Source organism: Schistocerca gregaria, chromosome 5 (assembly GCF_023897955.1).
Source record: "Schistocerca gregaria isolate iqSchGreg1 chromosome 5, iqSchGreg1.2, whole genome shotgun sequence".
NCBI lineage: Eukaryota > Metazoa > Arthropoda > Insecta > Orthoptera > Acrididae > Schistocerca > Schistocerca gregaria.
Genome location: NC_064924.1, coordinates 531,368,744 through 531,492,977, shown reverse-complemented (window position 1 = coordinate 531,492,977; position 124,234 = coordinate 531,368,744). Strand labels below are relative to the sequence as shown.

At 39.0% G+C, this 124,234-nt stretch overlaps 1 protein-coding gene across 1 annotated transcript; it reads left to right on the top strand.

Annotated features, from left to right (window-relative positions):
- Window positions 1-2,540: 2,540 nt before the first annotated feature.
- LOC126273122 (protein bicaudal D) lies at window positions 2,541-95,893 on the top strand. Its single transcript, XM_049976577.1, has 13 exons — window positions 2,541-4,377; window positions 5,136-5,276; window positions 11,277-11,501; window positions 11,585-11,722; window positions 11,831-11,930; window positions 17,639-17,823; window positions 31,424-31,600; window positions 38,510-38,683; window positions 49,721-49,940; window positions 54,166-54,408; window positions 54,644-54,901; window positions 71,243-71,409; window positions 90,409-95,893. The coding sequence occupies exons 1-13, from the start codon at window positions 4,156-4,158 to the stop codon at window positions 90,556-90,558; spliced, it is 2,400 nt and encodes a 799-aa protein (XP_049832534.1). The 5' UTR covers window positions 2,541-4,155; the 3' UTR covers window positions 90,559-95,893.
- The last annotated feature ends 28,341 nt before the right edge of the window (window positions 95,894-124,234 follow it).

Genomic DNA, 124,234 nt, shown 5'->3' with positions numbered 1-124,234 from the left:
TATGGTAACTGGTTTGTCACTTTACTTGTATCTGCTGCTTCTTCTTTTGAATATATTGTTTTTGTAGGTAGCTTCTTTTAATTTAAACCACTCTCATTGCAACTGTTTCCCAGGAATTCCCTCCTCATCAGTTTACTTCAAAATGTAGTCTTTAAATAATGGGACAGCCTCTTTTTTCAGCAGGTAAAGCTTCTCTTTTAATGGTAATCTGGCGAATAACAATTCATTTTTTTCCACCAATCCAGCCATCCATCACTGGCGGTAAATTCTGAACCTTGTCCTTCTACTTGCCATTGAAACTGCAATGCTTTTTCCTCCAGTATCGACCCAGTAAGGGGGGAAACCTTCTTCACTTGAATGTTCATGACACAAAAAGGGTTAGCAATTTTGCCTAGCAAGCAAGAAGACCCGGGATTGAGTCCTGGCCGCAGCACAAATTTTAATTCATTGCGTCTTTCGATCATTATCGTACACAAAAATAAAGCTTCCTCAACTTCTTTATACTTACCTTGCAACATATTCTTCCTTACTTTTATTCAATTTCCACTAGCTTTGGCAATTTCTGCTCAATTTTTCCTCTAGTCTCCTACAATACCTTTTCCCAAGCCTGATTCCAAAGCAATAGTTTTGATTGCTGCCCCAGAATCCAGTCACATTAAAGCATGTAGTTTCTGATCCATAGTCACTACAAGACTTTTTTATTTATCTCCCATTCTGGACTCCTTAATTACAATACAAAGGACTGCACGAAACTACAGTTTAACAGTGCATGCACTTTGGGCATCTGATATGCAACTGAAGAAACAAAGAACATAATGGTGCCAACAGAGCTGCTTTCTATGTGTGCTTGTTGTTTGTGAATGCTGGAAGAAGGCTTCTAAGTATCATCTGTTGAAGAGTTGTGCCAGTAATTTATTCAGATACGTATTAAAATTGCGACTGAAAATGTGGTAGAAGCACAAAAGACGCATAAAGCATTTTTTTTAGGCTGGCACCCGCTTGCCAAACCTCTGGAAAAGTGCAGTACACACAGTAAATTGAAACTAGTATTGTCGTGGAGAAGTATTATTATTATATTTAATAAGTAGGTTGGACAATCAGGAGCCAGGTAGTCAAGAGTTTACCATATCATTAAGGATTGCAAAAAGATGAAATACACTGTTCTATGAGAAATATACAGTGTGAGCACAAAGTCTTGCCCTGATCTTAAAAATTTATAACAGAATAACCATTTGACACAATAAGTTACATTTGATGCTGTTACATAGGTTAGTGTTATTAGTTGTTGTGACCAATAGATGGTGCTAGTGGTCCACAACACTGATGCGCTCTGTTAGATCACGTTAGTTGCTGGCAAAATGGCGCCAAAGCAGGAGAAAGCGCAATGTGTGCTTTGGTTTCACAAATGAAATCACCCATCTGTGTTTAGTGTAAATTATGGGCTTCTCATGGACGCAGCCCTCCTGACGTTAAATCAATAAAGCAGTGGTATGCAAAGTTTAAAGAAACAGGCAGTGTTGAAGATTGTCCTCCAACTGGCAGGCCTCATGTGAGTGATGCAACTATTGATCATGTTAGGCTATCATTTCAATGGAGTCCATCTAAATCAACTCATCAAGCATCATGTGAAATTCAACTACTGCAAGCAAGTGTGGTGAAGGTTCTTCATGAAAGGGTTAAGTTGCATACTTACAAAGTGCAAATCGCGCAGGCCTTGAAACTGAATGGTTTGCTGGCACATGCTGAATTTGCAACTGAGATTCTCAACAGATTTGATGGTTGCACTAGCAATTACATAAATCGCATATGCTTGACTGATGAATCCACCTTCCATGTCAGTGGAATGGTAAATAGGCATAATGTCCATATATGGAGTTAAGAGTCTCCACATGCTACTGTACAGTTACAGTGAGACAGTGAAAAAGTGAAGGTTTGGTGCGGCCTCATGCATAACAAGGTTTTTGGACCATTTTTCTTTGCAGAAAAATCCATTACAGCCAACATTTACCTAGACGTTTTGCAACAGTTCATTGCCCCACAGTTAGAATATCAACCATGGATAATTTTCCAGCAAGTTGGAGCACTCTCTCCCCCCCCCCCCCCCCTGCCACCCCTTCGGATTGATGGATTGGAAGGAATGGTCCAACACCATGGCCACCCCACCCAAAAACAGTACACCCCTTTTCTCTGAGGCTATATGAAGAACTGAATCTTTGTCACACCAGTTGCTGACGCTGATGAACTCAAGGCTAGGATACAAGCTGCTGTGGGTACTGTGACAGAACACGTTACAAAACACCTGACGGGATCTGGGATACCGCCTCGACATTCTTCGAGCTACCAAGGGAGCACACGTTGAGGTTTACTAATGTAACTGGTCTTAAAAAAAAACTAGTAACACTGACCTATGTAACTGCATCAAATGTAAATTATTATGTCAAATGGTTATTCTGTAATAAATTGTTATAATCAGGGCAAGACTTAGTGCTCACCTTGTACATTATTCTCTGCAAAGTAGCATTGACAACAGATTGCTCAACAATTTATATGACAAACCCAATGAGTGAACTAATGAAAAGTTACTGACTCGAATTACGGTGAAAGGAAATTTATGGCACAAAAGAATGGATTATTTGATAGGAGATTAGATATATTGTAATTACCAGTACTCTAATGGAGGGAATTGTTGGCGGTTAAAAACTGCAGAGGGAGACCAGGTCTTGACTACAGTAAACAGGATGGTTATAGGTTGCAGCAGTAGTGCAGATATAAAGCAGCACAGGACAGAGTAGTGGGAGAGCTAGCTACAGCAAAGTTGTCTTTGGACTGAAGACCAACAAATAATCAGAACCTTCTTGCAAAAAGATAAGTTCAGGGGATGAGAATTCTGAGATGTTAAAGTTTATTCACTGAGAAACCATTTACAATTTACTAGTGTGCCTCATTCTTGATTTCATATATCTTATTTGGTGTTTCACAAAGTTGAAATGAAAGAAGCTTTTGGATCTTCACAGAAAAGCTGAACATTATATGGTATGTATGTTTGTTCTGGTTGAGTGCATTACAAATGGTATAAACTAAACACAAAATATATGCTAATTCTTAGCATATTCTTTACTAGAACCAAGCTTACTGTAAACCTCACGAAGGTGTACCATAAAAGTGAGATTGTTTTCACTTCTTGCATAATGAATATTTGCCCTAAACGGCATAAGTAGACTTAAAACTCAAAAAATGTGGTACAATCTCGGACAACCGCCTATCTTTTTTCCATTCTCCAGCCGTTAATACGGACTGATTAACACATACGAGGTTGATGTACCGTCCGACGTTCAGTGCATAGTTGATTACCGATAATAGATGTACAAAAGTAATGTAGAGCTGGCCACTCTTCTGAAGCAAATGTCTCGGTTCATGTAATTAATCCATTCCATACCGTAACGTTAATGTAAATAATTTGGTGTAAATCACTTCTAAGTATTTGGTGACCTTGAATTCAGAACAGGGCCTACTTCTGTACTTGACAGGAACATAACGCTACTACCGTCTGCTCTCGAGGTGTGGTTATGGACGAATGTAGACACTAGACAGGACCTACTGCGGTAGCTGTTCCAGAGTTTGTGTGACAGTGTGGATAATAAAAAATCCGACTTCATGCCAGGCACGTTTATGCGATAGCTGAAAACTATAAATTTTCGGGAATACTTTGAAAGTTGAATACAGTATGCAAGGCTGTACACAACCTACACGTCTGTAAATTAGGAATTGATTTTCACTAGTCATTTCCGTCATCATTTCAGATATTTAGTGTTGGAAATTTGGCATCGTTTCCCTTAATTGCCAAATTATTGGAATAATTATTTTTGCTACGAATTTACGGGTGAGAAATGCTTTCGGGATGGAATCATCAGCTTCTAGTTCTATTTATGAATATGAACCGCGTAGTGAAACAGATAATGACAGATGGCTACCGCCGTCGCAAGTGAAGGGGACGGTGGCTAAAGATTGAATCTTAGTACACAAAACCCGTTCCTTTTCTCCCTCGTGGCATTAATTGTTGATGAATATGAGAGCATGGTTAAGCAGAGGACACTGTAAATTAAAACGAAATTCTATTAGATAGTTTTGGTTATTGTTCCATAGGAAACTGCAAATATGGCATCATCAGAATCCAGTTCTCAAGAAGCGACTGTGGAAGAACTGAAAGAAGAAATTGCTCGACTTAGCCGTGAACTGGATCAGGCGAGTAGCGAGAACATACAGTCTGCACAGTATGGACTGGTACTTTTGGAGGAAAAAAGTGCGCTTCAACAAAAGTGCGACGAACTTGAAACACTATATGAAAATGCAAAACATGAACTTGAAATCACTCAAGAGGTTGGTTACTCTGAATGAAATTTGAGATTTAATGTAGGACAGTAATACTAGAAATGCTTTGTACTCTGGAGGTTATTCCAAATGTGGTTTATTTGCAGCAGTTATATTGGAGTTGCTCACTTTGTTTTACCAGTATCCATTAGAGTATCAATCTATATATTGCCTAACAGCAGACACAGAAAGCTTCCAGTTATTAGTTTTACGTCAGTAATATTTTTTTAAATGTGTAAGCTGTTGGCTATGACATAAAGGACAGGCATGAAGACATTAGTCCATATTTTACTGAGTTTTGCTGAGAGTTACTGTATATCTCACAGTTTTAATAACCATACTGATGATTGTCAAATGCTAAGAATAACTGCACTCACCATGAAATCTCTTCTATCAATCTTTGGTTACTATCACATCAGCTTTTTTCCTTTGATCTTTCTAAAAGCATTCTGCTGTGAGTCATTATTTCAAATAATGGTAAACGATATAGCTAAAGGCTTATTGTATTTAGAATATCTTCATATGTTACATTATTTTCAACATGTTTCAGTGTAACTGGCTGCATTTTCATTTACACAAATATTTCTGGATTCATTATGTGTTTTAAGCAGACGATACTTTTATTGTATAGCAAGATATGTGCCCAAGTATAAGTAGTAATTAGTCAGTATCAACCAAGATACAACCCAATTTGGGGTTTAATATTCTTTAAAGTATTCATAATATTAGCCAATATTTATACTCCAGTATTCTTTTTGTTCTCCAAGGCACTTGCAAAATTTCAAACAACTCATAAAGTAACAACAAAAAGTGGCATAGAGCAGGAAGAATCACTTCTTTATGAATCAGCTGCCCGTGAAACGTCACTAAATTCTCAAATACTGGATCTGGAAAATGAGACAAAGCAGGTATGTTACATAATAAACTATTGTTATTGAATTAGAAGCCAGTAGTTTAAGTTGACACACATGAAAATGACAGATTGCAATGATCTTGAAAATTCAGATTTCATCCTCAGTGTATGTGTAGCCAGAAAGCTGTCAGAGGTTACTTAAAAAATAATAATCATATATTTCCATATAATCCAAACTAGTATAGCTTTTAAGTTTTATTTGGGTTGGTTTGGCACTTTGGCACATATGGTAGGATCGTGTTTATTTTAGAGTCCATAAGAGGAATTAAGTTACATATTCTTCAAGGATACCCAGACAGATTAACTCCAAGTCTGTGTTACCAAAGTTACATGTATGTCCTCTTCACTGAATTCCTCACTTCATACAAAACAGGGATACATTGAACTTTTTCCCCATCCAAACTGTATCGTGTGTTTTCATCAGGTAAAAAAAAAAAAAAAAAAAAGCATCATTTTGATGAACATTGGGAAAGAGGGACAGGTCACACAGGCTCCAATTTAACATAGACCCATCTGTTGTGAGAACAAATAAAAACAGACAGAATGTGCTACTGTATTATACAGGAAAAAAAATATTACCGTTATGAACTAACTGTTGTGCCCCCTGCACACGCATTGGCATACACCAATAAATCTATGATATTTATTTATTTTTCATCATTTATAATTTCAATAATACCGGATATGTCGGAGTATACATATACAAATAACAAAACAAGAAAAGACCACAATAAAGAAGCTGTAGCCACTTAAAACTGCAGAACTTATAGTAAAATAGTTTCAAAATTTACTCTTTACATGTATGCATGCATTGCAGCCAACCCACACCTTTACTAAGAATGAAATTGTAAATCAAAAATAGGCAAATACAGTAGACAATACAAATACAAAAAAGTGCCATTTTCTAAAGTATTCATGCTTCATCTTTCGCATTTAGTGTTAAATTTCATCATTTGTGTGTGCCTGCCCTCCCCCCACCCCCCCCCCCCCCCCCCCTTGCACACAGACACAAATAACAAAGACAAGGAATGGTTGTGTACCTGGTTCAAATAACAAAGTAATTAATAATTGTGTTTACAGTGTAGCTACTGTAGCAACAGCCATTCAGAGAATGAGTTTGGTCACAATTTCTGTTCTAGTGATCATTTTCATATTGCTCATTGTCTACCTCAAGTGCTTATTATTGCAGCCAGCTGCAGGCAGAACTTCTGGCCAATAACATGAGAATTGTATTTTTGATCATAATTTGCATTATTTCTCTGAATGTCTGGAACTAGTTGTGAAGAACAGGCATAAAGCCATCACCATCCCAGTGGCTGAGCCCAATTATGTTTGTTAACATATTCAGAAAGAACGGCTGTTAACTGCTGCACCCATGTTGTGCGTGTGGGTCATTGTGAAGCAACATAGCTCCCTTCCAGGTTTGAGTGTCAATATTTTTTTTATTATTATTTGAAAAAGGTGTAGTTTTTAGAACATATTTTGAGACCACCAGTGATTCTCTGTGTGACATTAATGTCATTTAGTGTTTGTTTATACTGATTAAATATTGAGAAAGACTCGTGACTTTTAAGAAGTTGTATTCTGAAAAGTTCCCCCCATCCCTTCCCTTCATTAGCCCCATTATTTGAGTAGACCTTTTTTGTAATATTTCATAATTCCCTTATTGCCAGTTACTCAAGAACTTTCACATGGTTTATTGAGTAAATAACATTTACTTCTTAGAATTGTTTATTCCATATCTGAAGCATTTTTATTTTCAAGCTCTTGCATGCCCTGTCTTTTCAAGTGATTATTTTACTTTATCATTTATCTTGGAACTTTCATATTGAGCTGGTAACAACTATTCTTGCATTAGTTGCAATAAAAGATATCTTAAATTAAAATATGCAATGATGCAACTCAACTTTAAAATGAAATTATGACTAAAGACAAAAAGGCTCAAATTCCTATTGATCTTTTGGGAATCTCCTACCCAGCAAAGTTTCTATCATCTGAGGGGAGCAGGGGGACAGAGTTGTTGACTGATTTTTTAGTTAATCAGTCACAATAATGTCTGTTGTGACATTAGTATTAAATAGACATATAGGTGTAGAAGACTGAAAAATTGGCTGTTGTAAAATCTATAGCAGACATATCACCTGTTTACTGTTGACTGAGGGTGGGTCACACATACAGTTCTGCATAACAGGCTGCACATGTATTGGTTGTAGTCAGCTGATTGAATTACATTTTGTGCACACAAAACAAGCCTCCAAATTTCAAATTAATAAAATCTAAGTCCCTAAAATAAACATAAATAAAGATTCTATCACTGTTTAGATGATGCACAGTGATTACCAGACAGAAAGGCTCTGCTAGTTGTCGGACACAGACACCTAAAAATGTTGTAGAAATCCTGTTCCATAAGTCGCACGTAACCTCCATTGCCAGTTGACATCCCAAGGCCAGTCTCAGAACCTCTCGCACAAATCCATATCTGTCCTCACTCCCACCACTCCATGCAGACCATATTTTTATATAATTTTAAAAATTGCAAATGTAACAACCCAAGGCTGGGATTTGTACTTGTTGCCCTAGTTGACCAACAACTGCAACCCATTGTTGCAACATGTGACCACATTTTCCTCTGCTTGCTGTTGTTAATACCCCCACCTTTCATCTCTCATGCTTATTGCCTTGTTACTTCAAACATTGCCTCTTCCACCATCCTGTAAACTCCAAACATATCATTTATTTCACAGCTGACCAACGCTAGCTGAAGATATGCTAACTAATCTGCGACACATGTATGATCTTTTATGTGACACCCTTGTGTGGAAATCTTGTACATCCCTTGCCTGACACAAGTTCACTGATGATACCATCATGTTCTGGAGAAACTGTGTCCTCACTACCCTGCAACTTTAACAGCTTATTCCTATCCATATTATCTGGCCCTCTTCAGATCAATAACCCACCATCCAAGAATGAAGCTCCTTCAATAATACCCTCATTTTGAAATTTGCCATCTTTTTCAGACTCGAGAGTATCTCTAATACTTTCTTACCATTAGCAAATGACACATCTGATTTATGGAGCAATCCAAAGTATAGTATGCTGAACCCATTCCAAGATAATAGCCCCTCATCCCCACCCTCACTTGACTGTGTGTTTCACAGACAGATATCCCATACTATACTCTTCCACATCCTAGTTCTGCGAAAGACACCCACTACTTTGGCATAGAGAAAAACACCAGCTGAACCACCTCCCATGCCAGGAGTTGGCCTTCCTTTACGTTGATCTTCAAAATTAGAGGTACCTTCTAAAAAATTATTCCACGGTGCTCTAGAGCATTATGCAACTCCCCACCCATAGTATAAGAGATTCTCAGTCTGTCTGTGTACTGGTATTTCTTCCAAACCCTTGCCACAGAGGTTATATCAGTGTGAACAACACAAGTGCAAGACCTATTCCATTATATCCCGTGACATGTATGTCCTACTCCATTAGATTTAGGATGACATGCAAAAGCAGCATTATGACCCTGCACTATCTTTTTTGTGTACATGTCTTTCATCTACCCCTGTTTTCTCTATTTATCCTACTCCAAGAAAACATCATCTTACTTCACGTTACTTCAGTCTGGCCCTCTTAATTTAGTTTGTTTTATGTGAATAGCATACCATTATCCATGTATGTACCAGACTGGGCACACTCTGCTACTGTATTCTTATCCCATTCTTCTTGTAATTCAGCCCTCTCCTAGTCTTTGCACCTCCATTCCCTAGAATCCTCTCTTCACTGCTTTTTTTCCTTGTGGATCTTCTCTGTTACACCAAAGTAACCAGCCATAAACCAAGTTGCTTTGCAGCATCAGTACTATGTATCTGTTTAAGTGTGTGTATGCCTGTGTGCTTTGAAGGAGGATTAAGTTCATAAACTGTGTTGTCATGCTTCAGATCTGGTTTGTATGTGTATGTACTGCCCAGTGCTTACAAATTTGGTGATTGGTTAAGCTTATTCATTAGAGTTTTTATTACATTTGCTAACAGATGCACCCAAACATGTTAAAACATCATCTTCCAGGACACTGTGGGTGCGCTGGCCCCAGGTCGAATATGCCTCATGGATTAATGACAAGGGCCAGTGTGCCAGGCAGCCTGGTTATGGTCTTCAGGCATTTTTCCCAAATCCATCTATGTAAATTCTGGGGTTCCCATGTCCCACCTCCTGTCTCAGAGACATGATGCAGAAATACATTGAAAAACGATGTCACATTTAGCGATACTGTTACACTAGATGCAACTAGGGGTGCTTAATTCCACCCTGGGATGGGGGTAGGGGGGGGGGGCAGAGTGAGCCGCTATTGGCTTTAAAATAATATCTTTCATTGTGGCACCCCCGTCATGATAATAGCCTGTAATGGTATAGATGGCCCTCCATGGAATAAGAGAACAATTGGTAGCAGTCCTGTCTCAGCTTTGGATGGATTAAGGGCACCAGAAAAAAGGAAAGATTTGCTACTTGAATAGTTTCCTTTATTAATTCCATTGTCTATCACATTCATGATTTGCCTTGTTTTCCAGTGTGCCACACCTTATACCGAACATTTCAAGTGCTCATTTTCTACACTAATACAGCCTTCAGCTTACTACTACAGTGAGTTCCAAACACACACACACACACACACACACACACACACACACACACACCTTGAAAAGGATGGATTGCTACTCAGCACATAGTGTAGTTACTGAGTGGCAGACAGACACAATGAGAGAGACTACTGGATATGATTAAGCTTTCAGACGAAGTCATCAGATGTAAACAACAAACTTGCACACATTTCACACACACATTTTCTCTGTCATCTCTAGGCACAAAGGTCTGGCTGTGTCTGAGGTGGGCAGTTACTCTTTGCTGGGTAGGAGGGGTACAGAGAAAGTGTGAAGTGGGAAGGGGTAACAAGGTAGGGGTTGGGGAAGAGGTTAGTGCTTCCTATGGGAGTGAGCAGGGCCATGGTGGGTACAGGCTAGTGAGCTGCTAGATGCAGCATCAGGAAACTGTCCTGGGAGTGGGGGGGGGGGGGGGGGGGGGGTTCAAACAAGAGACAGGGAGGAAACCATGCAGTTGTGAGTAGGGCTGGAGTGAGAGCAAGGAAAGTGACAGGAGAACAAGGAGATGGATTGGGAGAATTTAAGAGTCTGACAGGTAAAGTCAAGATGAGTGAGATGAAATTTTCATTGACAGGAAAAGTCATCTCTCAACTTCTGAAGAGTTGGTGTGTTAGGAGAAATGAAGCTTCATATCAGAGCAAACATACACAGCTTCTTTCTGTTGAATGCTGACAGCTTAATGTGTGTGTTACATTTGCATACTTTTTTCATTTTGCAGAGCTGTACTATGGCAAAGTAGTAAGAGATTTACAAAGAATTAGCAAATATACCGATACATTATTTTAATACATTACCCACGACTCTCCTGTTGACTTAATGATGAATGGTGCTGATGATACTTCAAACAATAGGCAGTTACAAACATGAGATGCTGCCTAAAGTTCTGTTGCAGAATAATCTTACATCTGCTTTGACATTTTAATCCAACAGATTCTGATATATATCCCATAAAGTGAATTAATGGTTGAAATTGTCAGACATTTCTTTTGAGGATGAACAGATTTAATAGAACTACCACTCCCTCTCCCCATTCCTCCCAATTTCCATTTACTTACTGTATACATTTGAGCTTTAATTAATCAATTTTTTTTTCACAAGAAAGAATAAATGTTGATTTGTTACTTAAAGAAGTCAAAACAGTATCAGTAGAATGGCAGAAGATATAGCTTGCCTTTTGTATCTCAGAACTGAGCAGTGACCTATGTTTGTACCTGCTTTTATATATTCCTGTTGAGAAGACAAAAGAATATCAGAATTCAGAAATATAAAAAAGATACATGAATTGCAGAAGTCAAATGACAAACGATGTATCACCATTTGATCTTTGTTGTTAGCTCCGTCAAGAACTTGAGCGAGTCGTGAATGAGAGAGACAGAATAATGCAGGAAAATAGTAACCTGGATAAAAATAAAGAACTTGCAGACCTAGAAAGAAGGAAATTGAGAGCTGAAGTGAGGGAGCTAAAGTCGCGGGAAACCAGTTTGCTGACAGATTATTCAGAACTCGAGGAGGAAAACATTAGCTTGCAAAAGCAAGTTTCAATGCTCAAATCATCACAGGTATGAAAAAATCTAATCATTATTTAATCCATCTTTTGATATAAGAAAAACAGCATATACTTAATGAAAATTTTCTTGTTTAGGTGGAATTTGAAGGTGCCAAACATGAACTCCGTAGACTGCAGGAAGACTTAGAATTGCTTCACCAGCAAGTTGATGAGTTAACAAAACTGAAAGAAATTGCTGAGAAGCAAATGGAAGAGGCTTTGCAGTCTCTACAGGTTTGTTTTCATGATGTAGTGCTGTAGCAACTGTGATGTGTTTTAATGGGTAAAAAAATAGCTGTTATGTTTTGAGCCATATATCATTGCACAACTGTTCTGTTTTAGGCAGAACGTGAAGCAAAATATGCATTGAAGAAGGAATTGGACAAACACATCAATAATGAATCCATGTATAACCTGAGTAATTTAGCATTTAGCATTAGAGGTAAGTAACTGCAGAAAAAATGTTTCTTTTATAATTTTTTTAAATATTGTGAACTGACTTGAAAACAGTATCACTAAATTTACTTCGAAATACACCGAATGATCTTTTAGTGGTGTAATTTTATGAAATAATTGTGTAAATTCTACTGTTTTTACTGACAGTCCTTTGCTTTAATTTTTGGATGCTGGCTCTCGTAAATATGTTGTTGTTCTCCCTTCATTCCTTTTTATCAGACATTGTTCAAATTTGTTAACAAATTTCCGTTTACTAATTATTTCAAAATATCTCTACTTATAGCTTATGTATTCACTTGAAAACTAAAATTACAGATTGTCAGAATGACTAGCCAGTTTCCATCTTCAGAAGACAAAATTCAAAATACTGCCAATAGATAAAATTAAAGTAAAAAGAAACTTTACACAGCTCTCAGAACTGTAATTTCCTTCCTTGAGGAGGAAAGAGTGTTGAATGGGGAAAGGTTGAAAAAAGGATTGTAGTTCACTCTGACCCCAGTTTGAGGAGACACAGCTAAGGACAAAAGGGGATGCAAGGATGAGATAAGCCTTTTGTCTCTGCCTGTCCTCTCACTTAAGTTGGGACCATCCTGGCTTGACTTCTGCTTTTCCCCCTTTTGAATATCTATTGAATGACCACTAAGGAGAATGCTTATCTAATATCTTTTCCATGCACAGAAAATTTTAACATCGTCCTGTAATTCTTCATGACAGCAAAGTTTTAATACCTGTCTGTAGATGAGTGAAATTTATATTTTTAATGGTTTTGCAATTTGTTTTCTAATAAGTGATACCTACATTTTCATGCATGGTGTCAAATCATTAGAGCATGGATTTTTATGTAATTACATATTCTTTTCCTTTGCTCCTACACACGTGAAAAGTGTAAATGTTTATGAATTGTGTTTCCAGTGTTGTTATATTATCATGTAATCATTACCTTCCTTTGCTACTGCCTTTGTCCGGCATTGTGCACAGGCTTGGCAGGGTTGAGTATGGAACTGGCATGGTTAATTTGAAGGGGTGGCCGGGTTCCCTTTCTGCCACCATCTCATACCCCCTGGGATGGAATGAGTGTACCCCAGCAATCTGCGTCTAGTGTAAATCATGAAATAGTGCAAATGTGTTTCAAATATGTGAGAGTCATGTAACTGAGGTGGGACATTGGGACCAGCCCGGTATTCACCTAGAGGGATGTGGAAAACTGCCTGAAAACCACATTCAGGCTGGCCGGCACACCGGCCCTCGTCGTTAATCCACCAGGCGGATTTGATCCAGGGCTGGTGCGCCTACCTGAGTCCAGGAAGCAGCGTATTAACGCTCTCAGCTAACCTGGTGTGTCATGTTATCATTACCTATTTCACTATAATTGTATGTATTTCTGTACTTTAACTTTATGCTACATACAATTACACATTGTTGCCTTTTTTTATCCTTCACAATATTTCCTCACACTCTCAGTAGCCCGCTATCTTAGAAAAGTATCTGAATTTGATGTACCTCTAAATTTAGACAAGGAGTAAATTATCTTTAAAAATCACATTCTAGTCCAGTAAAATGTGGTTAATTTCACTGTGAGTTGCAATATGAAGGGTATGAATATGTTTAATTTTTTAAGATTTGGAATTTCATTTTTCAAAAGCAAAGCAGAAACAGTAACAATACTGTTGTAGCAAAGTAGTTACCATTATTGTGCAGAGTTAAAGGGCTTCATATGCTATTGAGATTGCCATTGAGGGTAACAAAAGACTTGTAGCCCAAAGTTTTCAGACCACTAGTGACTTCTGTAACCCATAACTAGGGAATGAATGTGCGAAGAAAAGTTTTCCAAATAGACCTTCTTAAAAGTTCATGACTTTTTGTGTTTATGATGCTTCCTGCAGAATCAAAATTATCATCTAAATTAAATTCTTAGTTTGCAGTGGCCAACACTTTCACTGCTGATGATTCCACATCAAGCATGCAATAAGCAGTTCCAGTGCTCTATGTGGTCCCAACTTCCATGGATATACAGAGACGTGCACAAACAAAGAATAAAGAAGTGCAGTCATTTAAGAAGTAAATATTAGTGATGAAGACACAAAAGAATTCATAATCCATAAATGAATTCTTCCATGCTATGTCCTCTCCTGTGGTGCTGCAAACATTCCATGATGCAAAGTGCAAGTGCCTGTATATCACACATTCTTACAAAAGTGCTGTGGAGAGTAGACTCCTGATGACTTGACATTAAGTAAAACATTAGATTTTTGTTATGAGGATGATCTGAAAACATGTGGTACCATATAAGTAATCATCACATACGGTTAGCTGTCGACAAAACAACAAACCAATGTGGATGTTTAATTGGAAATTTGTTGGCAAGGTGGATGATGAAGCAGCCACAAATCCACTTTTGATTTCCTACAACGTTTTGGAATGCAAAGATCATTCAACAGCAGCTCGTTTTGTGCTGTGACAATGCTGAACATAAGGGTATTAAATAAGAAAAAAATGTTGTTATGTATTTGGATGCTTTAGCCTACATGCTGAAGGCAGCGTGTGCCCTACTCTCATTCCCTCCATACAGGTCACTTCACCTCTCTGTCCCACACACTTCAACATATTGCTGAAAAAGTATGCAACAGATATCAAGAAGTAAATAAACTAATTTCATATACCAGGACAGTATGTTTCAAAGCTTCACATTTTGTATCACTCTCTAGAGAACTGCTGCCAAACCCAATGTTCCCACCTGAACCATTTTTAATGAGGTGAGGTGTATGGATTGAAGCTGTCATTTTCTGAAATGAGCATTTTCAACAGTTACATATGTCATTTATTAATTTCTGAGAGAATCTACAATTACAGAACAAGAGGAACTAAATGCTTTCACTGAACGTGAAATCAAAAGTGCTAAGGCATGCATCCATACCAGAAGTTGTTTTCTTGGCAGCAACATTAAAGAATTACAATCTTTCACATTGCCTTTGCAGAAATTGTTGAAAAGGTCAAAAGCTGTAGTCAGGGAGCTGTAAGAATTTTTCCGACACTTCATGTATGTGGAGCATATTGTGTGGAGGGAACCACTAATGCCATATAGGCTCTAAAATTTGTAAATGTTGCCCTACTGATGGTGCCAAGTTGCCATTCCTACAACTCAAGTCCACATATGGTGCTATATTTTCTCAGTGTCACGTACCCATGTTTGTCATGGAAAGCGAGTTACCGATTCAGTTTGTATTAGTGGTGCAGTGTAAAGTGTCATGTTGTTAATATCAAATGTATGTGATATGGCGTCTCCTTCAAGTCGCAGTAAAATAGGCAGGGGTGCTGCCATAGAGAGTCCATCTTGTGAGCTCATATATATTGCGCAATGCTATTTTGAAGAAGAAAGGGATAACAGCTGGCCACTTATCATTATTGAATGTTGTCAAATGATTAGCTGCAGTTCTGGAAATTGGAACAACGTCTGTGATGAAAATAATTAGGGACAAGTGTGCTGAAGATCTACAGGAACCAACAGCTACTCTTTTTGACTCCAGAAAAACCTGAATGTGTGCTGCTAAAACAGTGGAACGGACTGATTTTCAGCAGAATGCAATTTGGTGATATGTATATGACTATTACACAAGGAAAAATATCCCTCCCAGAAGAAGCTGCTTCTCTTGGTACGAGATAACCAGTTTTTATTATTATTATAGGAAAAACCAGTCTTTCAGTAGTACTAAAGAGGACAGGGTTTCGATGGAAAACATTTTCTGAAAGAAGAGTTATGTTCAAACAAGAGGATATTGTTACCTGGAGAATCTGTTTCTTGAAGGAGTATCTTAAAGTGCAAAGCTCAAAAAATGGTTTGGTTGGACAAAACATAGGTAAATGCTGATTATTCAAGCTAACTGCATAGACTGAGACTCTGAATGAGGAAAATGGACCAATTGGAAAAAGACAGGCAGTTCATTCCTTCATGTGCTGGAACAGTTGTTTGGTTTCTTCCAAATGCTTTGCTGCTGTTTACATCAAAGATATCTGGGGACTATCATGAGGAAATGATGACAATGAAATTTAAAGAGTGGTTTGTAGGATCTTAGTTTCCAAAAATAAAACATAACACTCTAATATTCAGTAATGCACCATATTGCTCTCTTCTGTTCAGTGAACCCCTACATGCAGCAGTAGGAAGAGTGACAATGTGGACTAGATAGAGATGAACAGCATAGACTCATTTGATAGGGAAGCAAAAAAGGCAGAACTGCTGGAATCTGTAACGGAGCATGAATCATGTAATATTTACAATGTTGATAAAGCTCTGCAGAAGAAAATGGTCATGGAGTGATGTGCTTTCTGCTATATCATTGCTATTTCAGTGCAACTGAAATATGCGGGCTTAGGTAAAGTCATATGTTGCAGACAGAAATAATAGTTTTAAATGAAAAGATGTCAAAATTTTGTGTGTGAGGTGGGAGCATTACTTCCAAAAAAGAGAAAAATATTGTCATGCATTGTCACAAATATTGTCACAATCCCTTTGAAGACTGTGGAGTCTGACATCTTCCACAAGACACAGTAAAAATACTGAAACATCATAATCTTTATACTTTAACAATGTAAGAAAATAACAGTCATGTGTGCATGAGGTATGCTAGCTTGTGTGTGTGTGTGTGTGTGTGTGTGTGTGTGTGTGTGTGTGTGTTTTTTTTACTGACGAAGGCTTGGCTGAAAGCTTTATGCGATTGTCTTTTAATTGTGCGGTAAGTAGCAGTCTGTATTTTTGTATGTCATTCAGATTCCTACCTGAACTTTCTATTGTTTAATCTTTACTTTATTTTGACATATTTTTCCAAGCCTTTTTAATTATAAAGTAACCACCTTGAATGTTGGTGGTGGTTTTTCGTGCTTCAGTAGTGTGGCGTTACAATGGCTCTTTAAATTTTCGGTTATGATATTCCTGGTCGGGCGACTGACACTGCATAATGACAAACAGCTGCATGTTGCATTGACAATATAGCTGCCTGCTGTCAGACACTGTTTTAGCAGCCCAACTGTAACTGAGTGACATTAGAAGTGATGTTGGCCACTGGCTAGCGAATAAGTTTGACACTATTTTGGCAAGAAATTCAGGCTACTTCACTTCTGCATACTATCTGTAATATGCTCAGTTGGGGAGAAGAAAACACTTTAGCAGATATCTCTCCAGGAATGTTTCATCTCCTAACATTTGTTCCATTAACATCCTGTGACGTGAAGTTTTTTCCTCCTATAAAAACATTCTTTCTGATCAGTGGCATTCTTTGACTTCTGAGACTTTGTAGAATTGTGCGGTTGGTTGCATTTCAAAATAAGAGGTGTGTTCAGGATACTTTAGTAACTACAGTGAAAATGGACATTTTAGTAAACAGACATGAACAAAATTAATTTATATTATTACTGGTAGTGCAATATAACTTTTAAAATAAAACATTAAGTAATGTAAAATGTGCTTTCTTAAAGTACTTTTCCTGTTTGTCACATTTAAGTCCATATTAAGAGTGCATATTAAAGCAATATAGTAATCTATGGTGTGACCTGGAAGTTGATTTCATTTGAAACAATTGTTTTATGTTGAATATTTTTGAAAATGTTTTGGTGATGATGTGTATTTTACCAGTTTTCATTGCATAAATATGTATGTTTTTGCATGTTGATATTACATGAATCATTTGAAATGTGACACAGGTATTACCGATGACCACACTGTTGGCAGTGATGGGGAGGATGATCTTCCCGTACTGAGGCGCATTGAGGCTGATCTGAAGAGTGATTCTGTTGCGGATATTAGTTCTCCTGATGACAGACAAGTGGACCTCTTCAGTGAGATTCATCTCAATGAACTCAAAAAGCTTGAGAAGCAACTGGAACAAGTAATGAGTTTTTCTTATTGCAGTTGTAGTACACTTCAGTCATTTTAGCCTTATTTAATTGCTGGATCACCTTGCATTGTTCTGCTGTATCTTGTTCCTTGGATAGTCCAGTTTCCTCTCATTTGTTGTTGAAAAACCTCAAACAAAAAACCTAGTGTCTGAGTTGCATTTTATTAAATGTATATTCTTGTTATCAAAAAGTCAACTTTCTTGTGACATATTGGCTGTCCAATCAAATTGAGGATGTGGCTCCTAGAAGACATCCGTGTTAAGTGGATCGAATGATTTTATTGTCTTCTCATTTATTTAAGATATGTTATTTGTTTAGTGGTCAGTATGGGATGGAATTTTCTTCTATAGTAGTAAAATAGAGAGAACTTGCAGTCGACAATTGTCTCTTGCTTATGAAATTAAAAGGATGTTTGAGAATACAGTTTATGTCTGTTGTATGTCCAGTATTAACTGATTGAATCACACTGTGTGACATTTAATAGCATTTGTCACTGTATGTATGGTTAATTTGAGAAAGAAAGCTGGATGATGGAGAACATAAACAACAATTGGAGATGAACAGATTGGAATGAAATGAATTTTATGAATGTATTTTCAGATGGTGAAAGTGTTTAAGGACCACAATTAAGTGAACAATGAATGTAGAATATATTGGATGCAGTGAAGGTGATTATATGCTTTAGGTTACACAATACAAAGGATAGTCACAAAGTTTTAATTATCACCATGTTGGAACCATAGTTTTGACCACAAAACTAGGTGATGGTGTTAGTCCTTCCATATATTCACTCTTCAAAGTGACATATTTTCCCAATGATGGATAATTTTGCAGAGACCTTCAACAAGAGAAGACTGTGTCATTGGGTATCGTATTGGGAAAAATGGAGGGTGAGACAAATTTGATAGCTGAAAGAAGCAGCAAATTTAGGATTCCATCATCATTAGTGTTCTGCCAAGAGGCAGGGTTTCACATGGTAGTTCTCCAGGCTGTTTGGTCTTCTGCCATCTTCTTCAGGTCTGCATAATTTCGTCTTCCCTTTATGTCACGTATAATCTTGTATCTCCTTCTTCCTCTCAGTCTTCTCCCACAAACCAGTCCTTCCAAAGCATCTGCTAGCAGGCACTTCCTTTTTTATGAATGTCACAACCAGTTCTTTTTCCTTTCTCTTGTTACCTTCAGCAGACATCTTCTCTCACTAACCCTTTCCAATACCCTTTCATTACTCATTATTTCCATCCAGCTCCCACTAGCCCTTTCCAATACTCTTTCATTACTTGCTCTTTCCATCCAACTTATTCTCTCCATTCTCCTCCACATCTACATCTCAAATGCTTCTAACCGTTTTTCATCCTCTCGTCCCAGCATCCGCGCTTCTGCCCCATATAGTGCTACACTCCAGACAAAACATTTTCCAAGCCTTTTCCTTAGACCTTTATCTAATTTGCCACACAACAGTCTTCCCTTTCTGTTCAATGCCTCCTTCGCTATGGCAATTCAAGTTTTCACCTCCTGGTGACATCTCAAGTCTTCAGTTTTGTGATTCCAAGATATTTAAATGCACTTACTTGGCTAATGGTAGCTTGTCCTATTTTAATATTGAACAGTCTGTGTCTTGAACTGATGACCATACTCTTTGTTTTTGCTGTGTTTATTTGCATCCCATATTCCACACAAGCTTCATTCAGATCTTTCAGCATGTTACTCACTGTCCACTCACTTTTTGCCACTAATACCATGTCATCAGCAAATGTTACACATTTTATTCTCTTTCTACCAATACATATTCCTCTTTTCCCATCTAAGCCTTTCGCAAAAGTCTCTTCAAGGTATGTGTTAAACAACAGTGGGGAAAGGCAACAACCTTGTCTAACACCTCACCCAATGCTGCTTCCTTCTGACATTTCATTTCTAATCCTTATCCTTAATTACCTTTATCAGGCATTTCTCTTTTCAATCTGCTCCTTTCCTCTTCAAAATATCCATCAGCTTGTTCCACTGAACTCTGTCTGAAGCCTTTTCTAAATTTATAAAAACAGCAAAGATTTCTCTACCTTTTTCCATATATCTTTCCCCTATAGTTCCCTTATAGTTCTTAACAGGCCAATAGCATCTCTTGTTCCTTTTTCTCTTCTAAGTCTGAACTGCTCCTCTCAATCCCTCTATCCAGTTTGCCATATAGCCTTCTATTTAGCACTCTCAGCAACACTTTAGCTGCATGAGAAAGTAGACTGATGGTCCTAAGCTCTTCACATTTCTTAGTGTTTCTCTTTTTTTCTATTGGCATCATAACTGTTGCAAGAAAGCCCTCAGGTCATTCCCCTTTGCCATATATCTCATTACTGAGGTAGACTATTTCTTTTCTTGCCTTGTTTCCCAGACTCTTCAACAGTTCTGCTGGCAAATCATCAATTCCTCATGCCTTCCTATTCTTCATCTCCTCCAGTGCCTTTTCTACTTCTACTTCTGCTTCTAAGGTGGTGAATCCCTTTCCATCTTCCAGCACATATTGCTCCTCTTCAACTTTAAATTCGATTTGTATTTCATTCAATATATTCTTGCCATCTGTTCAAAACCTCCTGTGGTTCTTCTGCTGAAGTACCATTTGCTCTTTCTATTTCTATGTTACTCCTCTTTCTTTTACATTCAAAAACTATCTCACTAAGCCAGTCTATACATCATTTCATATTTCCCCTCTTCCTACATTTTCTCTATTTCATCACATTTCTGTTTCATCCATTTTTCCTTGCTTCTTCAATTTCTCTTCTTAATTCATTATTCAGTTTCCTGTACCTCTTTTTGCCTTCTTCAGTTTCTACATTTTTCCACATTTTTTCCACTTTCTTCGCTCTTCCATCTTTTCAACATGTTTCCTGTTATCCATTCTTTCCATGGTACTTTGGGATACTCTAATTCCTAGTACTTCTTTGGCAGAGTCCATAAGTTGTCCCCATTTTTTTTCCATTTCTCAGTAACAATTTCAACAACACTACCTCTTTCCCTTTTTTCCCATAAATCTGTTTTCCAAATCTCATGCCTTTCCTACCTCTTTGAGTCTTTCTGTGTTTAGTCTTTCTTTTGCTTTACCTCTCCAGACTTTCTTCAACTTCACTTGTATTTCTCCCACTACTAGGTTGTGGTCTGAGTTTGTATTGCTCCTGGATAAGCTTTGGCAGTCTTCAAACAGTTCTTAAACTTTTTTTGCATCAGGATGTAGTCCAGCTTATATCTTTCCCAATTCAAATTTGATATCCATGTGTAAGATCTCCTTTTGTGGTGTTCAAATGATGTTACCCACTGCTAATGAATTTTCTTTACAGAAACAAATCAGTCATTCACCTCTCTCATTTCTTACTCCTAAACCAAATTCTAGTATTATTTTTGATCAGATACAGGACATTTTGAAAATAATGCACAAAAGTCCAGTGCAAAGGACCAAAATACTGGAAGCGGTAGAATTACTGTCAGTATAGGCTTAATAATAATTTAGTTTCATGCAGTCTGTCATACTGTTTAATAGCACTATTGCATATAAAATTTGATGGTAAATGTAAATTCAGATGTCTCACATTCTGTATTGAAAATGATGGTAGACTCTCACTGGTCCTTAGTAGGGCTTGTTAGTGGTATGTATTTCCTCTAGAAGTATACTTTCATTAAGGATCAGATTGTAGAAGCCCATATAAGGTAGGCAAACAAATGTGGTTTTTATCATTGTCAAAGCTATTGCTGTTTCTAACTTGAATCTGCTTATTCATCTGTCCAAAACACTTTAATTACTGAAAACACTTTTTCAAAAGACGTATTAGAACCTGTAGCAGCCAGTGAAAATTCAACCAAACTTCTAATATGTTTTTAGCACACCTGCTCATTGTGAAAATTGCCTGCAATTTTTCATTGATGTTAACATTTCATATTCCAGTCCAGCACTTTACCTTCTCAGTATATACTGTGTGGTTATTATTAAGCTTTCCCTATTTAATGTGTTATACCGCAGAAACTAATTACAGGACAAGTACCAAACTTGGTAGCTTTAATGTCCATAGTATGGGGTGCATGATTTCCATGCATCACAGCACCACTGGCCAGTTCCAACTTTGGCCACCAGGTGCTGTGATCATTCATCGTGATTCATAGTCTCACACACCTGAGCAGTTGCAGTGCACTTGTTGGACAAAAGGAGCAGGGCATTATTGGTATTACCAAAACAACAGTAATGCTGCAGCTGCACTTCAAGAATATCGCAGGCTGAAAGGATTACAGAAGTGTCCTTTTTCTCCACCTGCCGTGCGGATCATGATGAAGTAATTCAAATTAGCTGGGCGTCACTTCGGGAAGAGGCTGATGATCAGTTGCACCACAAGTGGTTCATGAAACGCTATTGCTATGGCAGACAACACTGTGTGCAATACCCGATCGTTAGACAGTGCGCGTGCTGTGTCATAACAGGTCAACATCCCTCGGTCCACTATGCATGTTCTGAGCCATTCTCAAATGGTATCTGTATAAGATCCATATTGTACAGCAGTTTGCACCACAGTACACACAATGACATGTTGACTTCGCTCTCCACTTTCTCACAAGGATTGAAGTTGACAAGGGCTAGCCCTGGACCATTCTATGGACAAACAAAGCTCATTTTCCTCTGGACAGATGAGGTGAACACACAGAATTGCCGAGTGTGGGCATCTTCAACTTCAGTCAGTGTGCATGAAGTTCCTCTGTATGGTGAATGTGTCACCATAAGGTGTGGCTTCATGGCTACATTGATCATTGGCCCATTCTTTTTTGAACGGGTTGGAACTCAATGACCAAAGACGGGCAGTGTGACTGGCCAGCATTACTGCAATATGCTTCGCCAGCATGTCATACCCACCCTACAGGAGAGAGACGCATTGAACTTGACAGTTTTCGTGCAAGATGCGGCCCTACCGCACATTACTCACGAAGTTCACCTGCTTCTCTGAAAGAAATTTCGAAACAATTCCTTTATCAGCTGATCATTTCCAAATGCTTGGTGGACTCGATCACCTGATCTCACTTGCTGTGATTTCTGGTTATGGGACTACCTGAAGGACAGGGTTTGCTAGTGGAACATTCACACACATGCTGATCTGAAGAGCAACATATCAAGAGAGGTAGCGTGCATACCTATGGACATGCTTCAGTCAGCTACGCAGAATGCATTCCTGTGCTTTCAGACTCTTCTAGACACTGATGGGTGCCATATTGAGCCCATTTTGTATCAGTAATGGTACTGGTCTGTAATGGTATGATGTACCGTAGCAGCACATTAACAATGTTTCATTTGAATTGATTCTGCATTATTTATTTTCCCCATCCTTGACATTATGCTACAAAGTTTGGTCCCCGTGTGGTAATTAATTTCCTTGTTGTTGTTGTTGTTGTTGTTGTTGTTGTTGTTGTCTTCAGTCCAAAGACTGGTTTGATTCAGCTCTCCATGCTATTCTATCCTGTGCAAGCTTCTTCATCTTCATCCTTCTGATCTATTTAATGTATTCATCATCTCTTGGTCTCCCTCTATGATTTTTACCCTCCAATACCAAATTGGTGATCCCTTGATGCCTCAGAATATGCCCCACCAACTGACTCATTCTTCTAGTCAAGTTGTGCCACAAATTTCTCTTCTCCCCAATTCTATTCAATACCTCCTCCTTAGTTATGTGATCTACCCACCTAATCTTCAGCATTCTTCTGTAGCACCACATTTCGAAAGCTTCTATTCTCTTCTTGTCTAAACTATTTATCGTCCATATTTCACTTCCATAAATGGCTACACTCCATACAAATACTTTCAGAAACGACTTCCTAACACTTAAATCTATACTCGATGTTAACAAATTTCTCTTCTTCAGAAAAGCTTTCCTTGCCATTGCCAGTCTACATTTTATATCCTCTCTACTTCGACCATCATTAGTTACTTTGCTCCCCAAATAGCAAAACTTGCTTACTACTTAAAGTGTCTCATTTCCTAATCTAATTCCCGCAGCATCACCCATCTAATTTGACTACATTTCATTATCCTCGTTTTTCTTTTGTTGATGTTCATCTTATATCCTCCTTTCAAGACACTGTCCATTCGGTTCAGCTGCTCTTCCAAGTCCTTTGCTGTCTCTGACAGAATTACAATCTCATCGGTGAACCTCAAAGTTTTTATTTCTTCTCCATGGATTTTAATTATTACTCCGAATTTTTCGTTTGTTTCCTTTACTGTTTGCTCAGTATACATATTGAATGTCATTGGGGAGAGGCTACAACCCTGTCTCACTCCCTTCCCAATCACTGTTCCCTTTCATGCCCCTTGACTCTTATAACTGCCATCTGGTTTCTGTACAAATTGTAAATACTCTTTTGCTCCCTGTATTTGACCCCTGCCACCTTCAGAATATGAAAAAGAGTATTCCAGTCATCGTTGTCAAAAGCTTTCTCTAAGTCTACAAATGCTAGAAATATAGGTTAGCTTTTCCTTAATCTATTTTCTAAGATATGTCGTAGGGTCAGTATTGCCTCATGTGTTCCAACATTTCTACAGAATCCAAACTGATCTTCCCCCAAGGTCGGCTTCTACCAGTTTTTCCATTCATCTGTAAATAATTTGTGTTAGTATTTTGCAGCTGTGATTATCAAACTGATAGTTCGGTAATTTTCACATCTGCCAACACCTGTTTTCTTTGGGGTTGGAGTTGTTATATTCTTCTTGAAGTCCAAGGGTATTGTGCCTGTCTCATACATCTTGCTCACCAGATGGTAGATTTTTGTTAGGCCTGGCTCTCCCAAGGCTGTCAGTAGTTTTAATGGAATGATGTCTACTCGCGGGGCCTTGTTTCGACTTAGGCCTTTCAGTGCTCTGTCAAACGCTTCACACAGTACCATATCTCTTGTTTCATCTTCACCTACATCCTCTTCCATTTCCATAATTTGTTCTCAAGAACATCGCCCTTGTACAGACCCTCTATACACTCCTTCCACCTTTCCTCTTTCCCTTCTTTGCTTAAAAGGGAACCTCCCCATCACACCCCTCTCAGATTTGCTTAGAAGTTGGCACAGTGGATAGGCCTTGAAAAACTGAACACAGATCCATCGAGAAAACAGGAAGAAGTTGTGTGGAACTATGAAGAAATAAGCAAAATATACACACTGAGTAGTCCATGCACAAGATAGGCAACATCAATGATACCGTGAACTCAGGGGCGCTGTGGTCCCGTGGTTAGCGTGACCAGTTCCGACCAGTTGCGGCACGAGAGGTCCTTGGTTCAAATCTTCCTTTGAGTGAAAAATTTAATTTTTTATTTTCAGTTTATGTGACAAACTCTTATGTTTTCATCACTTTTTTGTGAGTTGTTATCACATCCACTAGAAAACCTAAGTTGGACAAGGTAGAAGAATCTTTTTACCCATTCGCCAAGTGTACTAGTTAGGTGGGTCGACAACATATTCCTGTCATGTGACGCACATGCTGTCACCAGTGTTGTATAGAATATATCAGACGTGTTTTCCTGTGGAGGAATCGGTTGACCTATGACCTTGCGATCAAATGTTTTCGGTTCCCATTAGAGAGGCACGTCCTTTCATCAACTAATCGCACGGTTTTGCGGTGCAGTGAACAGAGACATCAATGAACGAACGGATATATCATAACTTTGCGAAAATAAAGAAAGTAAACTTTAGACTCGAAGGAAGACTTGAACCAAAGACCTCTCATTCCGCAGCTGCTCATGCTAACCACGGGACCACAGTGCTCCTGAGACCAGACTTTCCTTGATATTGCCTATCTTGCACATGGACTACTGAGTTTGTATATTTTGCTTATTTTTTCATAGTTCCACACAACTTCTTCCTGTTTTCTTGATGGATCTGTGTTCAGTTTTTCAAGGCCAATCCACTGTGCCAACTTTTAACTAGATCTGATGGGGGTGCAATGGGGAGGTTCCCTTGTTAGAACTGGGTTTCCATCTGAGCTCTTGATATTCCTGCAAGTGGTTCTCTTTCCTCCAAAGGTCTCTCTAATTTTCCTGTAGGAAATATCTATCTTAACCCTAGTGATATGCGCCTCTACATCCTTACATTTGTCCTCTAGCCATCCCTGCTTAACTATTTTGCACTTCCTGTCAATCTCATTTTTGGGACATTTGTATTCCTTTTTGCCTGCTTCATTTGCTGCATTTTTATATTTTCTCCTTTCATCAATTTAATTCAGTATCTCTTCTGTTACCCAAGGATTTCTACCAGCCCTCATGTTTTTAACTACTTGAACCTCTGCTGCCTTTACTATTTCATGCCTCAAAGCTACCCATTCTTCTTCTACTGTATTTCTTTCCCCCATTCTTATCAGTCGTCCCCTAGTGCTCTCTCTCAAACTCTCTACAACCTCTGGTTCTTCCAGTTTATTCAGATCCCATCTCCTCAAATTCCCACCTTTTTGCAGTTTCTTCAATTTTAATCTACAGTTCATAACCAACAGATTGTGGTCAGAGTCCACATCTGCCCCTGGAAAACTCTTATAATTTAAAACCTGGTTCCTGAATCTCTGTCTTACCATTAAATAATCTATCTGACACCTTCCAGTATCTCTAGGCTTCTTTCATGTATACAACCTTCTTTCATGATTCTAGAACCAAGTGTGAACTGTGATTAAGTTATGCTCTGTGCAGAATTTTACCAGGCGGCTTCCTCTTTCATTCCTTACTCCCATTCCATATTCACCTACCATGTTTCCTTCTCTTCCTTTTCCTACTATTGAGTCCCAGTTACCCATGACTATTAATTTTTCGTCTCCCTTCACTATCTGAATAATTTCTTTTATCTCATCATACATATCATCAATCTCTTCATCATCTGCAGAGCTAGTTGGCATATAAACTTTTTACTACTGTGGTAGGCATGGGCTTTGTACCATTTATTATGTGTTAAATAGAGAAAATGTAATTATAACCACCAGGTACTTACACAACAGTTCCCATCAAATAGTTTTCCCTCATTCATTGTGATGTACAGGATATCATATTTTATAAAACTATACAATTCTGTAACAACTGATGGGTTTATTTAGGGCAATTCATTCTATTGGCTGACAAGGTTCAAGAAATGGTTCACACCATTCATGAATATATCCACTTTGGACGGCATTATACACAATATGAGCAAAACATCATATTCATATTTTCTTATGTTTTTTCTTTTCGTGCCATTTAAAATGAACATGTTTTTTACATTTCTTTTTCATTCCTCCATAATTGATATTTGTGTTGTCTTCCATAAATGCTACTACCTTTTTCTCAAGATTGATCTTTTCCAAGAAATATCAAGTCAGGTGCTGTGCACTTTAATCATCAAACTTTATCAGCTCTAATACTTACTCTCTGATGCCTCTATCTGTATGGTAGAACCTATCCTCCAGAGGAAACAGCTTGAAGTCCATGCGGGTGGAAGAATCTATCATCACTTAAATAAACTTGCATCTTTCTGTTCCTTCATTATTTGTTCCATAATAAAAAGCAGTCGTATTCTTGATAGTTGATTTGGTTTTTGTCTACAAGCGTGAGAGCTTTTTGTTGAACAGTGATGTAATTATTGTCAATCATGAGGTTCATGGACTTGAAACTCTGATTGTGTGTTACTGTTTGGTATGCAAATGTGGCTTCTTGCACCGAAAGTCACTTTCCCTGTCTGAAACTAGCATCACTGGTAGGTAATTTCTAGGGAGCAGAAAAATTTGCATTTTGTGATAAATGCAAAATAGATGTGAATTCTGTCTCACAATGCAAAAATGCAAAATTAATAAGTAGATTATATTCCATAGGGGATTTTATTCAGAGGAACTATTTTATCTGAGATATTTTGAAATAGCTTTATTTTTTGCTTATTAACATCAAAAATGTTACCAATTTTCAGTTGCTAGCATTTTACATCATCTGGTGAAGTCCAGTTTGGGAAGCAATTGTACATAAGAACCTATTAGAAAAATAAAAAGTGCAAAAATGCCATGATGTATTGATGAGCTCAATTCTCTGGTGCCATGCCCATAATGGGTGACTGAATGATCTGTTAATAGTAAGATACAAGTTGTGTATTGCTGCGTAGTACTCAGCTGTGGGACCTAGCACCTAACATTTTGTCACAAAGACAAGTATGTTTTGTTTCGTAGTTCAAGTTCAATTTTTGGTATGATGCTGACACTTTTAACATGATAAGTTAGGTGGCAGTTTTTTGGAACAGTTTCTGCATTGACTACCACCTGACCTACATTGTTAACAATATTCTGCCAACCTCAATGCTTTGTTTTGTGCATTGCTCATTGTTTTCATTTCTGACTCTGAAATGAGTGAAGTGACTATTCCTGGCTCATCACTGATTTCAGTTATGACCCTTGCAGCACCAGGAGATATCGGTGATCCTTGTGACATTGTGTCAGTTATGGTTTTGCAGAACAAGGGTGTAGGCTAAGGCCCTGTGAGGAGGAGGTGGGGTCTTCTTTCCTTGTACCTTTTGTGTCCCCAGTGGTGGTCAAAATTCTGTTTGTTAATGCTCGCTACCAGCAGCCACTATATAAGGTCCACACAATGCTCTGTAGTGATTGGGGAACAATATATGTCATGTTTCTCGACTGCCCCAAAATTCTTCCCCCAAAGTTCAAATTAGAGTTGCTTCCAGCTCTACTTATGTGCTTCATGTCTTGTCAATTCTGTCTATAGAATTGTCACAGAGCAGTGAATGCCCACAGAAGATGGAAATTAATATTCTGCAAATTTTTTAATCATCAGATGGGCAGGAAAAGACAAATAATGCTGAGAAACAACTTAAATCACAGATGGGTTCAGTTCACCAGTGGGAAAATGCTGCTGATTTTGAACAGAACAATATTATATTTGTTGAATACTTAAAAACAGCCAAACAAAGAAAACAAAGACCATTTCGGAAAAAAAGGTGTTGAAGTTTTTCTGAAGGCAAACATTTCAGTCAAAAAGCTCCAAATCAGCACTGTTTTTTACAGTCAGTTCAAAGGACTAAGGCGTTCTTTGTCTTCGCTCACATAGTGTGACAACCCTTTAAAATTGTGCATCTAATCATTGACAGACAAAAAGGTACATGTGAATTTAGACAAAAATATATGTAAATTTTACCAAAAATAGATGCTACATTTTTTGGTCCCTAGTAATTACCAATTTTTGACCTAGAAGAGTTAACCTAAGACACAGCTGTATGTTTGTTGGGCTTCATGTGAGTCACTATGTTGGTGCCACCTCCATGCCCAATGCTGTATTTTGCACTGCAGCATTCTTACCACATCCATTAATTTGCAGCACCTTACCCATTGAGTTTGCACTTGCATTTTTTTCTGAAAGAAATGCTGCTTTATATCGAATTTGTTAACCAATACCATTTTTTTTTTTTTTTTTTCATGCGAATGAAGCTTAAGGCCATCAATGTAAAACTTAGGGGAACAAGGCATTGTCAGGATAGGTAATTAGTTTTGAAAGAAGAACAAAGTGACACTACAAGACAAAAATTTGGGCCATTTCACTGTCTCCAAAAAGGACATTTGGCTAAAAATCAACACTGACCCATATCAATTCGGATGAATGGGAACCTTGAGCATGTGCGAGTATCCTATGCAGAATGACCCAGGACTTGACAATCTCCCCTTTTTGTGTTGTAACCACACTATGACCTCAGCATCACTTTGCTTAACTGTGGTCAAATTTTCACATTTTTTTGTTATTGGTGAATCCACATGCTAATGTTATCTCTTTCTCTTGGGTCATAGTGATGTATCCAGCCATTGTGTTTGCTGTTAATGCAACTAAAGAAGTCATTTGGTTTGTTTTGACACAGCTGCAACATTTCCACTGCTGCCTTAGTTCAGCCTTCTTTTTGAATGAGTATGAGCAGTCATGAAACTCAGCTTGCAGTGCCTTTTGCAATGTTCAAAATGTCAAGCAGAATGTTGATTACTGATCTGTGACTGTTTTTCACTTTTTTCACTGTTGTCTCAGTTGGAATATGCCATTCTTTGAGCTGCAGGCCTCCATTTTTCTCTCAGTTACTGATTCTTCACAGAGATATGGTCTGCCTCTCCCTTCTTTGCCCATGTCCTTTAATATGGTATGTGGTCATCCAAGGACCATCAGGCCTGGTGGTCCAATGAAAAAGTGCATGCCTGGAAACTGAGAGATCACTGAATCAAATTCTGGTTGAACCACGGAAATTTTTCAGCTTGCCTTTAGCCTAACTTTCATCTGTCAGTGATGTGAAGATTCACCAAGAATGACATTTTGTTCTACCTACATTAAACTGAAGTTGATAACTGGACTAGGTTAGGGATAAGCAGGTCTCCAAAGTGTCGACAAATCAAAAGACTTGCATCAGGTCGTTGAGTCTCAGTCTCACAAAATTATCACCAACACCGCCCAATAGCTACAACAGAAATGGCATGCTAACATCACAATTAGACATTCCTGGACACAAAACCTGGAAATAGTTTTGGGGTCCAGTTGGATAACAAGTTAAAATTAAGTCAATACATATGTAAACTATGTCAATAGAAGCACTCTCATTCTGCTGCCCTAAACTCCTTGTTCTCTTGTGCAGCTGTTCATCTAAAGCAAATAAAGTGTTCATTGAGTATAAGTAAGCAGTAGGAATATTGTTTAAAGTAGATAGCTATACATCTTTTCGAGGATCTTGGAATTCTTACATTCACATCCCAGTACATCTGCTTTGTAATGGATTTTATTCCTCACAATAAATGTCAGTTTCAGCTGAACTGTGGTGTATACAGTCCCAACAAGACTCAAAAACAATTTTAGTATAGACTTTTCCTTCTTGTCCAGAATTAAGGGTGGAGTTGGACTCTGATGGAAAAGTACTGACAAGGCTTCTGTTTAGTATAATGCAAGAATTGGTAATCTCAAACAGTTCAAAAGAAAATTAAAAACTTACCCCCTTAACTACTCTTTCTACAAAGTATCTGAGTATCTGAACTTGAGGATTGAAAAGTTCGGCTAGCTACATGGCAAGCAGCAATGTTTGCTGAAGAAAAATTGGCATGACAAGTAGTGACAAACTGTAAACAGGACTCACTATTTATGGTTGTAGGTCAGTAAAAGTTTTCTTTAAAAAACACCAGTCTAATTAAGTAAATTTAAGCTAGTAATAGGAGATAAATAGCATTAATTTGGTACGGCTTGTGAGGTATCAGCATTCCTCAAAGGAACAGGTTTCTTTATGGTCTGTTTAATTACATTTAGTGGGCATGTACAGGAATAGGATTAAGCCGTATATTGGTAGTTTATTGTTAACACAGTTTACAGATTTTTAGTGTTGTGTTACAGTGCACCAAGATTGCTGCAGGTTCTATTTCTGGATGGGATCAATAGATTTCAAGATCTGTGTGTGTGTGTGTGTGTGTGTGTGTGTGTGTGTGTGTGTGTGTGTGGTAGAGAGAGAGAGAGAGAGAGAGAGAGAGAGAGGAGGGGAGGGGGGGGGGGGGTTATCCATTTTGCTTTGAATGTAAGTGGTTTTGTTCTTACTATACTTGTTCACTAATCGTAAGATATGTCCTGTTTCTAGGCAGAGACAGAGAAACAACAACTGACACAAAACCTAAAGGACTCACAAGCCCATGTTGAGAAGAGAGATGGAGAGCTCAAAGCCTTTGTAGCAAGACTTGTACAACTTGCAGCACATGTGGATTCATTGCAGCATCTAAGACAGAAGGCTGAAGATCAATTTGGCATCAATGTTCAGGTCAGGCTTCTAGTGAAACACATAACCTCTTTCTTTCAGCTAAAATTTACTTTTGTATTTTAATTCTGGAAATGAACACATTGTAGCAGGGAGTAAATACCCTGTTAAAACCAGGAAATCCAGGAAAACCCTTTAATTTTTTATCTGGGAGACAACAGGGAAAAACCTAGAATTTTTTTAGAATTTTACGTATTTTTCATTCTTTTAGTTTTGACAACTTTGTTGTTTTACTGGTAAGAAGTTACTTTAGCCTGCTACTGCAGAATAATACTGCAGCGATGAAACATAAAGAAGAGAAAAATACCATACTCAATTGTCTGCTGACAGCAAAATGTGTGAAAGGGTTTAGGATGAAGACTGTGCAATATTTCGTAACAACAAAGTGTTTTTGACGAGAGTGGAATCACAACTGTTTCAATTTAGATTTGTTTGAGCAGTTGCCAGTGGGCTCATGCACATGCACAGAGCTTAAGTTGCTTATGAGTAGCGCTTTCTCCCACGTCTTGCTACTTGAAATGTGACTGTTGGATTTATAAGCAGTAGCTGCAAGCAGCCAGATGGTACCCAGCTCAGGCTGCCAGATTCACGTATGTGCAAAGCAGTCAGAGTTGTAGTGGGGAGTAGTCTTCACGTGACCTGTTTTTATGTTTTGTGATTTTGCTGTTCTTTCTTCATTTACAGCTCTCACATCAAATGAAAACAAGGCAGATTTCTGTGGCAGCTAGCTATCAAATGAATTAAAGCATATTCACAAATTTACGAAAGACTAAAATATGTTATTAGTTTGTTTCCTGATTTTATTTCATTTTCATGTTATTGGCAGTAATTGCATTGGTTTGCTAAATGAATTAAGCTTTTATTAATTTTATCCCCAAAGGTAGTCAATTTGTTTGAAATGAAGTGTTTCATTCCGTACTGTCAACTGGTTTCAACTGTTCGCAGTATTTCAAGTACACGTTTTCATCTTCTGGCACATATGGCATTATGCCATAATAAAGAACTGAACATGAGATAATACAGTAATGGTCCTCCAAGAAAATTGGCTTTCTGAAAACCTCACTTAAAAGCTTTAGCAGAATTTTACATATCTGCCTTCCATGAAGCACAATGTTTGTGGATCATGAGACATGTTTCAACACTTGTCTACTACCTCCTCTAGGCTTTATGTTATTTCTTAATTTGTGTTGTTTATATCTTAAATTTACATAACACCACTCTTCAGGTAATTATGGACTGGCAGCACACAATGTTTTATCATTGTAACTCCTCAGAAGGCTTCGTATTTACTCTTGGAGTAGAATATAAACTTACAATTATGTAGTTTCTTGGTTTCACAAGTAACTTGTTAATTTTTATACAGTTCAAAAAAATTGTGAAAAGCTTGTTGTCCTTACTTCACATGTATATGAACAACATTTTTTTTTTTTTTTGCAAGAAATTTGTATTCCTTCTTACTAGCTTTTTGTGGTGAGCTGTGTGGGTGTGAACATGATTGGAAATGCTACTTAACAGTAGTGCATGGCAAAAAAAAAAAAAAACTTTGTTGAAGTCGCCACATCACAAAATATTAGGAACTTTGATTTGTAGAGCCTAGTTTTGAAATGCGAATGTTGTGCCAAGGACTGTATTCTAATTTTGTATTCGTTATTGGGACAGGATATAACAAAACGGTTGCCCTAAGTATAATAATTCTGTATGTTCCTTCCAAACAATATGGTGCACAGTGTTACGTGATGCGCAACTACACATGAAATTCTAAACAGTAATGCTACGAAGGGTGCATGAGCAGAACAAACACCAAGCATGGGCTTCCTACATCATCTTTGCTTTGCATGCCCAATAATGACTTCCTTCTTGCACTCTGAGGCAACTGCTCAAACAACCCTATTTCTAACAGGCTGTGAGAAAATATTGTGGATGGTGATTTGAGGAGTGTTACTTTCAAAGTAAATTTCCTTTTATGCAAGATGATTTATGGTATGTGTTAGGATGTGGGATGACTTTCTTAAATCACAGAGCATTCAACTCTGATTCAAAACTTAACATTTTGTGGACCAGCCAATTAGGAAAATATTGGGCCCAGAAGAGAGGCATGTATGTCGTCTTTTAAAATTTTACCGGGACACATGCACAAAAAAAAGGGACCAATATTATATACGAATGCTCAGCTTTCCTCGTAGCTACGTTATATGTTTATGCTCTGAATATCTACTGTCACTGACTGGCGTGTGATGTGAGCTGTGATGTGGTTGAGAAAAGCACTTTGTAATCTTGACCTCAGTGCTTCAGAAACTGATGTGCTGTATTTGGTGGAATTCATATTTGTACTTTCTTAATAAGAAAATATGCAGTGTACATGTTGCTGTGTATCAAAGATCTTTCTAAAACACAATTTTTTGCTGTGTTTTGTTTCCTAAAGTGTTAGAATGTTCTATGCTAGTGTATAAAACCTTTACCATTCAAAGGATTGATAAGTTTTACAACTTCAAGAGAAAATATATTGTCTCTTGACACAGAAAAACTGTATTTTTACCTGGAAAAGTGTACTTTTAACAGTGAAAAATACTGGAATTTTTTCTTGTCTGAGTATACACTCTGTAATTTCCACTTACAAAATTTCTCCTCATATATTACATGGCAGTTATCAGTTCTGTAAACAGAGTTTGCTTTATATTCATGTGAAAACGGGGTTTACATTTACCTTGTGATGTTTCTTGCACTTAACAGATGCAACTTTCATTATAGTGTATGAGATAGTTCTTTAGTTTGTAACTGTTATTGTCTTTTTATGCTTAGTATGCAAGTCAATACAATATCACTATCAGTCACATGACGCTTGCACTATTTAAGTGTTCGTGTAACTTTCATGAATGGCATGATTTTGTTTGTTTCCGTAAGTTTGTCAGTACATGCTACGTTCCTCAGTAACAGTTAGTCTGAGGTGGTTTTCATTATTGCACTGTCACTGTCTCAGTAGCTGAATTCCTTGAAATCCTTCAGCCACATCTTGGGCCACAAAGAGGTTTACTTTGCTCTTGACCACAGTTTTGCAGTTGCTGTTCATCCTGATGGACAACTAGTTGGTAGTCATAACAATATAAAAAGCTGTGCAATGAGATTACAGCTGAGCTAGTAGATGACATGGCTGCCTTCACAAGCAGCCCAGCCACAGCCTCTATCAGTAACACACACACACACACACACACACACACACACACACACACACACACACACACACCAATCCCTTATGGGCACACATGACTGCCAACTCCAGCATGCGGGCCAGAATGCAACAATCATTTGGGATGCAATCAGCAGTCTGGAGAGATGCTGGGAAGAGGAAGGGAGAGGGAGAGTAGTGTACTGGTGGCAAGAGGAATGAACATTGTATGGTGGAGTGTGCAGTCATAAGACTGCTAAGAGGCACAGCATCAGGCGGTTGTGGGGCAAGAAAGAATAGGAGTGGGGAACGACAGGTGGATGCATTGGCAGAGGATTGCAAATAAGCAGGGTGGGAGATGAAAATGGGGAGGAGATAATAAGACAGGGGGTGGAACCTGTTGGGTGGAGGGTGCACGACAGTATGTTACCATTGGTTGAGGCCAGGATAATTATGGGACCAAGAATGTGTTGTGAGGATAATTCCCACTTGCACAGTTCAGAAAAGCTGGTGGTGGAGGGAAGGATCCAGATGCCTCAGACAGTATCCAGATGGCTCGGACATTTCCCAAAATGTTGAACTCTGGACGTTGCAGCCAAGTAATTTTGATTCATATTTTGTGGAGAAAAACTAAATGATGAATATTTACTGTATCATTTGAGTTTATTCATAAATTTCTGACCTTAGAACTGTCTGATTCTGTCTTAGGAAATGGAGTTTTGTACCTTCAATAAATACATACATACATACATAAAGACCAACAATCCACTGCAAAAATAGCTTTTGTGAATGATTTAAAAGGCTGAAATCAACTTAAATTGAAAGGTGATAGTATGTATATTGCAACATAGTAACTTTACTTTTAGGCTGTCTCACAATGTACGTGTTCGGTGTATTATGGAACAAAGTAGCATGTCACCCAGTGTGTCTGTTAGGAAGTAACAATGCATATGTTAATGGATTCAGCGAGGAATCCAAAACATAGATGTTTTTAACTGTACCAGTGTTTTGTAAAAAACACGCCATATTTCTTTAGAGTGGTGGCTCACCATCAGCTGTTAAAATAGCAGCCACATCAGTTTGCACAGCATCATCATAACACCAGAGGTCTAAATTTTAATTAACTGTAATAACCATACAACTTTATGTACTTTTATTTTCCACTCTTGTGCAGGAATCTTTCATTGCAGTGAAAGAACACACAAAAGAATGGGCATGTTCTTATTCAGTAACAGTTTAATGCATTACATTGTTATCAGTATTGCTTGACTGATTTTATTGTTCATTCAGTCTATAGTGAAAAGCAGTGTCAATGCCATTAAGATGTAACTGAATGAGATGGCAAGTGACCATATGTTGGAAATCTTTGGAGCCAGCATGTGATAAAAATATCAAGTATCTTAAAGTGATGCACTGCATCTAACACTGTATCTGAAATTTTGGCCTCAGAACTGACCATAGCAAATGCTGCATTGTAGCTGTGAATGTTATTGAAATAATTATTTGATTTCTCTTGAATTCTTGCATTGAAAAATAAATTTAATGTTAATGCTGGCAGATCTACTTTTCCCTTAAAACAAGACAGTTGCATTATCTTCATGAATATCCATGTTCCTATTACTTTCTCTACACAAAAATTGTGTCTGCCTAGCTTGGCATTTTTCATTCCAACCTGTTAGCACTCTCCTCATAGAAATAGCCTAAAACAAATATTGTTCCTGTATAATAAGGGAATAAGTTGTAGTTGTTCAAAATGAAAAAAATTAAAAATTAGGAACTTGCTTAATATTTTCTGGTAATGGCAGCAAATGACCACAAAGTTACTCTTACAGAAAAGTCAGCAAAGTAACAATACCAATTTAAAACATTGTTTACAGAATTCATTACTAAGATAGCACTTCAATTTTTGATGATCACATACTGGAGATTTCAATGCATGATAGAGAAGATACATCAGAGTTATGAATTTGAAAGCTTGTACTTCCTATTATCACTTGTAATGGCTACGTACACATGTGACTCTTTCTTTGTGCACATTTATGGCAAAGTACTTTTAAGTAATTAATATGAAAAAATGGTACTTCAAATTTTCATGTTCACGTATTACTATTATGATGTTCTTAGTAGCATTGTTGCTGGTTCCCATAACACTTGTTACAAATTGTGTGAGAGGAGCTAGATTAGGAGACATGTGAGACACTCAAATATAACTCTAGAATAGGTGTACTCGGAAAAAAATTAAATTAAAATTTGAACTTAACATTACCTATTTACCTTTGGAAATTAAGAAGTTTACTAGTGCATAGAGTTGTTTCATAAATAATTCAAAATTACCATAAGGAGCCTTGTATGTTGTAACTTTTATTATTAATTTTCCATGAAAATCTGTTTCTGCTGCACAAACAAATACACTGATTAGCCAAAGTCTTACGATTACTACCCACTGTGACACATGAATGCCATCTGATGGAATTTAGGGCATTTGATGAGGCAACAAATGTGTGTAAGTGGAGCAGACATGGACAGGGATCACTCTAGTGAAGATACGTGGCGCAAATGGGGAAATCCATTGAAATAAGTGGCTTTGAGAAGGACAGAGTATTATTACGCAGAGCCTGTGAATTAGTATCTCAAAAATGGGTGAAGCTGGTCGAATGTTCTTGTGCTACTGTCGCGAGCTTCTACAGAAAGAGGTGGAAGGACAGTGAAACTACCACAAGGCGCCATATGGTTCGATGTCCACAACTCTTGAGAGAATATGGGGATCAGAGGTTTGTCTGCTCTGTAAAGTAGGGTAGATGGTGACAGATGATGCCATCTCTGCTGAAGAGCACAATGCTGGTGCATGCACAAGTGTTTCAGAGCACGCCAGTCATCATACATTGTTGAACATGTAGCTCTGCAGCAGAACACACCTACATTTTCACTTGTTGACACAATGACATTTTCAGTTAAGAATGCAATGGATACGGGACCATCCGTATTGGACCATCGATCATTGGAAATGTGTCGCCTCTTTGGGTGAATCACATTCTTCCAGCATTAGGTTGATGGTCATCTCCACAAACTCCGTCATCGAGGCGAACAGCAGTGTGAAATGCGCAATGCACAACTTACGCAGGCTGTTGGAAGCAATATTATGCTATGGGAGGCATTCTGCTGCACTTGCATGGGACCTGTTGTAGTAATCGAAGACACGCTGACAGCAGAGAACCACCTGCATTCCTTCGTGCTTGATGTGTTCCCTGACAGTGATGTCATCTTTCAGCAGTATAAATGTCCATGTCTCAGAGCCAGAACCATGATATAGTGGTTTGAGGAGCAAGATAGTGAACCCATGTTGATGTCTTGATGACCAAATTTGCCTGAGGTAAATAATTGGAACCCATCTGGGTTGTTACCAGGCGCCATCACTGCATATGCAAAGCAGCGGCCCATTACTTAAGCGAAATACATGACCTGTGCATAGACATCTAATGCCACATACCTCCATGAACCTGTGGATAAACTGCCGGATCCCTGACACACAGAATCAATTATGTATTTCATTCCAAAGATGTACAAACACACTATGAAGCAGGTGGTCATAACGTTTTTCACATCAGTGTATTAGCATAATCCATTCTTCCTTACCCTATAAAATTGTATTTTTAATACTGTTTTAGGTTACAGTAGCTGAAGATTAATGTTAAGTTCATCAACATTGGAAAATTTTGTGTCTCATTGTAGTGTTGTATTGATGTTCTCAGGATTCAGCAATTGACAAGTTGGTACTGATTGTTAATCAGTATCAGCAGTGGTTTTTATTAGCTTCCCATGAAATTGAACAGTTGCGCAGTGATTTGCAAGAGCTGGAGAAGGGTCTAAATTGCAGTGATGCTACACTGCAACTTAGAACAGAAGTTACGAATCTCAAAAATAAGGTAATTGTTCTGTCATATTCTGTGACTATGGCTTCTTCATCTCTGCGTAACCCATGTCTATTTGTAATTGCTTACTGTATACAAGCTTTGGTCTCCTTCTAACCTCTTAACTCCCTTCCACCCCTCTTCCCTCCAATACCAACGTATTGTACCTTGGTTGGCCGGTGTGGCTGTGCGGTTCTAGGCGCTTCAGTCTGGACCCGCGAGACTGCTACAGTTGCAGGTTCGAATCCTGCCTTGGGCATGGATGTGTGTGATGTTCTTAGGTTAGTTAGGTTTAAGTAGTTCTAAGTTCTAGGGAACTGATGACCTCAGATGTTAAGTCCCATAGTGCTCAGAGCCATTTTTATTGTACCTTGATAACTCAGGATTTGTTCTATCAACCTATTCCTTCTTTTAGTCAAGATACACCATAAATTGTTTCCTTCCCATTTCAGTACCCCATTTCAGTTACCCAATCTACCAGTGTAAACTTCAGTAACTTTAAAAAGTCTCTTATTGTCTATATTGCTGGAGCACTCTTCTTGGTATTGTCAACCAGCAATTTGTATTCTCTCTGTTTTGAACATTATAGAATCTCATTTCCTGATTTAATTTCTTCAGTATCACCTCATTTAATTCAACTACATGTATTGTACTGTACGGGACAAACAACAGCATGGCCACAATGAACCAAACTTTAATCTTCTTCCACATACAAGTGAACAACAGTTCAGAATGTAGGCACTAACTTATAAAAGATCTGGTTACTGAAACAAGCAGTTTCTGACCATGAGTATGAACAAAGTATGAGAGCAAATAAAGATGGGGACTCTCATAGATGGCGCAAAGATGGTGTGCTGTATGTCATGTGGCCCACAGTAGATAGCCTCTGGTGGCCGGCCCACGCAGATGCCATTGGCGGAGTATTTGAAGAGTAACGTACCAGCGACCTGGTGCTGCAGTGCATATCCAAGTATTACGTACAGGGTTATAGCACCCCTCTGCTCATGGAGGAAGGATGCTCAACTGATATGGGCATTGGGGCAGTTGTTGAAACACCCATGGCCTCTGCGGCGGATGCCGCAGGTGATGACATCAGCGGCGGAAGGAGACTTCGGGCCAGAACCAGTGTACATGGGTGGAAAGGGTGCGGCCGTGAGCATGTGCGGTAGCTGCTCCCTCGTGAAGTACCCTAAGAGAGGACTGGTGACAAGGGTGCTGGTTGCATCTCAACGTCTGGTTCCTCTGCATGGCGGAACTGTGCCGGCAGTGGAGGCACTGGCCACTTGGTTGGTGTTGAAGGGCTGGAAGGCACCAACCCAGCTGCCAGTGGAATTGCCAGTGGCAGCGAATCATCACAGGGAGGCACAGCTGCAGGTGCCGGAGGAGGGGGGAGGGGGGTGGCTGCTGGCTGCTGGATCCTTGAGCAGAGGCAGGACGCAGTGCGGTGACATCCACAAGGAGGGCAGGTCTGCCCCTGTAGCAAGTGTGCCCCATGAGGCTGAGACAGACGATGAAGGAGGAGACGAAGACAGCAGTGGCTGACGCACGGCCCTAACTGTGGTGCAAAGATCCAAGTGGTCGCGATGGCATACCAGCAGCCCATTACTGGGGCACACCATACAGAGCTGACAGCATCAGCAGCTGTAAACTGTGGCCAGAATCCACTGTGGTCGGCAGCTGAACATGTCAGGCCCAGACCGTGGAGCCAGGAGGGAACTGCGGCGAGGGCCACAGCAACAGGCAGTGGTGGGGCTGCATGAGCAGATGCAAGAGGGTGCATGGCTGGTGACCGTGGAGCATTTTCGCCAGACTCCGATCCCCTACCAGCACAAACCCGTGGGAATGCGAGAAGCATGTCAGTACTTTGTCTGTGGATAAGTCTGCAACATACTTCTTGATTTTTAATGTTGAATGTGTGAAAGAGATTTTCTGGCTTACGTTTAGATTGAGGGTGAAACGGAGGAGCAATCACATGGTGAATGCATTGATGAGTGTAAAATGTGTGGAACGCTTGAGGCACAAACTGTGGACCATTATCCAGCACAAGCATATAAGGCAATTCTTCAATAGAAAAAATTTCAGAGAGGACTTGAATCATAGCCATGGCTGACAGCAACAGACAGTAGATAAAGCCTGAAAATTTAGAGAAAGCATTGACAACCATCAACCAGGAATAATTTAAGAAGGTTCTCACAGATGTTGGGGTGCAAACATGGGGGAGAGCATGACATGCGGTGCTGTCTATTGGGTAGCACACTGGGGACCCTCTGTGACAAGATGCATAATATCAGTCTCAATGACTAATCAAGACATATGCCAATGGGCCAATAACTTAACATGCAAGACTCCCCGCCCCCGACGTCCTTCATGTGAGAGCTGTAGCACATTCCACCTTGGTGCAGCAGGATCACAACCCTGTGCGACAGCCTGTCCATAGCTGAGACAACAGCACCATTAAATACTGAAAGGAAGTGACAGAGGGCAAAATAGTTACAAGTGGCATCAGAAGCCCTGCACGGAGGCCTATCCAGCCAAACTTGCTGAAGGGGGTGAACAACTTGACACAAGACTGGATAGGCAGCTGCAATCTGGGAGCCCATACTAGGAATCCCACTTGTCATCAATTGTATCTTACTGTGAGACGTAAACAACAGCATGGTCACAATGAACCAAAGTTTATTATTCTTCCACATACAAGCGAACAACAGTTGTAAACATTGACACAAATGTAGAAACAATCCAGATACTGATAGAAGTAGTTGCTCTCATGCTGTGTTCATATTTATTGTCAGCAAGTGTCTCCATTAACTCTTACAGTTTTTGCAGACACTTGTTCCATGGTAACTTCAGAATTTCAAAGAGTGCACTCCAACCGACGTTGTCATGGTGTCAGTATTGCTTCGCATGTTCTGTCATTTCTCTGGAACTCAAACTGATCCGACCACCAAGTTTAGCTTATAGTAGTAGTTCCGTTCTTCTGTAAATAATTTGTGTTAATATTGCAAACATGATCTGTGAGACTGATAATTTGGTAATATGCACATCTGTCAGCATCAGCACCAGCCATCTTTGATACTGTGGTCATAAAATTCTCCTTGAATTTTGAAGCTGTTTCACTTGTCTTATGTATCGTACATACCAGATGGAACAGTTGTTGTTGATTTTACCAAGGAGCTTAATAATTGTGAGGAAATGTCATTTACAGCTTGTGCCTTGTTTTGACATAGTACATTCAGTGTCCTATCAAATTGTTCTTGCAGTGTTGTACCCTGCATCCCATCTTTATTCAATTGTACTGGATTTTCCATAATATTATCTTCAAGTTTCTATCCTTACTATAGCCCTTTTATAAATTTCTTCCATCCTTCAGCCTTTCCGTCTTTGCTTAGTACTGGCTTGCCATTTGAACTCTTAATATTCATGCAGCTGTTTTTCATTTTGAGTGAATCATTTTTCAAACTACAGCTCACCCCCCCCCCCCCCCCCCCCCCCCCCACCCCCCCCCCCCCACCCCCCCCTCACCCCCCCCCCCCCCCCCCCCAAGACACACACACACACACACACACACACACACACACACACACACACACACACACACACCTTCTACCTTTACCTTTATGGGTACTTTGTGCTGGCTAAATGCACTCCACCAGGACTACAGTTCTGCAGCTTGACTGTGAGTGAGAAATTGTGTCGGATGGAATTGGCAAGGAGACGGAAAAAAGGATGTGGGTGCGGGTTGAGTGAAGCTAGTGTTTTGGGCCTTGGTGGAGTTGGGTGTGGAACAGGGGGCTAGCAGACATTGGGCCAAGAGGATGATTATGGGAGCAGAGGACACGTTACAAGGACGACTCCCATCTGTTTAGTCTAGTGAAGCTAGGGTTAAGAGATGTGCTCATATGGCACATGTTAGGAAGCAGCCATTGAAGTTGAACGTGTTGTGCTCAGTAGTGTATTCTGCCACTGAGAAGCCAGTTTCGTTCTTGGCCACAGTTTGGCAGTGACTGTGAATTCAGTTGGACAGCTGGTTTGAAGTCGTGCCCACATAAAATGGTGTTCAGAAATTGCAACAGAAATGATATTGATATTAGTGTTAGCAAGTGATATTGCCTTTAGTGTGAAAGGATAAATGTATCATGGGACCAGGAGAAGATGAGCTTGTGGGTTCGTTGGATATGTCTTGCTGCTGGATCTTCCATAGGGGCATGACTCATGTATCAAGTGGTTTGGAGTGGGCATAACTTAAGGAGGGGCCAGTATATTGTGTAGACTGGCTGGGCAATGGAACATCACTTTAGGAGGGGGGAGAGTGATTGTGTGTAGGATGGTCCTTATTTCAGGGTATAATGATGAATAATTGAGGGATATGGTTAAGTTGATTCATAGGCAGGCATTACCTCCCAGACCAAGTCCTCACACAGCCCTAATCCTTCGACCACTCCAAACGGTTAACTGCAAAGGAACAGCCCACTCTCATCACTCAATATCATCATGGACTGGAACAAATGAACCACATTCTATAATAGAGCTTCGACTACTTATCATTGTGCTCAGAAATGAGAAACATCTTACCCAAAATACTTTTCACTCCTCATAAACTCGTATGATATCGAATGTTGGTATGGCACTGAGAACGAAGTTCCTTAAAGTGTAAATCTAGAAATATGGATTGTTGGAAATCTGGAAAAGAAGAAGTTGGAAGCATTTGATATGTGGTGCTATTCAAGAATGTTAAAAATTAAGTAGACAGATAACATACAAAATGAAAAAGTTCTAACAGGTTACTGAGTCGCAGGTAGGCACAACAAAAAGACTGTCAGAAAGTGAGCTTTCAGCCAACAAGGCCTTCGTCAAAAATAGACAGCGCACAAACATGCGTGCACACATACACACACTAACGATCACGATCACAGAATCTGGTTGCTGAAGCAGAAGTCAGAGTCTGGCTTCAGCAGCCAGAGACAATGGTCAAATGTGAGTGAGTTGCATTTGTGTTTATTTTTGACGAAGGCCTAATTTTCGATGAAGGCCTTGTTGGCCGAAAGCTCACTTTCTGATGGTCTTTTTGTTGTGGCTATCTGCGACTCGGCATCTCCGCTGTTTGGTGAGTAACAACTATCCTTCCCTTAATTGTTACATTCCATCCTCGATTTTCCATTTTTTAAAGTTCTAACAAGGACAGAAGCTTATGGAAGACACTTACGAGAAGAAGGGATAAGTTTGTGGGATATGTGAAGGCATTGGTGCAATAATCAGGTATGTCTCAATTTTGTTCAAAAATGAGATTTTACTGACATTGTGTCATTTGAAAATTACCCCATTGTACGATGCAAGAATCAGACTTGTGCATGAAATCAATTTGGAATAACATAGGGAATTGACTTGATGGGGCAAGAACCAGACATATCCAGGATTTTCCTTGTCGTTACACCAAACTGTGGTCACATTTTGGCATGTGAAAGGAAAACAACATAATGCAGGTAGTTCTGTAGTGACATCTCATGTATAGAAGGTCATGCCTTAAAAAAAAAAAAAAAATATTTTATATTCTTTTATTGAATTTATGTAATATAGCAACTTACAGTTTGCAGCTCTAACAGTTGCTTCTACCTGTATGATGATACTTGTGAGAGAAAGGGGCCCAGTGAAATGATAAATTGTCTGTACAATTTCATTAATAACATTCGACAATAAGTAGAACATTTACGTATATATACTGAAAACTGCAGGTCCAAAACAAAAATTATAGCATAGTGCAGTGTCTGTACACACAGGTGTTCAAAGGACCTTTCAAGACAATAATTCATGCATTTTCTGTCACAGCTTTGTACCTTGTGACTGAATTAGTTTAAAAAGAAAGCAGAATTACCTCATTAAGCTTCCACAGCTTTGACTATTATTAGGATAAGCATTTATTATAGTTCTCAGATGCCTCATAACATTCAGTAACCTGTAAAGTGCTGCTAATGATTGTTGTTTCTTTAGTAATTTGTCTATTCATGTGACATCACGTTCATAAAAGAAAGATGTTTAGCACAAGAGAGAAAAAAAGTTCAGTTTTTAAAATTCAATAAATATTATAATAAATCTTGTTAAGTTATACAATAGCTGCTACAGTGTGTTAGTGGCCCAAATAAAGGTTGGGAAAAGACACAGTCAATTAAAATTTTTTTTCCAGTTTGTTGACAGTTTTTTGTGTTTTACTCAAATTTATGTAAACATGTATTATCAGGTTAGTTCACCAATGCTTTCATTTACTATGGTGTCGAGGAACATTTAACGTGGTGGTGGTGGTGCTGGTGCTGGGGGTAGGAGAATCATAGAGGCAGACCAAGACCAGAGTATGCAAAACAGATAATAAAGAATGTTGGGTGTTGTAATAATTATCTAGAGGTGCAAATAGTAACTTAAGGTAGAAAAATATGGAGGATAGCATCAAACCAGCCAAAAGGATTATGACTTGAAAATCACCAATTTACAGAGCAGAGTCACACGATGATGAAGTAGTGTACTTACGGTTTGGTGGACCAAAGTGGAAACATTTGTGGTCATATGGGTTTAGGTCTCTGTGCTTCATTACATTATTTACTGTGAATTCAGGATGGTTCTTTCGTAAAAGACATAGTTATTTCTTTCCTGTCCTTGTCCATTCCTGGCTTGTACTCACTTTCTAGTGACCTCATTTTTAATGGGACGTTACATCCTGATCTACTTCACTTCCTTTCTTCACATCACTGAGTTTACTGCATAAAATTATGCTCTGTGTATACTACAGTTAGCCCCACCAGGTCATATGAATAACTTTTATCTCATTATTGAGTCTTTCAGAATTTTATTTACCTTTCCACCCAGAAACTTGTGGCCAATAACAAAGACCATAAGATGGAATTTTTCTAAAAAAAAAATTAAAATTCGGAAGTATCTAGCTATCAGATTCTCGCTTCATACATTGCAATAAGATTTTTTAATTATGAATTCTATTGAATATCACCTCAGAAGCCATCATTGCAGTCTCGGCTGATTGTTTAGCAGTCGTTGCTTACTTCTTCAATAATGCATAATAGTGTATCTTTATGGGACTGTTGGTGGTAGTAACTGAATTTGTCCCTTTTTGGCAAGACTTAAGTCATCAAGCTCCCTATCTAGTAATTCTATGAACTTTGTGGAGTAATGTATTTGAGTTTGAGGTCTATATTATGCACTTATGTGCATCTCAGTGATAACGTGCCAGACTACAGATCCAAAGCTCATGGGCTTGATCCATGGTCAGTCTTAAGACTTTTTTTCTGTTTCGAGTCCACAATTTAACTAGCTCAAAAAGTCAGTTCAAAGGCCAAAGGAAGGCACAGGCATATCACGTCCAGTGGAATCGTGCTACATGAAGATAATGATACTCAAATTAACCTTCAGATTGAAGACAACTACATTTTGTTGTATCTTCATTCCATTTTAACAGATATATAAATGCGGACATTGTTGATATATCCAGAAATTGATCAGACCTGTACAGTGTGTTTACAAAAAGTCTGGTGGAGGTAATATTGTTTAAAACTAGAAGAAAAACTCCCATAATGTCATGTCCAGAAATCAATGACTGTAGAGATATGGGCCAGTCTGTCCTCTCATTGCAATCAGAATAATGTCCAATTTTGAGGATATAGAAATTAGTAAGCTAACATACTTTGCATACTTTTACTCTCTGATGTCATACAGAATAATATTTTGGGGTAACTCAACACTTAGACAGAAAGTATTCACTGCTCAAAAGAATGTGGTTAGAATAATGTGTGGGGGTTCATAGTCGCACATCTTGTAGGCATTTTTATAAAAGATTGGGAATTCTTACAACAGCCTCACAGTACATTTACTCACTAATGAAATTTGTTCTCAACAACATGGACCAGTTTAAAAACAACAGTGACATTCACGATTATAATACCATAAAAAAGAAAGACTTACACTATCCTTTACTCAACCTATCTTTGGCACAGAAAGGGATAAAATATGCTGCTACAAAACTTTTCGACAAATTACCAGATGAAATATAGTGTCTGACAGACAGCAGTAATAGCTTCAAAAATAAATTGAAATCATATCTCCTTGACAACTCCTTCTGTTCCATAGATGAATTCTTGAACAGAAATAAATAAATCTATAAATATCATATATACATGTTGTGCCATTTAAGGGAATGGAGTAAATAATAGAAATATTAATCTTGAACACTGTATATTAATAAATCTTGTTTCATATTTGCACTTCTTGTGCACTTGACACATTCCACATCATAATGGCTACTGTACCATGTTATTGATCAACGGAACATCCAGCTAACTAACTCTGTATGTTACACAGATGTAGATACTATAAGCAGTGTCGGATGTGGTTACAGTACAGCCTTCAGCCCTTCTCTTCAGTGGATTATGCACATCAGTTGCACGGCATGTATTGGTCATGTGCTCTTGTGATATTTGCATATTCTTGATGGATTGGACATACATCAGTGCCTTTAAATGGCCACATAGCCAGAAGTTCATTGTATTCAGGTTCAGTGAACTGGAAGGCCATGCTATCAGACCACCTTGACAAATCAATCATCCATGAAACATTGCAGTGAGGAACTGTGCATGATTCGTAGAGAACAGGAAGGTGTCCCATCATGCATAAATTTTGGTTATAGTCTTTCTACAAGGATAATGTTCTCCAGTAGTGCTGGTAATTCCTCGCACAGTGGTCTGCAACAGTAACGTGGTATTACCATCGATTGTTTCACGTGACTTGTCACAAGAAGAATGGCTTGTATCTCAATAATTATTGAATTCTGGCCATGTACTTGTAGGAACATTGGTCATGGGGAAACAGCATTTGAAATTAAAATAAAAGTTTTTAAAGATCAAATGCACATTGTTAAAATTTATTGATCAGGTGATGTTTCACTTTAGTGTCTACCAACACTACATAGTGGGCTGCTCCTTGCCACATTTCTCCAGCCATCATCATGGGGTGCATCTCTGAAGATCATCATACCATGATGAAAACCGGTCAACTGATAAATAAATATTAAAAACTTACTTTCCATCTTAGACTGCTTTTACTTAAAAAACTTTTATTTATAAATATATGAATTTTGTTCTAGTTTTAACCAGTATTACCCCCTGTAGGAATATGGTATACTTCTTTCAAACAGCTGTGTATTTTATTGTACATTTTAAGTATTTTCTTTTGAAGTCTTAGTTACTAGGCATTGAGAGAGACATTTTCTGTAGCTATTCGTCTTATTTACTGACTGCCATATTTAAGTTGTAGATTAGCTGGACCAGTATTCCAGAAGTAGTTTTCTATTTGATTGTTGCTGTAATAAAATTAGGAAAAGGGTCCAACTATTCTATGATGAGTACTAAATATTTCTGTCTTGTCTTTGCCTATTATCTAATTAATATTACAGATTTTTTATGGTGAATGGATGTAAAAGTCTTCCGAACTATGTTACTAGGTACTTTCACAGCAAATATCCAATTAACTCCCTCGAGTCTTCTCTTTTTTCTTTCTAGTATGGACCTTTTAGAAACTACAAGAGTTCTGGTGTACTCTGTTTGGTTTGATGAAGTTTCTTTCTGTTCCTGTCCCTCCCCTGCCTACCCCCTGTTCAGAACACCAAGTATAGAAGTAATTTTGCCTGTTTAATTGATTGTAGTACGGAGAATTTTGGTAGGTTGGATTCCTGAGTTCAGGCTATTGCAGTATTTTCATATTCAGTCACTTTTTGAGCTCAATTTTTTGTTTCATAAGGATTATATAATTGTTCTCTAAGCATGCTTTGTTGTGGGTAATCGTCATTTTATCAAATTTCTTCTGTTTGTTTGAAATGCATGCAATATTTTTTATGACTTTACTGTTTAATGTGCTACATAAGCCTTTGAAAAGTCGTTTTAGGGCACCAGATATTGAATTTTCTAAAATTCTCATTTTCTAAGTATGTCAGGATCCTTTGACTTCTTGTTGCATAATAGATGTAATCAGTTTTGAAGTAGTGATTTGCATCTTGACTGTAGATGTTAGTAATATAATTTTCTCTTGTAACACAAGGCTATTAGCATTTTGTTGTGATGTTTGTGAACAGTTGCAAAGGCTGGGGGAGGACCAGGAATTCTGTCTTTTGAGAGAGCTTTAGAAGTGGAATGAATGTGACAGTCTGCTCTATAAAGAAAAGATCCCAGTAGTAGTAATTCTGGTAACAGAAATAATGTGATCGTAGGTAGCAGTCAACGGACGTGAAATACCAACTGGAACAGTGGGGCTGGAAACAGAAGAAGGAAAATAGACTGTAGAAATGATTGGAGGAGTAAGAGGCTTTGAGATGTTGATAAATGAACATAAATATGGACCTTTTTTCTCAACAACAGCGCCAAAACTTGGAATCTACTAAGGGAATTAGGTTTAAACCGAATGTGTTATAAACTGCATGTGTTATAAGCTGCAGCTAGACAATGTTAGAGAATGAGTCAGTTGTGGCGTTTTAAAACTATCATCTTGGCAATTGTGTGAAGTAACTTGTGGAAAATCTAAATCTGAATAGCTGGATAGGGATTTGAACCTTATTCCTTTGTTTCTTTGCTTGAGGTAAAATATATGTAATGTACACATAGGCAGAACAAACTGCTGGCCGTATCCAGAAATTTTAGTACATGATTCTCTTATTCAAAATAATGTAAGATATTGTTTAGTTTCTTTTTTTTAGTATTGTGAATGTGTTTTACTTCAATTTGGATAAAGGGAAATCATAATTGCTATAATGCAATGTCATTTAATTACTCTCTCTTTTAGTTACATCTGGAGCAGAGCCTTTTATTAGAAAAAGAACAAGAGCATAGTTGCAACTTGAAACTTTTTAAAATTAATATTGTGGGTGCAGAATTATTTTAGTGTTGGTGTTGGGACAGTTATTATTCCACTAAAAATACCTATAATAACAAATTAAAACCTGTTTGCATAGGTTATATTAAATGTGTTATTTAATTCTTATTCACAGATTGCTTTTCACTTTTGTTCAAGTTGTTAGATGCTGAGCAGCGAACCCAGGAACTTCAGACTGATGTACGACTTCTTGGAGAGTTGGCATCTGAAGCTGGTTCCTCATTAGACTCAGCTCAGAATGATCTCCAAGCAGTGTCAGATGAGCTTGCACAACTTTATCATCATGTTTGCACTGTCAATGGAGAGACACCAAGCAGAGTGTTGCTGGACCATGAGAAGAAAGGGGGTGCTTCGGCCAGTAAGTAGAATTCACTCAAAAGTTTCTTCTATCTTGCACATTGTTTCAAGACTTAAATTCAAATGACAAATACTAAACTTGTGTAAACAACTGAATTAGGGGTATTTAATTAAGAAATTGGAATATTTCATTTCACTTAACATGTACACCAGGCATATGTACTTGATAGAATATGCAAGAGGTCAAAGGTCATAGCAAGGGAGATGATTGGTTGAGAGTGGCGGTACGTCCCTTTTCGTGCTTACCACCATATCTTAGATACCATCAAAGAGAAAGCGGGATGGGATCATGGTTGGTTGTCACAATTTATAATTAAGACAGTTTATTGACATTACGCCTTTTAAAGAATTTGACAATTACAAATTGTGGACAAGCCACTAGATAAAACTTTGCAAATACAGTTAGAAACCCAACATACTCAGTACTCAAATAAACAGCCCCTTAAGAGAAAGTTACAAAAAGTTACTGTGCCAGGCATTAAGCATAGCAATTTATTAATTACTTCACATAGCCACTTCATCAAACTCCTCAAAACCAGTTATTACATTAAGATGGCCACACTTAACATTCTTCACTAAAATACCCTTATAGACTTACTATTTCAGTCCGTTAAAGAAGCACGTGTTAAAAGGTCAATTACAAACTTAATGTTGCCGGGCATTAATACCCATCACTTTCTTTTCCCTTATAAGAAAACAGAATTACCGACAAACTTCAGAAATTCAAACTACCATATAGGATTTCCCTCAAAATACATATAATGAAAACAGTTACCAATAAAGGATGACTTAATGACGCTTCAACACTAGTGCCTAGCTAAGATCCAATTACATAACATGATAGAATCATTACATAACAAAAACTACAGCAGAAACACTGATCTTTAAAAATGAATGTTCACATGCTCAGACCTGTTAATAAAACACTACTAGAAAGAACTGCGCAAGGAACTCAGCAGATGCTATACAATTTAAAGTTTAGCCAGTTGCCAGTCACTAGTATTTAAAGAAACAGGTTCATATAAGAACAGGTTACATACAATTTATATATATATATGTCTGCCAGCTTAACCCACCCACCTTGGTGGAAGGAAGATAAATACTAAACTGTGGAAGGCAGTATGTGAAGAACTCCCGGTAGTGGCCAGGTTCTTAAACACTGCCAGGCCTAGACCTCGGATGACATTTCACTCCCTGCCAAGGTGCTGGCACAAACAAAGGTTTTTGCACAAATCACAGAGACATTCCAATAACCCTGAAACATAGAAACACTCGACAGAACCTTTGACTCGATATGTGGGTAAATGTATAAGGGAACACATTACGCTACTGACAAATTCGCAAATTTGACCTTGAGCATTTTACACATGGACAACTGTATTAATAGAGTGCAGGCTTTGAAAACGCCAACATAAAATCATTTGATTACTAGAAACACAGAGCACTAGTAAAACTTCTGAGAAAACTTTTAAATAATGGCCACCATTTAACTAGACCAACTGAACTCTTCCACACCCTCTTAAAGTTCGACTATGACTATCAAAGTCTCACCATAATAATAAAATTTAAATGCTTCTGAGCACGTCAGTCAACATAATTCAATTACAATCACTTACTGCATATCACGCACACAATACAAAGGAGTGGGTTCCACAGCTTCACCGCTTCATTTCAAATTTTGTTCCCAGTGAAGTCACAGAACTTGTATCTCCAAGCTGCCCATGTCACCAAAATGCCCGGCCAGTTTCACACCACTACATAAAATGGTCATCACGCTCGTTCGGCAGCCATTGACGTTCGTCTCCCAATGAATGTCAAGAGATCTCGAGGGTTACCCGTCGAAGCTAACAACCTTCGCCCACCAACCAGGAAGATAAGACACGCAAAAAGCAAAGATAGCTTAGCTCAACCACAATCGATCTCAATGGTACAAGAACAAAATAACACTGGTGCCAGCTCGCCATGGCTCAAGTGAAATGATAAAATAATTTTGTAATGGACATTGTTTAATTCTGAGTATGCCAATGAGAGAATGGATATTGTGCAGTCGTGCCCATGTAAAATGTTGAATAAGCTCATCTGGATAGTGTATGTTGTTTCCTAGATTGCCCTGATGACCTTGTGAAAATTATATTTGCATTCAGGAGGATAGCAGTTCATAACCCCCACCCCCCACCCAGCCATCAAGCTGTAAGTTTTCTGAGGTTTTCTTAAACTGCCTAACATGCATGCCGGAATAGGTCCTTACTGAATCTAAGCTTGTGCTCCATGCAATGAATTTGTTATTGACAGAACATTAAAATCCATGCATCCTTCTGAAAATAAATTTTGCTGGCCATTTCAACGCACGAGAATCAACCCAAATGATATGATGAGACTCCAAAACAAGAAAAAACCATGCCCCCTTAACATACTTCTGTCACTTCACCCTTTGTTTCATATTATATTTCATAGCTTCCATTCTTTCTGAGATGTTCTTTTTATATTAAAGTGTTTTTGATTGAAAAGTGTAAAGCATGTAGGAACATCATTTTAAATACTTTATTTATAATGATAAATGGTGATTCCATAACCATTTATAAATTTCAGTTTTAAAATTGCCAAGTCTGATCCATATTGTTTATCCTGATAGAGAGGAAATAATTTCAATAAATCATTAACTGAATGGGGACACAGTATATGTAGACGCCATTTTTACTTCTAGCATTGTCGTCATGACTTGCACAGTTGACAATTTACTTTTACTGTAAACCACAAACACTCTTAGGAAGTAAATGTGTTGGCTAATGAGTGTAATAATAGTGGAATCCCTGAAGAATATTCTACAAGATGTTTGGTTGTAAACTTTACGTAATATTCATACTGCATGCTCTGTAGAATAAATACTGTTTTCACTGTAGCTACATGGCTGCAGAAGTTACACTGTAGGACAATATTGAGTTAAAGTATTCAAAGTATGCTATCAGTCTCATCTGCAAGTCAGTGCAATGAGAAAGATTTCTCAGTACAAAGCAGGCAGAACTGAGCTTCTTGGTTGACTTGTCCATATGTTTCATGCCACCTAAGTTTAATAATCTGCTGTGTGCCTTGAAGCTTCGCACATCTCGTCCTGTGTGTGCCCTTTGATCTCTACTTATGGGACCTGCAAGGTATTTCTATTTGTTTGGAATTGCATAATAAAAGTTTTTGTAAAATCAGGAGTTAAGTGTTGGCTGTGAATCAGTTGTGAGCCTGTTCCATTATTCTCTAGAAAGTTTCTGTTATCAATTTGTTTGGGCCCTCTATTAATATTCTTGTGTCATGACAGTTTCTGAAGAACCCTCCAATATCTTTGGAACATCAGTCATATAGGTCAAGAATAAGAGTGGCCCAAATACGAAACTTTACAGTGTGCATATTTAATGCTTCCTCGCCCTGAAATTAGATCTGTTCCTGTGGTATCATTTATCAATATGCATTATGTTTTCTATTGCTGACATTTTTGTTGTTGTGCCAAGGTCACCAAAAATGCCAACAAAGTAATTTTCCTTTTTAGTTCTACCTTAATTCGCATTTTTAGGTTAAATATTGCTGTCTGCTTAGCGAACTGCTTGTGGAAGCCAAACTGAGCAGGTTACTTTCAGAAAAATGATTCAATATTCTTTTACCAACTACATTCACACAACAACAACAACAACAACAACAACAACAGAAATAATTTATGATAATAATAATAATAATAATAATAATAATAATAATAATAATAATAATATTTTGAGAACAAAGGAAAAATGGGTGATAGATCTACAATTATCTTTAGTTTATAAGTGGGTATTAGTGTTGCCTATTTCAATATTTTAAGAAATACATCTTGACTTACTGACTGATTACAGAGGTAACTTTTGTGGAGTGCCATGAAGTCAGTACATGATTTCAGCACTCTCCTTTGTGAGCAGTGTTGTGTGCTCATGGATTATGTTTCATGCTAGATTTTCCTTTGATGTTTATATGGATTTAGTTCTGTTTACTTCTGTGAGATCCTGAAACATAAGTTGCCAGTGAGATTCGGACATTCTTTCTATACTGTCTTTAAATGTTGATCCTAAGTGCATCTCTTTGATCAGTATTCAATCATTAATTTGCAGTTTGTGTTAGAAATGGCCTTATAGCCTTTCTTGTAGTTGTGATGTAATATTTTGTAGGCTGGTTTATCTTAATCAGTATTAACTTTTTTTAACTTCTTATAGGTGGGGTTACAAATAGTGAAGGTGACGCAAGCAAAGAAGACTATGCTATGTCAAAGATAGAGGTTCTGCGTAGCCGTTTGAAAACTGATGTCCCTCTCAAAGACCTAGAGAGCTTAAATGAAGCAACAGGATTGGTAAAACATATTGCAACCATTTCAGATCAGATTAAGCATTTGCGTTCAGCAGTTGAAAATACTATAGAGCTTTCAAAAATGAAAGGAATGCATGGAGGCCTTTCAGAAGGTACGTAAATGTTCTGTGCAAGAGCCGTGTTGTGTAATGATCTTTGTTTTATTTTATAACAACATATGATCACAATATTACTAAATTTTGGTGATGTGAAGTACTTTTTATTGTCAGGTTTCTCTTTTAGCTTTTGCTCCAACAGTTACAGTAAACATCATAGCAAATATTATATGATGAAAGCTTCCATTTCCAGGCCCTCATTTGTTAACATTACTCTAATCTATTTCTTTAGCATCAACAAATGATTCAAAGGAAGCTGAGCTTGCAGACCTTCAGGAGCAGGTTATTAAACTGAAATCTCTACTCTCAACAAAACGTGAGCAGATAGCAACTCTGAGAAGTGTACTCAAATCTAACAAGAACACTGCAGAAGTTGCCCTCACAAATCTCAAGTCTAAATATGAAACAGAAAAGGCGATTGTTAGTGAAACAATGATGAAGTTAAGGAATGAACTGCGCTTACTGAAGGAAGATGCAGCTACTTTCTCAAGTGAGTGTAATCTATTTTTTATTTTTTCATCTTATCAGTGGCAACTTTATATAATTGTTTAATGGTGATGTTGAGAGGCATCTGTAATGGTAGCAGAGAAGCTGATATGAAATTTTACAGAAGAAATATGGAAAAAGAATAAGTTTCATGTTTGTTAAATTTTTATATTTATTATTGTGGTAAAAATAGGTCCCTTACATCCTCTCTTACATCCTACCAGGCAACCTGTTATCCACGGGCAAATATGTTGGGAGTATTTGCACTTACAGTGTTTCACAAACACAGTCATTGAACAGCCCTTTCTAAAAACATAGACAACTTCATTCCATTGTGAAATATTAAAATTTTCAGCATTTGCAATACTGCCAGTGTTGTTCTTCTGTGGATCTTTTTTGTGCAAAATTGTATTTTACACTTAGTGTTTCATCAGTGTATTACTATAACTTTATATCATCATGCATTACAAATATTAGGTACTGATTGAAATTGATATCAAGCATCAAATAATCTTACTGAAGTTCAGGTCATGGTTGATTCAACCATTCATTATATTTCATAAAGATCGTAATGATCGTTAGGTAATTAGTTGACATGTCTATAACCAAAGAGGAAGAAACTGTTGCAGACAACACAAATAGTGAATTATCATTAAAGTACTATAAATTTTATCCTTATTCATGCTTAATTCAAGATGATAAAATCAGTGGAAAAGCTAAAAATTAGAGAAAAGCTGCTGCTTTCTTAATAACATTAGACCACTGCTTATTACATCTGGCTGCTGTCTGACTACACTACTTGCTACACCAAGAAGAAATGCAGATGATAAACAGGTATTCATTGGACAAATATATTATACTAGAACTGACATGTGATTACATTTTCACGCAATTTGGATGCATAGATCCTGAGATATCAGTACCCAGAACAACCACCTCTGGTTGTAAGAACGGCCTTGATACGCCTGGCCATTGAGTCAAACAGAGCTTGGATGGCATGTACAGGTACAGCTGCCCATACAGCTTCAACACGATACCACAGTTCATCAAGAGTAGTGACTGGCATATTGTGACGAGCCAGTTGCTTGGCCACCATTAACCAGACATTTTCAGTTGGTGGGAGATCTGGAGAATGTGCTGGCCAGGGCAGCAGTCGAACATTTTCTGTATCCAGAAAGGCCCGTACAGGGCCTGCAACATGCGGTCATGCATTATCCTGCTGAAATGTAGGGTTTTGCAGGGATTGAATGAAGAGTAGAGCCACGGGTCGTAACACATCTGAAATGTAATGTCCACTGTTCAAAGTGCCGTCAATGCAAACAAGAGGTGACCGAGACATGTAACCAGTGGCACCCCATACCATCATGCTGGGTGATACGCCAGTATGGCGATGACGAATAGATGCTTCCAATGTGCGTTCACCGTGATGTTGCCAAACACGGATGCAACCATCATGATGCCGTAAAGAGAACCTGGATTCATCCGAAAAAATGATGTTTTGCCATTCTTGCACCCAGGTTCAGTGTCGAGTACACCGTTGCAGGCACTCCTGTCTGTGATGCAGCCTCAAGGGTAACCGGAGCCATGGTCTCCAAGCTGATAGTCCATGCTGCTGCAAACATTGTCGAACTTTTCATGCAGATGGTTGTTGTCTTGCAAACGGCCCCATCTGTTGACTCAGGGATCGAGACGTGGCTGTACGATCTGTTACATCCATGCGGATAAGATGGCCGTCATCTCAACTGCTAGTGATATGAGGCCATTGGAATGCAGCACGGTGTTCCGTATTACTCTCCTGAAACCCCGGGTTCCATATTCTGCTAACAGTCATTGGATCTTGACCAATGCGAGCAGCAGTGTCGCTATATGATAAACCGCAATCGCGATAGGCTACAATCCGACCTTTATCAAAGTGGGAAAGTTGATGGTACGCATTTCTCCTCCTTACATGATGCATCACAAAAACGTTTCACCAGGCAGCGCCGGTCAACTGCTGTTTGTGTATGTGAAATCGGTTGGAAACTTTCTTCATGTCAGCATGTTGTAGGTGTCTCCGCCAGTGCCAACATTGTGTGAATGCTCTGAAAAGCTAATCATTTGCATATCACAGCATAATCTTCCTGTCAGTTAAATTTTGCATCTGTAGCACGTCATCTTTGTGATGTTAGCAATTTTAATGGCCAGTAGTGTATTTACATGACCACACCAGATTTATCAAAGAATAACAGTTATATACGTGCTGTAACTACTGAAGTGTGTTTACAGTGAATACTGCTAATTGTTACACATGTAACAGTGCTCTTCTATTCTTGAATGTAAATAATAATTGTTTGGATAGCTATTCATGTGTGTTTCTGGTTTTCTTTTTAAAGTATGAAGGTTTTTATGTACGTGTGTGTTATTTCTGTTGGGAGATTATTGGAAGATCTGTGCATCAGAATACAGAACCCCAGTAAGAACTTTCGGAAAGCAGAAAAGTCTATATGGATGTTATTTTTGTGTCGTACTGTGGTTAGATGAAGAACATTTGACCTGGAACACATTTCTGTTATTAGCAAGAGCTATCATTAACATATCTGTTTACTTGAGAAGTGAGTATCTATGTAAGGTCTGTGTAAGATGTTGATAGTAAATTGCAACTAATATTGGAGATATGATAGGGGGGGGGGGGGGGGCAGAGACAGAGGTGTATGTTGATGATGATGATGATGATGATGATGATGATGATGATGGTGGGGTGTTGGTAGCTGATTGTGCCAAACTCATCTTTAGACTTCCCTGACATGTATTATGGTCTTCAGTGATGCACATCAAATGGCTCTGAGCACTATGGGACTCAACTGCTGTGGTCATTAGTCCCCTAGAACTTAGAACTACTTAAACCTAACACGCGATCTAGTGTCACACACATCCATGCCCGAGGCAGGATTCGAACCTGCGACCGTAGCAGTCGCACGGTTCCGGACTGCGCGCCTAGAACCGCGAGACCACCGCGGCCGGCAGTGATGCACATCCATGTTGCTCCATGTTGCTCCTGCAGAGTACTTTCTTGGACAATTTATCATCAGTTCATCCAGCAGTATATCCCATCAGCCTCCATTTCATTTTCTTTATAGTCATAATTACAGATTCCAATCCAATTCTGTTCCATGACTTACATGACCTAGTAATTTCCAACATTCATATCTGTTGCTCACTGAGCAATCCTCAGTTTTTGAATTGTTTTCATATTAAAACTTCTCACTGCCATAAGTCAAAATTGTTAATGCACACTGACAATAAATTTTCATTTCAGCACATAGGGAGCTTTATTCTGGAAACTCTGTTTGGTTTACCAAAAGCATGCTTTCCAGTTTTACTCTTCGTTTTATTTCTTTTCTTGTTCCTGCTGTCACTGTCTTCAACTGCAAAAAATGAAAAATTCATCAGCTGTGTAACAGAAGGGAAAGGCAACCACTTACCTATAGAGGACTGGTGTGTGGTTTACTGCAACACTAGCTTCCAACCGCTTGCTTTTTTCCTAGTAGGAATACACACATGCTTAACCACACAGACGTCTAAATGTGTGTGCTCATGGAAGCAGTGGGAGTCACTGCTACTGCAAGTGTGGAGATTAGTGTTCTGTGTCCCGTACGCGTTTGTGTGGGTGTGGGCGTGGTTGTGTGCATGTGCGCACTGCTACAAGAAAAGATTAAAGGGCTCAAAAGCTAATGCTAACTGCTGTGTTGTCTGAACAAGACACAGCTGCACAGCTGGGGGAAAAGAACCACAGGCACAAAGATGTGAGCTGGTGCCAGTGCCATAGAGACTCACCACTTGTGCCAAGTTCCACAGCATCATGGGCAGCACTGAAGGTGAAGGCATTGACTTTGCCTCAGTGAATTGCCAGCCAAATACAATCTGACTATGACCGGATGGCAATGGACAGCAATGGGACCATTGCTTTTCACACTATATATATATATATATATATATATATATGACGATGTAAATAAAACAGAAAGAAACTTCCACATGGGAAAAATATATTAAAAACAAAGATTCCAAGACTTACCAAGCGGGAAAGCGCCGGCAGACAGGCACATGAACAAAACACACAAACACACACACAGAATTACGAGCTTTCGCAACTGGCAGTTGCTTCGTCAGGAAGGAAGGAAGGAGAGGGAAAAATGAAAGGATGTGGGTTTTAAGGGAGAGGGTAAGGAGTCATTCCAATCCCGGGAGCGGAAAGACTTCCCTTAGGGGAAAAAAAGGACAGGTGTACACTCGCGCACACACACACACACACATATCCATCCGCACATACACAGACACAAGCAGACATATTTAAAGGCCTTTAAATATGTCTGCTTGTGTCTGTGTATGTGCGGATGGATATGTGTGTGTGTGTGCGAGTGTACACCTGTCCTTTTTTTTCCCCTAAGGGAAGTCTTTCCGCTCCCGGGATTGGAATGACTCCTTACCCTCTCCCTTAAAACCCACATCCTTTCATTTTTCCCTCTCCTTCCTTCCTTCCTGACGAAGCAACTGCCAGTTGCGAAAGCTCGTAATTCTGTGTGTGTGTTTGTGTGTTTTGTTCATGTGCCTGTCTGCCGGCGCTTTCCCGCTTGGTAAGTCTTGGAATCTTTGTTTTTAATATATATATATATATGACCTAGTAGATAGTGTCTGAAGTTCCATGCGGCTTTTCGTGGATGATGCTGTAGTATACAGAGAAGTTACAACATTAGGAAATTGCAGTGAAATGCAGGAAGATCTGCAGCGGATAGGCACTTGGTGCAGGGAGTGGCAACTGACCCTTAACATAGACAAATGTAATGTATTGCGAATACATAGAAAGAAGGATCCTTTATTGTATGATTATATGATAGCAGAACAAACACTGGTAGTAGTTACTTCTGTAAAATATCTGGGAGTATGCGTATGGAACGATTTTAAGGGGAATGATCATATAAAATTAATTGTTGGTAAGGCAGGTGCCAGGTTGAGATTCATTGGGAGAGTCCTTAGAAAACGTAGTCCATCAACAAAAGAGGTGGCTTACAAAACACTCGCTCGACCTATACTTGAGTATTGCTCATCAGTGTGGGAGCCGTACCAGGTCGGTTTGGCAGAGGAGATACAGAAGATCCAATGAAGAGTGGCGTCTTTTGTCACAGGGCTATTTGGTAAGCGTGATAGCGTTACAGAGATGTTTAGCAAACTCAAGTGGCAAACTCTGCAAGAGAGGCGCTTTGCATCGCGGTGTATCTTGGTGTCCAGGTTTCAAGAGGGTGCGTTTCTGGATGAGGTATCGGATATATTGCTTCCCCCAACTTATACCTCCCGAGGAGATCATGAATGTAAAATTAGAGAGATTCAAGTGCACACGGAGGCTTTCCGTCGTTCTTCCTGCAAACCATACGCGACTGGAACAGGGAAGGGAGGTAATGACAGTGGCACGTAAAGTGCCCTCTGCCACACACCGTTGGGTGGCTTGTGAGTATGGATGTAGATGTAGATGTAGATGTAGACAGAAGCCTACTCGGAAGATAGAAGAGCAGTTCTCACCCACTTGGCTATAGATCATCTTCCAGGGTTAACTTGGACAGGGAGCATCATTTAGTGAACTCTTTGAAGTGAACAGACAGATCTTGTAAATTGCATGTGAATTTTACCTTAGATTAATTGCACTTAGCCATTAAGGGCATTACATGCAGTGTTGCAGGCTTGATCATTCAAGAAGTTACAAAGACAAGTAAACCTTTCTAACTAATTTTTATGACTTTGTTACTAATTTGTTGGAGTACCTTCATTCTCCTAGCCTGTTACCTTAACCTGGGGTATAGCTGTGTAATAGTGGCAGGCCGAAATTGTCTTAGCAATGTGCTACACCAGAAGCCGTTTCATGAACCCACAAGCTCGGCCTGCCGTAACTACAGTGGCAACTCAGCCTCCACAGCAGTAGCGATGAAGCCTTTACAAAATGAACTGTTTTCTGTGGGTCCTGTACCAATCCTCTATAGTTAAGTGGTTGCTTTTCCTTTATGTGTTTTCCCATCCATGTTCATCAGTTGGTTATATATGTATACTCTGTAAGCCACTGTGATATGTCAGAGGGAGGCTGCTTCGTATTCTACCATGAGTTGTTGATTTTCACTACTTCCCTTCTGAAGTGTTGATTGTGCATTATTTTAATCTTGATTTTCAGGCTCACTTTAAAACTTTCTCTATTACGTTGTTTTGTTGCTGAATTTTGTGTCCAGTAGAAGCAAAAATTACATTACTAGCAAGATGAAACTGTTTTTTAAGACTTAACATAATTAGAAAATATAAGTATGTGATCTTATAATTTTCATATAATGACTATCATATCATAATCACCATATAATTACAGTGTTCACATTACCGGTTTTGCCAGTGTACTGCCATCTTTAGATGTGATTAATCCACTGACAGCTTTGTCATGCTGTATACATTCAAGTTACACACGCTGAACAGCATGTAATGCTGTAAAATATGTCAGTGAATTATTATATCATGGCATCACATAGCAAAAGAGACTGAAATTAAAATCTGACTATAAGAAGAGATTGGTTGGTAGAAGACATTCTGAGACATGAAAGGATCACGATGTAGTACTGGAGGGAAGTGTGGGGGGTAAAAATTATAGAGTGGAACCTCAAGATGGATAGGCTTGCACAGTTTAGAGTAGCTTGGAGAGCTGCATCAAACCAGTCTTCGGACTGAAGAACCCTACAACAACAGTGCTCACTACAGCAGCTGTCATATTATACAATGATGAAACTTACAAAATTTTCATGTCTAAATTAAAATTAAAAGTTAAGGTGTATAAGAATGTGGTATACCAAATTACCAGGATTTAAGTGCTCTGTTAGAAACAGTTAAATGATATTAATGATAAATTATCAACAGAATTATAATGAAGAGTCACAGATAGGCACCACAAATAAATAAAGCTTTCAGCCATTAAGGCCTTTGTCAACAACAGACTTAGGGCGCGCGCGCTCACACACACACACACACACACACACACACACACACACACACACACACACACACACACACAAAGTGTGTGTATACGTCTATTATTCATGTGTACGTCTATTATTGATGAAGGCCTTAATGGCCGAAAGCTTTATTTATTTGTGGCAGTCTTTTTGTTGTGCCTATCTGTGACTCAGCATCTCCACTGTATGGCGAGTAGCAACTTTCCTTTTCATAATATTGTTACATTCAGTCCTGGTTTTTCCATTGTTTGAACCATAATGAAGATATTTTATAAAGACAGTAAAAAATAAGTATAGTAAGAGAAAGTAATCAATAAAAACCAGTTGCAAATATTACATCTATGATAAAAAGTGAGTTTTAATAACGATTGCTGGCTCTCCTCTCATCATAGCTATAACATAGATGACGAGTCTTTATTGAAGACTTTCTCTTACTGTACTTATTTCATCAGTGACATTTTTTGTGTACATGACTTTGTTTCTGTGAATCACTTATCATTTATTTAAAGGCCACTCTTTTCAATAGAGCACATGTATTTTGGTAATTTGGTATACAGTGTTCTTCCAGAATTTAATTTTTAATTTTGGCTTAGGCACTCTAAAGTTTTATGATCTTAAGATATGACAGTTGCTGGCATATGCATATTTTTATATTACTTTTCCAAATATTGTTTTAATAGCCTCTAAAAAAATTATAGAATATAATAACTTTCATTGTTTTTGTCCTTGCTTGTGCTTTTAAGATACTACCTTCTAAACGTGCATGTAGCAAACATAGGTGGATATAGAGTGCTTTGTTAACCAACCTGCTTCACCCATAGCATTAAACTTGCCATTTATTTCACATACTCCTTTTTCCATGAGCTACGTATAAATAGCACACAGAAATTTTTTAGTTTCAGTCTCTTGTACTATGTGACATGATGTATAATGAAGTTGTATACTGTATTTTATACCACTTCATGATGTTCAGTGAGCATAATTGGAATGTGTATAACATGATGAAACTGTTAGTGGATTAATCACATCTGAAGATGACAATAGAATGCTGGAACTGATAATGTGAAGATACACTCTTGTAGTAATAAATAAGAATTACATAAATATGAAAGTTGTGCAGGAATGTTCCATTAATATGAATTCCATTTTTGTTTTCCAAGTTTAAGGAACTGAAATCTACTGCTAGAGCTCCTGATGGAGAATCTCATTGCATGTATTCTCCACAAATTTCGAATTTATTTTGATGAAGTGTAATAGAAGCATTGACATATATATTCTTCAGTATACTAATCGGGTTGAATAATTGCTTTGTTTCTCAAGGGCTTTTAGTTCAGCTTTTTAAGCAGATTTTAAACTATTTTAGTCTGTGATTCCCAGCATAGTGACAGTTCATACATGCATTCTGATCTATTACTTTATTGTGACTTGCAGTTGGCCCATTGTGCTGTATCCAATTCTGAAGTCTGATTGAACTAAAATCAATTGTTTTCCTATGAGGTTGCTGTTAATTTGAGACATACATAATTTGTTCAATGGGAATTCATCTTTTGAATAGTTAGTTCCAATTAGTTCCAATTATGAGGAATCAACTCCCTCTGCAGATATTCCATAAATAATTTTCAAGTTCCTTCACACCTCCTTTCTTGACATCCCAAATAGCTTCATGTAACATTACTTTTGGGATGCCACTGATTTCATAGTTAATAGTCTCTCTCTGTTAGTTAATGTGACATCTAACATAGTTGATGAAATATTGTGTATAGTCACCATAATATCTGTTTTCTCCCTACTCTTATTGTTCAAAATGGTTTGCCTTAGCTTACCCGTAGTAGAGGTCTACTGCCACGTCATCATAATGTGACAGTGTTGGTGTATAGGCTAGACTGATTTCCATAGAGTATCTTTTGTTCATTGTGTAGATGGTTGTTCCATTGCCTATTCTGTTTCTCTTATGCTTTTAATATGATTCTGCTTAGATATCTTTTATTTTGTTGCTGGGAATGGGCTGTAGATGAGTCATTGAGTTTTTAATTAAGAATTATCTTGATTTGGAGTAATTTGGGGACAGTTCTAATATTAATCTCAGATTCTTGTTGTGGTCTTGAGTCCAGAGACTGCTTTGATGCAGTTCAACGTGCTACTCTGTCCTGTGCAAGCTTCTTCATCTCCAGGTGACTACTGCGTAGTGTATTCATCTCGTGGTCTCCCTCTACGATTTTTACACTCTATACTTTCCTCCAGTACAAAATTGGTGATCCCTTGGTGCCTCAGAAAGTTACCTACAGCCTGATCCCTTCTTTTAGTCAAGTTGTGCCACAAATTCCTTTTCTCCCTAATTCTATTTGGTACCTCCTCATTAGTTACATGATCTACCCATCAGATATTCAGCATTCTTCTGTAGCACCATGTTTCGAAAGCTTCTGTTCTCTTCCTGTTTAAACTATTTATCATCCATGTTTCACTACCATACATGGCTACACCGCACACAAATGCCTTCAGGAAAGCCTTCCTGACACTTAAGTCTATACTTGATGTTAACGAATTTCTCTTCTTCAGAAACACTTTACTTGCCATCATCAGTCTACGTTTTATATCCTCACTACTTCAACCATCATCAACTGTTCTGCTCCTCAAATAGCAAAACTCATCTGCTGCCTTAAGTGTGTCATTTCCTAATCTAATTTCCTCAGCATCGACTGATTTTAATTCGACTACATTAGCCTCATTTTGCTTTTGTTGAGGTTCATCTTATATCCTCTACTGTCCATTCCATTCAACTGCTCTTCCAGGTCCTTTGCTCTGTCTGACAGAATTACAATGTCATTGGCGAACTTCAAAGTTTTTATTTCTTCTCCATGAATTTTAACTCCTACTTCCTTTACTGCTTGCTCAATGTACAGATAGAATAACACTGGGAATAGGCTACAGCCCTGTTGCACTCCCTTCCCAATTACTGCTTCCATTTCATGTCCCTCGACTCTTATTACTGCCATCTGCTTTCTGTACAATTGTAAATAGCCTTCCACTCCCTGCATTTGACACTTGCCACCTTCAGAATTTGAAAGAGAGTATTCCACTCAGCACTGTCAATAGCTTTCTCTAAGTCTACAAATGCTAGAAATGTAGATTTCTGTGAATCCAAACTGATCTTCCCCACGGTTGGTTTTTCCATTTGCCTGGAAAGAATTCGTGTTAATATTTTGCAGCCATAACTTATTAAACCGATAGTTCAGTAGTCCCCCCCATGAACCATGGACCTTACCGTTGGTGGGGAGACTTGCGTGCCTCAGCGATACAGATAGCCATACCGTAGGTGCAACCACAACGGGGGGGGGGGGGGGGGGGGGGGGGGGGGGGGGGGATCTGTTGAGAGGCCAGACAAACATGTGGTTCCTGAAGAGGGGCAGCAGCCTTTTCGGTAGTTGCAGGGGCAACAGTCTGGATGATTGACTGATCTGGCCTTGTAACAATAACCAAAACAGCCTTGCTGTGCTGGTACTGCAAACGGCTGAAAGCAAGGGGAAACTACAGCCATAATTTTTCCCGAGGGCATGCAGCTTTACTGTATGATTAAATGATGATGGCATTCTCTTGGGTCAAATATTCCGGAGGTAAAATAGTCCCCCATTCGGATCTCCGGGCGGGGACTACTCAAGAGGATGTCGTTATCAGGAGAAAGAAAACTGTCATTCTACGGGTCGGAGCGTGGAATGTCAGATCCCTTAATCGGGCAGGTAGGTTAAAAAATTTAAAAAGGGAAATGGATAGGTTAAAGTTAGATATAGCGGGAATTAGTGAAGTTCGGTGGCAGGAGGAATTCAATATGTATATTGAGCAAGCAGTGAAGGAAACAAAAGAAAAATTTGGAGTAGGTATTAAAGCCCATGGAGAAGAAATAAATACTTTGAGGTTCGCCGATGACATCGTAATTCTGTCAGAGACAGCAAAGGACTTGGAAGAGCAGTTGAATGGAATGGACAGTGTCTTGAGAGGAGTATATAAGATGAACATCAACAAAAGCAAAACGAGGATAATGGAATGTAGTCGAATAAAGTCGGGTGATATTGAGGGAATTAGATTAGGAAGTGAGACACTTAAAGTAGTAAAGGAGTTTTGCTATTTGGGGAGCAAAATAACTGATGATGGTCGAAGTAGAGAGGATATAAAATGTAGACTGGCAATGGCAAGGAAAACGTTTCTGAAGAAGAGAAGTTTGTTAACATCGAGTATAGATTTAAGTGTCAGGAAGTCATTTCTGACAGTATTTGTATGGAGTGTAGCCATGTATGGAAGTGAATCATGGACGATAAATAGTTTGGACAAGAAGAGAATAGAAGCTTTCTAAATGTGGTGCTACAGAAGAATGCTGAAGATTAGATGGGTAGATCACATAACTAATAAGGAAGTATTGAATCGGATTGGGGAGAAGAGAAATTTGTGGCACAACTTGACCAGAAGAAGGGATCGGTTGGTAGGACATGTTCTGAGGCATCAAGGGATCACCAATTTAGTATTGGAGGGCAGCGTGGAGGGTAAAAATTGTAGAGGGAGACCAAGAGATGACTACACTAAGCAGATTCAGAAGGATGTAGGTTGCAGTAAGTACTGGGAGATGAAGAAGCTTGCACAGGATAGAGTAGCATGGAGAGCTGCATCAAACCAGTTTCAGGACTGAAGACCACAACAACAACAACAACAACAACAACAGTTCAGTAGTTTTTATACCTTTTGACAATTGCCTCATTTGGAATTGGAATTATTATATTCTTCTTGAAGGCTGAGCGTAATTCGCCTGTCCCATACACCTTGCTCAGCAGATGATATAGTTTTGTCAGGTCTGGCTCTCCCAAGAAGTGCACCAATTCAGGGTGCACTTCTTAGGTGAGGGCCATTGAGTTTCCATGAAATACTTCATTTTTGGGAGAGCTTCATCTTTTCTGACTGCTTTTGCTATGGCTTTCAGGTCTATTGGAAGCCCTGTTGGATAGAGCTTTGACCTGAAAACCAACTTCCTGTGAAATGCCCGTCACTGCCAATCGGCGAACATGGGAGTGTCAGCTGCAATTTGCATGAAAATGCTGTGAAACGATGCGGCCATCTGGATGCACATTTAATAACTTTACTTACATCTTGACCACATGTTTATTTTTTATCAGCCTTATGCATTTTGACTTTCTGTCACTTTCAAAGGCAATGCTATGTCAATCATATAAAAACATACATTGTATATGTCAATATTTTTGGCCATGAGGCAAGTGCTCGAGAATGTTGACATGATACAATGTGTCCAATGTTTTTTATAAGTGTCATAGCACTGCCTTTGAAAATGATGGAAAGTCGAAATGCGTAAGATTGATGAAAAATAAAAGTGGTCTAGACTCTCATCATTTGTGGGAGGTGTACTGTTTCGTTTCAATATGAAGAAAACAGCAACTGAGTCTCATTAATTGCTCTCAGGTACGTGTGGTAAGGACACTATTAGTGAAGGAATGTGTCATGAGTGGTGTCAATGCTTCAAGAATGGTGATTTTAACGTATAGACCGGCATAATGGTGGAAGAGAGAATTTTTTCGAAGATGCAGAATTGGAGACACTGCTGAGTGAAGACTCGCGTCAAACTCGATAAGAATTGGCACGATTAGTGAGAGTGATATAGCAATCCATTTCAAAATGTCTCAAGGCTATGGGCATGATTCAGAAAGAAGGAACTTGGCTCCCATGTGAGCTGAAACCGAGAGTCGTTGAATGGCGTGTGTGTGTTTGTGAACAGTGGCTTCAGAGGCTAAAATGGAAGTGATTTTTGCAATGCATTTTGACCAGGGACGAAAAATGGGTTCATTACGATAACCCTAAATGCAAAAATCATGGGGATATCCCAGCCATGCTTCCACATCGTCGGCCAATCCGAATATTCACGGCTTCAGGATCTTGCTCTGCATTTGGTGGGACCATCTCGACACCATGTACTATGAGGTGTTAAAAACCAAGTGAAGCAATCACAGGTGCTCGTTATCGATTTCAATTAATGCGCTTGAGCAGAGCATTAAAAGACAAAGAGCCGCAATACAGCAAGAGGCACGATAAAGTGATTTTGCAGCATGACTACGCTTGACCCCACATTGCAAAAGAGGTCAAAACGTACTTCGGAGTATTAAAATGGCAAGTCCTACCCCACCCACCGTATTCTCCAGACATTGCTTGCTCTGACTATCACCTTTTTAGATCAATGGTGCATGGCCTGGCTGACCAACACTTACGATCTCATGAAGAAGTCACAAATTGGATCGCTTCAAAAGACGAACAATTTTTTCGACGTGCGGTTCGTACACTGCCCTAAAGCTGGGGGAAAGTAGTGGCAAGCGATGTAAAATACTTTGAATGATACATGTGTAACTAATTTGTTTCATTAAAGCCTCAAATGTTGGGGAAAAACTGCAGAAGCAAAGTTGTACACCTTGTACATTATAAATTTCATTTCTAGTGCTAGATATGAAAAGGTATTTTGCATTGCCTTGTGTGTTGTCCTCTGCTTTGTAAAATGTTGTTCCATGTAGGGAATGTAATTTGTCCATTTTTCCTTCTTGTGGCAAAACAGGTGGGTCACCAGAGGGGCTCTGATTTCTGTACAGGTTTTTCTTCACCTAGCTTGATGAGCATTCTTTCCTACCTGGTGCTAATAGTATACAGCAGTGGCAGTGTTTGCATCATAATGTCAGTTTCTTGCTCCATCTGAAATATATTAAGCACAGATTATTGCTATTTTACTTTTCTCCCTAGAAAAAGTAGGTTAAACAGTGCACTTTTCTAAAAGGTTAAGCATAAAATTTTGGAAATGAAACATAACATGTTGAAATGTTGAGCTGTGATAAATTGTCTTGATACTATGACATCCTAATCATCTTGAGTCATTGATGCTTTTCAGAAAGTGACCGAAGTGCTTTAAGTCTGTTGTGTAGTCCTTAAGGCCTCATTGCCAATACTTAACATAGTACACTTTCTTGGATATTTTCATAGCAAAAATGTAACTCTTGTAGTTACCCTTCATTGTCAACATATATGTTGACAACACCACAAGGTGCCGCTGATACTGTAAACAGGAGTGCTACTTCCAAATAAACATAAGGCACAGATACCCGTAATCACAGCTAATGAAATGACTGCAGTTATATTTCTAGAACACACATCTGTTAAATGACACACAAACATTCAAGTTCAAGAGATCATTATACAATATTCCTAGTCTGTGACAGTCCTGCTCTGAGGTGTCATCAAAATGGGTGCACAATACAGCCTTGTGTGCAGTGTAGGCACTACTGTGCTGATGTTGTGCGTAGTCGAAGAGATATAGAACTTTCTTTGAACAGGTCAGCTGTGCTAAATTGAAATGGTTGTGGTAATGGCAACTGGAACTTTTAAACCAATGGGGCCTCGGCAGAATGCTTGCAGGAATGCACTCTCTAGCACACTCTGACTTATAACATGTTGTGCTGTGATACTAAGATCTGCACTACGTTTTCCCACATGATGCGTGATGTGAAACACAGCTCTGCTCTGCAAGTGATCTCTGTAGCAGGCCACAATAATTTGCTGACAGACTTCCTTTGCCTGGCGAGTTGCCCGTCCTTTGTAGCTTGCGTTATTTGAAGGAAGTCTACTGTGAAGAAGTTGCAACTCATGGTCAAATTACCTTTGACCATGTAGTGGTTTTACGTAGGGCCAGAATTGTCTAGGATACTCAACAAGATTTTTTGCTACCTTAATGATAGTGGAAGTAGTTGTACATTTCATGCACTGATCTTCTTATAAATGCACAAATTTCTACTAGCCTCTGCGTGTTGACATTTCTGTACTCTTTTTGCAGCAAGAGACCAACAGTCTCTATTTTCTCAGCATTTTCTGAATAGTGTTATTAAACCATCTTGGGTCTTTCCTGTCCTTAATCCATTTACTCAGTGCATACTTATCTAGAATACAATTAACAATAAGCTTAAACTTCGCCCATAACTATCATACTGGAACTAAGTGATGGAGTTCTTAAGTTGAGTAACCGTTGTTACTATGATGACATTTTGGTCACTAATCCCGATCTCTGTACTGAACTGTTGATAAGATCAGGCCTGTTTGTAATTATGAGGTGTAAAATGTTACCATTGTGTGTGGGCTGCCGAAGTAAAAGCTCAAGCCAGTTTTTGGAGAAAGCATTCAGAACTGCTTTTCAAGATAAGTCTGTCTGTACCACAGTCAACAAATACATGTGCATCGCAGTCGAGACTTCGTAGGTTTAATCATGTCAAACATATGTTGCATGATCGGGGTACTTCAGCACTGCTGAGCAGAAACATTCTTTGAATGGTTGTACAACTATGAGAGCAGAATCAATTGGCCAGTAGAAACATCTGATGATGAATATGAGTTCACGTAGACTGATTACTCATGCCCAGATAACTTCACAGTCTGACTCAATTTCAGCCTCAATAGACATAGATATAATCATTTCTCAGGTTTTGATAAATCGTTCAGTGTCGTTATATTTTTACTGTGACAAGATTCTGTGCGCTGGACTGTATCAGTGCTATGTTTTACTGTTGTGCTGTCAACATAATCTGAATCCCAAAGTGAATAAAATTGAGAATCGGTGTTCAGTTTTTAATGGTGGTTTGAGTTTGAAGAATTATTTAGTTTTAGCTAAAAAAACCTAAGGAATTCTGTTTATGGAACACAAATTTTCTGAAATTAAATAAATCCAAATAATGTAGCAAAATTTTTAAGGTGCGAACACTAAAATTTATGAATGGAGTGTAGATTAATCTGCAATTGATATGTATGTAGATGAAGTACCAACTCTAAGAAAAGTATCGTACTATCATCATTTGCTATAGTATCAGCAGTTCGCTGAACATAGTGATCATCTTGTGCATTGGCTTAGTATCATACTTCATATAATTGACTGTGTTGTGTAAGGAATAAATCAAAATAATCAGTGACTACAGTATTACAGAATAGTTTGGGAAATATGAGAGCAAATATTACTAGTTAAATTTACTTATAGCTAGATGTTGTTTTAATAGAACAGTCGTAAAAATAGTAGAAATTAAAATACTTTCTGAAATGTCACACAACCTTGTTTTTCATAGATGCTGCTCATTTGTCTTTTCTTCTGGGATGGTCACTATCACCTTCAGTAACATCACATTGTATGTCTCATAACATACAACTACTGTGTTGTATTATCACCAAAATATTTGTCACAAAAAGAAACTCAATCTGCGTTCATCATTTCACAGAGTTTTACTACTTTCAGAAAATGAAATTTATATACCTCTGTTTTCTAGGTTTACGTGCAATGTTTGCTGCTCGCTGTGAAGAGTATGTGACCCAAGTGGATGACTTACATTCTCAGTTAGCGGCTGCAGAGGAAGAAAAGAAAACTCTAAATCAGCTCTTACGGTTAGCTGTGCAGCAGAAACTTGCACTTACGCAACGCCTTGAGGAACTAGAGGTTTGTTCTAAGTTGAATTGATATGCCTTGTATTTAGTGCAATATTGTAGTGTGGTTGCTTTAAGGTTTTGTTTGTTGGTATTATTTTCTGTATTTTGTAATTAACTACAGTGAGTCATTTTTAACCATCCCCACCCTTTTCTCCTTCTTCATCTTTTTTTTCTTCCTCATCTTTTTCGCCTTCCTCACCTTTCTTTTTTTTCCTCTGCTTTATCAGAATCTTTATTCCTAAAGGTTTAGACATTTCTAGGTTATCTTTTCTAACTTAGTTTTATTTTTCTGTCAATTATAATGGGTAGTTCTGGACAAATTGTGAATAAAGGAAATCATAAGTTACCAGTTCAGTTGGTGAACACACAAACAAAACTGAAAACACTGCTAAGCTTTTCTACAGTGCTTGAGTCAAGTTAAAGCGCCATGGCAATATAGTCAAATGGTGCTATGTAACTGCACTGTGTGTGTGTGTGTGTGTGTGTGTGTGTGTGTGTGTGTGTGCGCGTGCGCGTGCGCGTGTGCGCAATGGTGGCTGCTGTGTAAGAACACAAGCGTGAACACCCTAACTTTTGACACATTGCGGATTTATTGGTTATTTTTCTTTGAATACTGTTAAATGTAACATGGATGCTGCTATCTGAAAGATGAGGCACTTAAATCCGCTGTGCTACTGCTCCTCTAGACTCCACGAAACTTGCCAACAGATTCGTGAGCACACCTCCAGTTGCACGCGTTTTAAGAAACTTTTGTGCATGCGCAACTCTATGCTCCCTGGCTCAACATAGATCCTGCTAAATGAGAGCATACTCCTCAGATATGCTAATTCACTCACTATATAATGCAGTAAAATTAGATCGAACACCAATATATGTTAAAGTTGTACTGACAGTATACCTATTTTGTGAGTTTCTGAGTGAGTTACAGTATGTTAAGTTATGAATTTTGTCATACAGTAATCCATTTGATTCTCGGTAAGATGTGGTTTGGCTCCCTGTTGAACACAGCTTCTTCTGCTGCCTAGTTTGCAGCCCTTGGTGCTTGTAATCACCTTGGTGATGTTATGGTGTGTATTACCCCTATCAGTCTCTGAATGTGGTCCAGGAAGTGATTTTTCATGGGGACTTCATCCTGCAAATCTGGAGCAATGCGCCATTAATTTTGTTGAACCTTTGCAGAATGGTCATAAAGACAACAATACTGATAACAGTGCCTTTATTCTGGCTTTCGAGGGGTATCTTCCCAGAGAAGGTGAAGGTTATTACCAATGTGAAATGAAGCTGTGAAATGAAGCTGTACGTCCCATCACCCATGAGGTGCTTTTGTTGCTTGTGTCTTGTGCATATGTCTTCCCACAGGACAGCAGTGTGGTGATTGTGGCCACTTACTCCATGAGGGCAGCCCCTGTGTTCTGCCACCTGTGTGTGTCACTTGTCATGTCTGCCACTCTCCACACTTGCAGATTTCCCAGTTTATAAGAAAGAGAAGAAGATACAAGAGTACAAGCAGTAAACTGCTTGAGAGGATGGTTAGCTTCTGATTATGTTGGGTACTCAAATCTCTGGGCCTTTTGTCACCATATCAGTGTGACTTCCAGGAAGGATGATCTACAACCGACCATTTACTCAGATTGGAAACAACAGTCTGACAGCCTTTTACTAACCGCCAGCATCTTGTCACAGTCTTCTTTGATCTTCATAAGGCATATGACACAGCTTGGCACTGTCACATTTTAGTTACCATCTATGGCTGGGACTTCCGCGGTCCTCTTCTGATTTTTATCTGCAAGTTTTTATCCCATTGGCTCTTCCAGGTTTGAGGTGACACTTCACTCAGAACGCCTTTGGATTCGTCAGAACGATATCCCCCAGGCTTGTGTGTTAAGTGTCACACTCTTCCTCATTACCATCAATCATCTTATAAACTCTGTTGGGCTTCTGGTTACCCCGGCATTGTATGTTGACAATTTTTGCATCTGTTGCAGCTGCCACACTGAACGCTAGCCCCAAGATGCTATCCTATGGGCCTCTGCATTGGCCCTCTCTCATGGCTTCCAGTTTTCTCCCTCCAAAAAGCGGGTTACGCATTTTTGCCATTGACCCACATACACCCCAATCCAGAACTTTATTTAGGTGACCAGCACCTAGATGATCTAGTACAATCCTATTTCTTGGGCCTTGTTTTTGAAAGAAGCCGACCTGCCCAAAAATGGAATGATATCTGTTGTGCTAGTGCTCTCAGTAATAAACTCCCCTGGAAAGAAGTCCACTGTCTTACGCTGTCTATGCATAGGTCGTGCTAGACTTACCCATTGTCTTCTCTTTTGTGATGAGCCAACCCCAAAATGTGTCTATGGGGCGAGATTGGCTGTGTGCCATGTACTGGTGGATTGTTCTCTTCTTTCAGATTCCTTGTCTTTAATGTTAGCAGATGATTCACAGGTGGTTGTACTGTCTGTCAGTTAGCCACATGAAAGTTTTCTAAATTTTCAGTTATAAACTTTCGCTGTACGTGTGGAGTTGGGGCAGATTTGTTGTGGTTGGGACCCCTCTCTGTGTTTTCTAGGTGTGGGACCCATGACCACTCTCCTTGGCAACAACTGTTCTTTGATCCCTCTGTTTTCCCAGCTTTTAGATTTGGGCTACCTTTCTGTGCCTTGTATTGTGTGTGTTTTTTGCTTCCTCATTTAATAGTTGGACCCCTCTCACTGGATCCACCCACTTTTAGTGAACTCTGTAACTTACACAAGTAACTTTCGGATTGAGGGACTGATGTTCTCGCCGTTTGGTCCCATAACTCCCCTCGATCAACTGATCAATCAGTAAGTCAAAACTGCTTCCAATCACATCAGAACTAATAAGTACAGGTACTGGTCCTGTATGGTTTTCAGTGGGTTGTATACTGTTCTTTCTGCAAAATAGTGGCAAGTTCAGGTAACAATGATGGAGGTGGACAGTGGTCACACATCCACCTCTCCAAAATGGACCACAAAGCCTCAATAATAGTAACTGTGGTGGCCAGGGGAGAAGTGACGGTCCATTGGCGTGCTCATCAAACCAGTCCTGGATGATGCAACCGGAGTGAACAGGTGCTCTGATGTCTTGGAACAAATGTTGTACTGTGGTATGGATCCAGTCAGCAAAAATGGTCTTATAATTCTTGGCAGTAATGCAATCTTGCAAAATACTCATAAGGCTCATTGATTACCACCATATGACTGCCCAAATATTCACCAAACTCCTGCAGTGTTTCACTCTGGGCAGCAAGCAGTCTGCATCATAGGCCTGTGATGGCATACATCAGATGTAAACTTGGCCAGAAGTTGGAAACAGTATGAAACAAGACTTATCCAACTGAATGACTCTCTTCCATTGCTCTATAGTCCAGGTTTTATGTTTTCTTAGTCTAGGCATTTGCATCACTGACATGTGGTTTTGGAATTCCAGCCCACCATCCAATTTCCATCTTAAGGAGCTCCATTTGTACTATTTTGGTGCTGACAGGGTTTGCAGGGGTAATGCAGGAGTAGGTTTAATAATGGATAGGAATGCGAGTAAGCTACTACAAACAGCATAGTGAACGCATTCTTGTGGCAAAGATAGATACGAAGCCCACACCTACTACAGTAGTACAAGTTTATATGCCAACTAGCTCTGCAGATGACGAAGAAATTGAAGAAATGTATGATGAAATAAAAGAAATTATTCAGATAGTGAAGGGAGACGAAAATTTAATAGTTATGGGTGACTGGAATTCGAGTGTAGGAAAAGGGAGAGAAGGAAACGTAGTAGGTGAATATGGATTGGGGCTAAGAAATGAAAGAGGAAGCCGCCTGGTAGAATTTTGCGCAGAGCACAACTTAATCATAGCTAACACTTGGTTTAAGAATCATGAAAGGAGGTTGTATACATGGAAGAACCCTGGAGGTACTAAAAGGTATCAGATAGATTATATAATGGTAAACAGAGATTTAGGAACCAGGTTTTAAATTGTAAGACATTTCCAGGGGCAGATGTGGTCTCTGACCACAATCTGTTGGTTATGAACTGTACATTAAAACTGAAGAAACTGCAAAAAGGTGGGAATTTAAGGAGATGGGACCTGGATAAACAGAAAGAACCAGAGGTTGTACAGAGTTTCAGGTAGAGCATAATGGAACAATTGACAGAAATGGGGGAAAGAAATACAGTATAAGAAGAATGGGTAGCTTTGAGGGATGAAGTAGTGAAGGCAGCAGAGGATCAAATAGGTAAAAAGACGAGGGCTAGTAGAAATCCTTGGGTAACAGAAGAAATATTGAATTTAATTGATGAAAGGAGAAAATATAAAAATGCAGTAAATGAAGCAGGCAAAAAGGAATACAAACGTCTCAAAAATGAGATCGACAGGAAGTGCAAAATGGCTAAGCAGGGGTGGCTAGAGGACAAATGTAAGGATGTAGAAACTTATCTCACTAGGGGTAAGATAGATACTGCCTACATGAAAATTAGAGAGACCTTTGGAGAAAAGAGAACCACTTGTATGAATATCAAGAGCTCAGATGGAAACCCAGTTCTAAGCAAAGAAGGGAAAGCAGAAAGGTGGAAGGAGTATATAGAGGGTCTATACAAGGGCGATGTACTTAAGGACAATATTATGGAAATGCAAGAGGATGTAGATGAAGATGAAATGGGAGATATGATACTTCGTGAAGAGTTTGACAGAGCACTGAAAGACCTGAGTCGAAACAAGGCCCCCGGAGTAGACAACATTCCATTGGAACTACTGACGGCCTTGGGAGAGCCAGTCATGACAAAACTGTACCATCTGATAAGCAAGATGTATGAAACAGGCAAAATACCCTCAGACTTCAAGAAGAATATAATAATTCAAATCCCAAAGAAAGCAGGTGTCGACAGATGTGAAAATTACCGAACAATCAGTTTAATAAGCCACAGCTGCAAAATACTAACACGAATTCTTTACAGACAAATGGAAAAACTAGTAGAAGCCGACCTCGGGGAAGATCAGTTTGGATTCCGTAGAAATACTGGAACACGTGAGGCAATGCTGACCTTACGACTTATCTTAGAAGAAAGATTAAGGAAAGGCAAACCTACATTTCTAGCATTTGTAGACTTAGAGAAAGCAGATTCAGAAGGATGTAGGTTGCAGTAGGTACTGGGAGATGAAGAAGCTTGCACAGGATAGAGTAGCATGGAGAGCTGCACCAAACCAGTCTCAGGACTGAAGACGACAACAACAACAACAACAACAACAACAACAACAGGGTTTGAGAGTGCGATATTCAGTTCTCAGGGATTTTTGCAACTGCTGTCCTCTTATTTTTCATCACAATCCTCTTTAATGACTATCTATCATGATCACTCAACACACACTTTTACGCACATTGTGACTTCGCGGATGATGTTTTTCTGCTTTCCCTGCATGCATTATGGATCTTCAATATGGCGCGTCTTGTAACACCAAACACTTCAGTTACCTTGGGCACAATGGTACCCACCCTAAGAGTGCCAACAGTTTGCCCGCGTTCGAATTCCCATAGCACCGGCATAACAAAATTTTCAAATTGATGTCCATTAGACGTGCTGTTTCTTTGGATACTATGTTTTTTTTTTTTTAATATATTTCTATACATGCGGGGATGTTGCTGGAGCAATCCCCTGAAAACTAAATATGAAGCTATTGAAAAGCAAATTTGATGTGTTGGAAATAGAAGTTTCATAAAGCAGACTTAAAAAACTGCTTCTAGAATACCTACTGCAATTGTCAGCAATAAATATTATATTTTTCTGAATATAGCAGTTTTTAAAATGTGAAAACATTAGCTGGAGGACTGAAAAACTGTTTGAATTATGTTGTAAATCTTCTGCAGTTACAGAACTTCTATTACATGTGTATATCCTCCAAGAAATGAATGTAAATCTGCAGTTTAGCTGAAGCTGGAAATAAAATGATTGAGGAGAAGGAATGAAAACAAAATGGAGTGAAGATTAATTTGAGGGAGATGCATAATCATTATTTACAGGAGTTCAAACATTGCTTGCCCTTGTAGACTTTCTTAATCTTGTTTATTTACATATGTTGAACTTCACTTTCTTTTGAACTGTTGTGTATAAGTAAAATTTTTAGTGGGATTTTCTTCATATACACTGATCTTATGTGATGTGCTTGCAATAGAAGATTAAGTGTGGTGCAGTTTTATCCTACACAGTCTGCACTTAGGAACTTGTCATTGGGAGCTCCAATGTTAGGTGGATGATGGAGCCCGTTAGGGATATGGAAGCTAAGGACAGGAAGAAAGCCATTGTGCATTCCGTGTGCATACCGGGGGGGGGGAGTCATCCAAGTTGTGGAAAGGGTCTTTCCGGATGCCATGTAGGGTACAGGGTGCAGCCAGCTGCAGGTGGTGGCTCATGTCGGCACTAATTACGTGTTTTGCTATGGATCGGAAGATAGTCTCTCTTGTTTTCGGCAGCAATCTGAGATTCTGTCTAGTTTCCGGCAGCTATCTGAGTTGGTGAAGACTGCCAGTCTTGCTAGCGAGATGAAGGCAGAGCTCACCATCTGTATCATCATCGGCAGCACCAATTGCGGACCTTTGGTACAGAACTGAGTGGAGGGTCTGAATCAGAAGCTCAGACGGTTCTGTGACCAAGTAGGCTGCAGATTCCTTGACTTGCGCCATAAGGTGGTGGGGTTTCGATTTCCGCTAAATAGGTCAGGTGTCCACTACACACATGAGTTGGCTACATGGGTAGCAGGGACTGTGTGGTGTGGACTGTGCAGTTTTTTGGGTTAAACAGTCTTGGGAAAGATAAAAAAGGGCTCCAGTCTCAAAGGGTACAGGGCAAAGAAGCGACGAGAATCAACCGAGCACCAGTCAGTGTTGTAGTTGTAAATTGTCGTAGCTGTGTTGGAAAAGTACCAGAGCTTCAGGTGCTGATAGAAAGCACTGAAGCTGAAATCGTTACAGGAACAGAAAGCTGGCTAAAGCTGGAGATAAATTCTGCCGAAATTTTTACAGAGGAGCAAACCATGTTCAGAAAGGATAGATTAAATAAAGTAGGTGGTGATGTGTCTGTTGGTAGTAGTTTATCATGTAGTGAAGTTGACATAGATAGTTCCTGCGAATTACTATGGGTGGCGGTTATACTCAACAGCTGTACCAAAATAATAATTGGCTCCTTCTACAGACCCCCCCCCCCCCTCCCCCCCCCCAACTCAGATGTTATAATAGCTGAACACTTCAAAGAAATCTTGAATCTTATTACAAATAAGTACCCCACTCATGCAGATATAATTGGTGGAGACTTCAGTCTACCCTTGATTTGTTGATAAAATACATGTTCAAAGCCGGTGGTAGTCAGAAAACATCCTCCAAAATTGTACTAAATGCTTTCTCTGAGAATTACTTTGAACAAGTAGTTCATGAGCCCACATGAAATGTAAATGGTTGCGATAACACACTTGAGCTCTTAGCCACAAATAATCCTGATCTAATAGAGAACGTCATGACAGATACAGGGATTAGTGAACACAAGGTCACTGTAACGAGGCTCAAAACCATATCAACCAAAACCACTAAAAATAAATATAAAATATATCTATCTAAAACAGCAGATAAAATTTTGCCTGATGCCTTTCTAAAAGAGTGTAATCATTCCTTCCAAGCTAATTATGTACGTGTAGACAAGATATGGCTCAAATTCAAAGATACAGTAATAGATAGATTCATACTGCATAAGTTAATAAGAGACGGGACTGATCCACCATGGTACACAAAACACGTCAGAACACTGTTGCAGAAGCAACGAAAAAAGCATGCCAAATTCAGAAGAATGCAAAATCCCCAAGACTGGCTAAGTTTCACTGAAGCTCAAAATTTAGTGTGGATGTCAATGCGAGATGCTTTTAATAGTTTCCACAGTGAAACATCGTCTCAAAATATGGTAGAAAACCCAAAGAGATTCTGGTTGTATGTAAAGTACAGGTGTTGTGAAACAACTCAAATCACTTAAGAAAGGAAGTCTTTCGGTCCAGATGGTATACCAGTCAGGTTCCTTTCAGAGTATTCAGATACAATAGCACCTTTCTTAGTAATCATATACAGCCTCTCACTTGACGAAAGGTCTGTTCTTAAAGACTGGAAAGTAGCACAGGCCACACCAATATTCAAGAAAGGAAATAGGAGTAACCCATTGACCTCAATTTGCAGTAGAATTTTGGAGCATATATTGTACTCTAACATTTTGAATCACCTTGAAGAAAATGACTTACTGTTACATAATCAACACGGAAACATAAAATATCATTCTTGTGCAACACAGCTGGCTCTTTATTCCCATGAAGTAATGAGTGCTGTCGACAAGGGATCTCAGATCAATTCTATATTCCTAGATTTCCAGAAGGCTTTTGATGCCATTCCTCACAAGTGACTATTAATCAAATTGCATGTGTATAGAGTATCATCTCAGTTGTGTGACTGGGTTCATGATTTCCTCTCAGAGACATCACAGTTTGTAGTGATGGATGGTAAATCATTGAGTAGGACAGCAGTGATATCTGGCATTCCACAAAGTAGTGTCATAGGCCCTCCGCTGTTCCTGATTTACGTGATCTGAGCAGCCCCCTTAGATTGTTTGCAGATGACACTGTAATTTACCGTCTAGTAAAATCACCAGACGATCAATTCCAATTACAAAATGATCTAGAGAGAATTTCTGTATGGTGCAAAAAGTGGCAATTGCCACTAAACAAAGAAAAATGCTACGTCATCCACATGGGTACTAAACGAAATCTGATAAATTTTGGGTATACGATAAATTGCACAAATCTAAGGGCTGTCAATTCAACTAAATACCTAGGAATTACAATAATGAGCAACTTCAATTGGAAAGACCACAAAGATAATATTGTGAGGAAGGCAAAACAAGACTGTGCTTTGTTGGCAAAACACTTACAACATGCGACAAACCCACTAAAGAGACAGCCTACATTGCACTTGTCCGTTCTCTGCTGGAATAGTGCTGCACGGTGTGGGATCCTTACGAGATAGGATTGACAGAAGACATCAAAAAAGTGGAAAGAAGGGCAGCTCGTTTCACGTTATTGCGCAGTAGGGGCGATTTGGGGTGGCAGTCACTGAAACAAAGGTGGTTTTCTTTGCAGTAATATCTATTTATGAAATTTCAATCACCAACTTTCTCTTCTGAATGCGAAAATATTTTGTTGACACCCATTTACGCGGGGAGAAATGATCATCATAATAAAATAAGAGAAATCAGAGCTTGAATGGAAAGATTTAGGTGTTCCTTTTTCCCATGGACCATTAGAGTGTGGAATGGTAGAGTAGTAGTATGAAAATGGTTCAATGAACCCTCTGCCAGTCACGTAAGTATGAATTGCAGAGTAACCATGTAGATGTAGATGTATATACCCACTATATGGAAGTATTTTCTGAAGTTCCTATAACCAATCATTAACCCACCACGAGTTTTACTTTCTGTAAGTGGACCAGTTCCTCCAGCAGGTCTTCAGCACGTAATATGGCTTCCACTCAGTGCACCAAGTTCCTCAGAACAGACTGTTTCTGCGACAAATGGTGGTAACTGTTAGTGTTCCGATATTAGTGGATGGGTTTCCAGAAGCCGATGTTGAGTTGTGACCGGTATTGATATCGGTCCACCACTATATAAGGACAGTAGCAGCAGAGGGGGGAGGGGGGGGAGGCAAAAAATCGATACGTCAATACTGGACCGATATCTACACACTAACAGTTATCAGCATTCATTGCAAAGACATCGGCTGAGGACAAGGTCAAAAGCTCATGGATTTTAAACCTTCACACAGCTGGAAGCTCCTGAGAATTTTATAATATGTGAAATCTGCTTTCCATTTCAGTTATTTGTGTATCAAGTGCCTTGAAGCAATCCGGCTGTAACATCATCACTGTTTTGACAAAAATCAGCAAAAAGTGAAGCTTTCAGTCAAATAGTGTGTTTGCTTCAGCAGATGCTCACTTAGCCTTGAGATCCTACAATATTCTTGCTAAGTTGTAGCAAGAATTCCATTGTTGAACATGATCAAGCTATGTAAGCAGCAGCTGTTGTCACATAAACTACATTATCGATAGTCATCTATTTGATAACAGTAATTTTTTTGTGATGCTTCTCAGACAAAATGACACTGTGAGAACAGTTCGCGTTTCCACTTGCAGAGAAATGCTTCCTTCTCATGGGTAGTAAGACAGGAACACAAGGTGTAGAAGAATGCTCATTGTACTCCCAGTTAGTTCTTAAACCATCTTTCTTTTTTGTTTTCTTTCTGGTCAGTTTGTGTGTCCTCTCTTTGCTTGCACCCTTGCCAGTGGCCAATGTCACCACACTCTTGGTACAGCCCCGCATATAACTCAGTTTTTACCACAGGTCTTTCTACTGCACATAAGGATACCTTTTGCCTTGGAACTTATATTATTTATATGAGGGGCCCATGGTAGTTTTGCATCCAGGGTTATCCCTGGCTACTTCACTGGTGGAATTTTGTTGAAAAGCTTAAGATTCCAGTTGGTGTCCTAGATACACTTCCTCATGAACAACAGTTTTCATGGGACAAACTTTTAGGTCCTCTTTCCTGCGCCAGTTTTGTAATGATTTCAGAGCACATTGTTGCTATGTTTTTCATGTAAACAGTGAAAAATGTTTAATATGAAAAACTGGTTGACACAAAATAATACTCCAGTTGAAACAAAGTCATGTCATTTCATACTTTTTTCTTTTACTATGATACACATAATTCTTTGAAACACAGAGACTTTGTTTCTTGTATGAACAAATATCTACTTTCTGCATTCATGTCATCACCCAGTTATGTTTTTTCTTTGTCCCCTTCTCACTATACCAAACAATGTAAATGATGGTTGTTATTGTTGCTGTGTTGCCTCTTGTTGTTAGGTGTTTCAGAAGTTGCATATCGTGTGTCGAAATCAGTGAACTTTGAGTCACAATTCTTTCATGTTTTTGTTTTAAGTACATGTACAGTAAATTCATTTTTTACAAGTGATGGCAGAGAAACCGAGATGAGAATAAACTGCTGTTTCTCTTAAAATGTAAATGGAGCTGCTTAAGGCAGTTGATGAAAAAATAGTGATCAGATTATGGCACTGTTTGAGTGTAGTGTGTTCGAGTCAGAGGGAATGGGTAAACACAAAGATGTAGAGGCTGCTTTACTTGTTTTGTTCAGACATGCTCTAGTATGTCTCAGAATGCTCAGGATCTTTATTGCTTGGAAGTTGTAAATGAAACTGCAAAACAAATGGATACAAAATTTTCTCAAAATCCAGATTAGTTGGAACTTCCTAGGAAAAGAAACAGTACAGTATTATGAAATATTTGCTGTAAAGACAACAAAATGTTAACAATAGTGACTACTGGTTGGTTCCAGTGTGAGATGTGATTTATTCGTCTCATAACATACAATTTTCAGATCACTTAATTTGATGTATAGGACTTAAAATAAGGGGGAAAAAAATTAAGAGAAATACAAAAATTTACTTAATTATATATGCATTTGTGAAATAATGCCTCTGAGATACATACTACTGTTTCCAGTATACAAAAAAATATAATGTATAATTATCTTGCTAAAACTGATAAACTGTCTTCAGTGAATTCTTCACTAGAATAATAACAATTTTCCACCAGAAGAGTAAAGAGTAATACTTTCAGTGAACCAAGCTCAGTGTCAAATATGTTACTGCCTTGAAAGTATCTTTGGGTTTGCTGCTGAATCCTAAAATCAACTAGATTCAGTATTTTGGTAATTCAACTGTTTGCCATCTTCAGGAGGATTCTGTTTCTGCTGCTGAGTCCCACTGAGAACTGATCAGTTCTCAGCAGGACTTAGCAGCAGAAACAGCATTCTCCTGAAGATGGCAAACAGTTGGATCACCGAAATATTGATTTTAGGATCCGGCAGTAAACCCAAAGAGACTTCAAACACTTATAATGTCCAGAAAGCCTACAAAGTCATATTATATTACTGCTTGTTACTTCATTGTAATTTTCTAGCGCTATATATTCTTGTGTTTGGGCATAGATTGTGTCGAGAGTTTAGAATTCTGTCTGCTGTGAGTGCTGTAGTTGCGGCCAAAATGGAAAGAGTTATATGTATACTGATTTTTATATAAGAACAACACTACCTTCTTTGTGGGAAGGAAAGGAATAGATAGTATCTCAATTTTTTAATAGCATTTACAGTATATCCAATTTTTGGCAACACACGTTTGTAATGATTTTCTTTTGTAATGCTAGGAGTCTTGTGAAATTTGCTGAATTTCCCCAGAAGGTTTGATGAATAAATGCCTCAGAGTGGCAATGATAGAACTCTACATGGTTTTCTTCTTGTGAATCATAATTATTGAAAGTTACCTTGATTTCATTCCAAGCTAACCATTTAGCATAATTTTGATAGTAGTAACATTTAGTATAATTTTGATAGTAGTAACATTTAGTTTCAGTCCATTTAGATGGAACCAAGACTCAAGTCCTTTTTTAAAGTATTTTTGATACTCTTTCAGGAATCACATTTTTAGTTAGAACTGATGTGTCATCAGCAAATAAACTTGAATGGACATCAATAGCATTGGTATGTTATTTAGACAGAAAAGGAACAAATAGGGACCCACTTTCAACCCTTTTGGAACTCCTTGGAAAATTGTTTTCCAGTGTGGGGTGTAACTGTCTGAAACTGAAGTTACAATTATTCTTTATTTCCTATGTGTTATGTAAGACTTGAACCATTGTAAAGCAGTGCCCCTAATTCCACATATCTGTAATTAGTAGAGAATTAAGGAGTAGTTCAATGCTTTAATTAGATCATAGAATATTCCTTTGATTTTTTATCCTTATCTAAAGTGAAGCATATTTTTTAATAAACTCATTGATAGCATTTGTATCCCTGTTGAAATGCAATTGTGTGGTTAAACAATAATTCCTCATATTCTCTGTTGAAACCTTCTGAAAAAAGGTTTTATCTCTGCATAGTTCAATACATTTGGAAAACAACCTGTCTCAAAAGACTGATTTACGATAACCGACTCTGCTTGTGAAGTGGTAATATACACACTCTTGATTACAAATGTGGGTATTTGAACCCATCCAGATGAGGCTAAGTTTTAAAAAAATGATATTTCATTTTCCACATTCTGTTGGGTGATTTTTTTCTAGTAGTTTAAAAGATATGTTCTGGATGTTTCCCAAGCTTAAGAAATTTACCTAATGTTAATAGGCTGCCATTTTTATATTGGTCTCATTAATTTTAAGAAGAATTCATTGACACAATTTGACATCTGAGGTGGGTTTACTGCAGTATCATTTTCAAATCTAATTCTCAAAGTCCCTTGACTTTTGACTTCAGCTCCTAATCTTGACTGAACAGGTCACACTACTTTTGTCTTTTTCTGTGTTTGAGGATGAATACACTATTTGCCATTTTTTCTTTACCTGCCACTTCAACTTTTCTGAATACAGCTGTATAGTATTTTATAGTATTAGTATAACAAAATCAGCATTTGTAACAACAGAAAAACCAGGGTGGAATAACGACAGTATTGTGAAAATGATAGATTGCAACTCAGGGTCTCCTCCATGTGGTGAACAGCAGACAGGTGCAACAGAAAGAGTGCTGTACATCTGAGCTTTCGGTGAAGAGGCGCCTTCTTCCAAAATATAAAACACAAGTGTGTGCGCACACACACACACACGACCACTGTCTCTGGGCATTGAGGCCGGACAGCAAGCAACCTCACCTGATAGGAGAAGCAGTCCTGGTGGTGGGAGTAGGGACAAGTCTGGGTTGGGGAGGGGGAGGGATAGCAGGGTAGAGTCTGATCGTTAGGGTTATTGGCAAAAAAGTGTTCCCACTGTGGGTAAATGTAGAAGGAGAGAAGATCTTTGACAAGTCAAACATGATTAACCTTGGGAGTGGGGTGAAAGTTAAAGCCTTCGGAAAGGATGAGACCACCTCCATCTGCACTAACATCACTAATACCCATGGCCTTGTCACTATTGAACACTAACTTTCACAGTGCCTGACTGCAAACCAACAATCTCCTTCCTAGTTACCATGGCCACCATCACCCGCAATTACTTCATCTTTGAAGGAATTACCTACATACAAATCCATGGTACGAAATAGGCACCCACATAGCACCCTCCTATGTCATCCTATTCATAGTCTATCAAGAGGAATATTTCCCAAATACCCAGAATCTCAAACCCCTCATCTGGTTCAAATTGATTGATATTTTTGTGATGTGGGCCAACACCCTACCTACATTCCTCCAGAATCTGAATATCCTCTCCCCCATTTGTTTCATCTGGCCCCCCTCAACCCAACAAGCTACCTTCCTCTATGTTGACATCTACCTCAAAGATGGCTGCCTCAGTACGTCCATCTATGTCAAATCTACCAACTGCCAGCAGTACCTCCACTTTAACAGCTGCCTTTCATTCCATATTAAGAAGTTTTTTTGTTCAGCCAAGCCATCTGTTGCTGCCAGATCTGTAGTGATGAGCAGACCCACTCCAAATATACCAAGAGTCTCACTGAGACCTTCAAAGACCTAAATTAGCCCTGCAAACATTATATAGAAACAGATCTCCAATGCCTTGTCGCTCCAGTCACTTACCAAGTCCCACATTCCCACTCTCCACTCTCAAATAAACACTCCCCACATGATTCAGTATCACCCAGGACTGGAGAAACTGAAACTCATTCCCTGCCAAGGTTTGGAATACATCCTGTCATGCTCTGAAGGGAGGAATATCCTACCCACTCTTCAGACAGTGGCATTTTGCTGCTCACTGAATGTACAGGATATCCCTATTCTAGCCCTTCTCCCAGCATCTTGTCTCACGGTTCATGTACTCGTAAAAGACCTAGATGCAAGACCAGTCCCATACATTTTCGCACCATCAATTACTCCAGTCCAGTCACAAGCATCACCTATGCTGTGAAAGCAGTCATGTGATGTACAAACTAAGCTGCAGCTACTGTGCTGCATTCTATTTGAGGGTGTGGCAACCAACAAGCTGTCTGTACAAGTGAATGGCCACTGACAATCTGTGGCCCAGAGACAGCTGGACCACCCGTTGCTGAACATGCAGCTGAACACAATGAGCCTCACTTCTGTGACTGGTTCACAGTGTTTGCCCTCTGGATCCTTCCTACCAAAGGCAGCTTTTCTGGTTTGCACAGTTAGGAACTCTCGCTGCCATATATCCTATGTTCATGTAATCCCCCCCTGGTCTCAACCTTCTTTCATTCTTTTCCTTCATCCACCTATCCCCTTCCATGCTCCCACTCCAGCACTATACAGTCTTTTATTCCAACTTTTTTTTTTTTTTTTTTTTTTTTTTTTTTTTTTTTTTTTTTTTTTTTTTGCCAGTCCCCTTTCACCCTCCACTCTTTCTCAAACCACCGGACTGCACCTAGTAGCAGCCCTATCCTACCCCACCATGTCCCTGACTTCCTCTAACATACAAAGATTACAGCATCCCCCACTCCTACCCTATTATCCCTCCCCTCCACTGCCCCAGCCTCCTCCTTAACTACACCACCCAGATTGCTTCTCCCATCAGGTGCAGTTGTTTGCAGTCCAACATCAGTGGCCAGAGACAGTTGTCATGTGTGTGAGTTGTTTTCTATTTTAGAATAAGACCTCTTGGCCAAAAGCTCAGATGTATAGCAGTCTGTTTGTTGTGTCTGTCTGTGACTCAACACCACCTGTGTTTGGTGAGTAGCAAACTAACCTTTTCATAACATTGTCAAGATCAGAATTTCCGTTTGATTTTAACTCATTGTGCAGTTCTCCCTTTCTGTCACTACACATTTTTTTCCTTGTATAATCTGGTTTAGTTTACGTGTTACTTTCATTTGCAAAGATCTAGAAGGAAAACATTTATTATTAATGCTATGTCTTTGGTATTCAAAAGCACAGCTCTGATATAAAATTAGTTTTTGACAATAAACGCAGATCTGCCATTGATTAAGAAATTTAATTGGGGTAACCAATGCCCTTGGATAAAATATTCTTGGTTCATTTGCAATGCCATATTTGGATAAATCATCAGTAAATATAGGGTGACCATAAAAAAGTCTCCCAGTTATAAATTTTAATAGTGTCGTCAGCTATAGGCATTGTAGTGGGTTGGTTCAAGGTCACTATTCAAGAGTAATTCAAACCGTTTTAGATAAGCGCATTCACAAGTACTGCTTTTTTTTTCTCCTCATGCAGCAGTAGGTATGCAAAATGGTGACTCCTGAGTACAAGGTGCTTTTTGTTCTGCAGTTTGCTCAGAGTGATTCTGTAATTATAGTTCATTGTGCATTTCATTAAATTTATTTGTGATCCCTTTCGTGGCAACAACATCTGCTGTTGGTGTAGTCAGTATGAAACGACTGGATGTGTGTGTAGACGGAAGCTGTGGTCAAGTGGTTCTAGGCACTGCAGTCCAGAATCACGTGGCTGGGCTGCTACGGTTGCAGGTCCGAATCCTGCCTTGGACATGGATGTGTGTTTTGTCCTTAGGTAAGTTAGGTTTATGTAGTTCTAAGTCTGGGGGACTGATGACCTCAGATGTTCCCAATGTCATCTTTTTATATGGATGTTGTTCAATGTTGATGTTCCTGACCAGTGAGTTTCTCATAATGGTCAATAGGACACTGGCTTCCACATTCACCTGACCTCACGCCATGCAATTTTTTACCTCACACCATGCAATTTTTTCCTTTGTGGCTTTTGGGAAGATTTGGATTTTAGGTTGGATGTGTGCTGTATAACTAAAGGTGCATGTTTGTAAGAAAACATAAGTTAGTTTTCTGCAATTTGATGTCTGATCCATTGTAAGTAATCAAAATTAAACTGTTATATTATACCATCAAAAGTGGAACATTCCTTTATGGACACCCTGTACGTCAGCTTTTATCAAGTGGAAGCAAATGACTATTGAAAAGTACGATGCTGTATCCAAATTTTATTTATGTTTTCTGTAGTTTCTTCTGAATGAGGTATGAAAGTTTTTATGACTATATAGTTCACTGATATCCGAACCAAAGACGCTTTAGATAACAACAACACAAATACACTTTTTCTGTTTAGCATTTTATTTTTCAACACTGCTGCTTTCAGAAACTAGAACAAGTTGTAATGGAATAATTTCATTGTTTCATTTGGGAGTAAATATTGAATGTGACTTTGTTTCTTTCTAAACTTCTTTAACAATAAATTACTTCAGTATGGATAATATGCTGTAAAAATACAAAAGCATAAGATCTATTGATGACAGCATAGCACTGTTGAAACTAGTCATCCAATAAAATGCTTTTTTAATGATTTTGACTTGTGAAGATTTCATCAGTTACTACTCATTGTAGATCACGCATGAAGCTGACCATTTCAGGAATATATAAAAATCATCATTATATGTCACTGTTCATTGTTGCCTACAAAAGAAGAAATTGCATTAATACATAGTATCGCCCATGCTACTCAGAGAATCTCCTTACTAGTTTGATTCTAATTTTAGGATTTGATGCTACCTTTATTTGCTCTTTGTGTGCTTAAAATACTGTCCGCAGCATAGCGTGTAACAGTGAACTTGCACCACTCCCTCCTCCCTCAATACATATTCCATTTGCAGATGGTAGAGTGAAAGAATGACTGGTGATACACATTTCTACATCCCTGAATTTCCCTTAATTTTATCATAGTGAGCATAATAAAGGAAAGAATGTATTTGCTGGTACGTCTTGGAACATACACATGTGAAAAGAAAGAATAAACATACTGTGAAATACATCATCATTCTAGGAGCTAATTCCAGTGAATTTTAAAAAAGTATTCTGTAATTCTCTTTGCTGCTTACTAGACAAAATATGTGAAACCACATGGATTTTCTCTCAACATGTCCTCTGTGTTTTTTTAAGACCATGATAAGTGTATCTGAGCAATTTGCAGTAATTCATAATAAATGGTAGAAGAGTTTCCTATTTTATTTCGTTCATGGAGGATTCAAATTTCATTCTGGTTTTTATAATGAATCTGTCTGGCTACTGTTTCCCCACTAGAATATTTGTGATGTCATCCTTGTTAATTGCTCTAGGTATGTACTCCTGTATATTTTATAGTTTTTATCAAATTCAGTAGTTGTTTTTCAATTGTACAGGCAAACTACACCAGATCTTTTAACATATTTACACATATTCCATCACATTCACATATCAGTTTTTGCACCAAGCATTAAGTAATTACTTGGCTTCTTGCAGTTTACAATAATTTCTAATTAGGTAAACTCCCACTATACAGTTGTATAATCTGAAAACAGTCTGTGAGAACAATTGCTGACATTGTTACGTCCGCTCATTCATGTAAATCATCAATAGTAAGGTGCATATCATATTTTCTTGTGGTATACCTGATGCTCCTTTTACCCCAATGATGTTTTTGCATTGAAACTCATTCAGCGAGTTGTGTATTTTGGAAGTTTTCAGTCCTATTGCAGTTGCTTGCATGGACTGCTATCTGATTGATCCCACCCCCACCCCCCTCCCCCTCCCCCTCCCCTGCTGGGACTGTGTCAAAGTCTTTCCAGAAGTAAGAAAACTAGCTTGTTAGCCTCTGCTTTGGTTTCAGTAACACAATTTGAAAAACACAACTGTAGATGTAGTCTCAACTTGTAATATGTGTGAATTGGTTGTTACCATTGTCATTACTTCTTACAGCAGTACTCCACATACTAACAAAATTTTTGATACACAATACTGTTGAAGTGGTAAGAACTGAAATGAAACTCGGAAGTACATTTTCTCAAAAAATTTAGACTGTGGTCCGGGAAAGCAACATGCTTAGTCAATAAGAGAAAATAATAAATTTTTTTGTTTTATTTCCTCTAAACATTGATGTGTTATTCTGACGCTACAATAAGGTATAACATATTTATGTTTCAGGTTGACCGTGAGATGAGAAATGCTCGAAGACACCTTCATACGCATACAACTCCAGGCATAGGGGGTGGGGGCCGAGGTGGCAGCAAACCTAGGTTTCCTCAGCCAGGGAGCAGATCACACTCAAGTAGTGGAGGTCGAGACCATTTCTAGCCCCGCCTCCGACATGGCTTTGGCGGTCGTCTACGCCTTTTTACCTGTGTCCTTGCACTTGCTGGGAGCTCTTCCGTGTGGTGAACTCTACACACATTTCAGTCCAGATTACAAACATCGCTATGGATGTGGCTTTTACGTTGGCTGTGGCAGTGTCCTCATATTTCCTGTATAGTGTGAACTAGGCATGTCATATGCTAACATTGCAGTTTTAGAGTGGTACGTGTTATCAGCAAGAATTCTTGTGGTACTAAATATTAGTTAGCTGATAAGTATTTAACAATTGTTTTCGTAATTAGTTGACAGCCAACATGTACACTTCTTACCATCTTCTGAATCCAGGTGTAATGGTTTTACATTATAAATAGGAAGAATTAAACTCATCAGTGAAATTTCTGTGTGGAGTACAACATTTGATAAGGCATCAGTGCAATCTAATTTCATGACCATGAGTCTGCAAAACCTAGGTAGTTGGTGTAACTGACATCAAGTTCATATTGAGAATACCAATTTGTGTTGAATTACCCTGGGCAGTTTTAAAATGCCCATATATGCAAACCACCATTGGATCGATCTTGCAGATATGATTTTGGGTAGTACATAGTTCAAAGAAACGTGACTACAAGGATTTTCCTCTTAATTTCTTGTTTGTATGGATGAAGTTATTTATGTATTTACTTGCTGGTTGTCTTAATAATGGCTTCCGCTAAGCAGCTCAACTTATTGCACAAACCACTTTCACACCAAATGTTTCCTTACAGTATAATATTGATCTGCAGCAACTGGAAGATAATGTGATTTTATATGAGGCAAATTCTTTCTAGCCGTTGCAGTGAATCTTTACCTATCTATCTCATATCCCCCGCTCCCCAAACCTGACTTTGGCACATGTTCTAGTGGCTTTGCATTTTGTCTGTTCATCCATTGTTTGATTCATCCATATTATTTATTTCTTTGAAAATATGTTACGGACTCTCTTTTCAATGGTGGTTTCTAAACATGCCAAAATAAACGTACCCTTCCATTCAATTGCTGTAAATATTGAAGCTGTTGTATACATAAATTTGTTGATCATGAAATCCTTGTATAGAATCTGTTAGTGTATTGTACATGAGCATTCCTTGTAAATACTCATACTGTGTGCTGTCTTAACTGTTTATTTGTTTTATTGTGTCAGTACTTGTGGTAACAACGTAAAATGTGCTAGTTCCCCGGAACCGTAAAAATAGTAAGATATATTGCAGAATTTTTTTCTGCATGTGCTAGAAATGGAAGAACATAGAAAAATAGGGAAGAATGTCTTAAAAACTAGTATATCCTCTTTTTAATTGTACATTGCCTATAAAGAAAACACATGGTTCAAAAATGGATTACTGTGTTCCTGTGACTATTATTTTTCAATTTTTAAATGTGTCTCATTCATTCCTTTCTTGATGGTAGTAATATGATGTTACTTACTGATGACTATATTTTGTGCAGCCATTAACAACATTCTTGTTGCTCTTTACACGGGAGAAAATCAATATTATTATAAAACATTGGAGGATGTGTATTACTGCAGTTATAAACTAAAACAACGGGCCAACGTGGATGGTGTATGGTTACTACAGTTATGACAAAATTTATCAGTTTTGTTGTTCTTTTTCAAGACTTTTCATTTATCTTGTTAAAAACCGTTTTGTGAGTTTTATCCAGTCAGCTATCCTAAAACAAATAGGAATTTAAAAAGATCGTGGAAGTGTAATACCGTCTCTATAATGATACCAATATCAATGGCATGTTAAATTCTAGAACTAATAGTGTTATTAAGCCTCCAGATTTTATACTGATTTTGTTTGTTTCCATGTCATACATTGAATATGCACAAGACCAAACAAGAGACTATAAATAACGACACAGTGCTGATCCATTTTTAACTGATTTTTTTCGTTCATCCAAATATTGCCTTTTTTGGGACTACTCATTTGCAAGCTTCTGTCTGTTGCCATATTCCATTTGTATTTTAAATTATGGCGAAACTATAGTGCCAGGGGCAAATGCTTTGACTTTTTAGGGATATCATTAACACCCTCACCCCTTCAGCCCTCCCTGTTCACAGTGGATTTGTAATGTAGCCTTCAATTATTTGTGGGGGACTGAATGTAACATGTTCTGTACAAGAAATAATATTTGTTTCCGTAATGACTGATTAGTATAGAAATTCAGTATCAGCTATTTAATATATATGTAACAAGTGAAACAAATGGTTAAAATTTGGATGCCATACATAGAGGCAGCAGAAATATGATGCTGGTATGATCTATATTAATATTTTTTCCTGCAAATTGAACAGATTTTAATATGATGCTTGTATGTCTACTGTTTTAATCCAGATAAAAGTTTGTCACTACTTAGAAAGCAGTGCCAGAATTATAAAGAAAAGCTATCATAAAAATGCTTTTTAAAACAAAAATACTTAGGCAGAAAATGTTCATTTGTTGCCATGGAAATAGTGCAGATACTTAATCGTACAATATAAAGTATGAGATGGCGAATGCATTCATTGCTATCTAATGCCATTAAAAGAAGGGGGTGGGGGCAAAATATTGGTCAGTGAAACTGACTGCTTTTACTTACTTTCTTGCAGTATTTTTTGTCAAATTATACTTTAGAAAATGTAATAATGTCCAATGTTTACTGTAAGATGAGCAGATATGTTTGAGCATTTTAATGTAGTTTCATTGTAGTGGGATGTGGTAGAGTGTTTCTGTATACTTCTCACTTGCATAATAGTTTAGCAAAACTTGGTTCTTTGGAACCTTGAGGGTGTATTTTTGTCATTTTTATTATCATTATTAGACATTATGTGGTTAATTTGTAAGTTTTATCATAACATTTGTGATTAAATTAATGAATTGATGTGAAGCTGATTAAAAACTAGTCCTGAATCGTACTTGAAGCAGCTGTTTTGCTCGGATATTGTATAGTGTTTATCAAGAAATTTGTACCAATTACTGTTGTGAAGAAATTGTATTTTATGATGTCAGTTATTTTGACTCTGGGGCTCCCATTTTAATATACTTGAATGGTTGTGTTTTATGTATTTTATGCATATGGTGCACATATGTGTATCCAATTGCTGTTGTACAATGATAAAAGGACAAGGATAGTGCAGAGGCAGCCAAATTTGACAATTGTTGTGAAGGTCTTTCGAGTTTTGACCTTTATCTACCCATCTGTTCTGTTCCGATAGTCCATCTTTCAAAGAGCCAGTCATTATGTGCTGTATATGTCCGAGCCATGCGGAACAGTACAGTCCGTCCCCTTATAGGATAGACACTTTACAAAAAATTGTCCATCTCTCTCTCTCTCTCTCTCTCTCTCTCTCTCTCTCTCTCTCTCTGTGTGTGTGTGTGTGTGTGTGTGTGTGTGTGTGTGTGTGCGTGTGTGTGCGTGTGCGTGCGTGCGCGTGCGTGCGCGTGCGTGCGTGCGTGCGAGAGTGCATGCGCACACACATACATTTCCACATATGTATGTGTGAACCTGATAGCGCAGTGTGCACATATGGAAGGGTGTTGGTGCATGTGGGGCTATGAGAGACAATGTTAGTACTTTCGGTGCAGCATTTAGTTGCAGAACGTTTCTGTAATCATTTTGATGACTTTCTAGCTATTGAATAACGATTAAATATTTTAAGATTCTGATATTTGTATTTGTCTTTTGTATTATAATTTTATGTGTAAATTATCCATATCGTACACTTCGTTATTAATTTATAAATAACTTAAAATTTTCTGCTGTACTCTGAGGCGAAAAGCTAATGTATACAAGAAGAGATGGTATTGGTTATTGTGTGGTTTCCCATATTACAAACCCGTACGTGATTTGATTCAGTCAATGTACCTTAGAATCTAATAATTGTAACTTAAATCGAATTTTTACTGTTCAAGTGCAGGATTTAAAGAGCATTTCGTATCTTGCTAAGTGCAGTGCTTAAAGACTGATTCATAGTTGTGTGCAGTAACCCTGTATTAATTACTACACAGTTTTTACCTGATTTTGGAAATGATTCTTCATAATAGTGTTACAGGAATTGTTAAACCATTCCAAAAATGTTGTTTTCTTTGGAGTTTATTTAACAGATAGCTTACACAAAATTAATGGTGGCAGCAAATTGTATCTTATTATTTATTGTTATTAATTGACTGTGGTATGAGTGCATATTATTTGTAATGTTTTTAATATTGTGTACTTGGTACAAAAGAAATGTTTTGTTATTTTATTGTTGATGTTTTAACCATAAATATATATATATTAATAATCATTTTCTTCTTTTTGGAAGCAAATTTCTCAAAAATGTGAGTATATGCATATATAGTATACGTGTAGCTCAGAGGGAGAATGTATATGGTATTTTTCTTCTGAAAGCCAACCGAAAGAAAAGAATTGTTCAAACTCAGTGAAAAACTTCCATTATATTTTCTTGTTGGGAGGAGGTGGACATGGGCATTGGACTTGTATTTTTCTCTACACACCAATTGGTTATCTCATTTTTGTGACATACAGTGTAATAAAGATGCCCAATAGAAGATCTACAGAATTCATTAGACTTTTGACAGTTCTGATGTCTTCTCTTTTTGTTAAACTGCTGTGCAGTTTATTAATTTTTATATAATGTCTCTAGAGCAGATCACACAGTCCATTGATCTGTTGTAAAAAATGACCAATATCAGGTTAAACCTGCCAGTTTATTGAAATTGTATTATGAAATCAAAAATAGATATAAACTTTTCATTAAACAAAAAGTTTTTGTGTTCATTTTTACCTGCACTTCTTCATTACACCTGAATTGCAATAAAATGTTTATAGGAAGCAGTATGTTTCTACTAGATACTTTGATGCTTCCATACTCTCTTCCCATAATTATATGGTGCTCATAAAAATGAAACATTGTTGTGATTCAAGAGACATTTGTCATCTTGCAGAATTTTATTGTTATGTACTACATAATTTTATCTCATAAATCCAGGTCACTGGCTATAATACTCTGACAATGTGGCATCTTTGGAGAGCACTAATGTTAGTTTTGTGAAATTTATGTCATTGACACCTTTCCACAAATAATCAGACCCACAGATATCTGTAAATGAGAATGTACTATAAAACATTTTTCCACCTGTTGTGTCCTCCTTTTCATTATCACATTACAGTTCATATATGCATTGAGTTTTTCCTCTCAGATTTCCTGAATAGATGCTAAGAAGTAGATTTATGGCAATAAATTAATTTATTTCTTTTAGATACTCGTTGCTGGAGCAGTGTGTGGCTTCTGAGAGAAGTAAATTTTTTTTCTCCAGCTTCTGTTTTGTCCAGAATGAAATTTCAGAAGGATTAGTTGCAGATTTGGCAGCGTTTTTTTTTCTTTTTTTTTTCTCAAATTATTTGCTTTTTATATCATTCCAGGTTCAGTCAAGTAATAAAATTTTTACAGACCATGGAATACAATGTTTTAGCATTCAATAATACATTGAGAGGCATCATACCTTTAAAGACCCTGCAAAGAAAGAGGAGCACCAAAAGTGCTGCCATTTCTTGAAACTTTTCTGGCACAAAGATACAATTGACCACCTTACTATAAACAGAAAACTTTCCGAGACATATGGAAGTTCTGAATTTACATTTCAGTGGCTTGGCAGAATGAATCACATGTGAGCTAATATAATCTTACTGAATTGTAAAATGCAGGGTGTACATAAATCCTCTTTACAAATTCAAAATGCAAAGGCAAACAAAAGACAGATTAATGAAAATTATTACAAAATAACACACACAACTTTTTTTGCTCAGATTAATACAGTTTTGTATAGGAATGATTAGGGAACATGGTTTACTTCCCCTCGGTTATGAAATGATTTAGCAACTGGATACTACTTAGAATAAAAACCTGTCATACATAACTTTGCAGATAAATTATTCCAGCATACATTGGTTTAGACCAAGAGAGAGAGTAGGTCAAAACTCATTTCCACAACTTAATATAGAACAACCGGCCGGGCACAGTAAATGGAGGATAACAGGAATTTGTGACTTAGTTGCAACACAGACATACCTTCAGATGCTGTGTGCCTACCTGAATTCTAGCCACACTTACTCCACCTGTTAACCTACCTGCCCTTGCTTGAATACAACATTATGCAAGGGGTCAGTACGTCATGAAAGAAAGAAAATACTAATCTGGCAAAATCAAACAGGTTATTGAGGCTTTATGTCCTCCAATTAAGTTGGTGTACACATGTTACAACATTTATGCAAAGTTCATGATAGCTCTCATCAGAATTAAAGGAGGTTGCACAACTGAAACTGAGTACAATTGACAAGACAATTCTGCCCTAACAAATTCCTCTTCTGGAACACACTGAAATGATTCTCCCTTCATTAATAGTCTCACAAAATGTTGTTTCTGGATGGACTTTTTTTCCTTTCCTGATTGCTCCTGCCTTGGAATCTTCCACTGGCTTTTCTTATTACCAAGGGGTGTCTGCCCTTGTAAATTTCATCTGACTTTTAGTTTTCAGTATTCAAATTTTTGTGACGGCATCCAGAAAACTCTCAGATGATGCACTATAAACCCCGTCATGATGACTTCGTATACTTGGGCACTTTGTTGCGCCATCTCACATCGATGGATGCCACCGGCCTCTGTGCGCTACCACAGATTATGATTTCAGTACTTAATTAAAACTGAAATATCTTGTGATCCCTAACTCTTCATCACTGTGCAGTTTTTACCTAAGTGTTTGGTACAAGCACTTAAAATAAGTGACCATATCCCTACACCTTTTGTTTTCAACCTCTTTCTTTTGGTACTCAGTTCTTATGATTCAGGAAACAAGTACATCAGCAATGTATGTGATCAGTGAATGAACTTATGATTGCCATGTCTCAATTAGCTGTTCAAAGCGCATAAAGAGAGGTCAGTGACATCCTGTATTTCTATTTGAAGCATAATATTTTTAACATTGCCCCCATAGAAAGAAGTTGAGGGAAATGATATCTGCTGACTGAGGTGGCTAGGGAATTGAACCACCCTTTCCAAACCAATCGGTATGCAAATGTTTCAGTTTGGAACTCTTAAATATGTGGTCCCCAGTGTGGTGGTGCACCATTTTGCTGGAAAATGGTGGTTGGTTGAAAGTAATGTAGTTAGGGTGTACAACATTTGTAGTTATTGTATAAAACATTCTCGGACTTCCTGCTGCATCAGTCAGAGTAAAACCTTAAGCTTTTGATGTACCTCCAACAACTTTGTCGGGAGCAACTGACAGTCAAAACTGCTGCTGTGGTGGGCTTATATATTGGTGTCTGATTGGTCAGTAATTACATAATGCTGCCAGGGGTGGTATTAGTTTCTGTGCTGGTGGCACCACCACACCTGTAGTAACATAAACATTGCAACGAATATATCTGCCTCTTCTATGTGTTGAGAGCTCTCTTCCATACCCTCTAAGATCATATCTGCTGTCACAGTTTAAAGTTCCTATCACAATATCTGCTGTCACGGTTGAAGTTCCTGTCCTAATTCTTGTTCCTACAGCCACTTTAATTATAGAATCTCAGTATGTAGGAGCCTGAAACAAAATTTTTGTTTTGTTGAGTAGTATTTTGCATTTTTTGTGTGGTTGCACTCAGCAACTGCAGATTTCTCCAGGTCTTGATTTTTAATATGCCACTAATATTCTGCACAATGACTGAAAATGGTGCAGAACTAACTGATGTAATTGCTACTGCACTCGCAAGGAATGTTATAAATCCCAGTGGTCCTGAGACTGAGACTATCCTCAGTAGGTCTTAGCATCTCCTTTTTCTGCTTAAAGAGGTCAGAAAATATGTCTTACACCTTGTCTTCCCAGGACTCTTCCTATTTTTCTGGATGTAGAGCTGCAGAAGGTATGGAACATATTCAGTAGCTCATCATGTGAATGCTCAGCATTTTCAAGTTTCTTTTATTGGAGAACACTGATCCATTGCTGTTCTTTCGGAACATGTACTTCAGATGTTTAATTTCAGAATCTTAAGTGGTTCTAGTCAAAAAGTGGGTTTGCTATGTGTAACATTTAAAAACTGCTCTCTCCTGGACTGGATGATGAAAACTCTGGGCACAAAGATATAAATCATTATGCATCAGATTGCGGTACGCTGAGTGGCTGGGGCATCCATCAGACTTTCATTGTACCGACACATCTAAAAGTAGCACCTTCCTTCTTTCTCGGTCTGGACAGTGAACTGGATGTTTGAGTGCATACTGTTCATATTTTTATGGATATGCTCAAGAGCCTCTACACCCTGTGCCAGACTATAACTGTGTTGTGAGCATAATGATAAAGTGAAAATGGATGAAGGGGAGCCAAATTTAATGTATGTTCCTCAAAATGTTCCATAAAAAAGTTGGCAACTGCTGGAGGCAGTAGAGAAAATTTATCGCCATTCAGTAAATAGGTGGTCATCATAACATGTCAGAACAACTTCATCGTTTCAGGAGGATAATGTTCTGCCAACAGTTTCAGTGTGTTCTGCACAGGAACTTTTGTACATAGTGAGACCACCACATCCACACTGACTAAAACATTGTTTGGGCCATCTCTAATCTGTTAATTTTCTCAATGAACATCTGAGCGTTTTTTATGTGACAATCACAGCGGCCGTCTATCGGAGTCATCAACTTACTTAAATATATGGCCAGTCTGTAGGTAGGAGAACCAATAGTGCTAACAACTTACTACAGTGGAATACCTTCCTTGTGGATTTTATGTAATCCATACAGCACAGGAGGTCTAGAAGCTCTTGCTCTAAGATTTTTGAAGGTATCTTCTGGTAGACCATAATTCTTCAGAGCTCCACCATTTTTCTGCTGTGTGACAGAGTTGAGTTCCATTTTAGGCATTTGTACATGCTGTCTTCCCATAACAATGCCTTTTTGATATGATATTCAGCAGTATTAAGAATAAGCATGGCAAGGCTTCTAATAGAAGTGGCCATACCTGAGCAGTTTGAAACAACTGTATTTCCACCAACCACTCCCTCTGAAATCAGTAAAATAATAAACTCACTGAAAAGTAAAAGCTCTTCCGGAATTGATGGCATTTCCAGCAAGATACTTAAAGCTTGTTCCCCACAGATAAGTAGGATTCTCAGCCACGTATGTAATAGCTCTTTGGAGCAGGGTGTTTTCCCTGATAGACTGAAATATGCCATCGTAAAACCATTGCATAAAAAGGGGGATGCGACGGATGTCAACAACTATCACCCAATCTCTCTTCTGACAGCTCTATCAAAAATTTTTGAGAAAGTAATGTATTCAAGAGTAGCCTCCCATATTTGTAAAAATAAAGTACTAGCAAAATGTCAGTTTGGTTTTCAGAAAGGCTTTTCGACAGAAAATGCTATATACGCTTTCACTGATCAAATATTAAATGCTCTGAATAAGCGGATATCACCCATTGGCATTTTTTGATCTGTCAAAGGCCTTTGATTATGTAAATCATGGAATTCTTTTAGATAATCTAAATCATTATGGTTTGAGCGGGGGCAGTGCACAAATGGTTTAATTCATACTTAACTGGAAGAATGCAGAAAGTTGAAATAAGTGATTCATGTAATGTTAAAACAACAGCTGATTCCTCAAACTGGGGGCCTATCAAGTACGGGGTCCCACAGGGTTCGGTCTTAGGCCCTTTACTATTCTTGATATACATTAATGACTTACCATTCCACATTGATGACGATGCAAAGTTAGTTCTTTTTGCTGATGATACAAGTATAGTAATAACATCCAGAAACCAATAACTAAGTGATGTAATTGTAAATGATGTTTTTCACAAAATTATTAAATGGTTCTCAGCAAACGGACTCTCTTTAAATTTTGATAAAACACAGTATATACAGTTCCGTACAGTAAATGGCACAACTCCAGTAATAAATATGGACTTTGAACAGAAGTCTGTAGCTAAGGTAGAATTTTCAAAATTTTTAGGTGTGGCCATTGATGAGAGGTTAAACTGGAAGCAACACATTGATGGTCTGCTGAAACGTCTGAGTTCAGCTACGTATGCTATTAGGGTTATTGCAAATTTTGGTGACAAGAATCTCAGTAAATTAGCTTACTATGCCTACTTTCATTCACTGCTTTCGTATGGCATCATATTCTGGGGTAATTCATCGTTGAGTAGAAAAGTATTCATTGCTCAAAAACGTGTAATCAGAATAATTGCTGGAGCCCACCCACGGTCATCCTGCAGACATCTATTTAAGGATCTAGGGATCCTCACAGTAACCTCACAGTATATATATTCACTTATGAAATTTGTTGGTAATAATCCAGCCCAGTTCAAAAGTAATAGCAGTGTGCATACCTATAACACCAGGAGAAAGGATGATCTTCACTATGCAGGGTTAAATCTGACTTTGGCACAGAAAGGGGTAAATTATGCTGCCACAAAAGCCTTTGGTCACCTACCAAACAGCATCAAAAGCCCGACAGATGGTCAACCAACATTTAAAAATAAATTAAAAGAATTTCTAGATGACAACTCCTTCTACTCATTGGCTGAATTTTTAGATATAAATTAAGGGAGGGAAAAAAAAACTAACTTCAGCATTAGTGTCATGCAATATTTTGTGTAATGTAATATCTTGTACAGACATCTTTCATTAACCTGACACATTCCACATCATTACGAAGTGTCGTATTCATGATCTATGGAACAAGTATTAATCTAATCTAATTTCCCTTGTCAGTCAGTTGCTCCTGAAGACAATAATAGAGGTAATCAAAAACTTGAGGTTTTACCCTGAAATGACATGACAAGAAGTCCAAGAATGTTCTATACAACAATGCCATCACGAAAGACTTCATTCTCATTTCCAGTTATTGAAGTCCGACCAAAGATCTTTGTTACACATATCATTACACTTTACATTCATCTTCTTTTTTTTGTAAATCCTAAAAGATGACAAGCTATAAATTTATATAAACCAATCACAATATAACACAGGAATCAGCTTAATTTTTCAAGGAGCTCTTCAACAGAATAGGAGTGCTCCTTAAGGAAACGCTCAAGTTTAGGTATGAAAGCACATGCATTACTGCTAAGATTTTTGTATCCTTGTGGTGGCTTATTGAAAATGGATGCAACAGAATACTGTACGCCTTTCTGCACGAGAGTCAAGGAGGTGCTATCCAAATGCAAATAGGATTTCTGCCTAGTATTAACTGAGTGAACGCTGCTAATTCTTGGGAATAAGCTCATATTGTTAACAAGAAATGGCATTAAAGAATTTTATCGCAGAAGAAGCTGGGTAGCCTGTGGTGTAGTGGTTATGATACTAAACTGTTGCATGGAGGGTCGTGAGTTCAACAGTTACCTGAACTGAACAATTTTAATTTCTATATTTGGTTTGAGTACTTTCTAGAAGTATTCACAAATGTCAAGAATCATTGTATTGGAATGTTCTGTAGCTGAATCTATACTGTATGTGTTACGGCCACAGGCAGTTCGCTCCATGCTCCTGTATGTGCAAGAGCTGAATAAACCTTCATTAAATGAAGTTGGTGTTCGTCATTCATCTAGTTACACCTTCTTCTATGTGACATTATTCTGGTGGAGATGTTGGCTATTGGAACTGGTGGTAGCATTATCGATGACACAGTGGCTCCCATCAGGCCAAGACAGAGCTGCCGTTTACATGGTGAGAAACCCGAGATCAAGCCATATTCAACAGATCACAATCTATCAGAGACAGAAGAAGAAGATGATGAAGAAGAAGAGGCCATTGCGATGACAGCAACTGTGTGCCACCACATGAGACATCCTTCCGGGGTCTCTGGTGATGATGGCCAAGATCCAAACAAGTGGCTGAATGTATATGAGCATATAGCCAAATTTAACAAATGGGATGACACCGTGTGTTTGGCTAACGTATTTCTCTACTTGGAGGGCACTGCCAAGCAATGGTATGAGAACAACGAGAAGAAGTTCACAAGCTGGGAAGTATTACAGGCGGAAGTGTACAAGTATTTCGTCGACATACGACAGAAGTGCAAGGCTGAAGATAAAACTAAAGTGCTGGGTACAGCGTCCAGGAGAAACTACAGTATCCTACATTCAAGATGTCTTGGAGCTCTGTAAAATAGTGGATCCTAGAATGAAGGAGGAAGATAAGGTTGCACATATCATGAAGGGTGCTGCTGAGGACATGTATCAAGCCCTATTACTGAAGGAGGTTTTGACAGCAAACGACTTCATAAAATGGTGCCAGTATATCGAGACAATGCATCAAAAAAGAATTACATGCAAGAAGTTTAAACAGCTTCCAAATGTCATATTGATGTCTGTGATGGAGGAAGAAACTGATTTCACAAGTATTCTTTGTCAGATAGTGAGAGAGGAAGTTCAGAAGGCACTTAGATTGCACGGCAAGCAAAAAACTGAGACGCTTCAAAAGGTGATAAGAGAGGAAGTGGAACAGACATTGAACCCACTCTCTTGTCCTTCATTTCCCTTTAAAATTGTGAAAAAGTCGAGACCCAAGCAGAGTTGCATTCATACAATGCCACTTGAGGAACCTGTTTGGGCACCAAGGAAGACTGACATCTGGAGGACCTAGGATAACCAACTAGTATGTTCCCACTGAAGACGAGCAGGGCATGTGGTGCACTACATCAAAAAAGTGGTGGATATCTGATGACGCCTGCGCCAGAAGACAGCAGACCGATCTTAGCTGACACTAACTCCGGGACGACGAAAATGAACAAGAAGATGAGGTTGCAGGTTGACGCAGGTCACCATCACTGCAAGCTAGCCGCTGAAGAGTACGCTCCCCAACACACTGTTCGAGGTCAACATCACCGTTTAGATGCTCCAACCGATCACCTAGCTGCCGCAACCTGGAAAACTAAAGGGTGCGACGTTCCTTGGAGGTGAGCCCGCCAAAGAGAAAAATCCTCCACCATTGTAGGAAATAACATCAATATCCTCATGGATGGCCAACCATCCCAAGCTCCTGTGGACTCTGGAGCATCATATTCAGTCATTTTGGAGAAGTACGGTTGCTAGTTGCAGAAAACAATGTTTGTTGACAGCAAAACATCTCTGCTAAAGGTGGCTGATGGGAGATACGTAAAACCTACAAGAAGATGTATTGTTCATGTGGGTATAAGTGGTCATACACAGCCCTTAGAGTTCATCATCTTACAAGAGTGTAGTCATGGTGCCATTCTTGGATGGGACTTTTTTAAAGCTTCTCAGGCAATTATAGATTGGTCGCTTGAAGATATGCCAGCTGAGATGAGATACTGTGGACAGGAAGATATGCATCCGAGTGTGTGGAGACTGTGTAAGCTAGATGAAGTGATCATTCCTGCATCAGCACTAGAAAGGTAAACTGTCTCTCGTCATGCCATGCAATCCATGGATCTTGTAAGAGAACTATTCCACTGAAGATTAACTTGGTCATCCCATCCTCTGTCGCCTCATTTAAGAACAGATTCGGTGAATTGTGGATAGTTAACTGTCGCCAAGAACCGGAGATCCTTCCAAGATGCATGTGTGTAGCAAACACTGAGCCGTTAACAGAGGAACAGCTGAGTGTCATAGAAATCTCCCATGCCAAGTCTGTGGGCGAAATTAGCACTACCACTATGAGACAAGATCTTCTAGCTTGACTATCATCAGATCTCACTGAGGTACAACAGAAGAAGCTACTTGCCATTCTTCAAGAGTTCTCTGAATGCTTCAATCCACAGGTGAAGAGCAAATAGGCAAATCTATTATGAAGCACTGGATTAGCACTGGAGACCACCAACCAATAAACCAGAGAGCATACCATTGTCAGCTACAGAATGTCGAATAATTCGCAACAAGATAGTGGAAATGATGAAGAATGATGTCATTCGGCCTTCGCAGAGCCCATGGTCATCACCAGTGGTCCTCGTCAGGAAGAAGGATGGCAGTTGGCATTTTTGTGTTGATTACAGGAAGCTTAATAAGATAACTAAAAAGCAATTGATTGTCTGATGGGGGCTAAGTTTTTCTCAACCATGGACATGTACTCGGGATACTTGCAAATCGAAGTAGATGAGGCTGATCATGAGAAAACTGCATTCATCACCCTTGAGGGCCTGTATGAGTTTAAGGTAATGCTTTTTGGTTTGTGTTATGCACTTATCTTAGAAGAAAGAGTAAGGAAAGGCAAACCTATGTTTCTAGCATTTGTAGACTTAGAAAAGCTTTTGACAATGTTGACTGGAATACTCTCTTTCAAATTCTAAAGGTGGCAGGGGTAAAATACAGGGAGAGGAAGGCTATTTAGTATTTGTACAGAAATCAAATGGCAGTAGAGGAGACATGAAAGGGAAGCAGTGGTTGGGAAGGGAGTGAGACGGGTGTAGCCTCTCTCCGATTTTATTCAATATATATATTGAGCAAGCACTAAAGAAAACAAAAGAAAAATTTCAGGGTAGGTGTTAAAATCCATGGAGAAAAAATAAAAACTTTGAGGTTCACCGATGACATTGTAATTCTGTCAGAGACAGCAAAGGACTTGGAAGAGCAGTTGAATAGAATGGACAGTGTCTTGAAAGGAGGATATAAGATGAACATCAACAATAGCAAAATGAGGATAATGGAATGTAGGTGAATTACATAGAGAGATGCTGAGGGAATGAGATTAGGAATTGAGACACTTAGAGTAAGTGAGTTTTCCTATTTGGGGAGCAAAATAACTGATGATGGTTGAAGTAGAGAGGATATAAAACGTAGACTGGCAATGGCAAGGAATGCATTTCTGAAGAAGAGAAATTTGTTAACATCGAGTATAGATTTAAGTGTCAGGAAGTCGTTTCTGAAAGTATTTGTATGGAGTGTAGCCATGTATGGAAGTGAAATGTGGACGATAAATAGTTTGGACAAGAAAAGAATAGTAGCTTTCGAAATGAGGTGCTACAGAAGAATGCTGAAGATTAGGTGTGTAGATCGTATAACTAATGAGGATGTACTGAATAGAACTGGGGAGAAGAGGAGTTTGTGGCACAACTTGACAAGAAGAAGGGACCGGTTGATAGGACATGTTCTGAGGCATCAAGGGATCACAAATTTAGCATTGGAGGGCAGCATGGACGGTGAAAATTGTAGAGGGAGACCAAGAGATGAATACACCAAGCAGATTCAGAAGGATGTAGGTTTCAGTAGGTACTGGGAGATGAAGAAGCTTGCACAGGATAGAGTAGCATGGAGAGCTGCATCAAACCGGTCTCAGGACTGAAGACCACAACAACAACAACAACAACAACAACAACAACAATGCACCAGCAACTTTTGAACGGATGATGGATAATATTCTAAGGCACCTGAAGTGGACGATGTGTTTTTGTTATTTAGATGACATTATAGTGTTCTCAGAGACATTTGATGAACATAACATATAAAGTACCTCCAACAAAGTGGACTGAAACTTAATCCAAGAAAGTGTCTCTTTGGAGCAAAAGAAATCAAAATATTATGACACCTTGTGTCAAATGAAGGTGTGCGGCCAGACCCAGAAAAGGTGAGACCTATAACGGAATTTCATACTCCTAAAAGTATTAGAGAGATGAGAAGCTTCCTCAGATTATGTTCTTATTACCATCAAAGACTTTTGTATCAAAGCCATGCCACTCCAAGAGATGCTAAAAGCTGATGCTAAATTTATCTGGGTTGGTGCTCAACAAGATTCTTTCGATGTGCTGTGGAAAGCTCTAACGACTAACCATGTACTTGATCTATATGATGAGAGAGCACCTACAGAACAACACACAGATGCTAGCGGGTATGGGATATGTGCTGTTCTGGTGCAAATTTTGGATGGAAAAGAGAAGGTGCCTATGCTTCTAGGACACTTACAAAATCTGAGAGGAAGGCCATTCACAGTTGTTACAGACCATCATTTATTTTGTTGGTTGACAGGTCTTAAGGATCCAACAGGATGACTCACTAGGTGGGCACTACATCTTCAAGAGGATGACAATACCATAGTGTACAAAAGTGGAAGAAAATACCAAGATGCCAACTGTTTCTCAAGAAACCCTGTGCAAGACCATCAAGACTTTGATGAAGATAGTGACTGTCTCTGCACTTCAGGATCTCTCTGCTGAGCAGAAGAAGGATGCCAGGATATCTCAAATTATGCTTGCCTTAAATTGGCGGAGGATGGGAAAGGACAATTTAAGTTAGTTAATGGATTACTTTGCAAGAAAAAGTTTGATCCATTTGGAAAGAGGGGGCTACCAGTTATTTCTAAACACATGCACTTAGATGTTCTACAGAAATTCCATGACACACCTGAGGCTGGACATTTAGGATTTATTAAGACATACAATAGAATCCGCAAGAGATTTTTCTGGGCAGGTTTATTTAGGAGTGTCCATCACTATGTGTAGCACTGTTGTGAGTGCCAGAGAAGAAAGACAGTTCTCAGAAACCACCTGGATGTGACTCATACCAATTCCACCAGCCGAAACGCCTTCCCAGCACGTTGGGATTGACCTCCTTGGACGATTTCCAACGTCTGTTAGTGGCAATAGATTGATTATGGTTTGCACTGATTATTTGACATGCTATGCCATTACAAAAGCCATGAAAACAGCTGAAATTCATCATGGAAGACATTGTATTAAAACACGGTGCCCCGAGGTCATTCCTTACAGATCAAGAGAAAGTTTTTAATCGAATCTTGTGACAGAGATAAACCATCAGTGCAAAAGTACTTATCACATGACGACTGCCTACCATCTGCAAACTAAGAGGGTTACTGAACGTCTTAGTAAGACCTTAACAGGCATGGTATCAGTGTTCGTCAACATTCAGAAGAGCAACTGGGATGAGGTGCTATATTTTGTGATGTTTGCCTACAACACCGCCAAACAAGACACCACAGGATTTACACCTGGTGCATGGGCGTGAGGCGACTACGACAATGGACACTGTGTTTCTGTTACATCCTGATGTCGTGGACGACAACTACATTGGCCAGGTGTTACCAGAGCTGAGGAAGCTCAGCAGTCATCTAGACTCCGCACACTGCAGACTCAAGAAAACAATTGCCAAAGGTATGACACAAGCCATTGCCCTGTTGCCTACCAGCCTGGTGACCTCGTCTGGATCTTCACTCCTGTTAGGAAGGTTGGTCTCTCTGAGAAGCTCGAGAAGCTCCTCAGGCACTACTTTGGACCTTATAAGGTTGTACGACTATTGTCTGATGTTACTTATGAAGTTAAAGATTTTGAGCCCGACACAAGACGATGAAAGATCAGAGATACGGTCCACGTCTTTCAAATGAAGCCCTATAAGGATCCTGCAACCCAGGATAAATTCGAAGCTCCAGTGACAGGCAACAAGCAGAAAGGTGATGAAGAGCGTAGTGGCAAAAGAAGTTGTAAGAATTTCACCACCAGGGCGAGAATCAGTCATCAGGAGTTGGAGTATGCAGGACCGATGACTCGTTCCCAGACTAGGAGTACTTAACACCGAGATGCTGTTCTCTTAAGGAGGGAGCAGTGTCGCAGAAGAAGCTGACAAGGGAACCTCTCCATCACAACCCCCTCAGATTTAGTTATAAGTTGGCACAGTGGATAGGCCTAGAAAAACTGAACACAGATCTAGCGAGAAAACAGGAAGAAGTTGTGTGGAACTATGAAAAAAATAAGCAAAATATACAAACTGAGTAGTCCATGTGCACATAAACAATACTGCTCTGTGTGCCTGTGCAGCTTCACAAAATCATAGAATCTTTTCACAAAGTATTTCACTTGCCAAAAACCAAACACATCTAACGATTGCACAAGAGGTGTACAACCTGGAGGAATGGTAATCACATCTACTCCGACACTAAAATTGCACAATGCCTGATCCTTCTGTCCTGTATAGCTGTCAAGGAGATAATAATTGTCTGAAAATAAAAAATTAAACTTTTCACTCTAGGGATGACTTGAACCAAGGACCTCTCATTCCGCAGCTGCTCATGCTAACCACGGGACCGTGGTGCTTCTGAGTTCACACTATCCTTGATGTTGCCTATCTTGCACACGGACTACTCAGTTTGTATATTTTGCTTACTTTTTTCATAGTTCCACACGACTTCTTCCTGTTTTCTCGATTGATCTGCATTCAGTTTTTCAAGGCCTATCCACTGTGCCAACTTATAACTAAATCTGAGGGGGGTGCGATGAGGAAGTTCCCTTGTGAGTAGCACCGTGTTGTAGTGGTTATGATACTAAACTGTTGCATGGAGGGTCATGAGTTCAAAACTCACCTGGACTATACAATTTTAATTTCTGTATTCGGTTTGAGTACATTCTAGAAGTATCCACAAATGTCAAGAATCATTTTACTGGAATGGTCTGTAGCTGTATATATACTGTATGTGTTCTGGTCGGAGGCAGTTCTCTCAGCGCTCTTGTATGTGCATGTGCTGAATAAACCTTCATTAAGTGAAGTTAGTATTCATCATTCATCTGATTACACCGTCTTCTACGTGACAGTATATATATTGTGAGGCCAGTTTCAGAATAGCTGGACTAATAAACAGGAGTTCACGAACTTTCACCATTTATTGCCCGAACTGCCTGTTTCTGAGCCAAAAATACTCTTTGAGAATGGGAAGAGTTACCCCAAAATATAATACCATACATCATAAGCGAATGAAAATAAACAAATTATACTACTTTCTGTGTTGAATTATCACTTACTTCAGATAGTGTTCTAATAGGAAAAATGGAAGCATTAAGTCTTTGAAAAAGATCCTGAACATGGTCTTACCCCAACAGTTTACCATATATCTGAACACTTCGAAATTTGTGCTGTTGAATCTCACTAATCATATGCCCATTCTGTGTAATTGAAATGTCAATTTTGTTGAATTGTGTGTTAGAAACTGTAAAAACTGAGTCTTACTGTGATGAAACGTTAGTTTATTTTCTACTGACCATAAACTTAAGTCTTGAATTGATCTATTTGAAACAATTCCAACGTTGTACACATCCTTTACTCCCAAGCCAGTATCATCAGCAAACAGAACTATTTTAGAATCACCTGACTAGAAGGCATGTCATTTATAAAAGTAAGGAAAAGGAATGGCCCCAGCCTGATGCCCGAACCCATTACTCTCAACCCATCTTCACCATTCATGGAGTCAGAAGGATGGTGTGTCCATATATTTACATGTTAGCCATTGTGCCAGTTGGTATCCTTCCCCATCAATTTCGAATTTGCACCACCTTGTGTAGCTCTTCTGTGTTCCATGGAGTATCTCACATCCTATGTGTGTGCATTGTGTTGTGTTGCATCTACCAGTGTCTGCAGTGGCCGCAAAGGGTGCTATGAACTTGGGTCGGCTCTCAATTCCTGACTGCCTGTGTTTACAAGCACAGCATTGGGTAGTGGCACTATGACAGCATTTTGGGATTCAATAGCTCAGCTATAGTCTGTTGATAAGATCGTGGCAGTGTAGTTTCAGTTGCCTGAGACTGCAGTCATGTGTGTGAGCTGTGTTTGTGTGTGTGTGTGTGTGTGTGTGAGTCTATTGTTGACAAAGGCCAATGGCCAAAAGCTTTAACTGTTAGTGTCTTTTTGTTGTGCCTATCTGCAACTCAGTGTCTCCATTCTGTGATGAGAAGCAACTTTCCTTGTCATAATATTGCAACATATCATCCTGGATTCTCCATTTTTCGTCTATATATCTGTGTGTGTGTGTGTGTGTGTGTGTGTGTGTGTGTGTTGTGTGTGGAAGGTAAGGGAAGGGGTGGTAATATGACATGATACTTATAGTCTGCTGTGATGTGTGTTTCAGAATTACTAAATAACTTGAGGTTGCTGCCTTTGTGAGGTGTGTCCTGTGGCGGGCTCACAGCATCGCAACTATCGATGCCTGCATCGTCTTGTCTAGAGCCATCAGGCTATTGTACCTAGCCTATTGGTAGCAGCAAGGACTGGCAATGTCTGTGTCGCTTTGTCCAGGGCTATCTGGCTATTGCCCCCTGCCTACTGGTAGCAGGGTGCTACTATTGATGTCTGCATCACTTTGCCCAGTGCTGCCTGACAACTGCCCCCAGCCTAGCAGTAGCAGCATCGTACTGTCAATGTATGTCAATGTACTTTGACTTTGGTCAAGCAGTTGCAGCTTCACAGCCTATTTTGTTCACCAACATCAGCTACATCATGCATTCACATTAGACTACTCTTTCACTTCTGGATAGGATCTTGCAATCTCACATTGATAACACCAATACTGGATTTTGAAATCCAGCTACCTTCCTTTGTGCATGTCAATCAGTGCTGATCAGGGAGGTCCCTGGACTCATCAACACTCAGTGGTATCTCACCACTTGGTGCAATGCAGTTCTCTACTGTGAGTGGTCACACCTCTTGAAGAAGGCAGTAATGATGCTGATATGCGGTTTTCTTATATGAAACAAAGAGTGTCTGGTACAGCACTCATCCATGTGCTACACCTTGATGTGTACTTCCACAATTGTGATCTTCCTCCACTAAGAAGGCGTCCATTAACACCCAGAATACCAAGAAAGATGATAAATATTACTTTGAATGGTTACTTCTTTTTCGAGATGGAAATTACTCAAAAAATGCAACAGCTGCAAGTACATACAAGACATCCAAGGTTTGGAAATGCCCACTGGGGATAACAAGTTCTTAAAGTTCAAGAACACCCATCACCTGGAACGAAGTCTCTTTGTTGTATATGCTAACTTTGAGAGCTTACTAATATGTGTGGCACTTTGTGAAGGTGATCCCAATGCCTCTCACACAACTTTCACAGAATGATGCATACTATATTTGGCAGCATATCAAATTTTATGCTCATATGATTCCAGAGACAACAAATTTAATTTGTGTGTCGGGGATAATCCTGCAAGAGGGCTTCTCTCTGAGCTTGGGAAACTTGCACAGCATCTTAATGGGATTTATAGCAAAAACATTCCAATGACCAACTCACAGAGAATGATCACTTATACAAGCAGACAGTTAAATTTCATATTCGTGGCCTGCATTTGGACAGAAAATCAGAAACATTTCATAGAAACCACTCTCATCTAACAGGGAAGCTCTGAATTGCACTTCACAACGCACGCAACTTGAAGTACAAACTGCCACGACACTTATGTGTCTTCTTCTATAATCTGAGTGTGTATAAGGCTCACTTTCTTGCTGAGAACGTAAGGGATTTCGAATTGGAAAATGATAACATCAGTATCATATCTGACAAAGTGGAAAATATATTTCATTTTCCATGTGAATCACACCAAGAATATTGCTCCATTTCCTGGATTTGCTATGATTTATGCAGGCACCTTTCCAGAAATTTGCTGAGATGATGCATCAGAAGGATATACATATCATTCAAGCTGTGTTTTCTGATTATGCAAAGTTTCAGCTTTTAATGAAGAAGGGAGTCTTCCCATATGAATACCTGGATTAGATGGAGAGACTCTGAAAAACTAAAAAAATAAAAAAATAAAATAAAATAAATAATAAAAAAAACATCACCTAATATAACCACATTCTCGGACATGGTGAATGTTGGCAGGAATCTCTGATTTAGAAGGATACACTGAATTGTACATGGAGACAGATGTACACTTGCTCACAGATATTTTTGAGAAATTCTGGAGTGTATGCATGGGCACATACACTCTAGATCCTGCCTTCTGTTACTCTGAGCTAGGGCTTTCAGGGGGGACAGTGTTGAAAAAGACACATATCAATATTGAACTGTTGACTGATGTTGATATGTTTCTTTTTCTCGAACACAGGATTCACTTGTGACTTGCCACTGCATCCATAGGAAAGCTAAGGCAAATAATCCTCAATTGAGAATGGAGGAATACAGGTCACCAGAGGGGCTAAGGTACATCCTTTACTTGGATGTAAACAACCTCTATGGATAAGCAATGCAAAAAAAACTCTGCCATTTGGAGGTAAAAAACTCTGCCATTTGGAGGTTTCCAATGGTTGTCCATAGATGAAATCACTGGACTGAAGGATAAGATCAACGATGTGGCGGTTAATGCTGGTAGAGAATATGTACTAGAGGCAGACCTGGAATATCCCCCTGAAATGCATTATGAGCACAGTGACTTGCTGCCATGTCCAAAGTGTGTGGTACCACAAAATGGTTCTGTCCCCAAGCTGATGACAAGGCTGGGGAATAAGTAGAGATACATTCTACTCCACAGAAAACTCCAGCAGTGTCTCAGCTTGGGGATGTGACTTCTTAAATTACCCCATCATCTCGTTTGATCAGTGTATCTGGTTGGAGTACATTGATTTAGACAGAAAAAAAAAGGCTCTTGCAATGTGGTTTCTGAAAAAGATTTTTATAAATTATTGAACAATTCAGTTTACAGCAAAACCATGGAGAATATTGGAAACTGTCATAAAATTCATATGGTTTACTGTTGGGGTTACGTTACCTGGCCAAATTGCAAGTGGGCCACAATCTGCAATGAAGGACTAATTGCTGTGGAGATGGCTAAGGTTTCAGTGGAATTTATGAAGCCTGTCAGTACTGATGCATGTTCTGGACCTCTCCAACTCCACACATACCTATTCCAATACAGGTATGCAAACCTAACTTCACTGATGTCAAGTTACTTTATATGGATACAGACAGTTTCACCTACTTGGTGAAAGGGTGTGACTAATGTAAAGTCTTAAGTACAATCCCAAGTAATTCGATAGGTCTGGATAAGTGGCCAATAATAAAAACAGTATAGTACCTCAGAACAAGGTAATCTCTGTTTTGTAAATAAAATTTAACGTTTGTGATACTAAACTGTGTGTTAATTTGCTACATCTGTGTTATTGCTATAATTATTATTATTTGGTCCTCTCCCATTACTCAAGTTATTGTAGGGTGGCAGCAAATAAGAACAGTTTTATTTAACATTTTTAAAAAATTTACACACGAACATTTAGTTTTACAATACTACCCAAATAATTGTTTTTTTATATGCCTTGAGTTCGACCTGAATTGTATTCAAGCCTCTAAGAGCAGTTACATACATGGGCACTCCTTCAGTAAATTCAGCCTAGATTGATTTTTTAGTTATGGACTCAATGCACTTTGGTACAGGGGGAATATAGGCACTGAAGCATTGCTCCACTTGATCTATATTTACACCATTGTTACACAAATAGTCAACTAATTCATAGTTTGCTCCTCTTGCAATGCACGCTAGTGGCTCAGTCTATCAGCAGCAATCAATAAAGGATTGTATAGATCACTTAAATTTAGCACACTATGATGTTTAACATATATACTCACACGCTCAGATTTTAACTCGAGAACTGGCTCCTTGTACACATCAATAACTGATGCTACACCCTTTGACATGCTAACTTTAATAGGGATACATGGTGGATTGTATTCACTCGTTACCTTTCTCTATATGAACTCCACCATACTGCACACTGCAAATTAATGCCATGAATACTGCACCCTAGCACCATGCTGATCTCTCTCAATCTCAAATCATCACATCAGATCCACTATGATGTGCTAGACCTACATTCACACATTTAGAGCCAATCACAGTTAAACTGCATGTATCAATGAACATCAGTATTCTGAGAGACTCAGTTTCAGGCTGCTGCTGTGTCTGCATTACAGCACAGTCAGATGACACCAGGTCCATAAGGTTGGGAAGACATACTGTGGGTTGTGGCTACTGTGGTGCTGCACGAAATGGCTGTGCACCCTCATCTAGCAGTGAATCATAGCTCGTAATGATAATAGCAAAAAACTATAATGACACATATGAAATTAATAATAATAATAATATAATCTAAAAACAAAGATGCTGTAACTTACCAAAAGAAAGCATTGGTATGTTGATAGAGACAATAAAAAACACACAAACACACACACAAATTTCAAGCTTTCGCAACCCAAGGTTGCTTCATCAGGAAAGAGGGAAGGAGAGGGAAAGACATAAGGATGTGGGTTTTAAGGGAGAGGGAAAGGAGTCATCCCAGTCCCGGGAGCGGCAAGACTTACATTAGGGGAAAAAAAAAGGACAGGTATACACTTACACACACACACACACACACACACACACACACACACACACACACACACACACACACATCCATCCGCACAGACATATGTAAAGTCAAAGAGGTTGGGCAGAGATGGGGATGAACCAAGAGGTTACGAAGGTTAGGTGGAAGGCGGCCCCATGAAATCCCCAAACCACCTTCCCTACCCTCTGGCTCCTACCCTTGTAACCGCCCCCATTGTAAGACCTGTCCCATGCACCCTCCCACCACCACCTACTCCAGTCCTGTAACCCGGAAGGTGTACATGATTAAAAGGCAGAGCCACGTGTGAAAGCACCCACATGATTTACCAACTGTCATGCCTGCAATGTAAAGTGTTCTATGTGGGAATGACCAGCAACAAACTGTCCATACACATGAATGGACACAGGCAGACAGTGTTAATTGGTAATGAGGATCACCCTGTGGCTAAACATGCCTTGGTGCACGGCCAGCACATCTTGGCACAGTGTTACACCATCCGGGCTATCCGGATACTTCCCACTGAGACCAACCTACCAGAAATTTGGAGATAGGAACTTGCCCTTCAATATATTCTCTCTTCCCCTTACCCTCCAGGCCTCAACCTCCGCTAATTTCAAGTTGCTGCCACTCTTACCTTACTTGTCATTCAACAACATCTTTTCCTCTGTACTTCCTCCTCGACTGACATCTTTGCCCAACCTCTTTGCATTTACATATGTCTGCCTGTGTCTGTATATGTGCGGATGGATATGTGTGTGTGTGCAAGTGTATACCTGTCCTTTTTCCCCCTAAGGTAAGTCTTCCCACTCCCAGGGTTGGGATGACTCCTTACCCTCTCCCTTAAGGCCCACATCCTTTCGTCTTTCCCTCTCCTTCCCTCTTTCCTGATGAAGCAACCTTGGGTTGTGAAAGCTTGAAATTTGTGTGTATGTGTTTTTTATTGTCTCTATCAATGTACCAATGCTTTTGTTTGGTAAGTTACAGCATCTTTGCTTTTAGATATATTTTTCCCACGTGGAATGCTTCCCTCTATTATATTAATAATAATAATAATAATAATAATAATAATAATAATAATTAGAGATGGATTGACAAAAAATATTTACCGATAGTTTCCTTCTTTTTTATCCCAACTGAGCACTACTGCTGGCAGAGCTTCATGTTGAACAGCATATGAAACAGCACACACACAATCATATTATTATACAACCACTTCGATTGGCTGAACTTATGTACCATTGGCTGTTGCAGTGGGGCATTTGGGACCAGCAGTGCTTCTGCTTACAACACACATACCGTTGGCTATGCGTTAGATGGGGATGTATAGGGGGATGAGCCCTCTCATCTCCCTTTGCTGATATTATGATTCCTGGAATGGCCTTGGGAATAAAGTGCTGATGACAATGTGAGCAGAATATAACACACACAGTTGCCTGAGTATAATGGAATTCAGGGCATTCTGTGGTAGTTGAAACTTCGGCTGCAATATTTTCACAGTGGTCATCTGAAGGTTATCTAGCAGCAGCAGTTATCCACTACTAGTATCACGCATGTGGACGCCATGTTCAAAAGTCTAAAGTAATAATAATTTATAAAAATTGATGTATAAATATTCTCAATGTATTTTTGGCAGCACTGTTACATTAATTAACTTCATTTAAAAATGGCGCCAAATGTTAACCTTACCATTAAATGCATTTATGTAGATGCTTAGATGGAAAAACTTGTTGTGTTGATTTTTGTGGATATTTTCACATCCAGTAATGAATAGGATGTAATGTTCCTGTATTATTAAAAAATGCTGCAGTGCAGTAGTAAGTAACATAGGCTAAATAAATCAGTAGATCTACTTGAGTAGTATATAGAATTAAAACTTACCGAGAACAAAACCATGTATACAAAGAGTCAAAGAAGCAAAGATTACAGACAGGCTATGACTTAATGACCATTAGTCATCTGGAAGGTTGTCCAGGACAAATCAGTAGTAAGAACCATCTTCCTTCATTTTAGTAGTGGGGAATGTGAAGGGTCACCTACAGCGCCCTTCCTGGTATATAATGTTCTTATGGCACAGAGCATAATAGTGTTTTTTAATATTGTTTGGACTTTGTTACCAACTTCTGATAACTCTAATATTTTATTTTGTATTTTTGCATTGTTATATAATAGTATTTAGTGTTTACTGCAAATGCATACATTGCTTGGAGATGTCTAGTATACTAGGAATTTCAGTGATGTATTAAATGTTCCGTTGGTGCAGTGGCACCATTTATGTAATAAAGAAGCCTCTACTCATCACTGCTGCCTTTATTCATCTACAAGCCTGCTTTGGTTATTGTCATCTAGCACTTCACATGCGTCCACATGATGCCTTTTTTTGTGTTCAACTTTACACACTTGCGTAAATTTACAATTGTGCAACTACGGATGTGCATTTGTGCATAGATGATTTTCTTGATATGGAGGCAATGGGTAAAGTTCATATCATTTCATTTTATCATCTTCCTGTAAATCATTTACATGATGTAGGAATTGTCACAAGTGTAAATGACATGCAAAAACATGTAATACAAACATAATAACAGAATATCACTTAAAAAGCTATTTTCAATGCATTTCTGAGAGTACAGTCGTTATCAGGAGAAAGAAAACTGGCGTTCTACGGATCGGAGCGTGGAATGTCAGATCCCTTAATCGGGCAGGTAGGTTAGAAAATTTAAAAAGGGAAATGGATAGGTTAAAGTTAGATATAGTGGGAATTAGTGAAGTTCGGTGGCAGGAGGAACAAGACTTCTGGTCAGGTGACTACAGGGTTATAAACACAAAATCAAATAGGGGTAATGCAGGAGTAGGTTTAATAATGAATAGGAAAATAGGAATGCGGGTAAGCTACTACAAACAGCATAGTGAACGCATTATTGTGGCCAAGATAGATACGAAGCCCACACCTACTACAGTAGTACAAGTTTATATGCCAACTAGCTCTGCAGATGATGAAGAAATTGAAGAAAAGTACGATGAAATAAAAGAAATTATTCAGATAGTGAAGGGAGATGAAAATTTAATAGTAATGGGTGACTGGAATTCGAGTGTAGGAAAAGGGAGAGAAGGAAACATAGTAGGTGAATATGGATTGGGGCTAAGAAATGAAAGAGGAAGCCGCCTAGTAGAATTTTGCACGGAGCACAACTTAATCATAGCTAACACTTGGTTTAAGAATCATGAAAGAAGGTTGTATACGTGGAAGAACCCTGGAGATACTAAAAGGTATCAGATAGATTATATAATGGTAAGACAGAGATTTAGGAACCAGGTTTTAAGTTGTAAGACATTTCCAGGGGCAGATGTGGACTCTGACCACAATCTATTGGTTATGACCTGTAGATTAAAACTGAAGAAACTGCAAAAATGTGGGAAATTAAGGAGATGGGACCTGGATAAACTGAAAGAACCAGAGGTTGTACAGAGTTTCAGAGAGAGCATAAGGGAACAATTGACAGGAATAGGGGAAAGAAGTACAGTAGAAGAAGAATGGGTAGCTCTGAGGGATGTAGTAGTGAAGGCAGCAGAGGATAAAGTAGGTACAAAGACGAGGGCTGCTAAAAATCCTTGGGTAACAGAAGAAATATTGAATTTAATTGATGAAAGGAGAAAATATAAAAATGCAGTAAATGAAGCAGGCAAAAAGGAATACAAACGTCTGAAAAATGAGATCGACAGGAAGTGCAAAATGGCTAAACAGGGATGGCTAGAGGACAAATGTAAGGATGTAGAAGCTTATCTCACTAGGGGTAAGATAGATACTGCCTACAGGAAAATTAAAGAGACCTTTGGAGAGAAGAGAACCACGTGTATGAATATCAAGAGCTCAGATGGCAGCCCAGTTCTAAGCAAAGAAGGGAAGGCAGAAAGGTGGAAGGAGTATATAGAAGGTTTATACAAGGGCGATGTACTTGAGGACAATATTATGGAAATAGAAGAGGATGTAGATGAAGACGAAATGGGAGATACGATACTGCGTGAAGAGTTTGACAGAGCACTGAAAGACCTGAGTCGAAACAAGGCCCCCGGAGTAGACAACATTCCATTAGAACTACTGACGGCCTTGGGAGAGCCAGTCATGACAAAACTCTACCAGCTGGTGAGCAAGATGTATGAGACAGGCGAAATACCCTCAGACTTCAAGAAGAATATAATAATTCCAATCCCAAAGAAAGCAGGTGCTGACAGATGTGAAAATTACCGAACTATCAGTTTAATAAGCCACGGCTGCAAAATACTAACGCGAATTCTTTACAGACGAATGGAAAAACTGGTAGATGCAGACCTCGGGGAGGATCAGTTTGGATTCCGTCGAAATGTTGGAACACGTGAGGCAATACTGACCTTACGACTTATCTTAGAAGAAAGATTAAGAAAAGGCAAACCTACGTTTCTAGCATTTGTAGACTTAGAGAAAGCTTTTGACAATGTTGACTGGAATACTCTTTTTCAAATTCTAAAGGTGGCAGGGGTAAAATACAGGGAGCGAAAGGCTATTTATAATTTGTACAGAAACCAGATGGCAGTAATAAGAGTCGAGGGGCATGAAAGGGAAGCAGTGGTTGGGAAAGGAGTGAGACAGGGTTGTAGCCTCTCCCCGATGTTATTCAATCTGTATATTGAGCAAGCAGTAAAGGAAACAAAAGAAAAATTTGGAGTAGGTATTAAAATTCATGGAGACGAAGTAAAAACTTTGAGGTTCGCCGATGACATTGTAATTCTGTCAGAGACGGCAAAGGACTTGGAAGAGCAATTGAACGGAATGGACAGTGTCTTGAAAGGAGGATATAAGATGAACATTAACAAAAGCAAAACGAGGATAATGGAATGTAGTCAAATTAAATCGGGTGATGCTGAGGAAATTAGATTAGGAAATGAGACACTTAAAGTAGTAAAGGAGTTTTGCTATTTAGGAAGTAAAATAACTGATGATGGTCGAAGTAGAGAGGATATAAAATGTAGACTGGCAATGGCAAGGAAAGCGTTTCTGAAGAAGAGAAATTTGTTAACATCGAATATAGATTTATGTATCAGGAAGTCGTTTCTGAAAGTATTTGTTTGGAGTGTAGCCATGTATGGAAGTGAAACATGGACGATAACTAGTTTGGACAAGAAGAGAATAGAAGCTTTCGAAATGTGGTGCTACAGAAGAATACTGAAGATAAGGTGGATAGATCACGTATCTAATGAGGAGGTATTGAATAGGATTGGGGAGAAGAGAAGTTTGTGGCACAACTTGACTAGAAGAAGGGATCGGTTGGTAGGACATGTTTTGAGGCATCAAGGGATCACAAATTTAGCATTGGAGGGCAGCGTCGAGGGTAAAAATCGTAGAGGGAGACCGAGAGATGAGTACACTAAGCAGATTCAGAAGGATGTAGGTTGCAGTAGGTACTGGGAGATGAAGCAGCTTGCGCAGGATAGAGTAGCATGGAGAGCTGCATCAAACCAGTCTTAGGACTGAAGACAACAACAACAACAACCATTTTTTATGAACATGTACATAAATGTTAAGACAATAATTTTGCACACATTCAAAATACTCATCTATATCATAGAAACTTTTGCTTAAAAGGTAATTTCTGAACTTGTTCTTAAATTTTACTTCATCTGTTATTTCCTTTATGTACACTGGCAGAGCACTGTAAAGTTTTATTCGAAAGTAACTTATATGCTTTTGGGTTTGTGTTATCCTTACTCTTTCTACATGTAAATTTTTACAATTGCAAAGTATTATAATTGTAGCAGTCCTCCTTGGTACGTAAATTATTCAGGTGAGCTCTTGCACATAGAATGCTTATATAGTGATGGTATTGTGAGTATTTGTAATTGTTTGAAGAGGGACTTACAGTGAGTTCTTGGAGAACTGTATGTTATAATTTGAGTTTTTTCTTCACTCATAGATTCAACTACAGACAAGTTTTTAACTTTTACTCCATGTTTTACATAAATGCAAACGCCACCATGTCTTGTTTCCTTCCTGCAATAATGTCTGATTAAATTATATGGAGAAATACTTATGGGAACAGGATGTGAATAGAGGTATACTGAACAAATTGTCCCACAAATATCTGCACATAAGTGTATATATTTACAATAATTGGACACATATACATGACATGAGATACAAATGCAGGCTGAATGAATTAACATGGCGGCTCAGATGAGCGATCTAAAGTTAAAGATTATGTTGTTCATGGTCGATATAACCTATCGATGCCACACATCCCCCCTCTCGACCCCCCCCCCCCCCCACTCCTGCAGTACGGAGTACAACAGGTGAGTCATGGGGGAGACAGTGTGGGCACTGATGCTGTTGGTGGTCATACGAGATGGTACATGCACAACAGGGACCTCCACTTCGACTGGAGCAGGATGCAGATGCGGAGCAATGGAAGGCAGGTCCACCTCGAAGTCGCTGAGCCAGTAAGGATGGACGATGTGGTGGCCAGCCCATGAGCAGGTGGGTGGAACGGTGGATGGCAGGGTGCAGGTGTGGCAAGCCCGGATGTTAACTTAGCCATCTGGCAAGATGAAGGCGCGAGTTGTCATCGCTCATATGGGAGGATGAGGATATGCTCAACATTTAAGTTTAACTGATAGTTGGGTGGTAAGGTCGCAGTGTCTGTGAGTAGAATGTGAACTCGGTCATCGAGAGTTACGGTTGAAATATCATCCACTTGGTGTGGGGGTATGTTCCAGAGCAGGGTGACCATAGGAGAGGGTGTCTCCGTAGTCAGTGAGGTAGCAGCAAACACTGCTCACGGGGTGGAGGTTGAAGTATCTGAGAAATCCGCGAATGGCGACAGGGGGGCGTCGGGTAAAAAAATCGGTGTGGTTGCCCGAGGAGAAATGTCAGACTCCACAGCAAGAGGGAGACTGTGAAACTGTCGTTCCACTATTGTTATTTTGTAATAAAACCTGGCATAGATCAAATAAAGTAGTCACTTTTTGTATATATATATAATAGTTAAATTCCTACAGGTGGCTGCAGTTGTCTAATATGAGTATGATTCCAATAGTGCCGTTTGTTGGATGCAGAAGTTCCGCTGTTCACCGTGTCTGTCTCAATTTGGGTGTTTCTAATACCATTTTTCTTTCTGGATGTGCTTGCTTGCTGCTGCTTGATATAAAAAAGTAATACGAAAAAAACTCATAAGTTCATCATTCACTTTCGATTTATTTCACAGGGAAGTACAACTTTGTTCCACGACTGCGTCACAACCGACCACAGCCGACTCTACAAGTGACAAGGAATGACTCTAGCTTCAAAGATATTCCACACGACACCCAAACTTCCGCTTGTAATAAGTCTCTTTGATATTGTTCGTCATATCCACCAATATCAATCAATATATTGCAATTTTTAAACATAATAGTAAATTAACATAAAAAATAAGTAGATTATAATTTATAAAAATTCCGTCAAAAATATAAGAGAAAAACATTCACCACTTCGCCCACTAAATTCGGTATCAATAACTTCAGTTGAAAATAGTACACTCCTGGAAATTGAAATAAGAACACCGTGAATTCATTGTCCCAGGAAGGGGAAACGTTATTGACACATTCCTGAGGTCAGATACATCACATGATCACACTGACAGAACCACAGGCACATAGACACACGCAACAGAGCATCCACAATGTCGGCACTAGTACAGTGTATATCCACCTTTCGCAACAATGCAGGCTGCTATTCTCCCATGGAGACGATCGTAGAGATGCTGGATGTAGTCCTGTGGAACGGCTTGCCATGCCATTTCCACCTGGCGCCTCAGTTGGACCAGCGTTCGTGCTGGACGTGCAGACCGCGTGAGACGACGCTTCATCCAGTCCCAAACATGCTCAATGGGGGACAGATCCGGAGATCTTGCTGGCCAGAGTAGTTGACTTACACCTTCTAGAGCACGTTGGGTGGCACAGGATACATGCGGACGTGCATTGTCCTGTTGGAACAGCAAGTTCCCTTGCCGGTCTAGGAATGGTAGAACGATGGGTTCGATGACGGTTTGGATGTACCGTGCACTATTCAGTGTCCCCTCGATGATCACCAGAGGTGTACAGCCAGTGTAGGAGATCGCTCCCCACACCATGATGCCGGGTGTTGGCCCTGTGTGCCTCGGTCGTATGCAGTCCTGATTGTGGCGCTCACCTGCACGGCGCCAAACACGCATACGACCATCATTGGCACCAAGGCAGAAGCGACTCTCATCGCTGAAGACGACACGTCTCCATTCGTCCCTCCATTCATGCCTGTCGCGACACCACTGGAGGCAGGCTGCACGATGTTGGGACGTGAGTGGAAGACGGCCTAACGGTGTGTGGGACCGTAGCCCAGCTTGATGGAGACGGTTGCGAATGGTCCTCGCCGATACCCCAGGAGCAACAGTGTCCCTAATTTGCTGGGAAGTGGCGGTGCGGTCCCCTACGGCACTGCGTAGGATCCTACGGTCTTGGCGTGCATCCGTGCGTCGCTGCGGTCCGGTCAGGTAGACGGGCACATGCACCTTCCGCCGACCACTGGCGACAACATCGATGTACTGTGGAGACCTCACGCCCCACGTGTTGAGCAATTCGGCGGTACGTCCACCCGGCCTCCCGCATGCCCACTATACGCCCTCGCTCAAAGTCCGTCAACTGCACATACGGTTGACGTCCACGCTGTCGCGGCATGCGATGGAGCTCCGTATGCCACGGCAAACTGGCTGACACTGACGGCGACGGTGCACAAATGCTGCGCAGCTAGCGCCATTCGACAGCCAACACCGCGGTTCCTGGTGTGTCCGCTGTGCCGTGCGTGTGATCATTGCTTGTACAGCCCTCTGGCAGTGTCCGGAGCAAGTATGGTGGGTCTGACACACCGGTGTCAATGTGTTCTTTTTTCCATTTCCAGGAGTGTACATCTCCGAGATCCATTACAACTGGCAGGAGAGTCATTAAGAGAATCTGACTGAGCCAGTAGAGGGGTGTTGGGGTCCACAAATGCTGGTCTAAGTTGGTATTGCGAAACAATTTGCAGACAGTCTTTGACGATGATGTCGAAAGTTGCATTGCCCTGTTCTTAGGACTTTAAAGGGGCTGAGATAAGGTGGTTGCAGAGGTTGTTGGACTGAATCATCTCTCAGCATCACGTGGGAGCAAGTGTTGAGAGCAGTAGGCATGGAAGTGTCCAGCAGGGAGTGGCTGATAGGTGGGTCCAGGCGTGCATGTTTGAAGCGAGTGCACATGCGACTTATGAAAATCCAAGGGGGGGGGGGGGGGGGGAATCTTTGGGTAGCTGAGGCTGAATGAGTTCCCCTGGTAGGATTGGTTTCTGAGATAGTTCTCTGTAAGTCGGGTTTGGAAATTGAGCAGTGGCCAAGGAGCAACTGTAATGCACCAACTTGCGGTACCCAAGATCGAAATTACAACAATGGATCGTACTGTACCAACGTCACTATGCCATTAATGTATGGCTTCCTGCCATGCAAAATACCTGAGCCAACCAGTCGACCACAATAGCTTTAATTAGGTACAGTTTT

Coding starts and splice junctions, on each gene's coding strand:
- LOC126273122 (XM_049976577.1), top strand. CDS start 4,156: ATGGCATCATCAGAATCCAGTTCTCAAGAAGCGACTGTGGAAGAACTG. Junction 38,684..49,720: donor TTACGAATCTCAAAAATAAG/GTAATTGTTCTG, acceptor CTTTTGTTCAAG/TTGTTAGATGCTGAGCAGCG. Junction 49,941..54,165: donor GAAAGGGGGTGCTTCGGCCA/GTAAGTAGAATT, acceptor AACTTCTTATAG/GTGGGGTTACAAATAGTGAA.